This window comes from Micrasema longulum, unplaced genomic scaffold, assembly GCF_059751315.1.
Source record: "Micrasema longulum isolate JH-2025_06_02 unplaced genomic scaffold, ASM5975131v1 h1tg001822l, whole genome shotgun sequence".
NCBI lineage: Eukaryota > Metazoa > Arthropoda > Insecta > Trichoptera > Brachycentridae > Micrasema > Micrasema longulum.
The window spans coordinates 142,104-244,568 of record NW_028278996.1 but is presented as its reverse complement, the minus strand read 5'-3'; the positions used below and the strand labels follow the sequence as shown (position 1 = coordinate 244,568).

Here is a 102,465-nt window from a genome sequence, read left to right as displayed (position 1 = left end):
TGTAGTGGTTATCACATCCGCCTAACACGCGGAAGGCCCCCGGTTCGATCCCGGGCGGAAACATTTCTTTTTGGTGATTTTTAAAATTCTGTTTTTTTTTTGCATTTGCATTTTTCTTCCAATTATTGGTAATTCAGAAACTAAACATGCAATATTTACTGAATAATAAAATATCACAGAAACAAAACAGAGAAATGAAATAAATCTTTATACAAATTAGAAACATAAACGATTATAACAAAATGTGGAAATAAACCACAATGATAATATACCTTATGCATCAAGAAAATACGATAGTGGAAGCATATTGACAGAGGCATTTATACTAGAGATATAGATAATTTTTTGAGAACTTTTTCTATTTATTGTAGATTATATTTTACAATAAATGTTACAACCATAGAATTTAATAGTCTAGAAACCGCGTACGCGCATCAAACAGAAGGCGACTAAACTACTCATAAATGAGTTAATAAATGTCATAAATGTAAAACTACTCATAAATGAGCCGGGCTGAGATCATATTTTGGCCGTTTTAAGTACTCTGTAGACATCGTTTAGTACGCAACTGCCGATTTAAATTCCACTATGCCGTGATGTGTCGTTTGCAAGTGTCAAAATACTGCTGGGATTGAAAATGGGAATGGGGTGGAATCACATTTAATGAAATGCAGATTTGAGAATGCTCAAATCTGCAAATTCACACATAATATTATTTAAGAATTCGTTTATTTTATCGTCTGTCAGATTGTGATATGAAACAAGATGGACATTTTGTTTGTGTTGCCAGGGTAGTCGAAATTTTTAGCCGGCTTTCAATTAGAATTATCATTAATAGTATAATATTAAACGGTATTAATGTATTTAATTACTAAATTATTATTTAATATTTTTTTTTATGTTTGCCCAATAAAAGTACCTGTTTTTTTATAGTCCAGTCAGTAAAATAATGTTTGTGGTAACATAACATACTCGTAACACAAAATTATTTTTGTCTCTTAAAAACAAGAATGAGAAAGTTAATGAATATACCTACAAAACATACCCCGGAAAAAATATGTAATATGAGATGATTAAAATCAGTATTAAAAAGTAATGTGATAATAAAATATTATTACCGCCTAAATTAAACGTAAACATCACACGAATTATGGGCTAAAAGTAAAGAGTCGTATTATTTAGAGTAGTAAATAAGATTAAGGAATTTGATGACGACCGATACGAAAACTACATTTAGACTTTCGTTTTCTAAATAATATTTAATTGAATAAAGCATTTACGAGGCCGTCATTCCGAGGAAAAGCGACACGATCGAGCTTTATAAAATATTCCAATATTCCATCTTTCGGGAGATTCAACGCGGCTTTTGGCCGAGTTCACGCGGACGTTGGTTCGCTGTATTTGGCCGCAATCCAAATGTCCGAACTCGAAATAGGTCGCTGCTTAGGGACAAACCGGGCTCAATAACCCGCTAAAGACTTTTTATTTTATCTTTGTTTGGTCTTTAGCAATTACGCACGTGCAAGAACGTATAGTTTGTCCTTTGTTTTTGTGAAAATGGAGTCTAATTTCACGATTAATAAATAATAAAAAAAAGGAGCGAACCTGTAAGTGGCTCATCCGAATAAATTTGTCACCACGAGGAAGTTCAGTAGTTTAATTTATTTTTTATTACTCATCCATCAAACTAAGACAAATATATTTATTTATTTATACTTTTACAATTTTGTTTTATTTTTTTATACAGAATAATGAGGTGTCCCGTGCCGAGGGAAACATTTTACAATAAATATAATGAAACATGCCTTCAATTAGTGATTTAACATAGTTAACACAATAAGAAAATAAAACATAATTAATCTAATCAACCTAACTCTCATCATAAACATATAACCTAAATAAACTAAAATAATCATAAAAAAACACAATAAATTTATATAACTTGCAGACAAAATTTCATAATCAGGAGACAATTTTTTACCTATTTGGCTTGATCCACTCATCAACCCACCTCCACTATCCATTTTTAATAGCAATTTTACATTGAGAGTACTTACTAATTATCCTTATGGACAATGGAAGTATTTGTACACTTTAACCGAGTAGTGGGCAAATTCTCTATGACCTAAAGTTGTATTAATTTTAAATTGTTTTTGCAGCAAATACTGTACGTGTTCATTAAACCCTGTCACATCCGAAACCACGATGATCAGTATGAGCAAGAAGACATATTGTCACATTAAAATATTTTTTTAGAACGAATAAAATTGAAAAAAATAAAGTATCAAAAAAAGCAAATGGTTGCTTACTTCTGCAGGGGAGAATGGGGGGGAGGGAGGGGGGAGTCTGATACTGCGCCGCGCTCCCCCACTTGTCCTCTGCAGAAGTAAGGAACCATTTAAAAAAAAATATTTTATGTTTTAATTATTTTTTAAATATTCTAATATGTCTTCTTGCCCATACTGATCATCGTGGTTTTGGATGTGACAGGGTTTAAAGAAAACCCTATATATACATACGATATATTTAAAATATACGTTTATTTTAAAGTTTTTTAATTTTTAATTACTCCGCCTGTGACGTCTCAAGTTCCCTACGGCGAGTTGCCTCGACGGTGGCGGTGGGTTGGCTTCCCGGTAACCGGAAATGTATCACAAATCACGACATTCCGCAACCAATGAGTTGATTTCGAAAAACTAGTGACACCGCTCAGAGTAGTTCATTTTTATCAAAATATTTTTTATTAATTTTTCACACTACATTTTCGAGAAACTTTGCCATACAATAAAATGCTTTTAATAAAACCAAGCGTAAAAAACATTGGATGTCCAATTTCAAAAAATGCCTAAGTCTAATTTTACCGGTTTTGAGTTGGCAACACTGCCGTGTGGATCATTTTGTGAAGTATACATTTACCTAATCAATTTTTCAATAAAGAATACCCATATCGAATTTTGTACTTGAAAAATGATTTATGATTAAAGATAAAAATGATTTTGAAGTCCTGAAAATCTCTTAGTTTTTTCTCTGAGAAATCCCTTAGTCCTTTAAATACTTTTAAAAAATCCTTAAGTCCCGACCTTAGGCTTAAGTCCACTTTTTTACAAGCAATAATTTTGTTAGTTAACACTAAATAATTTTGTATTTTTTAATCTAAATTTAAATAAAGAAGAAGAAAAACTTTACAATACGTATTTTCAATTTTCCGAAATTCTGTCATTTAACATTTCAGGAACAAAATAAACATTAAAACTTAAAATATTTCAGAACTACAAGAATGTACTAAGGCTTTTTTTAAATTGGGCATCCATTTTGTATCCAATTTCCCGTTTCTCTAAACTTTCTCATTTATATTAGACACCTAAAATGGATAATTTTTTATAAGATGTCAAAACCTTACATAAATTATCTATTTAAATGGATGTAATAAATTCATTCTTTCAATGTTTTGAGTTTGTAGACACGCCACTTAAACCAGGCGAAGACAGGTCATAAGCCCTGTAAATGTCTAGACTTCCATATTCCCTTTTCTAAAATGTTCTCCATCCCTGTTGAAATTTGTCACTTCATTTTTTATTTATTTAATAGGATGTTTTCACACTAGATTATTCCTTAGTCCCTGGACTGGCACCTGAAGCGTGAGACTGATCATCTTACCTTTATGTAACAAAAATGATCGAGATACGCTGCGATTGATGTACCAATGCAGTGCCCTATGCACCATCAGGTGCGGAAAGGGAATGATGATGAATAAATTCATATTATCTACTTTTTTTTTTCGTCGAAAAACCACTAATTACGCGTCGGGCATGACTGAGCGTTTGGGCATGAGTTAAGTGTCATAATTCTTTAGAGCTCAGGGCATATCCATGTGTTTTCTATGTGATATGTGATGAACTCCACTCTACCCCAACTTGATTTCCATTTTCTAATAGTGAGTTATTTACAACTCGTTGAAAATGGCCACCAAAATTCTATCTATATCTACCACGGCGTTGTTTAATCCTAGAGGTCCAATTTCCATTAGTTCTCTCATAAGATGAGCAGAGTAGCGTAAATATTTTTACATCCGTGGCAACACTTACAAAATGTCCATTTTGTTTTCTTTGACAATCTGACAGATGGAAAAATAATTAAATTTTTAAGCAATGCATCTGCTACTTGCACATGCATTTGCTACTTACACGTATAATGTGATCCCGTCCTGTTTATTTTTTATCCCAGAAGTATTTCTACGCTTTAAAACGACACAACACGGCATAGTTGAATTCAAACCGAGAGCTGGGTACTGAGCGACGTCTACAAAGAAACTAACGGATTAAAACGTAAAACTACTCCTTTGAGAGTAGTTTAGTCACCTTCTGTTTGAATTCTTAATTCTATGTATGTATGCACTGTATGTAGTAGATAAAAAAAGATGGATTTTTTTGTTAATAAACCAAGATTATTATTATTAATAATATGTCAATGGCCTACCGTAAAAAAGATATTTAAAAGTGACATAATACTTATTAAATTCCAAGAAGAATCAAAGGAGATTTAAAACATCTTAAAATTAATACCTGGCTGCCAAACGTTCATCTGTCATTTTTGAAATCGCGCGAATCAAAAAATAGTGCGTCACAGAATTTTCCTTCCCGCTTCCCGCCTCTTTGTGCGCGTTCGGTATTCAGAAGAAAGGCGATCTATTTCGGGAATTCTTACCGAAGTAAGACGCAAATTTTCCACCTTGAAGTGCTGCCAACATGGCGGCGTGTGCGTGGAAAGCCAGTGGCTTGCAGGGTACACGCGATGGTCCGTTTCCGCGAACCGCCGGATTTCATGTATTTGGCCTCGATTAGACCTACTGTTGGTGTATTTTGGTCTGCAGACTCTAGACATGGTTTTCCGGAAAACCCAGAGATTTTTTTCTACTTTGAAACAACAGCGCATGCTGTTTTTCTTTATTGTAGCATGTTTTCAATAAACAATATCTACCCAATAACTTGCGCAAAAACAAGTTGTATTTATAATCTCCCGGTAACACGGGTGTGAACAGAAACAAATTTTACATTCGAATATAATATTTTTGTTGTTTTAATTTTAAATTTTGTCACATTAAAAATCCTAGAATCGACTTCAAATTAGTCTTACAACAACATCAACAAATGATTGAACGCCATATCACTCTGTCTTTGCATACAGACCTCGCTTTCTCTACATTCATACATCTTCTCATGCACGCACACCGATTATTCCTACTCTTGACATGTCCCTCTTCAAGTATTTGATTTTTTTTTTTAAATTTTTTTTTTTTTTTTTGCACCACAACAGGCCAGGAGGCCCAATTGCAGTGGTGAATTACATTACAGAACAACCAGGCTTGAGAAAATTCACATTTTTTAATTTTTTTGTGTTCTCACCGGGAATCGAACCCGGAACCTTCCGTGCGTGAGTCAAGCGTCTTGACCACTACACCACGGAGGCCGCCGTGCTTTGTCGCCGCTTTGTCGCCGCCATGGACTTGATCGTTCCATGTCTTTCTCGATCTTCCTCATTTTCTGCATCCATCAGCATTCGCATCGTAGATCCTTTTAGCCGTTCCGCTGTCCATTCGCTCTACATGTCTAAACCAACGCAGCACCCGTTTCTTGATTCTGTCGATAATGCAAGTCTCAGCCCTTACACAGTTCAACGATCTGGACATTTGTGCAACTATCATACATCGTTTTACCACACTATGGCATGCTGTTTTTCCCCTCTTGAAAGGGTCAATGGTAATGCCATATGCGGTGAATGGAAGCATTAAAAAATATTTTGATAATAGTGAAAATAAAACTCGTTCAAACAACAAATTTTTTTTTAGAAATTAAGTTTTTTTTGTCCACCACACATGTTTTTACTTACACCATCAGTCGTTTCTCTTCACCACAAATTCATAAAAAAATCTGACATCGCCTCACATCGTCTAGTTTAAATAAAACTTTATCATTTGTATTGTAGACGATAGACTAATAAACGTATTTCTGTAATTAATTGTTCAAATCTACCCTTTACAAATATTTATAATATTAACAAAATGGGTTTAATTATTTGAAAAAAAAAACAAAATGTTCTAAGATTTTTCACCAACGTAAAACAACCGATTTCTTTATGCACACAATGATAGTAAAAAAAACAGGAAATTGCTTTAGAAGTATTGGTAGTATCAAATTAATTTATTTCGCTTACGTTCGTAGTCTCCTTGAATATGCCTCCTCTGTGTGGTCTCCCCAGTATTCCATACACAAGATAAGGCTTGAAAATATTCAGAAAACATTTTTGAGACATCTCAATTGGAGATCCAGATTTACGGACCTTAACTATAAAACTTCTTGTCATAAACATAATATACTTAGTCTTGAGGATCGTCGTTTGTTATTAGATATGGGTATTTTACATGACATTCTTAATGGACGTCTTGATAGTCCTGTTCTGGTTTCTGAGTTGGCCCTTAACGTACCTGGCTACCGCACCCGTCACACGAATCTATCTCTTTTCCATGTACCCACCCACAGTTCGCACCAACTATGCACAGAACTCTCCTCTGATTCGCTTGACGCGTAATTATAATTTATTTTTCAATAACATAGACATATTTAATTGCAGTAAACTCACTTTTAAAACCAAAATTAAAAAACTATTATTTGAAAAAAATTATGTTTCGTTATAAAAAAAAAAATATATGTATATATTTTTACATTATAATTTTTAATTGTTTCTATTCACTCATATCAAATACACACTTACCCTGTCCTTAAACCTACCCTCACACCCATATACAATCACACACATATTTACATACTTACCAAAACCACACTCCACTTTTTTGCACACGCATCCTCACACACAAAAAAAAACTCGCACACATGCACTTCTATAAATTATATTTAACTGAACTGGATTTTTATAATTGTATTTATGTGGAAAACTGATTTGGCATTATTTTATGTTTTTTTTATAATGTTGTATATATTTTTTTGTATTGCTGTTGTTTTTCTTAATAAACAAAATAAAATAAAATTGTTTTGATATTGGTAATCCGCGAAAACATTATATGCTTTCATGTCATCATCAGTGGTGTTACAGCCCATTGTGGGCCCTGGCCTTCTCCAGAATTTGTCTCCATTCGTACCTGTACCCTGCGGCTCTTCTCCAGTTCGTCAGGCCAATCGCTCTAATGTCACTTTCCGCATTATCCAGCCATCTTAACTTCGGTCTGCCTCTGCTTTGTCTGCCTTCCGGAGTGTTATAAAGAATATTTTTTGGAGTACGGTTATCATTCATTCTGTGCACATGGCCCAACCATTGTAATCTTATTATTTTGACGAATTGTGCAATGTCATGTTCACCATACAGTGCCTCTAATTCATGATTAACCGTCTCCTCCACACTCCGTTTTGGTTGGCAGCACCAAATATCTTCCTTAATATTTTTCTTTCGTGCTTTCATGTACTGACAAGAAATTTCGCAATAACTTTACCGTGAGTTTCCAAAATTAAAATTAAGTCACCAAAAACTGTTTCTTATTACCCCTTAGTTGCGATTCACCCCAAATTACGGTACTAGCTTGTATTAGTTAGAAATTAGTTAATTAATTACTTTCACCTTTTAACAATAAAAAATCCTTTCTTTATATGTATAATTCCTCTGTACGTGTGATGTCACCGAGCTCCTCCAAAACGGCTTAACCGATTTACGTGCGGTTTTCAGAGAAATATAGATCTTTGCGCTGTGCGTGTTCGTAGATATTAAAATCTTCAATCTAATATGTAAAAAATAAGTAAGGAGCTCAAATGTTTTATTCATCGATCTAATGGAAAAAAATGAAAGGTGTTGTTTTTTTTGTGTATAGAAAAAGTTTGTTTTTTAAAGTTTTCAAACAGAATTTGTTTTTTGTGGATCTCAATCAGATTTTTTCAAAAAAAAATTTCTTATAATTTCCACCCATTTATATATTTTATTGAATGTTTAGTAAAATTAAAATAATATTGAATTCAAGACATTTAAAAAAATCGTATTCCTACATAAGTACATCCCTCTGTTGGTAAGAAGACCAGAGTTTGACGTTTGCAAAAAGAATGCCACATTTGAAAAAATATTTATTTTATGTTTTGGAATTCAACCATAAACAAGTACCTAGGTTACCTACTTACATTCAATGTTTAAATATTTACAATTTTTAAATTTAATCACACACAAGTACCTAGGTACCTACTTATCAATTAAAATAATTTTTCCAAGCTAATAGCAGGCAAGCCAACGTTCGGGCAGGACAACGTCTGTCGGGTCTGCTAGTAGAATTATATAATTAATTATTATAATTATAAATTTTGGTTTTCATAATTTTGCGGAGCACTAGTGTTCCGCGGACCATCGGTTAAGAACCACTGGTCTAAGGGACGAGAATATTGCAGGAGACTGCTGCGAGATATTGCATAGATTTATACAGAACTGTACTTTATATGACGCCAGAGATGAGATGCTGAATGGTCTGATGCTGAACAGACGGTTTCACCCAAAAAAGAAACATGTCAAAACAAACAATTTAATTAGGTGGTGGTTAATATTTTATTATTTATTTATTCATTCAAAATCACATTCGTTTATATATTAATGTACTTATTAAGGCTTTTTAGGCTGTGCCAGTGTCAAGCCATAATAATTAACATTAAAAAATACATAGTAAAATTAATTAGATTAAATTATAATGACATGTGATGCAATAGAATAACAATCCAGAAAAACAAGGTATAAGTAATAAATAATCAAATTCCGAAGAATACACTGTAAAAAAGATAATCAGATATAAATATTAAAATATGATTCATCCATAATCAAATACACAAAATAAAAGTTTCATTAAAATCAACAAAATGATAGTAAAATATAGTAGTATTGAAGAACAAAAAAAAATAGTATCATTGAAATCAATAGAAAAAGAACATATACTCGTTAAAACATAATTGAAATGATAATTAAGATATGGTTTCCAGAAACTCACTATATTTATTAGTAATAAATAATATGAAAAAACATAAAAATATCAAGATGCATGAAGAGCAAATAAGAGTAAAAGTATGGAAGGAAAGCAGGTTTGTCAATTTCTGCTAATCTCGAACTTTAAAAAAATTGTTAGGGATTTACTACAGCCAACTTTATCGTGAAGCTCCAGCAATTCGCTAAAAGTGACAGTATACAATATGTTTTTCCGCCGAAGTACAAGCAACATATTTTTTCATAGCGGTAAACATGTCGAATTCCGTGCCAAAAAGAGAGTTCGCGGGGAACTTTATTGCATTTTTTTTCAAAAAACATCTGCAGCTGAAGCAAATAGAACTTTAATGGAGATATCATCATCATCATCTCTGATCTGAATCCATGATCTGCATCATGATTAGCTGGGTGTAGTGTCTTATGACCATGCCTTTTTATTTATTTATTTTTTTATATTGGAGTTGCATTTAATATTTACCTCGCTATTATGTAAAAGGTTTATAAATCATATGAGTAGATTTTTCTGCTTTTAATAAGCTTCTATTTTATAAGTGTTGGGATCAGTAGCTCAATCAGAAATAACTATCGACGTGCTGATAAGCGACGCGATAACAATTTCTCACCATGGTTGTTTATCGTATTCGCGATCAAAATGGAACATCCGTGAACACCTAGGTAATATAAAATGTCAAAATATTGACGTTTCGCGACGAATAATCCTGCTGGGCAATCCCATGTTTGGATTTCACCGGTGTAAATATGGAAAATATTCAAAAACTGCTATTTTTATTGATGTATTTATTATATACGCTATTTATTGCATTTAGTCGGCGGTTGGCGAGCCAAATGTCAGGAAAGCTGTCGCCATAGTAATTATAATTTAATTTTCACTTTTTTGTATTAGATACTCCTTACTATTTTGCAAATGCAATATATTGCATTATTTTTTATAGTAAACGCCGATTTTTCGCCAGTGAACTGTATTTATTTACGAAGAAAACAAAAAACCAACCGACACGAACGATGACTTAGAGATTACTCACGCGTTGACTTATGACTGCGATAACTTAAACATGTTCATTATTGTTCATTGTGATCGCTTAAATGCTTAGCATGTTTTTAAGCACGTCGATAGTTCAACAATGTTTGAGTATGTCCAAATGCTTACAGACTGGCTGGATTTCAACCCTAGGGAGTTATACATGTTTAAATTTATTTCAACAGAGAGGGAAATTTTTTTTGAGAAGGGAATATGGAAGTCTAGGCATTTACAGGGCTTATGACCCGTCATTGGCTGGTTCAAGTGGCCACTTTACACACTGTTCTATTTCTTACTATATAGAGTGAAAGAGTTTTTAGAAACCACATCTTAATTATCGGTTTAATTATGTTTTTGTAAATATATTCTTTTTCTATTGATTTCAATGATATTATTATTTTGTTTTATTTTTCAATGCTACCATATTTTTCTATTATTTTGTTTGATTTCAATGATACCATTATTATTTTGTATATTTGATTATGTATGAATCTTTAATTTGTGTATATTTAATTATCTGATTATCCTTTTTACATTGAATTCTTTGAAATTTTATTATTTATTACTTCTTCTTTATTTTTTTGGATTATTATTATATTGCATCACATGTCATTATAATGGAATCGAATTAATTTTACTATGTATATTTTATTGTTAATTATTATGGCTTGACACGGGCACAGCCTAAAAAGTCTTAATAAGTTCATTAATATTCAAACGAGAGTAATTTTGAATAAATCAAATAAATAAATAAATTATATTATATAATTACATAGCGATAGCATAAAAATTTCGACAAAATTCATGAAACCTGAAAAAAGGTTCAGGTCAAAAAACTGAAGAAGTCTGAAAAATCCGGTCAAAAAAATGGCCGCCGGCGTACAGCTGTTTGCTGTTCTGTTACGTATCATATTTTCAGTGTGTTTCACAATTCCAAAGACAATATAGAAATCTACAAACACAATTATTAAACCCGCCCGCAATCCTTTGCTATTTTGGCAAATATAATTTGATATTTTCTATACAATCTTCAAGCGTAATTGAGTGCTTTTGCTAATTACTAGAAATAAGCGCTTTACCAAGTAGTGGACGTCATTCTCCGCCATCTTTGCCAATGAGGAAATGGGCGCTGACCAAGAAAATATAGATGAAGTCAATCATATGATAAAGAATTGGCTTAAATTTCTAAAGTGGGTAATTGTTTTACTTTGACAGAAATTTTAAATACTTACTCTAAAATTTTGCATTATATAAAATAAATACTTAATATTCCTGGGCCGCGATTACAGACGATACATATCGAGTCGGTATAAAGTAAAATCGATATTTATGAACAAAAATGTGAATATTTGTATGGACATTTAAAGTATCTTCGTCGGTAATCTGTCATTGAAAATGTTTAGAAAATAATGTATACACATATTCTATTTTTCATACAGAAAAGTTAATTTTACTTTGGAGTTATTTTTTATTGTAATTATAGATAGATATTGTTTTTGTAATCATAACGATGTGATCACAGCAGATAACGAGAGGATGAAAGGCGAGTTTCTGGCGCCTCAAAACTAGAACCAACCAGCTAAGGGAAAAAATCCACCAGAGAAGGCTACGGGAAACCACTCTGGCCATATTTTCCCAGAAATCAATATGACGAGTACACTCAATAAGCAGTTGGAATATAAAAGTAGCGCAGGACCTATAGTCCTTAAAATATAGCTTGATTAGAATGACAGCTGTCAAAATATTGTCATTAGTGATGGGAAATTACTAATCACTGATCAAATCGATTTTATCAGTTTTTTCATGCAATCATGAAACTCTGTTTCCGAAAATTGATATAAAAACACAAAAACAAGCCTATTATAGTGTGTTTAACACAATTATTCATGACCATGGGTCTTCCTAACGGTTTAGCTCATACTAAAAAACAATGTGTTTTTTTGAAATTTTCAGTTTTACAAACCGCGGTTTTAATTTGATTCAACTCTGCCGCTTTCATTGCCCATTTCACTGTGAGTTTGGCAATTATATGGAGGGCTTATGTGGGATATTCTCAATCTTCCTTACGACCATCTTGCGAACACAAATGGTAGCATAAACGGTGTTTACTTTTACTACTTTCCTTGGAGAAATTGGTCGCAGGGAGTCTGAGGGGTTAATGGTGGCTGTGAGATGGCCAACACATGTTTTAATTTAAATTGTTAATATATATTTTTAGTTTTTTACTGATTTAATTTTTAAGACCTCATGACTTTTTAACTTGTTTTAACTATGTATTTATTTTTTTATTTTTTATTACATCTTTTACTTTATTTTTTAATATGCTGTTTTTTTTTTCTTTCTTTAAATATGCTTTTTGCTATACAACATACATTATTTTTTTTATTATGACTTTAAATATGTTTCTTACTATGTATTCTGTTATTATTTCGCATTTTACTGAGTTTCAAAATATTTTTATAGACATACTAATGGTTTCATGGTTTTTTTTTACTATGTTTTCACTGCATTTATTACTTTTTTTTTATAATTTATTTTTTTGCTACGTTTTTTTTACTACATTTTTACTACATTTTTACTATGTTTTTACTACAATTTTACTATGTTTTTATTACATTTTACTATGTTTTTACTACATTTTTTACCATGTTTTAACTCCATTTTTTACTTTGTTTTTCACTTTGTTCTGTATCTTTATAACTGTTTCTATAAATTGATAACTGTTTTTTATATTTTTTGACTGTTTTAGAACGGGATAAATAACCCTAGTTAGACAGTCAAAGCAACTTTACATAAATTATAATTTTGTGTATGTAATATAATGATAATAAATAAATAAATAAATAAATAAATTAACACTTTTTACTGCATTCAATCTCACACTGACTGTGCAAAAATACAAAAAGATCGCGACTGAATTTTTTAGTATTGTAATCAAAATTTACTGGAATTAAATTAATATTTAATACTAATGTAAATGTCATTCATTTTGTATTTCGCGCAAACAAACGACGATTAGCTTTCATTACTCTTTCAATAATACCCCGATCTCTATAACAGATAGTCAAATTCGTGACTTAGATGTTATTATTGATACGAAACTATACTTTCATATTCATATTGAATCAGTCCTGAAAAAACATATAAAATGGTCTGACTTATTATGCGAGTATCGAAACCATTAAAATATTTTACATAAATATTTTACATATTTATAATGTAATTTTTATTTATTATGTAATATTTTACATAAACCTAAAAATGTAATATAAATTTATTGTAAAAAAATAAAGAATAATTTATACATTACAATATTTGAGTTTGTCCAAATGTTCGTAGACAAAAGACTGGATTTCACCCCCTCGGGAGTCATTAAGATTAACTTATTACAACAGGGATGGAGAATACCTTAAATAATTGAACCAACTGGTCCAAGAAGAAGTTTAAAAAATGAAAAATTGTTTTCAGGCGTTGCCTAGTATGTGAAATAATTCAGTCGGATGAATCTCTTCACAACATTAAAGGTTTCAGCTCTTTAACTCCACTAAAATCAACAAATGGAAGAATTGAAGAAATATGGATGATCTAACATAGGCAAAATGGTAAATGTTACACAGTGTGTAAAGTGGCCACTTAAACCAGCCAATGACAGGTCATAAGCCCTGTAAATGCCTAGACTTCCATATTCCCTTATTTAAGGTATTCTCCATCCCTATTGTAATTTGTTAATTTATACATAATTATTACAAATAAGTTTGTAAGTGAAAATTCTTGATGGAAGTTCATTGTAATTTATTATATAAATAAAAGATGAGTGATACTTTAATCCACAAATTTGGAATATCCAATGACCAGTTTCATCGCTTTCGCGACATCTTCGAGATTCCAAATTTGTGGATTAAAGTATCACTCGTGTTTTGTTTATTTAATAAATTAAAATATTACAAATCATAATAGGGAACGGTTTGAACATAAAAAAATATAAACATAATTGATCAATAAACAATTTGTACAAGAAAAAAATTGAGATAAATGAATTGGAAATGTTATAAAAACATAAGTAAAATATCAAATATTTTTTTTCTCCCAGTCATTAAAGAACATGTAAAAAAATGTGATTAAAACCTCCAATGCCTCCACATTCGCAGGCATTGGAGTCAATAATATTAGAGAGAAAATGCAGCTGCTCGTTCCATATTCTAAATTAATTGTCTTTATATTTCCGCGGCAATTATTTTTGGCGCCAACAATGATTTAACGTTAGGAAAGGAGTTTGAAATGAATTACGTTTTAATGTATATACATACGTACTAAAGACATCTCCTTTGTACGAATTTGCATCGCCGGATAGCACAATTCAAAATAGCCTTCAAGCGACCTTGCTTATACAAAGAGAAAATGTGATCCTCCATTTGACGTTATTTATAGGAAATTAACCGATTATATTTATGGCTTGAATGATTCAATCGATTTGATTATTTTGTGGTGTTCGTGATTTTATTTATTTATTTATCAACTAATGTAAGTAAAGATTAGTTTAAATGTTTGACCACAAAGTTAATGCTTTAAACATTTATAATATTTATTTATTCATACAAAGCTACATATTGTACTGTCAGATATTCCCGACACGATATTCCTATATACTTATTGAATAAATGTATAAATATTTCATCCGTTAAGCTAGGGTTTCCTAAGACAGCGGTGCCGTATCTTAACGGCCGTAAAGAACGGTGATTCGGTGGACAGCCGTCGTAACGTCGACTAGAGAAATGGTTTCCTAGGAAAACGGTGTTATCAACACCATTTAGCACCGTTTTCTTAGGAAACCACTCTCTAGTCGACGTTACGACGGCTGTCCACCGCATCACTGTTCACTCCGGCCGTTAAGATACGGGCACCGCTGTCCTAGGAAACCCTAGCTTTAGAGCTTTATTATGGTCCAAGCTGGTTTCTCAGCATGCGTCTCTATCCGAATATAGAAATAAATTGGAGCATGTATATAATACTCGGTTCACTAGTGTAGATGGACTAACTCTCCCTAAATTCAATAATAAATACGTGAAAAGAACACTAGAGAACAATATACCAAAAATTTATGCTCCCATCAAATATAAAAAAAAACAAAAAACCTATCAGGCTCAAGAGAAAGACGTGTGCCTAAAATCTGAATTTTAAAACGTGCTTTTTTATTAACGAATTACAACAGAGATGAAGAACATTTAAGAGAAGGTAATATAGAAGTCTAGGCATCTATAGGGCTTATGACCTGCCAATGGCTGGTTTAAGTGGCCACTTTACACACTTGTTGATAAATCCACCTGGTCCATAAAGAAGTATAAAAATTGAAAATTTACATTTTCAGGCGTTGCCTAGTATGTAGGTGAAAAAATTCAATTAGATGAATCTTACCCGCATAAATAAAGGTTTTAGCTATTTAACTTCACAAACATTAACAGATGAAAGAATTGACGGAATTATAGTTGTTCAAATATGGGCAAAATGGTGAATGTTACACAGTGTGTAAAGTGGCCACTTAAATCAGCCATTGACAGGTAATAAGCCCTGTAGATGCCTAGACTTCTATATTGCCTTCTCTTAAAAGTTCTTCATCTCTGTTGTAATATATCAATATAAACAGCTCCCCAGGGAGTTGAATACAGTCATTGTCTACAAAAATTTTGACAAATTCAAAATATTGTTGCTTTTTTATGTTGAATTTTTTTGTGTTTTACTTTTTTATTTGGACAATTTTTTTTTATTCTTGTAACATATTTCCGATGCACATGGAATACATATTTTTTAATTTTTTTTAAGAGTAAGAACTTTTTTTATGTTAAAGAATTTAAGAAAAAAGATTATGTATATATATATATTAGAACTTAACTATAAGCACCGGCTGACGAACTGCATTTTATGCATTTAAGTAGGACTTGATAATTTGTATTTTAATTTTTTGTATGTTTTTGATTAATAAAAAAAATATATAATAAAAAATAACAACATGCCCCTAAATCTACGAGGCCAAGAGCCCTGTGTTGAGTTGGGATACAACATAATGGAAAGTGGAATCATGCATATTATTAATTAATAGGTAGGTACTAAAAATAAAAAAATATTACAATACATAAACATAAATTTATGATTTGTGGTAGAATTTGAAGTTTTTAGAAAACAGTTCCGAGTGTAAAATATTGTGGTAAATATTGGAATGTAAATTAGGCCCTCAGTATCAAAGTTCATATAATAACCTACCCCACCATAAACAAAATTACCCCCTCCTTTATCCTAATCGACTCCCACGATTTACTGTTTCTTTTACGCAGTGTTGCCAATTTAGCGACTTTGTTGCTAGATAAAGCGACATTTTGACATTGAACACGACTTTTTTATTTTTTTAGCGACAAATAAATTCTAGCGACTTTTAAGTGAGCTGTCAAATGTTAAAGTAAAAATGGAATCACTTGTGACATGGAAATTATATTCCCAAAAATATAGAAAGGAATGAGAAGACAGACATCTAAAGTTTATTTTATTAAAATTAAATATTTTTGTCATTAATATGACATGTAATTACTTATAACGATATGATATTACTTACTTTTAATAAAAATTACAATTATTTTGTTTTATTTTAACAAATTTCTTAAAAATTGAATTATTTTTCAATCTGTCAAATGGTCAAAGAAAACAAAATTGACATTTGACAGTGTTGCCCTGGCAAAATTGACAAAATTGAGTCAATTTTTTTACTATACTTTGCTAATCTAATGAGAGAACTAACGAAAATTGGACCTCTCGGATCAAACAATGCTGTGGTGGACATTTGACCTACATTATCTTTTAAAATCAAATATTATTTCAAATGACATAAAATTGACCGTTTTATGTGAAATAAAAATTATTTTATTTTTTAAGTTCGAAGTTCATTACTTGAATTACTATTATTAAATTACCCTTTACTTATCTGTTCTGTTGTGCCAATCAATGTTTCCGCTCGTACAATAACATTTTAGAGAAATTAACAACTTGATTTTTTTGAATTAATATTTATCTTACATTTGTGTTATGATTATATTTTTCGCAATCTGGCAACACTACGAGGTGACTTCACGTATGCGCGCGGCGAAAGTGGGGCAAAGTGGGGGGTTATTCGGACACAGTCCGAAGTATTCAAATATGATTCTACGCTCCTTCTGGACTATTCTTAATTCTAGATAATTACATATTTTTTCTACAAAAACACACAGTTTACCTTAAACATAGCTCCTACAATGGTAGCCGAAACGTCGAAACAAATTCTCACACGGGATCATCAGAAAAAGATAAATATTGATGATTAAGTTTGTTGAAATATTTTGACTTTGCCAACTGTTTAAGTTTGTCCAAACATTGAATTTTGTAGGCCTCGTGGTGTAACGGTAAGCGCGTTTAATTAAACATCAAAGCTAGGACAAAAAAAATACTACTTCAAGACAAGATCCTGTCTATCTTAGTGATTTTTCAAATCTATAAAAGCTTACACTAAAAAAGTCCAGATCTTGTCTCGAGTGTACAATACGACACAATCGGGACATTGGTGCATGCAAGCCATAGTTTGTGCTGTGTTGATCAAGCAACAGCACGTTATTATTTCGCAACCGGCGGATTGGAACATTAAATGCCACTTGTTCCAGTAATGATGGTACATCAATGAAGCCATTCAGTTAGTAAAACATAATTATGGAGTCAATATTATTTCTACGTTTTTTTAGACTTGAGATTTTGAACATTGACTCCATTTCTCCGTAAATGTAGTCTCCCCTCTCGAGGCCAATCATCCATGCTACTTTTCTTAGCAAACGATGTTGCATTCGATAAATATATAATATAATATACATATATATATATATATATTAAAATAAATTTTTAGAAGGACTTAAATCTTAAAAAATAAAAGATAAATAAAAACAAATGGTTGCTTACTCCTGTAGGGGTGAAACGAGGAGGGGGAGGGGGGAGCCTGATACATTGTCAACCGCACGGCCGCGTCCCTCTCGCTTCTCCCCTGCAGAAGTAAGTAACCATTTGTTTTTTTTTTTTAATATTTTCTATTTTTAAATTTTCATCGTTCTAAATATTTTTTAAATATCCTAATATATATTCTTGCCCATACTGATCATCGCGGTTTCGGATGTGACAGGGTTTAAAGAACACCCTGTATATATATATATATATGTATGTGTATGTACATGTATGTGTATGTGTATATATATATATATATATATAAATGTATGTACATGAATGTGTATATATAACATTTAAGTTTTGTAAGTAAAAATTCTTGATGGAAGTTCATTGTAATTTATTATATAAATAAAAGACGAGTGTCCAGAGAATCCACAAATTTTGAATACCCAGTGACCGGTTTCATCGCTTTCGCGACATCTTCGAGACTGGAATCTTTTTTAAGGAGTTAAATGTATTAATACAAAACAGAGGTAAGGATAGATAATTCAAAGTTATATGAAATTAAATTAAATAAAGTTATTTTTATCTCAAGGATCATTTTCAAAAATTTTTCTTCGGGATAACTAATGAGTTGATATAATGCTTTTTTAATAAGTTTAAGTATTTTATTTTATTAAATACCATATACATACACCCATGCGCATGCACATACATACCTACATAAAACATAGACAATTTATTTAATAAAATGCGAAACTTCATGATTGCCATTTGTATAAATTTTTTTAAATTATTATTAATTTAAATATTTTATTTTCAACATCCAGTAAGAATCTCCAATCCGCGGCATGCATCAACCTTTCTGACTCCTTACGGCCATATTTCTCAAATAGTTTGGCAAGCCTTGCATTGACAGTTGAAAGGCAGACCCTCGACTGGAGCTGGTGCGGGTGACTCACGAGAGGAGGAGTCAGGAGACGTCGTCCTCCCACGCTGCCAGAGGTCACTGTAACACTGCACACTCAACTCATTCCTAGAACGTTGGCCGAAATAGCGCCATTGTCAGGGAAAAATTCAATCACACGCACACGGACATACCGAGTGTCCAATTTCAATAATCTCGCTGAGCACGCCCAGATTTCAAGACACGATGGTCATTTACAACGTGATTTAATCAAAAAATACCATCATCATCATCATCATTCCATGTCCGCTCCCTAGTTAGAGCATATGTTTTTATGTGAGACAGCGTGGGACGAGACAAAATACTTCTTTTGCTGTTGATTTGCATAGTTCAAACTATGCCAAATACTCACCTATTCCACGGTTCCACATGTTAGCTAACAAACATGGAAACATAGATTTATTTAATTTATCTTTATACCAATACTTTTTAATCACTTCTTTTCTAAATTATAAAAATGTACAAGTGTTATACTTGTTTTACTGTTTATGCTATTATTATTATTATTATGGATAACTTATATAGCGCCATTTTCGTAATAAAATACCTCAAGGGCGCTTTACATAGTGATTTTATTGTTAAATTAATTTAATTGAAGCTTTTAAATTTGTAATTTAATTAAAATAATTTATTTTGTTGTCACATGCTACGGATTTATTCAAATGATTTAGAGAACAAGTGGGTTTTTAGTTTTTTCCGAAACATCACTTCACTTTCACAGCCTCGCACCTCTGCTGGGAGAGCATTCCATGCCATAGGGCCTGCGACCGCAAATGCGCGTTCACTAAATTTAGTGCGCTGTTTGCGTAGAAGTATAAAAACTTTTCCTCTCGCCGTAGACGTAGCTGATCTAAGCGTGAGACGCCTGTCAGCTAGTTCATCTGGAATGCATAGTTCCCTTAGATATTTCGGAGCAGAGTTGTGCAGTGACTTATACATAAGCCAACAGAGTTTGTATTCGACCCTCTGTGGAAAACGTAGCCAGTGTAGTTCCCGAAGTAGTGGAGTGATATGACTGAACTTAGAGATTCCGAAAATAAGTCTCGCTGCGGCATTTAATGCAGATTGTAGGCGAGTCATTTTGTTCATTGGTAGACCTGCATAGATACCATTACAATAATCGACTCTAGACACTACAAACGCATTTATTAATTGACGGGCGGCATCAACCGGCAAATTTTTGCGTATGCATTTAATTTGTCTCAGCTGGTAGAGCTATGATACATCGCCTCTGTTATTTCAATACTTTTTATATTAAAACCCTTTATTTATTGTTAATTTGCTGCCTACCTATGTTATAATTTATTATTTAATTCTTCTTTATTATTTCCTTATTTTCTGCTGATTTTATTAGATGTATCTATATTTTCTATACTGTATTCAGGTGTTTTGTTTCATTATAATTGTTTTTTAATATTAACCTTAACCACACTTGCCTATTTTACAAGGCATCAGGTTCTCGACGTTCTGGACGTCCACTGCTGACTGTTCGTCGGCAGTTTATGTCAGAACTTCGGGACGAGAACATGACTTGGGAGGACGCAAAGGAGTTGGCAGGCCATAGAGATGCATGGAGGCTCTTTTTGTGGATACGATATTTATTTATTTATTTCGACGGCTTATACTCTGTCAAACGTGTATTTTTTTGGCGTAAAATTTAGTTTTCATTATTTGTTATTAAAACAGTTTATTAAAATTAATATGAGATTAATTTTAATAAAATTTAATTTTAAATAGATGCAATTCATCCAATCGAATAGAATTTCGCTAGAATATTAATAAAGTCTAGTAATAATAATAAGTTTTTTTTATGTATATCAATAAGTACCTATAGTAAAGTCACAATAAATAAAAAAATAAAAAATAAGAATATGAAATTAAATAAACTTTAAAATATTAACTATAAAAACTGAAATTAAATTATTGTAAAAATTAGTTCGACGATATAAAGTACATCGTATATACCTACACGTGTAAATATTAATAATATAAGCATTTAAATAAAATGAACAAATTTAAATATGAATATTTGAGTTAGCAGAAAGCCTAATATCCATCCATAGGTCTATCTTCGCCATTACTTTCCCAAGCTTAGAGTATACTCCCAAGAGTATTTCATAAACTAACTTTAATATTTTAATTTGCTGTCTTTGTAGTCTGTTTATATCGTTTTGATTTCCTGTTCCCCATAGTAGTTGCATATAACATAGTTTTTACATAGGCTTCAAACATTAGAATTTTTTCCGTTTTTGGAACAAAGTTTTTGATTTAAAAAAAAGATTCAAGTTTACAAATGTTTTTTTGGGTCATTACTCAATACCAATCACCATTGTCATTTTCCTAGCGCACCAAGTGGTATATGGCGCCCTGCATAGGTACTCCAATTTCAGCGTATCGTAATCACCCTTCAGGGGTGCTATTATGGATCTTATCACGGGGGCAAAGTAGAATTAAATTTAAGGATTTTTATTTTTTGCATGCGACTACACTTAGCTTCATATATGGCCACACTGATGATTAAACGTCAAATGACTGTTTAAAAAACGAACTAAAACGGTTTGGTCAATTCAACCTAATTAAGTGGTTTTTTTTACCGTCACCATTTCGGTAGTAAATTTTCACAACTTTTATGCGTTGTTCGACTAAAAAATGCTACAAGACTTAACCTTGAACTTTGCTAATGACTTTTCTTTCATTTAAATTATTTATTGACAATTCTTGATGGAATTCCACTGTAATGATGTAATAACTTATATTTACGTATAAGTTATTAATTTAAAAAATACTTGGTACACTTCCACTTATTTATTTGGGTGAAAGCGCTAATTGGTCAAAATAAATAAGTGGAAGTGTACCAAGTATTTTTTAAAATTAATAACTTATATGTAAATATAAGTTACTACATCATTTGCTAATGACGTTAAAATTATTCGACATTCAAAATTCAAGTAGGTTTTGAGACGGCCATTATTTTAAACGTGGAAATAATTGATTGCAATAATCCCTGTCAACTATAAGAAAAACAAATTCTCATATACCTAATTGGATTGTTAAATAAATAATTTTGGCTCTCATAAACGAAAAAAGTTCAAAATGCAGACGCACGACTTCAGACAAAATACAAAATATGACCACACAACATAGACAATTTTTGGATTACCGCCATGGATTTTGTTCTAAAAATGGTCGTGCACTCATTTTTAAATATTTGAAAAATAATCATTTGGAACACGAGGCGCTCTGCAGAGAGAAATTTATTACTTTTCTGAAATAAGATTGCCAGAAGATAAACTATTTTCTAAAATTAAAAGATGTGCAATGTAGGCGACAAAGTTGAAGTAAGTACCTACTTATTTTTAAGCAGATTACATTGCAATTTATTATCTCGTGACCTACTAAACTATCCCAATTTAAACTAGTGTAGAATTGTGTAAAAATATTTTTATTGCATGTAAAAGAAAGAGCTGCCCCTTTATTGACGTGAATGATATTCATCTGGCTGAATTATTTAACCTACATACTAGGCTGCGACAAAAAATACTTTTCCGTTTTTATAATTCTTTTTTTATACCAGTTAATATCTTACAACAGATATAAATAACATTTTAGAGACGGAAATATGGATGTCTAGGCATTTACACAACTTATGTATGACCTGTCATTGGCTGGTTAGTTGCACCGTCTACGTGGTATGCGATGTCAACGACCTTATCTCCCCAAGTCCTAGATTTACCACTTCCTCCGTTATTGGAAGCGTTTTTAAATATTTATTTTGTTAGTGTAAGAAAAGTTTTTTGACCTATATATTGTTGTGATGTATATATTTTTTTAAATATTTATTTTAAAGAAACAAACAGTCGACAATGAAATAATGACATTTTTAAAAAAAATACAGTTTAAAGACAGACCAGCAAAGTTTCTAAATAAAAATCATACATATTATTAAATATTGTTACAACAAAAGGATGTGTTTATGTGTATTTGTATGAGAGTAAGTGTAGATGTGTGTTTATGTGTATTAGTGTGGGAGTAAGTTTTCAGGAGTGTGCATCATTAAATAGTAAGTGGGATCGTATCGCAGCCAGAAATAATAAGTCTTAATTTATTTTAAAATAAATTAAGGGGTATGGAATATTTATCAATAGATGAAAAAAAAACATTATAGTTAGATCAAGAACGATAGAGGAAAGAGTGTTCTGCATAGTTAGTGCTACATAAATAGTTAGGAAAGTTAAGGGGAAGTGAGGTTACTGACTGCATAATAAATGTAAACAACGAATGTCTTGAGAATTTGTGTATCTGAAAAGCATGTTTTCAAGATATGGAAGAGTAGAAAAAGATGGTGAAAGGAGAGTGAATTCAGGCAACAAAATGAACAGCGCACTAAGCACAGAAATTGCTAATAAAAATATGTCAATCGAAGCTAAAGAAGCTGGCAGTGCACAACGGAGTTTTAGTCCTAACACTTATGTATGGTAGTGAAACATGGAACTGGCAAAGGAAGGATGAAAGCCGAGTGAACGCGGTTGAAATGCGATTTCTTAGACGAATGTTTTTTATAATTATTTTAGTTTATTTTGCTTTTTATGTTTACGATGATAATTATGTTAATTAGATTAACACTTATTGTAAAATGTTTCCCTCGGCACGGGACACCCCAGTTATTCTGTATTTAAAAAAAAAAACAAAATTGTAAAAGTATAAATAAATAAATGTGTGGGAAATCAAAGTATGACAGCGTTACGAATAATAAAATCAGGCGAGAGTGTAAATCTGAGTCGGGTATAATTGATAAGATTAAAAAAGGGTCTCTGAGATGGTTTGGCCACGTAGAACGAATGGACGACAAAAGAATGGTAAAACAAGTATATATGGCAAAAATGAACAGCAACGTGAGACAAGGACGACCACGTAAGACGCTGCATGATCAGATAAATCAAAATCTCAAGTCTGGTCTTGTCGAAAGCCGACAGAACCGAAGGGCATGTATGACAGTATGAATGAATGTGGAAGAAGCTAGAAATGTATGCCAGGATAGACGTGTGTGACGGTCCATTCTCTCCGCCTATCCCTACGGAGAAATGGCGTGATACTAGTATTAGTAGTAGTGTTAAACTTGATTAGCTTCTTTGTTGTTCTGAATATGTGCTTTTAAAAAAATTGTTACTATTATTAAAGTCCCGAATTGAGTTATATATATAAGTTCTGAAAATCTAATTCACGTATATTATTTATTAATTTATTATTAAACATACAAGCATAATTGAAATAAAATCGGGACATTGGTGCATGCAAGTCATAGTTTGTACTGTGCTGATCAAGGAACATCACATTATTATTTCGCAACCGGCGGATCGGAACATTAGATTATACTTTATTTATTTATTTATTCATTCAAAATTACACTCGTTTAAATATGAATGAACTTATTAAGGCTTTAAAAAGCCTAAAGGCTATGCCCGTGTCAAGCCATAATAATTAACAATAAAAATATTTAGAAAAATTAATTGAGTTAAATTTTAATGACATGTGATGCAATAGAATAACAATCTAGAAAAACAAGGTATAAGTAATAAATAATTCAATTCTAAAGAATACAATGCAAAAAGATAATCAGTTATAAATATTGAAATATAAATTTTTCAAATTTAGATATATACATATTCATCATCCTCATTCTCTTTCCGCACCTAATGGTGCATAGGGTACTGCATTGGTACACCAATCGCAGCGTACCTTGATCATTTTTTGTTACATGAAGATAATATGATCAGTCTTACGCTTCAGGTACCAGTCCCGCGACTACGAAATATTCGGGCGTGAAAACACCCTTTTAAATAAATATTTCATGTCAACCATGTCGGGAATTGAACCCGAGACCTCTTGGCAAACGCCCTGACCATTACGCCACGAGGCCGACTACATAATCAAATATACACAATAATGGTATCATTAAAATCAACAAAATAGTAATAAAATATAGTAGTATTAAAATAATAATAATAGTATCATTGAAAGCAATAGAAAATTAATATATAAATATAAACATAATTAAATTGATAATTTAAATATATTTTCTAGAAACTCACTCTATAGGTACTGTAGTAAGAAATAGGAGTAATACATAACATGCCAAATAAAAGAAGTACTAAATTAAAAAATACATAATGAAAAAACAAAAAAATTTCATGATATATTAAAAGCAATTAAAAGTAAAAGTACTTTGTTTTATATGATTTATAAATAAATATGTACCCAGATAAAATTATTGCGTGAAATTCGAAATTATTTCTCTTTTTATATGTACGCAATAATATATCGGTATCAACTTGAGTACATTATAATTGAGACATGTTTGCCCGCTATGTTTACGAGTTGAACAAAATACAGACGCACATTTCGCGCGCAAAAAGAAAAACAAAACAAAGCCACGTGCCGGTCTAAAAATACTCGCAAATTAATGTTGTTTTTACCTTGCCTTTCAGACGGAATCTTTGTCTTCCGCATCAAAATGTATGAAGCTGTTGTGCGCGCGCAGGATTCCATCTCCCTCTTCTAGCGAACGTATAAAGCCAGCCTGCTCGGCGTTTTCCCGCATTTGACGTTTGACAGCTGTTCGAAAAACGTACGCCAGTTCGCGGCCAACGGAGAAAGTGCGCATTGTGTACAAAACAAAACGGCAAAAACGCTTCCGTGAAAACAGTGCGTGACTGATTTGGCAGTAAACAATTATTGTGCGTTTGTGAAAAAAATATTCAAATTGTTTAACTTATTTGTGCGTGACACTGCGAGAAAGCGAAAACAAACGCATTCAATTTTCAAATAAGCTGCACTCGAAAAGTGAACTGCTCTGTGATTTTGGATTCAGACATTCGCGCTTTTCCGTATATTTTACGAAAAAACTGTCAGACGTCAGTGATTTTCTTTTGTTTTTGAAGAGTTTTCTTTTGAAAGAGGCGAAATGAAGCCCCCGACGCAATTTGGAAATGACATAACTAGCCAGGCTAACAATACGGAAGTGGACCCTCGCATGGGAGCCATGATGATCTGCACAAGACTAGCGGGCAGGGCCATCATCAGAGTAGTGGGAAGGTGTGAGGACGCGCAGGAAAATAACAATTTAGGTAAGTACCTACCCAAAAAATATTATTTAAATAACCTAAAAGCGTCAAATAAAAAATCATTTTAATTACTTATTGCAATATTTTTTATTATCAAATATACATTTCTAGCTAATTAAATGACACCATTTTTCTTTCTCTTTTGATTTTACACTTTTTTTTTTAAAGGACATATTTGCTTTCCCATTACTTACCCAAATATTTAGATTTTCGGGACTATTTTCAACGAGTTGTAAATAACTCACTATTAGAAAATGGGAATCAAGTTGAGGTAGAGTGGGGTTCGAACCTCGGACCTCTGATCCGTGAGTCCGCAACACTAGCCACGGGACCACAACCCGTTTATTTATTATTATTTTTTTGCATCGAGAGAGAAATCGCAATTTTAATTTTTGTGTCGGGAATCGATCTCGGAACCTTCCGTGCGTGAATCAAGCGTCTTCACCACTAAACTACGGAGTCCGGATTTTATTATAGAGTTTTCCTTATTAATATTTTTCATCATTTAATTCAAAATAATTTAAAAAATAAAATACTACCTTTTATTAAATTTGTTTATTACGCAAGATTTGATTTGTTTCTGCCTTTTTTGCTGTCACATATAAATAAACATATAAATTAAAACAAGTCAAAGTAATTAGTAGGTACTATAATTTGAATGAAAAAACAAATAACAGAAGAAACAGAAAAATAAACAAAATAATGAAAAATTCTCATCATTATATCCCTATCCGTACACGTAGTGGGTGCATAGGGCACTGCATTGATACTCTAATTGCAGCGCATCTCGATCATTTTTACTAGATGGAAGGTAGGGTATTCAGTCCTACGCTTCAGCTGTCAGTCTAAAAACAACTAAATATTTCACGTCCGTTCTGCCGGGAATCGAACCCAGGACCTCAAGTATGATAGGCAAACACGCCAACCACTACACTACAAGGCGGACTTATCTCCACTCGTATTCCTTTTCAAAATTTCAACCTGAGAGTATCGATCAGAGTCAGAAACACTCATCCATGGTTTTGGCCCCATGACTGTAAAAAATTGTCCAGAGCCCCGATTACAATGGGGTATTAGCAGACTTGTCTTCCCCCCATAAATAAAATCGAAATTTATTTACGAAAATATGTATATTTTTATGAAAATTTAAAGTATCTTCGTCGGTAACCTGAAAAGGAACATGTTTAGACAAAAAGCATTAATAATAATTGTAGTAATAATCATAGTTTATTAACAAAAATAACAATTACTTTATCTACTACATACAAACATAGGTAATAGATTTATCTGAATCATGTCTAGTCTGCCTAACTAGGTACAACCTGTTTTAAGGCAGACATTTTTATGCAAAAATAAACATTAACACTACTACCTATTAGTTAATTTACTCTACAGTTATACAATATTAATTTATTATTTAAAAATGTATTTTGAGTAAATTTACCGACTTTTCTCGACCTAAACCCAATAACAATTTTTTTACAAATTTATTAAATTGAATCCGGGTCATGGTTTTGCAATGTTTGGGTAACACATCGAATATGTTGGGGCCCAGAAACCTGAAATTTCTTTGCCCGAATTCAGAGTTTGTGATAGACCCCATGACCCATCCTCTAATTTAACTTCTGGTAGTGTGGGAGTGTTCCTTTTGGGATTTGGTAGAATAATTTGTTTTGACAAACATTATTATTTTAAAAATACATAATTGCCTTATATCTAAGTTCTCAAATTCCTCAAATAACTTGTTGATGGGGTACCTGAAGGGCTTCTTTAAAATTATTTATTTTTTTGATTTTTGAGCGGATTCGAGAGGTTTGAATATTTATTAGTGCCTCTCTATCCTTTTATGCCATAAGTTATAATTGAGTTACATAAAGTAAAATATAGTGTTTTGAGTTTAATTTAATTTAATTTAATTGTATACAGATTATATTTTTCATACAGAAAAATTAAATTTGCTATGTAGATACAATTGACGAAAACGGTTAACTTACCATTGTGATACGGGCCCGGGGCCTCGATTACAATGGGAAGTTAAAAGTTAAATTGTCTATAAAGAAAAACTGATATTTGCATACGAAAATGAATATACGTTCTTGAGCATTTAAAGTATCTTCATCGGTAACCTATAATTGAACACGTTTAGAAAAAAAACCTGTATGCAAATTCTGCTTTTCATACAGAAAACTAAATTTTATTTTGTAGATATAATTGAAGATTAATGTAAACTTCCCAGTGCAAGCGGGGCTCAGGTGTAGAATAACTACATGGTATATCTCTTATATGAGAATGCATTTGATATAACTAATAACAGTCTTTATTACACTGTACTAATTTTGTCATTTTTAAGTAGTTTCGACCATTTTGAAGAAGATAGATCAAAAAATTTACTCCTAGGCATCACTTTTGAGTAGACCTGTCACCCGTTTAGATGTGTAAAATTGCTACTCCTTTACAAAACTCAATATTATAATTATGATAGTAAGTTTTTTTATTTAAATTGATTTCAACAGAGAGCTGGTTTAAGTGGCCACTTTTCACACTGTGTAACATTCACCGTTCTGCCCATGTTTGAACATCCACATTTCCTCAACTCTTCCATCTGTTGACTTTTGTGAAGTAAAAGAGCTGAAACCTTTATCACGTGGCTCTCTAACTTCACTGAAATCAACAAATGGAACAATTGAAGAAATATGGATGTTCAAACATAGGCAAAAGGGTGAATTGGCCACTTAAACCAGCCAATGACTATAATCCCTTATTTAAGGTATTCTCCATCCCTGTTGTAACTTGTTAATCATTTTTAGGCTAATTCATAAGGTAATTCAAAAATTAGAGCAGAATGCAAGGCTGAGTTAAGCATTATCGACAAAATTAAGAAAGGTCTTTTACGATGGTTCGGTCATGTGGAGCGAATGAATGATGAAAGAACGGCTAAAAAGATTTATGATGCGAATGTGTCTGGTTGTAGAAGTCGAGGAAGGCCGAGAAAGATATGGCATGATCAAGTACAACAAATTCTTGAAAGTGGTCATGTGAAAAGTCGGAATAATCGACGTGCGTGCATGAGAAGATGTATGAATGTGAAGGAAGCAAAGGAAGTGTGCCAGGACAGAGTGGTGTGGCGTTCTATCCTCTCTGCCTACCCCTCCGGGGAAATGGCGTGATGGTTAGTTAGTTAGTTAGCTAATTCAAAAATTCTACTAAATCTACGTTATAGGAACAAAAAGTCGATGTGACCTATTTTTTCTTTCTAAAAATATGCTTATGTCTGCTATTAATTATCTTTTATATCAGATTACCGCCTAAACAATAAAGATAAGATTGTAAACAAAGAATTATTCATTTTTATGAATCAACAAATCGCGTGATTTACCGAGTTTTTGCTCGGATATTTTTGGAGGCTCTTAACGTTTTTAATCCCAGATTTATAAACACACGTCTCTCATACAGTAATAAAAGCGCGCGGCGTGCTATGTGCATGGGACATCGCGATAGTTAGTGCCTAGAATGCTCTGATTAATTTTTAAAATTGTTTTTTTACGTTTTAATTCCAAATAAAAGTTCTTTCTAATTAATCTACGTAGATTTTTTTCAATATCTCCCGTAATTATTAAATTAGGTGACCTTAAAGTAAGGTGTATTCAGAGACATATTATTATTATTATTATTATGGATAACTTATATAGCGCCATTTTCGTAATAAAATATCTCAAGGGCGCTTTACATGGCGATTCTATTGCTAAGTTAATTTAATTGAAGCTTTTAAATTTGTAATTTAATTAAAATAATTTATTTTGTTATCACGTGCTACGGATTTATTCAAATGATTTAGAGAACAAGTGGGTTTTAAGTTTTTTCCGAAACATCACTTCACTTTCACAGCCTCGCACCTCTGCTGGGAGAGCATTCCATGCCATAGGGCCTGCGACCGCAAATGCGCGTTCACCAAATTTAGTGCGCTGTTTGCGTAGAAGTATAATAACTTTTCCTCTCGCCGTAGACGTAGCTGATCTAAGCGTGAGACGCCTGTCAGCTAGTTCATCTGGAATGCATAGTTCCCTTAGATATTCCGGAGCCGATTTGTGCAGTGACTTATACATAAGCCAACAGAGTTTGTATTCGACCCTCTGTGGAAAACGTAGCCAGTGTAGTTCCCGAAGTAGTGGAGTGATATGACTGAACTTAGAGATTCCGAAAATAAGTCTCGCTGCGGCATTCAATACAGATTGTAGGCGAGTCATTTTGTTCATTGGTAGACCTGCATAGATATTATTACGATGATGATTATGTTAATGAACAATGCAACTCTAAATATAGTTTTTAAATGAGAGGAAGTTCAGTGGTTTTAAAAATGTAGACTATCAAACTTAGCTAATTAAAAAAAATGTATTTTTAAGTATCGTATTATCACCGTTATGTTATGTAATTTCGAAATTACTCCGCGTGTGACTTCACAAGTTCTCTCGGCAAGTTCTGCTGATTGGTGAATGGGCTTCCCGTAAACCGGAAATCTATTACAACACTATCATTGGTGGGTTCGGGAGAATTAATAACGTCGTTCAAAGTAGTCGGTTTTGATTAAAATCTTTTTTTTTTTTATACGTTTTCAAGAAACTGCGTCGTATAATTTTAATGCTCTAATTTCTACCACGCGTAAGAAAACGTTTTTTTAAGTAATTTCTCGTAGCGTCGAACATTTTCATGTAATGTTTTTCTGCGTTTTTGTGACGTGTATTTATTTTATTTTTTTATGACGTTTCAGACAGTTTTTTCCGTACTTAAACAGGCCGTTCTGTGTCCCACCTGAAGAATACAGTGACTCGATGGTTGCTTTCAGCTAAAAATCCTGAATAAGGAAATCGAGCGGAGATAAGTCCGCCTCATATACACTAACATTATGATCGCGTAAACGATAAACATCCACGGTGAGAAATGGTTATCACGTCGCTTATTAGCACGTCGATAGTTATTTGTCATTGAGCAGTACATTTTTTCCTTTGAACGGGTCACCCTAGTGCAGAGGTCGGCAAACTGCGGCTCGCGAGCCACATGCGGCTCTTAAATCACTTGACCGCGGCGCAATTTTCACCTTCATTCGATTTGTTTCGTCTACTGTCTCTAAAGAAAAAATTTAAGGATTATTGCCACTGAAAGTTCCAACACGCGGCGAGAATATTGCAAATGCTATCATTAAATGCATGGAAAAGCATCATATTAAACTCGATAAAATTGTTTCAATGATGCAGATGGGACAAAATGTTTTTTTAAGAATAAAAATTAATCACGAGATACTTCTTTACCATTGCATCATTCAACAACAACCGCTTTGTGCGCAGACGTTTCCAGAAGAAATGTTTCAATGATTAATATTTTCATCACAATTTTAGCTAAAGCTTTTTATCATCGCATTTAAATTGTTAAAGAATTTCTAATTTAAATGTATATTTTCAACTGCTTATACACGTACTCTATTATCTTAATAATAACCTTAGTACGTCGCCATTACAGAAGAAACAGTTTGATAGATTAATGAATTTGGCTCTCAAAGAAAATCTTAATTAATAAATAAAACAACTTTGATTTGTTTTCCACCGACCGGTTTCAAAGCAAACAAGCTTCTTCGTCAAAGTTTACGTAACTAATGAATTGATTCCTTTTTTTATCATGTTTACTAAATACTATACGTGGAGCCAATAAATCAAGTCTTTTTTTCCTTTAAAGGGTGGTAATTTGATATAAATATTTTCGAAACTAGACAGAAGTAGACTAAAAGAAATATTGTTTATTTGGTTAACAATTAATTGTTTAAAATTATGTATTGCTTTTTTCATTTCTAAGATTTCTAAGTTGTCTAATATATTTAAATTTATTTTTTAATAAATATTTGCGTTCTAATAATTTACCCAAATATTTAATTTTGAGGGCCATTTTCAACGAGTTGTAAATAACTTACTATTAGAACATGGGAATCAAGTTAGGGTAGAGTAGTATTCGAACCATGGACCTTCGGTCCGCGAGTCCGACACACTAGCCACAGGACCACAACCCGATTTTGAATATTTTATTTTCAACATGAAGTACTTTTAATCCAGTGTCTTTATTGAAGTTATGATTCTTTTCTATCAGATGGTTTGTGAGTTCAGAAAAAAATATTATTATTCAAGCACCTTAAGTGTTCTTTTACTCTAATATTAAAGTTTCTTATTGTTTTTCCAATGTAGATTGAATCGCAATCATTATAATTTAATTGGTATATGCCAGATTTATTATATTTAAAAAAAACTTTGGTTCTTTTGACTAATGAGTTTGCCGACCACTGCCCAGTGACTCAAATTTATTTAGTACACAATTTTATATTTAGTATTCTTTAAAATATATTGAAAAATATGTACAATGAATTCGATGTTCCTCATTATCGATTATGTAGGAACATTATACTTGTACAAGTATGTAATAAATTCATGTATTTTTTGCTCGAATAAAATACAGAATAAATTAAACAGGTTTGTGTTCGTTGAATATCTAGGGTACGTGTTATGATTTACTCAAATTACACAACAATTACTTCACGAAAAAATAAAAGTTATCATTATTTGTATCGAAATTGATACGTTTACAAGCCGGAGTTAAATAAAAATTTGAAAATAAAATAACTAAGGAATCTTCAGACATTGAAAGAACTTTTCTTCATAGAAACATATTTTCTCCCTAGATACGGCGCCAGAGTAGTGATTTTTTTACACATTATAGATATTTACAATTAGCGTGACTCTATTGTTTTGTTTATTTATTATTTAATTATTTTACAGAAACAAACAGTCGACAATGATATAATAACATAAAAAGATACGGTTTAAAGACAGACCAGCGAAGTTTCTAAATAAAAATCATACGAGTACATATTAAACTGTGGTACAACAAAAGGGTGTGTTTATGTGTATTTGTATGAGAGCAAGTATAGAGGTGTGTTTGTGTGTATTTGTGGAGAGAGTGTTTAGGTGTGTGTAAGTGTGAGCATCATTAAATAGCAAGTGGGATCGCATCGCAGCCAGAAAGAATGGGTCTTAATTTATTTTTTAATAAATTAAGGGGGCGTGTTGAATATAGAAATATATTTATTTATTTAAAAGGAACAAACAGTCGACAATGATATAATAATTTGTTTTTTTAAATACAGTTTAAAGACAGACCAGCAATGTTTCTAAATAAAAATCATACATATTATTAAATTGTGTTACAACAAAAGGATGTGTATATGTGTATTTGTAAGTGTAGATGTGTGTTTATGTGTATTAGTGTGGGAGTAAGTGTTCAGGAGGGTACATCATTAAATAGTAAGTGGGATCGTATCGCAGCCAGAAAGAATAAGTCTTAATTTATTTTTAAATAAATTAAGGGGTGTGTAAAATATATCAATAGATTAAAAAAAACATTATAGTTAAAGCAAGAACGATAGAGGAAAGAGTGTTGTGCATAGTTAGTTCTACAGACTGGCAGATGGAATAAATACTTATTTCTTGTCACACGAAAGGGGACATAAAGATTAATTTTGGAGAGTAGGTTAAAAGAGTCTACTTTATTATTTAATAATTTATGTAAATAGCATAATTCAGATACTGTGCGTCTATTTCAAGGGTAAAAAATCCATTTTGTTTGGCAGATTGGCTGTAAGTACAAAGCGTTTTATTGGTTTTATAATCTAGGCATTTTAAAAATTTTCGTTGAACATTTTCAATCCTTTCTATGTTTGTTATGTATATTGAACAAAAAGCATAATAGTTAGTTGTTTTTTTGATAAATCGTGTCCAGTTTTATCTGCCGTCTTCGGACGTACGGCATACAAATGTGATAAATAATTTTTAAAAACGGAAAAAGTACCGACATAGAAAAAAATATTCAGATTATCTTTTTTTTTTTAAAAAAGAATAATCGTTTTAACCCCGAATATAACGCGAATTTAAATTAATTCTTTGTTTTTTTACAATAAATTTATCTTACATTTTTAGGTTTATGTAAAATATTTTGTCATTATTACTTCCGACGTTTAATTTTTAATTTTAATTTTAATAGTTATAATTTATCATTAATATAAGATTAAGTTTGTTAATATTTTGATTACTTTGTTGTAATTTTTCTAGTTATTAAGTTCTATCTTCCTTCTAATTTTACTGTAAGTTTCTATTTTCTGTTAAAAAGGCACTATCAGGTTTCGGTGGGTTTTTCTGTTAGTGCCTATTTCAATTTATGTTGAAATTTTTATTGGTTTGGATATGTGTTTATTATTACAATCGATATTTTGATGTTATTCTTGTACTTATATTTTTCTTATTTATTTATTTATTTATTTGACACTTTATATACATATACAATAAATATACATATAAGGGCGGGCATATTGCCTTAAGGTAATTTCTTCCTACCTACCCAAACCGTTCAGTTTGAGAAAATTATAAATACATGGACATATTGAAACTTACAATTTTATACAAAAATTAAAAGCAAAGATTAACAAAAATAAATATGTATATTAAAATAACACTATACTATGAAGAGAGGAGAGGGGATGGGAAGGAAAGAAGAAGGATAAAGGAACAGTTTAAATATTTAGATAGTGACATTTCAATCTTGACTTAAATGTAAATAATAAATATTTTCTTGTCTTTTGTTTGTATCTATATTGTTATTCCTGTCTGTTTATGTTTATAAATGTAACTTGTTTTTGGCCGATGTTATCAAGTTTTGGTAGTAGGCCCTAATAAAGAAAAAAAAAAAAAAAAACGCGAATGTTTTTTTAAGAAAGCATTATGAGTAAAATGTCGGTCAGTTTAAATTTCGGTCCATGATACAAATTACGATCATTTTTTGACTATCAAATACCTTTAGCGAACAAGAAACGCCAACGTCATAGCGTTCGATTGCATAAAAGGTGTTTCATTCAAGGTAACACGTTTACAACGTAAATCCAAGTACCTGCGATTACCTGGCTGCTTCTTTTCCTGGTTACGATCAGCTGTTAGGTCTAGACAAGCTGTGAACGAAAGCAGCAACAAGCTACCAGGGGCGAACCGTGTATAGAAGCGATTATGCGCAGCTTACCTTTATATTTGACTAACCACAATAATGTTTTATTTTCTATTGTAACTTTATTTACCGAAAAACAAATAAATAATTACCATTTATTTTTAATCGTTTCCACCATTTGTATTTTTATCCTAATATAAATATAAATTTTAATAAAGCGCGCCCAGCGCCCGAGGTGAGCTAAGAAACTAGCCAATTATTCCAGCTTATTTTTTTATACAAATAAGTATACTATATTTTGAATGTCTTAACCCCAGTGTGGGTTTTTACTCCTAGATTAAACTTGCAGATTACACAAATTATTTAAAGATTCTTGATTTAGAAAACAGTATTTCAAACATGATTTCTTAAGGACTATTTTTATTTAAGATAGTACTTTTAACATAAGACCATAATTACTTTCATGCGTTATATTGCAGGACATATAGCGCTCCACGCGGCCGTTTTTAGCTCTATTAATTGCTAGAACAATACGGCCAGTTGACATTTCAATTGAATATCTAATATCGACTGAATTCATTGTGGTATTTTTCATTTATTTTTTAATGAGTTATGTATTAAAGTAATGGATAATATATCTATATACTATAATATATCACGAAGTTGTATCGTTTGAGTTGATTTCATGGACGAGAGTTGTTGTATCACAGAAAACCACAGAAAAATATCAATTTATGGGATATATTACTTTCATTTTATTATGTACCTCCTATGTAGGCACAAATATATATTTTTTTATAGCTTACCTGTAAATAAAATCACCATTCGCCACTGGTACCTACCTACGTAATAACGTCAAAGTGGCATTAAAATTCACTGCGCGTAGCCGTAAAGAAAAAAACGTCGTTCTATTCTTTCAGCCTACCCGTAATAAAATTTCAATTATAAAATAAATCTACGCATATTATTATTTTTTAACATTAAAAATAAAACTCTTCTCATTTTGTGTAATTATATTATGTACTTTTTTTTAACAAATTACAACAAGGATGAAGAATACCTTAGAGAACAGAATATAGAAGTCTAGGCATTCACAGGGCTTATGCCCTGACTTATGGGCTGACTTGTCATTGGCTGGTTTAAGTGGCCATATTGCAAACTGTGTAACATTCACCATTTTGCCTATGTTTGAACGTCCATATTTCTTAAATTCTTTCGTTTTTTGATTTTAGTGAAGTTAAAGAGCTGAAACCTTTATTGTTGTGAAGAGGTTCATCTGATTTTGAGATTTATTTTATTTATTGGGGATATCAACAGTAATACATGTAAAAAAATATAACAAATAAAATATACTGAGAATAAAACCAATGACAGATATCCACAGAAATACATTAAATACACGTACAATACATACTAGTGTGTTTGTGTGAGTGTAAGTGAGTGAGAGGGTGGGTGAGTGGGTGTTATATTGGAATGAGGATGGACACGTGTGTAAATATTATTGCACAAGTGTCGAAAATATTTCACATACTAGGCAAGCCTAAAAAAAACAAGCCAATTTTTAAACTTCTTCTTGGATCAGTTGGTTTTATTACAATATTTTAGTTAGTCCAAATTGTAATTTGTTAATATTAATGCCTCCCAAGGGGGTGAAATCCAGTCTTCTCTACATTTTTTTTTGTTTAATCATTATTATTCATTTTCATTATTCATTTATTAGTTTATACATACAATGTTACAAAAATGGCACAAAAAACACTCTGGCAAATTCTGCTTGTACTAGGAGTAGGCTCAGTATATGAAGGGTCGGCAAGCCAGAAATATTAGTACGTCTAATGTTGCAACCGGTTCCTATATGGGCAAATGCCTGTTCTAAGAAACCGATTTGTTGCGGCAAATATGGTTTTCGAATATGTTTCCTATAAATAAAAACAATATTGAAGAAATAAAAAAATCAGTTATAGCTTAAAAGATAAGATAAGAAAAAAAAATACAGTTTACATTAAATGTAAAAATACAATTAAATATATAAATATAAAGCATACATACTTCATACAATACTAGAGAAAAGAACAAAATTAGACTTCCATTTAGGAAAAAGGCAAAGTCACAAAATTCAATTTTATTTAAAGCAATTAAAAAGTATTACGAAATGGAAAAAAATATTTATGAAGAAAAAACATATCAAAATTTAAAATAATGGTCAAGACATATGTGATAAACAACTTATAAATTAAATATATTTGCAATGTTATTATTAGAACACACATAACAATATGTATGATATGTGTGCCCTACTTTAAGATTTAAATAAAATAAAAATACATACATATACACATACATACATATATACACACATATACATACATATATATACACACATACATACACAATATATATGCACATGCGAAAATACAATAAATTTATATATGATTCAATGGGATAGCACAATCTACATATATGTGTGTTTAAATTTATAAATACTCCTTCTTACTTGTTCTAACTTTGAATGTTTTATAAACACACTTATCGATTTAAAAAATGTTGTGCTAAAATAGACATTTTATACATATTACAAATTGTTCCCTCCTCCAAAATGTTTTCCCATAAATGTCAAAATATTATTGTTTGAATTTTGTTTAGAGAGCGGAATGTATTAATTTACTGGCAAGTACAGTCCATTCAAATCTTGAATAACTTCTGTTTGTGTGTGCGTAGCAATTTTTTTTTTTTTAAATATTTTATTTATAAATCATAAAACATAAAGTATTTTACAAGTATAATACGTTAAATTACATTCCCAGGAGTTACAACAACTCAATTTGGGACATAAGTAACAATTAAATGTAGAAAATAACACATATTGAGAACAACAAAGAAACAAAGCCAGTTTAGCACCTTTATAACTAAATATAGCACAACAATATATACGCTAAAAACCTTTTCTTACACAAGAAGAATAAATATATATAAAAAAAACGCTTTTAAGAATAAAAAAAAGTAGTGAATCTACTAAGGGAGATAAGGTCATTAACATTACATGCCATGCAGATGATGCTGCCATAGTGATGATGAGAACACATCCATCTCAGTTAGTAAACATGTGGATGCCTAAGAAATGTCGTATGGTACAATGAACACATGATTATTGGAAACGTAATTCGGATCTACAAAACGCGTGTCAGGCCAAATCATGGTGTATACAACAGAGGCGAGGAAATATAGAGAGAAAATAAAAAATACGAAATATTAAGTAGAAAAACTAAATAGAAAAACCAAATAGCTGCCCAGAACGTCAGAGATGAAAGTACTAAAGGCAATCGCAGGGAAACCCAAAAGAGGCAGAATCTAGAGTCAAGAAGTTAGACGGATTTGCGATACCCAGTGCATAGTAAATAGATTATGGAGAGATTACGTCAATAGTTCCATTAATGGACAGCTCCAAAATCCCCTATACCATTGCCCACGAAATCCCGGCCGTTTATCGTCTGCCCGGAAGAACACCAAGGAGAGGGAAGAACAGCTGAAACTCAAAGTCGCAGGAGTTTTAGAAGAATTAGTTTTTGAGAATTAGTTATTATATAAATTATTCTGGGGTGCCATACGAAATTTGAATTTTTATTTGGTTTACAGACAGACACTAATACATTATTAAATCGGAACGCGGTGTACTAGAGTAAAAAATTGACGCAAATCAATGAAACAACACAACGAAATATAAAACGTTTATAATGCCAGGTAAAATACGGAAATAAAGTTCTTAAATTAATTATGAAATGACAAAGAGTGACCATATTGGTACATTTGCAGACAGATACAGCGGTTACCGGCTGTGATGGAGGCATATTTTGCGCCATATTAGGATCTTCTGGTAAAGCCTTGTTCTCGACTAAGGTCGACTAGTTCTATAACTTAACATAAACAAGCATGTACAATAATAGCGGTCCTCGCGGTGCGATGGACAAGACTCTTGCATCACATACGGAGAATTGCGGGCTCGATTCCCGGTAAGATCGCAAAATAGTCATTTTTCTCAAGCCTGTAGCTTAATCACAAATAACTATCGACGTGCTAATAAGCGACTTGATAACAATTTCCTACCGTGGTTGTTTATCGTATTCGCGATCGAAATGGATCATCCGCGAACACCTAATATAAAATGTAATTTTATTTATTACACGGCCTAAGCCAATTACAACAGTTACATGAAGAAACACAATTACAAGAAACTGAATAAAAAGAACATAAAACTATGTAGCTAAGACAAACAAGGGCAAAACAATAATGGTATACAATAATTCATAAAAACGAAAGACTTCGAGCTAAACCATGCCAATCCAACTTCTTCCCACACTGTTTAGTCGCGAAGAGATCTACGAAATGCCGGAAGATCTATCCCAAAGAATTCCAAGTTGTGTGACGAATTGACCAATCTACACATTCTGGACATTGGGGCATAAAAACAAAAGTTGCTCTTAGAAGATTTTATAAATAGCAGATTTTTCTGCTGTCAAAATATTTACGTTTCGCGACGTATAATTCTGCTGTGCAATCACACATTTGAATTTCACCGGTGTCAATATGGAAAATATTCCAAAACTGCTATTTTTATTTATTTATTGATTACTAATCAAGCTATTTATTGCATTTAGCTGGCGGCTGGCGAGCCAAATGTCAAGGAAAGCGGTTGCCATAGTAATTCCAATTTAATTTTCACTTTTTCGTTTAAGATACTCCTTACTATTTTGCAAATGCAATATACTGTATTATTTTTTACTAAATATTTTGACATTTAATATTAGGTGTTCACGGATGTTCCATTGTGATCGCGAATACGATAAACAACCTTGGTGAAAAATTGTTATGTTCCACAGGATAAGTATTGAAAATATTTTGTATTCTATATGTACTATGTACATGTACCAAAGGATTGTATTTTTCTGTTTATTTTTGTTCATTCTGAAAACTGATATTGATTCGATAAAGTTTATTATAATTTTATGAGGTAATTTCATAAAGATACATACGAACCATAGAATTAAGAATAGTCCAGAAACTGCATACGCACATCAAACAGAAGGCGACTAAACTACTCATAAATGAGTAGGTTTACGTTTTGAGCCGTTAGTTTCTTTGTAGACGTCGCTTAGTACGCAACTCCTGATTTGAATTCAACTATGCCGTGTTGCGTCCTTTTAAAGTGTAAAAATACTGCTAGGATCTTAAAGAAACAGGATGCAATCACATTTCATGTGTAATTAGCAAATGAATGTGTAAATAACAAATGCATAACTTAAAAATTGAATTATTTTTCCATCTGTCAGATTGTCGAAGAAACAAATTGGAAATTTCGTTAGTGTTGCCAGGGTAGTAATTTTTTTTACCCTACTTTGCTCATCTAATGAGATAATTATTGAAAATTGGATCTCGGATTAAACAACTCTGTGGTGGACATTTGACCGACATTATCTTCAGAACATCAAATATTGTTTAACATGATATAAAAATATCCGTTTAATGTAAAATAAAATTTGTTTTCTATTTCAAGTTTAAAGTTCATTAATTCAATTACTCTTACTAAATGACCCTTTACTTATCTACTCAGTTTTAATCAATATTTCCGCATGCACAATAAAATTTTAGAGAAATGAACACATTGCTTTTTTTTACCTTACATTTGTGTAATAATTATATTTTTTCCCATCGTGCAACATTACGCGGCGACATCACGAATGCGCGCGGCGAAAGTGGGGCAGAGTGAAGGAATTATTGGACACAGTCCGACGTATTCAAATATGATTCTACGCTCCTTCTGGACTATTCTTAATTCTATGAAACCAACCATATTTTGAGTTTGTCAAATTGAACAATGTTTGAGTATGTCCAAATGCTTACAGACTGGCTGGATTTCCTCCCTAGGGAGTTATTCATATTTAAATTTATTGCCTAGACTTCCATATTCCCTTCTCAAAAATGTTTTCCCTCTGTTAAAATAAATTTTAATATGAATAACTCCCTAGGGAGAAAATCCAGCCAGTCTGCAAGCATTTGGACATACTCAAACATTATTGAATTACTACCTGGTAAAAGAAGAAGGGTAAAAATTGGAAAATTGTTTTCAGGCGTTGACTCGTTGGTGATTTGGTTCAGCCGGATGAATCTCACCCACGTGATAAAGGTTTCAGCTCTTTGACTTCACAAAAGTCAACAGATGGAAGAGTTGAGGAAATGTGGATGTTCAAACATGGACAGAATGGTGAATGTTACACAGTGTGTAAAGTGGCCACTTAAACCAGCCAATGACAGGTCATAAGCCCTGTAAATGCCTGGACTTCTATATTCCCTTCTCAAAAATGTTTTCCCTCTGTTGAAATAAATTTTAATTGTCCAATTTATTTCACTACTGATAATAGTATACGAGAACAAAGTTAGCTATGCTAACAATATAATATGAATTCAAATTTTCCGGAACCATCCATCTTAATTTCACCGACGCCATCTTGTTCTATTTTTAAGCATCGCCACGTGTTCTCTGCTTTTGGTTTATCTAGTCTAACCTTTTCTGTGGCGTTAGGTATTACTATAGCAATTGCTATGGAAATTTTAGGTGATTGAGTAAATTTAAGATCATACTTTGGAGGATCACAGGACAATACCATAAAAAATAATTCAGTTTATTGCATTTGCAAAATAGTAAGGAGTATCTTATACAAAAAAGTTAACATTTTATTTCAATTGCAATAGCGACTGCTTTTCTTGACATTTGGCTTGCCAACCACCGGCTAAAGGCAATTAAATAGCATGATAAATAATAAATAAACGAATAAAAATAGCAGTTTTTGAATATTTTCCATATTTACACCGGTGAAATTCAAATATGTGATTGCGCGGCGGGATTATACGTCGCGAAACGTAAATATTTTGACATTTAATATTGATCGCGAATACAATAAACAACCATGGTGAGACATTGTTATCACGTCGCTTATTAGCACGGCAATAGTTATTAGTGATTGAGCTACTGGTGTCCTAGTTTTTAACTAAGATTATAACAGATGTTTCCGAGTGTACGAAATCTTTTCGGAATACTTGACCTCGACGAGTAAAGCGCGCACAACGGCGTGCGTCTTTACGTGCTATTTTTGCATGGCCGGCCCTCCGAGCGCGGAAACTGAGAGCGCGTTAACACGCTTACGGCACTTAACCGGTTAATGCTCGTGTTTTGAATTAAATTTATGACATTCTGCGCGGACTGCAAAACACTGCGCTGTTGACAGTTTACCGTTTGCGAGAAAAACAGATTAATATTTTAAAAGGTATAGTGCCAAAGTCGCAGTTTCCAACAAAATATAAAGCGCGCATTTCGTTGACAGATACATCTTTGAATTTAAAAATACAATTTTTCCCCCTTCTCCAGATTGTAGAATTTAAGTCTTTGTGTTTATTTTCAAGAGCAGAAGTAGATGTTCAAAGGAGATAGAATGCGGGCAACATTAATAGCGCTCTATGCACGCCGCACGCGGCAGGCGCCGTGGCGCAGTTGGTAAGACGGCTAGCCGTGAAATTGGCATCGCGGATTCGATTCCCACCGGTTGTAAGAAAAAAATTTCAAGAAAGATTTTATTCTTAATGAGGAATTTCAGCCCTGCGGGAATTGGATACAAAAAATGTTTTCTTGCGCGCGGTAAAAATTAAAGCATTAAATCGTACTGCAAAGTTTCTTGAAAATATATTAATAAAATAATAAAAAACTAACTATTTTGATCGACGTCACGGTTATATGAATTAACCAATGATAAGAGAGCTGCGAAAGATATCCGGTTTACATACCGTCAACGGACCAATCGGCAGAACTGTTAGAGAATAAGCGGAAGAGAACCTTTGACGTCACATGCGGAGTAATTTCGTAGCGTGTAACAGTCGGCGATAGCCTGAAATGTAACCATGTAACAGAGGGACGGCATCCCTCAGCGTTTTCTACTTTCATCCATCTTTATTTTATTTATTTATTATACGGCACAAGTGCCTTTTACAATATTAACTAAACAAAATAATGAGTTAGTTAGATATACAAAAAATTAAAAACAATATTAAAACATGGGTATAAAAAGAAAAAGTAAAATAACAAGAAATATATATATATATACATGTATGTATGTCAGCTTACAAAATATATAAAATGAATAAACACCAGATCATTAGCATAAGTATCTTTGGCAAATAATTTGTTAATTGTTACTATGGAACATCATAAAATATTTATAAAGAGATGATTTGAATTCAGAGACTCGAGTTAAAAATGTCCATATGAGAGGTACATTCGTTTCCTAGTCTGTGTATACGCGGTATTGGTGAGTGACAAAGATAGTTGGTTTGAGAAGGGTGACAATAATATAGACTATTTTGTCTTGCAATATTTTGAGTTTGTCCAAATTTTTGTAGACAAGGACTGGATTCAACTCCCTGGGGAGCTGTTTATATTAACATATTACAACAGAGATGAAGAACATTTAAGAGAAGTAATATAGATTAACTTCACAAACATCAACAGATGAAATAATTGAAGGAATAAAGATGTTCAAATATAGGCAGAATGGTGAATGTTACACAGTGTGTAAAGTGGCCACTTAAACCAGCCATTGACAGGTCATAAGCCCTGTAGATGCCTGGACTTCTATATTACCTTCTCTTAAATGTTCTTCATCTCTGTTGTAATATGTTATTTTGTCTAGTTCTACGTGTTGGTATATTAATGTTTATTAAATCCAGGAGTTCGCAACAATCGAATTAATGATTTTATATAAAAATATTATGTCAGTTATTTTTCTGCGATCCTCCAGAGTAGGTAAATTCAAAAAGTTTAATAAAGACATGTATTTGATCTGTTCTGTAGATATGCAGTCTTTCAACATTATTTATATGAATTTTGTAAAAAGGGAGACCATATAGTAGAGTTGTACTCTAATTTATTCGCCACCATACTTGTCACTATACCCTTCGGTTGTGTCTGCTGTTGACTGACCAGACTTCAGATTTTGGTTTATCTGATCATGCCACGTCTTCCATGGTCGTCCTCGTCCTGCGTTACCATTCAGTCTCGCGATATATATTTGTTTCAACATTCTTTCGTAATCCATTCGTTCTACATCAACAAACCACCAAAAAAACCACGCGGTGAAGAGTTAACTCTGTACTTCAGATTGTAATCGGGCCTCGGTATATTAAAATATTTCCTATCGAGTAAATGACACGAGTGCGTTTGAGACAATAAAGTAGATTATTATGTGAAACAATAAGTAATTCGTAATAATTATTAGATCAGTTGAATGGCAACGGTGAATGGAAGAGGGAATGAACAACTTTCCCCGCTTTTTCACAACGCTGATGATGATACAATCGTCAGGTGGGTACCTACCTAGAGCCAGCTTTGCGGAACTATCTTTGCAATATGTGGGCCAGTTTATCAAATACGATTTGCAAATAAATTTGACTTGTTTCTAAATGTGTCTTAATCTAAATACTTTATTACAATTCACTTTTACTAATTTCGTACGTTATTTATTGTTCATTCTTTAACCTACAAGTCAGTGTAATAAGAAATTGGAAACAAAACATGTTTTACTAACGAAAAAACAAAGGGGCTTGCGGAAGGGAAGCTAGTTCGAGAAATTATAGATTAACTTCATTTTAAAATCTTTTTTTTTTTTTTTAATTACGTTTAAAAAAAAATTAGGATTTTTTAAAAGCTTACCATAAGGAATGTTTCTCTGAAGTTTCGCGGTCTGGCCATGAAAAACCATGTATATACGAGAACGTACTCAAATCAGCTCATAACTAATAAATTATGATGTTTTTACGTGTTACGATAGATTTCCGGTTTCCGGGTAGCCATTTTTTCCAACGTTCATTGTATTTCTACAGCTACGGGGTTCTATTTTTAAATGTCAGCACAACTCACCGCCGGCAACCCGCGACCTCACGGGCAGAGTCATTTAAAATTACAAAACTTAAAAAGATCATAGCAATGACAATACGATACATTGCAAAACCATGACCCGGGTTCAATTGAATAAAATTGTAAAAAATTGGTTACTAGGTTTGGATCGAGAAAAATCGGAAAATTTACTCAAAATACATTCTTAAATAATAAATGGTATAAATTAATATTCTATAACTGTATGGTAAATTAACTAGTAGGTGGTAATGTTATTGTTTATTTTGCATAAAAATGTCTGCCTTAAAACAGGTTGTATCTAGTTAGGCAGACTAGACATGATCCAGATAAATCTATTACCTAAGTGTGTATGTAGTAGATACAAGTAATTGTTATTTTTGTTAATAAACCATGATTATTATTATTATTATTACTAAAACATTTTATTTAGTTGGCTTACTTTATTTATAGTCTATTAACAAATATATTGAAAAAAACCACTGAACTTCCTCATTGAAAATCGGGGCCATGTGGAGTTATTTAACAGTCTGGCATTTCTTCTTGAAATTACGTGGCATCATTGCATTAATGATTACTATTATTACGTACTTACAATATGCCGCTTCGTAAGAGTAAATCTTATCATCCGAATATTGAATTGTCTATGCTTCTTCTCATGGTCTAGAATACCTACTAATAGACAAGACGCTGTTGAATTATTACTTTTATTTTGCCAATCAATTCTCAAAAACGGTGTAATTGAATGGGGCGCGGGCCATGCCAGTGACACAGTGTTAAAATACATATGTGTTCATCAATGTTTTGTGTATGTTCAAATGTTTGCAGACTGGCTGGATTTTCCTCCTAAGGAGTTGTTCATATTTAAATTTGTTGCAACAGAGAGGGAAAACATTTTTGAGAAGGGAATATGGGAGTCTAGTGATTTATAGGGTCATTGGCTGGTTTAAGTGGCCACGTTGCCGTTGTTTGATTGCCATTTCCTCAACTCTTCCATCTGTTGACTTTTGAGGTCATATCTGGATGATGATGATGATCTGGACCCAGATAGGGAAATTAGATCCAAAATAGAGATAGCACGATCAACATTGAAAAACATGAAGTCATTTTTCTGCAGCAGTGGCGTCTTTGATACCAATTTTCTAGTGAAGCTCAGATTTTAAGGATAAGTTTACTATGCGTAAATGTTAAGTAGATACCTGCAGTAAATAACACAGTACGGACCATGTTTGTAGGCATCTTTGAGCATTTTTTTATTGGTTGGTAGTTTTTTTATCTTCAAAATGTGTTGATATAATGCGAATTAACATACATATTAGGTATTTTTATTTATATCCCTACAGAGATGAGGTAGAATTTTTTTCTATATATACCTACTCCCCCTTGGGAGAAAATCCAGATTTGTGTGTGTACAAGTACACGTACCAAAAATAATGTTACATATTAGGTGCTGGTGAATAGCAATGATTTCCTAGTGAGGCTCAACCTCACTTGCTTCATACGCTCCTTCGTCCTGTTCTGCAGTGATATTCTTCATTTAAAACTGAGACCGAGGATGGTCAAGTGCTATGTGTGGTCAATACTGCTCTACGGGGTTGAAACATGGACTCTCGAGGTAAATTCCATGAACTGAATAGAGGCTTTTGAAATGTGGCTTCACCGGAGAATGCTGAGAATTTCGTGGACAGATTTAGTGACCAACGTGGAGGTGCTGAGACGAGCCAGTGCCGAAAAAGAACTACTGTCCTAAATAAAACAGAGAAAACTCGCATATCTGGGCCATACCATGCGCGGAAGAAAATATGCGCTTCTACAGCTGATCACGATGGGGAAGATCAAGGGAAAGCGTGGAGTTGGAAGACGACAGATGTCCTGGCTGAGAAACATCCGAGACTGGACGGGAGTCCGCGGAGTTGAGGCGCTGTTCCAGTTAGCACAGAACTAGAATCAGTAATGTAGTCCTTAATAAAAAAAGTACCGGAGCGCACCGCCACCACTATGGTGATGTTGGATGGAAGTGGGTGGGGGGAGGGGGGGGCACATGTTTAGACTTTTGCTAGTTATCGGCAATAAATACGTTTGTTATTGTTGTTTCGAATTGTTTGAAGAGTCTTAAGTAGATATTTTTTTGAAACGTAATATTTGTTCCTCACCAGAGCCAGAGCGCCGCTCCGCTCAGATAAAAAGTGCCGGAGCGCCGCTCCGGTGCGCCCCGGCCCGACTACACCACTGACTGGAATGCCTACTCTAGAGTGATCGCCAACGTCGGGGAGACCTGATACGGCACAGAAAGAAAAATAACGAAAATATTTTTAAAAAATCCGAGCATAAATAGTAATATAAGTTTTTCGGTCCGAAACCATTGAGTTAATAAACCCGAACCATCGCAAATAATCACTTTCGAACCATTCATAAATTTTAATTTAAAAATTCCAAACCATAGATAAAGCATAATAAGCCTCAAAGATAAAAAAAACACGTGTAAAATAGTGCTGCACCTGTCATTAGCTAGTGGGTTGGTACTTTTACTAGTAAGTTAGGGCAGTGCCCGACACATCCGCTATCGATATTTATAATTACCGCTCATTTGTCGATAATACGTTAATTTGATAAACGCCATTAAGTATGAATGACAAAAATGTTTTAAAAGAGGAATATTTCTTATCACAATTCATAGTTAAATGATAACACAGCGCACAGGTGTGATAATTATTACTAGAAGATAGAAAAACCATAAAATTGTTTTATATAATTTTTTATTTAGGGCCAGTTGCACAAAAAAGGTTAAATAACAGGGAAATAACGCCCTTTTCTGATACAATTTTAAATAAGTAAGGCTCTATTAAATATTGTCGAGTAAAAAAATTTTTACTGCTGCAGCATTCAAAATATTCAGATCATAAATCATAATTTTGAATTCCAGAGAAAACAGTCCATCGCATTGGCCGCGCTCTTAAAATATATCACGATTCGTGAAAATTTTAAACTTTGTGAACGTTTCAACTTAAATAAAACATCTCACGAATCTTGACGTCACAATTGTGTCGCGTTTTTGTAGGCACATATTTTTTTAATAATTTCTTTTTAAATGTTATGTATGAAAACATTTCTCCACAATATTCATATTGATTTTGAAAATACAATTAAATTTTTTAAATCTGTTAAATACATTTTTATCGGTATTCGTAGTATATGATATTTCCCTTTTGTAATTGTTTTATCTAACTTTTCCTGGTCAATTTTGACAAAAACGCAATATTAATTTATGTATTTTATCTTTGATATTTTTTTAGTACTTGCTTCAACTAACCTTCTCAATGATATCGTCAGGTACTAATGTTAACTTATATGGAAGGAAAAAAACTGTATTTTTATTATTAGAAATTTCAAGCACATGTATTTGAAATATGAATTCGCTTATGAATGTTGATAAATCGAAAGTGATGGTTTTTGAAAGGGTTGATAATATAACTAAATGTGAAATCAGTGTGAACGGAGATATTCTGAATCAGGTTAAAGAATTTGTGTATCTGGGAAGTGTGTTTACTAGGGATGCAAAGACCGAGAAAGATATTGAAAGGGGGGTGAGTGCCGGGAACAGCATGAATGGTGCACTGAAATCTATTTTGGCAAACAAATGTTTATCGCAGGAGGCTAAACTAGCAGTTCACAACGGAGTTCTAGTGCCAACTCTTATGTATGGGAGTGAAGTATGGAATTTGAAAAATGATGATGAAAGTAGGTTAAATGCTGTCAAAATGCGATCTCTCGAGCGAATGTGTGGTAAAACGATGTCGAGATCCATGATCTATATAAGGCTGAGCCATGCGTCATCGACGGAATCAAGAAAAGAATGCTGCGTTGGTTTGGACATGTAGAGCGAATGGACAGTTTGAGGTTAGCACTTTTTTTCTTACAAGCCTATTAAAAATATGAGAGAGAAAAAAGTAAATTTTGATGTCGAATTAAATTCTGACATAACCGTCAGTTTTGAAAACGAGTGACTAGATGCAATAAATAATGTCGCTAGATTCTGCCCTATTAACATACAAGAGTATCTAGGCGAAAGAAAATTGCCACTATGAAAATATATTTTCATATATTTTTTTCGTGTTTTTTACTATGGTATCGAGCGTTAAAGGAGCCGTATTTCTAATCGCTCGGTAGATAAAGACAGACGATTGTTAAGCATTACGTCTTGGTCAAAAAGTAATAAAAATAATGTTTAAGCGAGCATATTTTGCTTGAATTGAAACTCATTTGAGTTTATTATCGATTTGAAGTGAGCACTTTTTATCACAGAAGCCTATTCAAAATATAAATGAGAATTATTTTGATTGTTAATGACGTAAGGAACGGGACTAATTTTTGCGGTCATTCATTGGTTTGTTTCGATCATATGATGTCGATATGACAAGTAGGTAAAACTTACCGAGGTAAGATACAGATAGTACAGAAGTTAAGTATACCGTCTCGATATATACAGATGAAGATAGCGATCATAATCGAGGCATAAGGCCTGTCTTAGTTCTTGTGCATTCGCGTCAACGATTTACATCATTGCAAATTACTGTTTTTTGGATGCAGAAAGGGTAAATACTTTTCCTAAATGAGAACTGAACGCGATTTTTTTATATTTAATAAAAATAAATTATCAGATTGTTAAGTGTTTTATATAATAGAATGATGTCACGTTAGAATGAAAAATAGCCAATGAGTGTTCTTTTTGTGTTATATCCGCTTAAAAAATACAGATCTTACAAAGCTGCGATCGATTGAGTAAACGTGACGCACATTATGGGTTCTACATTTGAGTTTAATTGCATATATTAATTACAAAAAACTAAACCAAAGTCATTCGTTTAATTTACATCACCACTTGACTCGCTTTGTGAAAATTATAATTACGTCCGTACTCCGGTGAAAGGAAGTATTTTCTCAATAATTACATATAATATTTACGCAAGCCTCGGCGGATATTTCGATAGATAACTTAATCGCTAAATTAAAAAGATTCGCCGAATTCGAAAACGAATACGCCTTTCATTATTTTATAACATAACCAATTATTACTAAACAAACATTATGCTGTTGTTATTCAAATTTATTTTGGAGATTAATCGATAAGCGATTATTGTAATTACACTATGTATTCGACCCAAATACTATTCAAAAGAGATGTTTTACTATTTATCTCCTTCTATAAAATGCTCTGTATCTCGTCGATGGACGCGTGATACCTCTATGGTGACGATTTTTCCAAAATGCTTTTATTTTATATTCTTGTACTTTACTTTGGCCCGGATCGTTCTGTAGTATCTCCAATTTCCTATGTATCAGTGGCGAACGATGATTTTATTTACAGGTAAACTATATATTTTTTTAAATATATTTGTACCTACATGGTACAGGTACAGGTAACTAATATAATGTATAATATATACTATAAATTGCTATTTTTTCTGTGGTTCTGTGTGATACAACAACTCTCATCTGTGAAATCAACTCAAACGACGTAACTTTGTGATTATATTATGTAGCTATATTATCCATTTATTTAATACATAACTTATATAAAATGTATAAAAAAATAGCACAATTAATTTAGTTAGTATTAGGTATTCTCAATACGATTGAAATGTCAACTGGTCGATTTGTTCTAGAAATGAATAATGCCAAAAACGGCCGCGTCGAGCGCCACATGTGTTCCGAGTCATATGTCAAAAGTATCATCTCAAAGAAAAATTGTCCTTAAGAAATAATGTTAGAAACACTATTTTCCAAGTCGAGAATATTTAAAGAATTTGTGTAATCTGCAAGTTTACTCTAGGAGAAAAATCCTGCTACTGAGTTTAAATGTTCAAAATATAGTACACTTATTTGTATGAATAAATAATCTGGAGTAATCGGCTAGTTCCTTGACTCATTGCTGGCGCTGGGCGCGCTTTATTAATATTTTTACTTATATTTGGAGAAAAATACAAATGGCGGCAATGATTTATAAGAAATAGTAATTATTTGTTTGTTTTTTTGTGAATAATGTTACCGTAAAACATTATTATGGATACTAAAATATAATGATAAGCTGCGTATAATCGCTTCTGTACACGGTTTGCCCCAGCTATGTATCACTCAAATTAAAATATTTGAGAAAAATACACCTCCAATGTGTTGTGTTGTTTCCTAAAAGTAGGACCTTAATAACTCCAATGTGCACAATCGTCACCCTTCATTTTCCTTATCAAATAAACAAAACAAATAAACAAACAAACCATCACGCCGTTTTCCCGTAAGGGTAGGCAGAGAGGATAGAACGCCACAACACTCTATCTTTGCATACAGATCTCGCTTCCTCTACATTCATACATCTTCTCATGCACGCGCGCCGATTATTCCGACTTTTGACATGTCCATCTTTAAGTATTTGTTGGATTTGGTCATGCCATGTCTTTCTCGGTCTTCCTCTATTTCTGCATCCATCAACATTCGCATTGTAAATATTCTTAGCCGTTCTCTCGCTGTCCATTCGTTCTACATGTCCAAACCAGCGCAGAGCTCCTTTCTTGATTTTGTCGATAATGCTTGTCTCAGCCTTACATAATGTACGGATCTCAACATTTGTGCATCTATCGTACATAGTTTTACCACACATTCGCCTGAGAGATCGCATTTCGACAGCATTCAGCTTACTTTCATCCCTATTTTTCCAAGTCCATACTTCGCTCCCATACATCAGGGATGGGACCAGGACTCCGTTGTGAACTGCCAATTTTGCCTCTTGTGACAACCTTTTATTTGCCAAGGTCGATTTAAGTGCACCGTTCACTCTGTTCCCGGCACTCACCCTCCTTTCAATATCTTTCTCAGTCATTCCATCCCTAGTGAACATACTTCCCAGATACACAAATTCCTCTACTTGTTTTAGTATAACTCCATTCACAGTGATTTCACATTTAGTCATACTTTCATTTCTTTCAAAAACCATCACATTCGATTTATCGACAATCATCAGCCAAATAAACAGAGAAGAAGCTAAATTGATTTAATACGATCAGTTGTCAGTACAAAAACCTCCAATGTGTCATTTTTAAGAACGAACAATACCCCCAATGTAACATTTTAAAGTATATTTCTAAATGTGTCCATTCAAATAAAAAAATATTTAAGTACAGGTTTTAAAAATAGATTGGGAGTTTTCCTTCATTTCCTCGCTTAAAAATCGTTCTTTTCTCTCTCCTCTCCTGTGTAATTTCAATTTGGTCACATCGGAGATATTATGCGCCCAGCGATGATATTTTAACCTAGCCGGACCGAAGGGGGGATTCGAATCCCCCATAGACCGATTTTAATTCGATAACTCAAGTATTATTAAAGCTACTCGCCGTATATTTTTTGCAATCCTGAAATAAATAAAAAGAAGCATCTTCCTGTTTACGTTTTTAAATTTTGAAAAAGTTTTTTTTTTTTAATATTGAAAAAAAAAAGACGTAAGTACTACAAGAGTCAATTTCTCTTTATGTACACAAGCATTCGGCAAACTAACAAAAATGAATAAAATACACGAATGAGTAAAATATGTGCACGCGAAAAGATTAATTTATTGCGCGGTCATAAACATTTTCAACGTTTTATTCTCCTGACGCCATATACAAGTAGGCGCTGGGGTCGTTTGGTCCCCCCGTTCGGATCATGTGTAATTTTTGGATGCTTAGTGAGGGAAATGTAAATCTTAAGAGGATACGCGGTGGAAGAGCATTGGATTTTTGAAGCTTGCAATACTTACAAAATTCATTGCGTGGTATTTGTGAACAAGCCTTTGGTATGACATCGCACGGCATACGCATTATGAATATAATCCCTGTCTTTCTCGCGCTCGGACGCGCTTATGAGCGTGACATAGACAACTATTGTTTTATTTGTTGCTAATGATATGGTAACAAAATATACACAGGGTGCTTCTGCGTTCGTCCGAATTTCGCTGCGATTCTCGATAGTAAAAATATAATTTTATGTATTCGATGTATATGTATAAAGCTATGGATTAAAAACACTGGTTTATAAATATATATTTTAATTTAATCAAATCATGTATCGGTCGATTATATAGTGCTGGCAAAACTTACACAAAAGCATTTTTAATTTACAGAATATTGATTTTAAAAATCTTGATACCAAATTAAATGTTTTTTAAATCTCCTTTGGATTAGAGCGAAAAAAAAACAATATTTTAAGAAAATGCCATATATATATTTATGTTTAAACAATCATGTTTTTTATTTAATATTTTGTGTTCGTTATAATAACAATTAACGCAGTGTAATTAAAATGCACAGTGCAAAATGCAGAAGACTAGCCTTTTCATTATTTAGTTCGTCGAAAATGATCACAAAATATGAAATAAAAAATTTACCCGTGTAAAAATTAATTAATATACCTATTACATTTTCTCAATCTATTGTATTTTTTTTCAAATAAACAACCCTCTAATCCAACACAGATTTTTTTTTAAAGATGCCACATTTGTTTAAAATATGATATAACCTTTTTTAAAATCAATATCCTGTAAATTTTAAATGCGGTTTTATGCTTTAGTTAAACATCCAGTAGCTCAACCACAAATAACTATCGACGTGCTAATAAGCGACGTGATAGAAATTTCTCGCCATGGTTGTTTATCGTATTCACGATCACAATGGAACATCCGTGAACACCTAATATTAAATGTCAGAATATTTACGTTTCGCGACGTATAATCCTGCTGCGCAATCACATATTTGAATTTCACTCGTATAAATATTCCAAAACTGTTATTATTATTTATTTCTTTATATTTATCAGGCTATTGCATTTTTTCATTTTTTAAAAAAAATTTTTTTTGCACCACAACAGGCCAGGAGGCCCAGTTACAGTGGTGAATTACATTACAGAACAACCAGGCTTGAGAAAAATCACATTTTATTTTTTTTGTGTTCTCACCGGGAATCGAACCCGGAACCTTCCGTGCGTGAGTCAAGCGTCTTGACCACTACACCACGGAGGCCGCCATTTAGCCGGCGCACGGCGGTTGGCGAGCCAAATGTCAAGAAAAGGAGTCATGTAATTTAATTTTCCCTATTTTATATTAGATACTCCTTATTATTTTGTAAATGCAATAAATTGTATTATTTTTTATAGTAAATGCCGATTTTTCGCCAATGAACTGTATTTATTTACGAGGAAAACAAAAAACAAACCGACGCGAGCGTTGACTTATGACTGCGATAATGAACAGAATATACTTTTACTCATTTTTTTTTTTTTTTTTTTTTTTTTTTTTTATTTAAATTTTATTGATAAACCCTTACGGGTTACATACATTTAACAAAATGTTTTCACTTTTGAAATTTACATTCTACTGTTAATGATAATATTTTTAACATCTTTTGTAAAGGTTGTCTGAGTCTTTTGTTTAGTTTTGTCTGGTAGTTTATTGTATAATTTCAGTCCATGGTTTATAAGTCTCGATTGTCCTTTTCTCGTTTTAAAAGATTGTATATGATATTTCTCTGAAATTCTCGTATTGTGTTCATGTTTACTACAGTTTTTTTTTTTCAAGTTTTAATTCTTCGTCTACAATTACATCAGTGGCTAATTTATGAATAAATTTTAAAGATTCTAGTTTAAAAAGTTCAGTTACGTTTAATTGTTTAGTTTGTTCAAAAAGTTCTTTAGTTGCTGTTAGATAGGGAAGGTCATATACTAACTTTAATATTTTATTTTGCTGTCTTTGTAGTCTGTTTATGTCATTTTGATTCTCATTTTTAGTGACAAAAAATTGTGTTCTAATATCAGCATTCATCTTTTAACTATTTGATATCTATTGAATTCTTACAGTAGCCTTTATTTCGATTAAAAATAAAATGTATACTCACACACAGGCCATGCCTTTGTGGGAAATGTTAACTTCCTATTGTAATCGGGGCCCAGGCTTGTTGGTTTGTTTCCATTGACCACTGCCTATAGATAATAATCCAATGGCGTCAAATCACAGGATCGTGGAGGTCAATTAATAAGACCATTTTTGTAAATAATGTCGCCACCCTGTCACGCAGTAAATTCATGGTTTGAACAATGATTCTAAAGTAAAATTCTACAGTTTGCAGGCGCTTGAGTGTAATTAATATCTTCGCTATTAATTTGTTGTTAAGTTCGAATGTATCCTGTTGGCGCTTAGTTTTAATGTCTAGTACATAGAATTAAGAATAGTCCAGAAGGAGCGTAGAATCATATTTGAATACATCGGACTGTGTCCAATGATTCCCCCGCTATGCCTTACTTTCGCCGCGCGCGAGGTCGCAGCGTTGTTGCTTGATGGGGAAAAAAAATTATAACACAAATGTAAGGTTAAAAAAAAAAGCAACATGTTAATTTCTCTAGGGTCATTTAATAAGAGTAATTGAATTTATAAACTTTAAACTTAAAATATAAAGCAAATTTTATTTTACATTAAATGGATATTTTTATATCATGTTAAACAATACTTGATGTTTTGAAGATAATGTCGGTCAAATGTCCCTCACAGAGTTGTTTAATCCGAGATCCAATTTTCAATAATTATCTCATTAGATGAGCAAAGTAGGGTAAAAAAAATTACTACCCTGGCAACACTAACAAAATTTCCATTTTGTTTCTTCGACAATCTGACAGATGGAAAAATAATTCAATTTTTAAGTTATGCATTTGTTATATACACATTCATTTGCTAATTACACATGAAATGTGATTGCGTCCTGTTCCTTTTAGATCCTAGCAGTATTTCTACACTTTAAAAAGTCACAACACGGCATAGTTGAATTCAAATCAGGAATTGCGTACTGAGCAACGTCTACAAAGAAACTAATGGGTCAAAACGTAAACCTACTTATTTATGAGCAGTTTAGTCGCCTTCTGTTTGATGTGCGTATGCGGTTTCTGGACTATTCTTAATTCTATGGTAATAGTTTTTTTTGTATTTGTAACTAATGTATACCTTTTGTAAAATACAAAAAAGAAATTGAAATAAATAAAAACAAAAACAATATCATTTGAAAGAAACTAGATAAAAATATTTTTTGAGCCATTGCTTGATGTTAAATGATACTTGATTGCTCAATTTTATTGATAATAGATATATTAACAGTATTGTATATAAAAAAATCACTCTAAATCCAGTGTAAAATGTACATACTATGTGCATACATGGTACCTAAATAATTTACTAATAGGCAAACGTTTTACTGTTTGATAAAATATCAACTTTTACAAAGTTTTTTATTAAACATTAATTTAAAAAGCTCTCTTAAAACCAAACTACATGGAAAACTCGCTGCATGTCAAATATTACATAAAGTATGCGCGACAATAATATATCCGTACTTGTATATAATATATTATTACGTATAATGTATAAGTATTACTGTGATGATAGCATTACTCATACATTATTAAAAATAATACATTACTGATGCTTATCGTAGTACCTACATTATCGCTTTTATTGCCAATTAATCCATTAGCAATTTCTTTCTTAATTTATTACACAGAAGTGGATTAAATTAGTGTTAAAATTCGCAACTCTGAACGCACGCATACTTGATTTTCATATTTCGCTCCTTTCTTTTCCGGGTTTTCTTTTTCTGCGCATTTCCCGGCGCATTTTCTGTGGTTAATTTGACATTTGAAATTACAAATGGCGTCTGCCGTCACGAAAGTCATATTACGGTGTCAGGATGCGGAGGAAAATCAAAATTTAGGTACTGAACCATATGTTTTTATTATTTCTCAACTGCAAGTAAAGTGCTAAAAGAATACAAGCGTCATTGAAATGTATCTAGCCCGTGAATTATGCAATTTTGTTTCATGGTTTTATTAATAGGATTTTAGATTGTTTCAAAACTATTTTAGGCGGAGATATTTTAAAAGTTTTGTGCAAAAGTTTATGACAAAGGTTAAAATATTATTTGCACCTATTTTTAATATTAATAACCTAAATTGTGTTTTATTGTGTTGAAGTATAAGTTAATTTGTTTAAAAAATATATTCACGGACTAACTTCGAAATGCACTCACCTTAACCCAGGATACACAGGTATGGAAATGAATTAGAACAAATATTTGATATTTTCAATACAAATTATGTTCATGAATTAAAACGTATTCTCACTCGTTATTTTTTAGAAAAACAATGGATTTATTTTAAAATATATTATTAAATTTAACTTTGTTTCCTGGAATGCGTGATTTTTTATTTCTTTATTTTAACATGTTAGACATAATTTAAATTGTACATTGGTGGATTTATTGCTAAATGGCAACTTCTTCCAACCAACTGATGATGATGATTTCACCAATTAATGTATTATTTAGTTAATTTAAGTTTTTTATTTCTCAAAATACTTATTTATTTACTAAATATATAAGGCCTAAGCCAATTACAACAGTTACATGAAGAAACATAAATGCAAGAAACTGAACAAAGAGAACATAAAAGTATTTAGCAAAGACAAACAATAATTGTATACAATATATTAAAAAAAACGAAAGACCCAAAACTTTGAGCTAAACCATTATAATTTATAAAATACTAATATTGCATTAAAAAAATTATTATTACCTAGTTATTCTCAACTTTACTGTGCTATATTTAGAAAATAATATTTTCTCATGGTTATTGCTATCTTTTATTTAGAGATGTTATGTTTCTTTTTAACTTTTTTGTTTTTTGTATTTTATATTCACTAAATATTTTAGTTTTAATTATTCTATTATTTCATACTATGTACCACATGATTATTGTCCACTGCTGTGATTATTCATGTAAATTATTTTTTTTTGTAAAGGGTTCTTTGAACCGTTGATGTATAAATAAATAAAATATTTTTAATGTCATTGATGTATTAATACAGTGTTTCCCACGGTGGGGCGTACGCCCCACCGGTGGGGCATAACGCCTCAGAGGTGGGACACGTCGGCATTCCACATATAAAGGGGAATACTCATCGGCCATATAAAAAAATGCCTGAGATGTACAAAATTGAAATATACGCAAAATTGTACTAAAATAGAATGAAACCGGTTACAATTTCAATAATTATCTGAAAACAGAAACTGTGCAGGATGTAGGAATAATGGCATGGATTTGCGAAGAAACTAACACAAAATATCCTAATATTACTTTGCATGCCAGAAAATTATTATTACCCCTTCCCATATCTTATTTGGTGGAATGTGGTTTTAGCGCCATAAGCGGTTTACTCATTAAAAAACTAAATCGATTGGATATAACTAATAGAGGTATAGAGGGAACCTAAGACTGAAATTAACTAAGTTAGATTTGGACATCAAATTCCTTTGTAGCAAGCGTAACTGAATTTAATCATGAATTAGGCGTCAAGATATGTGTGTGTTTGTACTCAATTTCAATTGTCACTCGTGTTTTATTTTTGTTTTAATTTTTATTTTATTCTACTTAATTACATTTTCAATTTGTGTTTTGTAACCATTTCAGTTATAATATACGTAATAGAAAAGGTTTTATTTAATTTAATTAGGGGTTCATATGTTTACAAAAATATTACAATATGATTTGAAAAAAGGGTTCTCTCGTTACTAGAATGAAGAGATAGTCCGTGTTGTGATAGAGGTTGAAAGAGCCCTTAGATAAACAGGCGAAGTGGGATTATTTTAAACATTGTGAAGAAGTGATAGAATGTAAATGTTTCTTCTTCTTTGCCTGATACTGGCCAGTGTAGTTGCGTGCGATGTTCGGTTATGTTCGATATTCGGTTAAAAATACACAATTTGTAAGATAAAAGTGGAGTACGGAAGGAGAGAGGGATATGAAGTAGGTTATAGTCCAATGGTATTCAGTAATTTCACCGAGGAAGACAAATCGTTACCAAGGCATTTAAGATTGGGATTCGTGTTAGGAAGTCTGAGGATTCTTGATAAATGTATGAATATTAATGTTGTATTTATATTGTTGCAGATCTCTCAGAGTGCCAGTTGATGCAGGTACCGGACGCAGTGTACCACCTGCTCCGCCACACAGCCCTGCAGACCTGTGACCTCAGTGGAAACGTCATCACCAAAATTCCGCCCAAGTTCGCGGACAAATTCAGCCTCATCACAGGTACCCACACGATTAAAAATATCAAGCAATCAATTAATTTACTACATAAAGTTAAAAATCGATCATCTACTTCATTTTAGAATTGCGGCTTTTTAATTATGTGTATGTGAGTAAATCAATCTTAAATTTCGCGTATATTTAAATGTACACCCGGGCTGAAAGGTTTGAATAAAGGACATGCAGATTTCGGTTGCTGACCTCACTCTAATGCACAAAGTGATATGCACCATAATAGATTGCCCAAAATTACTGTCCCTGATAAACTTTCTGTACCCCCAAGGACCACCAGACTCCGACACGTGTTCCAGTGTGAGTACAATAGGACGAACTTCACCCACCATTCTCCCCTCCCCCAGTGAGCATCCACAGAACTTCTGATAATTATGCTGAGCTGTTGGACTCGCTCCACACCACTCCTGCTGCTATCAAATTAGCTATCCTATCCATCAAATGGTCATCCCCTTAATTCTCCCCTATTTAATGTGTTTCTCTATTCATCTTCTCTTCATTTCCTTTTTATTTCTTTTAGAATGAATTACATGTTAAGTGTAATAGTTGTGAGTTTATTTTTGTTATTTTATATGTACTTTTAACTGTATATTGTAAGAGCCCTCAGGGCGTTTATTAATAAAAAAATAAATATGACCTTTTCTTACAATATGCTTACTTTACTTTCTATATAATATGTAAAATTTGTTTTTGTATGTATAAACAGAGGGTGCTATGACTATTGCTCGAGACAGATCATTCCATGCATCCACAGGTCTGGTCTGCCATTGATGAAATATTTAGCTGGATTGAGGTTGATCTTCGGCTTCCCCAATTAAACAACGAACTCGGGATCTCGAGCACGATAGTTGAGCGCGTAAACCACTACACTATTGCCTTTTCCAGGATTTTTACTTTAGAGTACCCATCGAGTCACAAAACACGCATCCAGGGTTCCAGTTTTATTTTACATACAGCTTTCTTTATTCGCCTGGACACAAAATAAAAGTGCTAACCCTTTTCCTGAAACTGTTTATAAAGATTAGTGTCCTTCTCCAGTTTCTCATTAATCGAAAATGTAATATTTATTTACAATCAAACCGCGAAAATAAAACATAAAAAGCTTTCATTGTATCTGCCGTATTGTCAATTTGTGATCAATCAAAAACACACGATCATTGCATCTTTTTCTCGTTTTTCTATATGACGGTGAAGAAAAACAGTTTTATTTTTTGAATTGGGACCGCGGCCATACTTCCCAGATCCTGCTCTATTCGCCCGGAGATAGGAAAATAATCATATTACACGATGGTAATTTGTATTTTTTCCCGCAGATCTGAACCTGTCTCATAACCAGATGTCCCGCCTGCCCGATGAAATGGTCGGCCTTCGCGCCCTGCAGAGGCTCGACATCTCTCACAACTCCTTCATTGCCCTGCCGCGCTCCGTCACGCACGCGCCCAGCCTGATAACCCTCAATGCCAGCCACAACCACATCATAGGTAAAATTACTCACCACTCCGGAGAGTGACATTGCGCTTGATTAACTAAACATTCATCCTAATCTGATAAGAAGCTTAGATTAAGCATAGATTAATCATAATTTGTTGCTATTAACATATTACAACAGAGATTAAGAACAGTTTACTACCATCACGCCATTTCGCCATAGGTGTAGGCAGAGAGAATGGACCACCGCACACGTCTATCCTGGCATACACTCCTAGCTTCAATATTTCTTTTTTGGGTGATACCGTGTGTGTTGGATTTGTTCCCACGTTTCGGCTACCATTGCAGGAGCCATCTTCAGGGTAAACTGAGTGTTACACAGTGTGTAAAGTGGCCACTTAAACCAGCCAATGACAGGTCATAAGCCCTGTAGATGCCTAGACTTCTATATAACCTTCTCTAAAATGTTCTTCATCTCTCTTTTAATATTAGCAGCTCCCTAGGGAGTTGAATCCAGTCCTTGCCTACAAAAATTTAGACAAACTCAAGATATTGTTGATAGTTTGTTGCATCAAACTGTATTATTTTTCCGTCTACGAAACACTGCAGAATACAATGAACTTTTTTCCAGATGTGGATATTGAGATGCTGAGCAGCGCGCCGTCTCTCCGGAGGCTGGACCTGACTGACAACCCCCTCGGGCCCAACTGCCACTCCCGCCTCAAGGCCCTTCCCCGGCCGTCAGTGGCCGTCAGCGAAAGACAAGTTGAGGACTGGGAGGATTTGACGATCTAACCCTAACCGTAATATTATGTAGATCAATTAGTCGAGCGTCGACGCCAACCCTTTCACCCCGAACTTCAGATGTAAGAAATTATTCAACTTTAAATGTTCATCAAACAATTTCACTTGGGTGGTTTCGCTTGATGATTTCCTGTTTGAAACTTGCTCAGATGTATTTGCAACTATATTAAAACAATATTTTTGCAATCCTTAAAAACGTAGTATCAAAAATATTTTTGGCAAATATTCTAAGATGAGAATCCTTTTAAAATCACATACAGATAAAATATTTGACTCTACATATTTTCTAATTTCATTTTCGAGATTATTGAGAAGACGGGAGATGAGATATGGATGTCTAGGCAATTACAGGCTTTGTGACTTGTCATTGGCTGGTCGAAGGGATCACTTTACGTGCTGTGAAACATAAACTTTTTTGCCCACGTTTAAACATTAATATTTCTCCAGTTCTTCTATCTGCTGATTTTGAGTCTCCTTTAGAATATCTATCAACTGATAAAGGGGGTGGAATTCAGTTCTCGTCTACAGGGATTTGGACGTACTCAAAATATTGTTGAAATTTTGTCTGTATTTAAACAAAAACGCGCATGTTGATGTTTTGCCATCTAATTTTCATTTTATAAAGCCAATAATTGTACTACTTAAAATGATTTCTTACTTCTGAAAGTGAAAGGGTTGCAAACTGAGAATTTTACTAACTCATTGCAGTATTTAGGAGTCTAGATAATCAAAAAAGGCCTTTTCTCAAGTGTTTCTAAGGCTAGTCAACACTGATGTTCCCATTGGCAGTTACGTTAATGTCAAGTATGGTTGTATCGGATATTACATATTCGAAAATTGTTAAGTTAAGTATGTTAAGTTTTACTAACCAAAGTATTTTGTATATTACCGAGGAAGAAATTGTATTTCTGACTTGAAATCTTGTGATTTATCAATGTTATTAACGATTTAAGATTTTAGGTGACTGCAATATTGTAGCTATAAATATTCGCGAGTGCGTTCACTGAGAGCAAAATCCTCGCGAAAAATCTCGCTTTATCCTCTGGAGACCTTTGACAGACCTGGCCGCCAAAAAACTTATTTTATCGTTATAAATTAAAAGCGTGCTAAAAATAGATTGAATAGAACACCTAAATCTGGAGGGCCCCCAAAATTTGATGATGACATTAAAATCCCTAGTCGAGTTAGATCCTCGATTGACCATTGGGGAATCTGACTCAGGACAACGCATCAGAAAATAAAAAGAAATTTGGTTGAAATTGTGATATCGCTTTATGGTCTCTCTTTTTAAAAAAATATACTTTTCATCCCACTTTTGTGTATCAATATACATTTAAATTGGTAAACTAACAAGGTATAAGGTGCTTTATGCTGTGTAAGGTGTGAGCAGTCGCGTGCACAGAGTTTTTAACTAGGGTAGGCAGTAAGTAATAAATCTTACCAAATAGTTTCCTTCACTCGTCATATTAGTATTTTTTCCATGGAGGATAACCGAGAAAACGCGTTGTTTCTTAAAACGGTTCAACACATACTTCTGTCACTATCTCATGTTTCACAGAACTCCATTTTATTTTTTAACTAACAAAATAAACGTGGATCATATTCTCCATTGTGTGAAATAAATCGACTTGGGGCATTTGAGGTTATTTATTTGACATTTGATCTTTGACCGCCTTTCTTAGACGTCTTTCTAAAACAATGCACCAAAGTTCATGAAAAGCATTTTTAAAGTTACCCATACACGCGTAATTATAATTGAAAAAAAAACCCACACATACACGTTTTGTTCATGTAAACAACAGCTGCAATATGAACAAAATAAGCATTTTTAGGGTGTGCCTTAGCCGACCCTGGCTGATGCGGTGCGCCGATCGGTACGACACAGTACTTAACTGAATTATATCAGGTTTATTTTACAAATAGTTACTCGCATATTTTATTGTATTAATGAAATTGCAGTAGGGTAGGCACTGCTTATGTGCCTATATGGAACGCACGCCACTGGGCGCGGGTTAGGGTAAGAAAAATAAATATTAACTGGTGCGTATTCAACGCCATGGGCTAAAATACTCTCAAAAGATTTTCATGATTATATTTTCATAGAAATATTGCAGTCACTACAATGAATTATTTACCCATGTCGCTTTTTCCTTGAATTTGCATAATTATGTAATTTTAATAATGTATGTTTTATATGTAATTATTCTCCATAGAGAGAGATGGCAGACTGCTGATAATTTTACAACTATACAAAACAAATGTGTATTTATTGTATACATGTGTGGATGCATAGGTTCGGTTGTCTCAGAGTAAAAATTCTGATGTTAAGTTTTGGCCAAATTGAGTTTACCCCTTTCTTAGCAATGTAACCTATAGAATACATGATTATTTTTTTGTCAAAAAATTTAAAAAAAAAAGAATATTTACTCAGTTTATTCACAATACTCGACTTTGACCTGCGCCAAGTTGGATCATGGAAAATCAAAAAAATAACAATGCTTAATAAATCATATGATAATGATATGTTGTCTATGCAAAGACAATTAAGTTTTTTTTCCCTTTATTGAGGCCTACTACCAAAACATGATAATATAAACAATATGTACTCTATTATCTCGAAACCAAAATCTATGACTCGAGGACTTTTACTTTGGGACCACAGAATTGAATCAGCCGGCCAAATTTAATTTTTAAAAACAAAATAATGTCACTATGCATAACGCAATTTAATGGAATAATAATTATGTTGAACATTATAAACATTTTGTTTTAAAATGTGTACATATTATTTTGCAAAATGTCTGCTCTTTGGAGTCTCGTACTAATTATAAGATTTTTTTAAATGTGCAATATTACAGAAATCGCTTTTATAATTATTTAAGAATACTTTATCAGCCTTAAGAACAAAACATATTAACTATAAATGGTGCTATTTATTATTGAATGTAAAATAAATAAAAAAATGTACTTTACCTGAGAAAAGATATTTAAAGATGAATAATATTTGTATGTATTGAATTTAAATTTTATCGAATCATTCGTCTGCTTGCTATGCAAGGAGATGAATATATATTTTAATGTGTAATGACCTGTTTGATTGTGATTCAAATATTTTTTTAAATCCTTGATGAAAATTATTTTATGAACCAAAGATGATTTTGAATAAATTAATGTACATATTTCACGTTAAATTGGATTGTAGGTATGTATGTAATTTACATGCTATGTGAAAATAACTTCTTTGTTTATTGGCTTTTTCAGTGTGAAAATAACCAGCCAACAGCGTTGTTAATAAATGTTACCATATAGGTATCGTGATAAAATCTTTTTCTGTTAAAAATCTTTTTTGCTCTCCGATATTCGCTTCCATCGATACACTTTATATCTGTTTTTGGTGGCTCCTTTTTTATATTTGAAATTATTTGAGTTTGAATTCTATCTTTATGTTTGTACTACATATGTTAAAAGAAATACCACATTAATTTTTATGCAATGCATTTAATGCCAAAAAAATCTATTTTCACAAGTGTTTTTTATCATTGCTATGCTGTAAAAAAATTTATTATTGCTCGAAAAATATTTTAGCAGAAATATACATACTAATATATTTTTAAAACTTATTTATTGCAATTGAATTCTTTAGATTAATACAATATGAAAGGGTCCCAATTTTATCAGGACTCAATCTCACAGCTATTGTAATGACTTATTTAAAATGGCTACCAAATTATTATATACTGGGATAAATCACAAGGAAAATATAGTAAAACCTCGTCAATTAAAAACAATTGTGACTGGATCCATCTCAACCATCCAGATCGAACCACCTTGTACCGAAATTACGAATATTCGGATTAACAAGGCTCTACTGTATTACTTTATCCGTGATATATCATATTATAATATTCAAATGGATAATGTGCAGGTAAAAGTGGCGCTGCAGTAGATATTGGAATACCACAGTTGAATAAATAACAAAGCGATACTTAGTTCCTTCTACATCCACCAGCACAAATAGGCTTGTAAGACCATAATCGAGTAAATATATTTTTTCAGCCGCAATTTTATCTATGCAATTGCAACTGTCATTCAGGATACCTATTTAAATACATTTTGAAATTAATCTATTATCCAATGCACTCTAGATATTTGTAAATAAGATTTAATCACCGAAACTCCACTTCAAAGACATTCGCTGTGGTGATTGTAAAAGAAAAACTATATTTTTTGTTTGTGTCAATAGATGTATTATAAATCTTCACATTAAATGTACTTATGATGTTAAGATATTTTTATTAATAAACTTTTGATACATTTAATCCAAAGTCTATTTCTCTCCTCTGGAGATATTTGTTGCACCCCAAAATAAAAAACACATTATTATTATTATTATGGATAACTTATATAGCACCATTTTCGTAATATAATACCTCAAGGGCGCTTTACAAAGTGATTATATAATCAAATAAATTTAATTTGAACTATTTCTGTTTGTAATTAAAGAAAAACAATGTACTTTATCATCACATGCTAAGGATTTATTAAAATGATTTAGAGGTGGGTTTTAAGTTTTTTCCGAAACATCACTTCACTCTCACAGTTTCGCACCTCTGCTGGGAGAGCATTCCATGCCGTAGGGCCTGCGACCGCAAACTAAATTCAACCCAACAAGATCCGAAATTAAATTTATTTCTTTATATAAACACTTTGTAAAGCGCCCTTGATATTATAAAAATGGAGCTATATAATTTATCCATAATAATAATAATAACATGTCTATTTATTATACGTCAGTGCTTATAGTGTAATGTGCAATAAACAGACTATTTTTTTGATATCGTAGGAAACATCAAATCTAAAAAACTCAACAATATAAATATATATTTGGATGATTTATATAGCGGCATTTTTGTGAAAATCACCTCAAGGGCGCTGTACAATAAACAAATATCCCAGCACATCAATCAGCTACAGAGCGCATGGACGGTTGGGATTCTAGACCCCATTTACTAAATTTAGATATTTGATAAAATTTACTGAAATATTTGCGTTCTTTTGATTTACCCAAATATTTCATTTTGAGGGCCATTTTCAACGACTTGTAAATAACTCACTATTAGAAAATGGAATCAAGTTGGGGTAGAGTGGGATTCGAGCCACAAACCTTTGTCATGCAGCTACAAAGTGCATGGACGAATGAAATTCTAGCAACTTAAAACTATCAATGAATTTACAAAAATGGTCATAAGCCCTGCCCTGCACATGTCCAGACTTCCATATTCCCCTCTCGAGTGTTTTTTCTCTTTTGCAACAAATTAAGATTGTAAAAATTCACTATTAATTGTAGATTAATAAATAGCGTTATATAAAACAACAACAACTCAAGGTAAACTATAGTCTTCTCTCTCCGTACATCATTACGTATAAATCATTACTTGTTTTGAAGCGACTTTCGAGAAGGATGGATTTCTTTCCGTCGACGGTGAAAAGTGACGTCGACCACGGAAGTACTTCCCACCGGAACTCGACAGCCTTCACTGTTCCAGGTTTGAAAAACCGTTTGGTGTAAGTTCCGGGAACGGCTCCGGCGTAGATCGCGATGAAGTCTTCCGGGCCTCGATAAATTCTAAACACGTAGCGCCGGGTTGCCACGAAGAGACCGAAACAAATAATGCTGACAATCACAGCCAGGGATGTAATTTCGCCCATGTTAGATGCGTACAGATAGTCGGACACTTTTATTTCCTCATTACGGTCGAGGTCTTTATAATAATACGTGAAAACGCCGAAAGCCACCGCTACCAGTGAAAACAGACAAGACGCGCTCGAGTATACTATGTATCTGTGCATCACTGCATTGTAGATCAGTTTATAATTCCCTTGTATGTTATCCTTCGTAATCCAATGCAACTCTTTTCTTTCATAGTTGACGATATTCCTCGAAGAGTAATTCCTCACGTTTTTAATTGCGTTGAATTCACTCGTGGGTTGTTTTACGTTTTTCAATGCAAGTTGTATATTCGCCGGTACTCGCAGATTCAATAAATTTCGCCTACACCCGCACATAAAATGATTTAGTAACATTATTGCGGATGAAGTAAAACCGATCTTCGTAGATTCGTACTTTATATTTCAGTCAGAAAATATAAGATTACATATTATGCTGTCAAAGTCACATTTATAGGTTATAAAATTTAATTGAAATTTTCAAAGTGTTGCCAACTGCGAAAATTTACAAACGAACTTATAAAGAAATTATATCGTTTTCGCTAGTTCTGTTAGTGCGTTAGTAGCCATAAAAAGTTTTAAATAAAATAGCCAATTGTCAAATGTCAAATTTTAAGCACGCACACGTGAGTTTTGTTTTGATGTGTATTTTTTTAATAAATGGTATGATCAATGCGTGACTTAAAACCATTCATTGATTGCGTATTTTTCTCCTTTGCGAAACTCTGATATCGAAATACTATAGTTAGTGCTACGAAAACGAAGAATATTGTTTTGGTTTTAGGTTATGTCGTGTTCGTGATAAAAAGTTGAATAAAAACCATCAAGATGCCCGAGCCGACGCGTCTCTTCGTCGGGAACTTGCCTTCTGGCGTTAGTGAGAGTGATTTGTCGAAGGAATTCTCATTTTATGGAATCGTTAAAAATGTAGAACTGAAACAGAAAAAGGTCGCCGCTGGAGAAGATAACAGTATATTCGCATTTGTAACACTAGATTCGGATATTCAAAGCGTCAATAAATGTAAGTATGATAAGATAATACATTGACACTTTCTAATAACACTGAATGGGTAGTGAGGAAGTCCAGTGATGAAAAAAAAAAAAGTACATAATTTAAAAAAATATATTTAGGTGATTGTAAACGAAAATATGAAACTAATTATTTATAGATGGCGCTTTTATAATTTTTTTTTGAAAAATGCAATTTTCACATTTATTATCAATGGAAATGTTTCAAAACTTGGTTCGCGGAAACTACACTATTTTGATTCTAACAAATACTATAACAATATAATTTTGGTCATTTTCACAAAATGGTGTACAAAACAAAAAATGACATCTTATTTTTTTGTTTTGTACACCATTTTGTGAAAAGGGCCTAAATTATATTATTATAGTATTTGTTTACAATCAATATAGTGTAAAGTTTCCGCAAACCAAGTTTTATAAAATTTCCTTTGAAAATAAATGTTAAAATGTCATTTTCAGCTTGCAGCTACAGAGCGCATGGACGGTTGGGATTCCAGTTCCTCGTCTCCAATTATGATACAATTATGATATATAGGAGCTAGATTACATCACGTCTTGCAGCTACAGAGCGCATGGACTGTAAGAAATCTAGCCTCTATTTACATTTGTAATAAATTAATAAAATAAATTTATAAAAATAGAAGTTAGATTACAACAAGTCTTGCAGCTACTGAGCGCATAGACGGTTGGAATTCTAGACCCCATTTACTAAGTTGAGATATTTGATAGTTGATAACATTTATCTATTGAAGCTAGATTACTAATCGTCTTGCAGCTACAAAGTGCATGGACGAATGAAATTCTAGCAACTTATCAATAAATTTTCAAAAATATAGATTTCTATGATAATATTATTATTTATTTTGATTGCCCTAAATAGAAATTTAATTCTGTGACTGCCTTCTTACTTATTTACTCTTTAAAAAAATATTTTCCAGGTGTTAACGAGTTCAAGGAGCAAAAATGGAAAGGGTCTTTTCTGAACGTTTCCGTGGCGAGAGAAAGCTTTATGGAGAAGCTGAAAAGAGAAAGGGAAGAGGAAGAAAGGAGAAAGCAAAACCAGGTTAGCAAAGATCGAGGCCTATTACATTTCATGTTCATATTTCTTCCTGTTAATTTTTTCAGCCAAATAAACAAACAAACCACCATATCGTTTTCATATCGCTCGGTCTTTGCATACAAATCTCACTTCCTCTATATTTGTACATTCATACAATGCCTCATGCACGTGTGCCGATTTTTGCAACTTTTGACATCTTCGAGTATTTATTGGGTCTTTTTTTTAACCTTTCCCTTACTGTCCTAAAAACTTCCGCGCGTCACGGTGCTGTGTAGTCACTACACATGCAAAAAATGAGAGATTTTAAATTGTTACACTGTACTATTCATCGGCAATTGCTTCCATTATTTATAGTTAAAGTCAAAAGTGATTGTATTTTTAATCTTATTGCTAAAAACATGAAAAAAACATGAAAAAAACATTTATTCATTCTCTCAGTGACGACGAAAGCCGAGCAGCTACTTACGCAGCTTACGCAGCTAACGGGCGTCTGGGACAAGTACGAGAAACTTTGTTGTCCGTGCGTGTGACGCATAAAAATTATCTCTCTCGCTCCCTCATATACCCGTATTATCGAGAATGAGACGTAAAGAGTGTGCGAGACAATTATATATTAGGATTACTCTTTTGCTACGAAAGCAACATGCGACACATCGGTAAACTTTCTGTTGTACCGGTGGTATCTCCGATTTTTGATAAAACGCTTTTTATGTAGCATTAATAGCATTAATTAATTAATTAATAGCATTAATTATTTAGTAAAAAAAACATTTTCACTGATACGCAAATGTATAACAAAGGAATAGGGAAAATCTCAACCCATCATTTATTATATTTATGGAGATAATATTTGGCTGATTTATATAGCGTCATTTTTGTAAAAAATCACCTCAAGGGCGCTTTACAATTGTATACCTAAACTTACATTCTAACTAAACTAAAGCGGTATATTATATTTCCAGATTTAAAATTGAGGGTATGATAGTCTAAAGAAGTGGTATTTTAGTTGGGATCTGAACTGACTGGGACTGTTGATGATTCGTAAGTTTGAAGGCCGGCGACGGCAAAAGCACGATCTCCAAATCTAGTGCTTGGGGAGCGCCGGATTTTGACAAGTTTTCCTCTCCCCGAATCAAATGCTGACCTAAGAGTAGTGAGATTTTCTTTGACATGTATTTTCCCTTCGACAAAGGTCCGATAGGTATCTCGGAGCCATTTCACGAAGGGATTGAAATACTGTCCAGCAAAGCTTGTATTTTATTCTCTCTGGGCTTTTTAACCAGTGCAAATTTCGAAGATGTTGTGAGAATATTTTTTTACTCCCGTAATAAGCCTCGCTGCTGCATTGAAAACAGATTGAAGTTTATTAGTTTGATATTTTGGGAGATTTGCGTATATTCCAATGTGTACTAGCCACACATGACCGGGAAGAGAGAGTTAAAAAATAAAATTAATTTATTTTGCCAAAATAACAATTAAAATAACATTAATTATTTACTAAATGTTATTAAATATTTGTATTAACCACTTCCCGACTTAGGTGGATTAGCGAGAGGGCACTGTAGCTAATGAATGTTTAGTTGAAAAAATGTTTATTAATATTTCATATCCCTGTAGATTCCAAATCTGGAAAATAAATTCTAATCAAGAAACACCGCAATGGGTAAACTAATTGAGACAAAAATGACGATGCTTAGTAACTAATTTGCTTCTTTGTTTAAGGGTCAACCAAACTACACTCAGAATGACCAAAATAAGGAAATATCCTTGAATATTCCATTTAAACCTAGTGTTAAAATAGCTCCAAGACCGGTTACTATCAATGGAAATTGCACAAATGGGGATTCTTCTTACAGCGATTCTCCTAAAGCTAAGGATAGAAATTACAAGACACTAGAAATTGAGGAACCTGAATACGTGGAATCTTCATACAATGCCGAAGAATACAAAGAACCGGAGAATAAATCATTTGAAGTTGATGCATCCATTTCTACTAATGACATCCCAGTAAAAATAGTTAAATTGAAACGGAATAAAATAAAACAGGATCCTTGGCCTGTTAAAAGAGTAAGTTTATAAGCCATGCCTTTTTTTAGTATTGTTATAAGTTTATTTCATATTTTCTGTCATTGTTTAAGATAAAACAATAACATATTGTTATTTAGTTTATAGGACGAGTTAAATGAGAAAGATGGATTACAATTGAAGTTATTTATTAAGTAGTTACACACGAGTTACATCCTATTATCTTGTACAGAAGGAATTTACAATAGCGAGCACTGGCGGAGAGCTGTGGGCAGGCGACACAAAATACCAAGATGAAATGTAGTGAGTTCTTCCGATGCACGGCGTTTAATATCTCGTCCGGGCTGACATTGCAGCGGACTACGCGTCGCGGGCCAAAGCGGAGTTCGGACCTGACCGAACCTCACGGCTGTTGGTGTTGCTCGCCACAAGTTGAAGTACTCCATAATAATGTTTAACTCGACTTCAAGGCCACAGTCTCAGGCTGGAGAAAACCCGATTCAACTTAAACCAACAGGAGCATTTTCTGAGCAATACGGCTATTGATGGTCGGAATAAGCTGCCACAAGAGCTGGTCTTAGCGTGCAATCTTAATAACTTTAAAAATGAGCTAGATTTGTTTTGGAAAAGTTGGAATACGTCATCCGCTAACTTGAGTTAAAACAGATTTTAGCGTATCAGCTTTTATTTGCTTGTTTAAATTTAAAATAATAATAAATTATGTGTATTTTTCAGAAAATTAAAATAGAGTCGGTCGTTAAAGTTTCCGAACCTGTTAAACCACAGGAAGTGAAGACTTTAACAGCTGCTGATGAAAAGAGATTGAAGTCTATGCAGAACATGAGATCGGCTTACAATGAAAAGAAGTCGCTTATCAAAATTGCCCTCTCCAGTGTAGTAAGTACATTCTTCAATTCAATTTTTGTTGAAAGTCCGTTAAATCTGTTACAAGTCATATTACTCATTCCTGTGCCGTCTATTCATAGCTTCTTCCACATTCATACATCTTGTCATACATGCCCTTCGGTTCTGTCTGCTTTTGACATGACCAGACTTAAGATTTTCTTTTATCTGATCATGCCGCGTCTTCCTCGGTCATCCTAGTTTATTTTACCATTCTTTCTATGTGACCAAACCATCTCAGAGACCCTTTCTTAATCATATCAATTATACTTGACTCAGATTTACACTCTCGCCTGATTTCATAATTCCTAACCATGTCATACATTGGTTTCCCACACATTCGTCTAAGAGATCGCATTTCAACCGCGTTCACTCGGCTTTCATCCTTCCTTTGCCAGTTCCATGTTTTATTTCCATACATAAGTGTTGGGACTAAAACTCCGTTGTGCACTGCCAGTTTAGCTTCGATTGACATATTTTTATTAGCAATTACTGTGCTTAGTGCTCTGTTCATTTTGTTGCCCGCATTCACTCTCCTTTCAACATATTTTTCTACTCTTCCATATCTTGAAAACATGCTTCCCATTAACATTAATTCTTTTACTTGTTCAAGACGTTCCTTGTTTACATTTATTATGCGGTCAGTAACCTCACTTCCCCTTTCAAATACCATCACTTTTGACTTACTTACGTTTATCGCCAATCCGCTCTCCAGGCATACATCATACATTCTAAAGACTATTTGTTGCAAATCATCCTTGCTGCTTGCTAACAGAACTGCATCATCAGCCTATGTCTTTAAACTTGTTAATGAATGTATTGGGATGTTCGATATACAGCTCCCCTGAGGTGATCACCACAAACATAATGCTGTATTTGTAATGTTTAAAATTACGTTTTTGTTATTTATTTACAGGATAAAAAAATTAATAAAATAGTATTTAATGACGATGGAGATGCCATTCCAAATAACGAAGTTAGTAAAGAAACTTCTTCTAATGCAAGTAACAAACGGAAGCACCAGGACGAGAAATCAAATGTCGGTAAAGTGAATTTTGCCAAGAAAGGGAAAAAATCACTGTTTGATGAAAATGATTCCGACGATGAAGAAGACAATATTAATTTTGATGTCAAAGAGCAGTTTCAAGGAGAGTCTGGACAAAAGGTTATACAATATTTTATTTATAAATTTAAAGAAATACATACTTACAACAAAATATTTCAAATGTGTATTAATTTGCCAGTAATCCAGCGTAATCGTTTCAAGTCTTGAATATCTTTCAGCTCATGCAACTGCAATCACGTTTCCAATCAGACAAGAGGTTTGCGATGGACGAGCGATTCATGGAAGGTCCCCCCAACGACAGTGAAGACAAGCCCGAGGCCAGAGACGATAAAATTGACAGTATAGAGGATGATGAGAGGCTAAGGCAAATGGAGATCCTGCAGGGAATTCTCGGGACCACTGTCAGAACCTCCAGCCATTTCCCAGTGCAAAAAGATGGCGAACCCAGCAAAAAACAGTAAGTCTGAAATGATATCGACAATATTTTGAGTTTGTGGAAGTGAAATCGATACACGCAGTGCTAGCCCGATCCAGACGGCTACCCCTGACTTGAGTGCTGATAACATAAATGAAATTGTTCGGCAGTGCATCGCCCTGGAGGGCATTACCTTCCCTCCGTCGTAGTGGATGATCAGGGAACAAAGGAATCCAGCACATAAAAGGAAGGCCTGTTTCATAGACCACCACACATCTCTCCATTACTCTCTCACGGACGTTACTATGTCCGTCGTCATTTTTATCAAATCTTGTACTTGTAGCTAAATGTGAAATAAATAATAATATCTACGTCCAAAGCTATTTCTTCTGTCTACGCTCCGACTGGTGTAGAGGCCCCTCATCACACCACAACATTTACAAGTTTATCCAATTTAAAAAAAATTAATAATTTCTATTGCATGCCAGGCCAGAACCCAATCGTAGTGGTGAATTTCGAGCACAGATCACCCGGGCTTGAAAAAAATCACATTAAATTTTTGTGTTCTCATCGGGAATCGAACCCGGAAACTTCCGATTACAACAGAGGTGGACCCGAATGGATCTCACCCGCATCAATAAAGATTTCAGCTCTGGAGTACGATGGTAGTAGTAGAAGTTAAATGTTTTATTGAAATTAATTGCAACAGAGGGGGAAAACATTTTTGAGAGAGGAATATGGAAGTCTAGGCATTTACAGGGCTTTACGCACTGTGCAACATTCACCATTCTGCCTTTGTTTAAACATCTGGATTTCCTCAACTCTTCCATTTGTTGACTTTTGTGAAGAAGAAAAGCGGAAACTTTTTTTGAGGTGGGTGAGATTCATCTGGCTGAATTATTTCACCTAATAGACAATGCCTCAAAAATACTATTCAATTCTTATACTTCTTTTTACACGAATTAGTTTAATCAACAATAATTTCACTTCCTAGGGAATTTCAAGATAGAAATTTTTTACAGTTTGGACAAACTAAAAAATGTTGATATATTTTATTAGTTTTGACAAATGTCTCAAGGTTGCCGATCAAGACGATGTTACGTTACGACCCGTCTCGCCCCGAACACGACAAGTTCATGAGCAAACCGGCTACGAGCGCGGATGGTCCCGCGAAGAAGTCCAAAAAGGAGAGAAAGAAAGAAAGGCTGATGGCCCTGACCGCAGCGCAGGAGAAGACTGACGAGAAACCGGTCCCCGAAGTGTCTCAGGAGCGGTATTACAAGGTCAACGAATCCCTCAAACAGACTATGGAAGAGCAGCAACCATTCAGTTTACTGAGCCTATTTGGAAATCGAGAACCAGAAGGTATTTATGATTTTATTAATATTAAAATGTATATATCTATGTATATAAGTCCTCCTTACTTAACAGGAATGAACCTTAGAGTAATGTAGGGTCCATAGTCCATAGTCGGTGACACACGTGTTAAATTAGTTCACCTGAAGTAGACTCATGACCGACGATGCGATGTCATCATTTTCTATTGAATCCAATACATTTGTATAATGCAACTCTTACAGTATTGCACGTTAAACCGGGAGCATTGTTCTGCAGCACATTCACATCGTCCCTACCATGAAGAAATGAACTACAAAGGAACGTTGTCTATAAAGAGACCACAGGACGCAGCCAACGTTAGTCAGCCCGTTCAGTTAGTTAGCCCAACAAGTTTAATTCACTCAGTTCCAGCATGTAGTTCAAGTGCAGTCTCTTCAACCCATCATCGCCGGTACGCTCGCGCTACACAACCGAGTGCTGTATCTCGTGTAATAAATACGCATTAAACAGCAACCTCGTGTCTTCTCTGTCAATCTCTCTAACTTGGGTAGGAACTCCAACCAACTCTTGACTACCTAATCCTACAGTAATAAGGCATTACCGCCGTAAAGCCGCCCATATGCATAAAAATCATTCTAGGATTATCAATCACGAAGCAAGCTATAGTTTCTTCTTGTTGCGGTGCCTTGTCAGGTCCCCCGACGTTGGCGATCACTACAGCGAAAGTATCTCAGACCTGCGCTACTTTTGTATTCCGCAACTAGGACAACTGCTTATTGAATATACTCGCCGTAGTGATTCCTAGAAAAAGTTGACCAGAGTGGTTTCCCGTTGCCTGCTCTGGTGGATTTTTCTGTCGGGGTTACCTTCCCTTAGCTGGATAGTTCTGGTTTGGAGGCGCCAGAAACTCGCCTTTCATCCTCTCGTTATCTGCTGAGATCACACCGTTACGAGTGTGATCCCATTGCCCAGGGTTCGCGACGTGGACGCTAACGAGTAGGACTAGTCAGTAGTGTTGCCGGTGGAATGCAACTGGGCGTTCGTAGCATTTTATAGAACCACACCCTCCAGCAAGATGTGACTCACTGCGACCCTACTGACAGTTTGAACCCCAAGCTATAGTTTACAGAAAATCAATTGATCCTAGGTACTCAGGTCAAGAAACACGAATGCAGCAACGAAACCATCCGTTACACAACTGTTGTCAAACCAAAAATTTGCAACGCTTTCGTTCTACGCAATAGAGAAAAATGCCATCCCTACAACTTCGGGAACTACACTGGCTACGTTTTCCACAGAGGGTCGAATACAAACTCTGTTGGCTTATGTATAAGTCACTGCACAACTCAGCTCCGGAATATCTAAGGGAACTATGCATTCCAGATGAACTAGCTGACAGGCGTCTCACGCTTAGATCAGCTACGGCGAGAGGAAAAGTTATTATACCTCTACGCAAACAGCGCACTAAATTTGGTGAACGCGCATTTGCGGTCGCAGGCCCTATGGCATGGAATGCTCTCCCAGCAGAGGTGCGAGGCTGTGTCGGAAAAAACTTAAAACCCACTTGTTCTCTAAATCATTTGAATAAATCCGTAGCACGTGACAACAAAATAAATTATTTTAATTAAATTACAAATTTAAAAGCTTCAATTAAATTAACTTAACAATAGAATCACCATGTAAAGCGCCCTTGAGGTATTTTATTACGAAAATGGCGCTATATAAGTTATCCATAATAATAATAATAATAACTGTGGCACATTATTACTCTGAGGACTGAACGTATTCATTTTTAATGCATTTTTTTGTCACTCACTACACCACCATGCAAATACTAAAATACACTTTTACCTTTACTATTACCATAGTATAAATACATAAATTACATATGCACAGTGCATGTTCGGACATGGTGGTGTTTGCATCTCCTTTAAGTCCTTAATCAAAATGTTTGACCACAAAGTTAATGCTTTGAATGTAAATAATGTTTATTTTTAATTAGTGAATCATTAAAAAAGTAGGGTATTTTCACAGATCGAAAATTACATACAATGAAAATATAATAAATATGATATTCTACAAAACGGCTCGCAGTTGGCTTCCCATAACTTTGACAATTTCGCGCTTCAAACAATCATTGCATACAAATATGGCACGTTAATGAAATACGTATAGTTTGTCCCGTAGGATGTGAAACATCTTGTTTTCAGGCAATTCAAAATATGCGTATTTTAAACCATTGTTAAAAGTTTATCTGATGTCGCACCAAAAAATAATAGTACCGTTAGCATTGTAAATTTTTTCTCATATAAATATTTTTTTTAAGTGGAAAGACTATTTATTTAAATTATGTACATTCTGCCCCAATAATATTTGTATGGCCTCCACTGGTGGTCATCTCTCTTTACCTACCTGTGCAGGCCTGTTTTTAGATTTGAATTTTTAGAATAGACTACAGAGGATTTGCATTAAACCATAGAATTTTACAATGAAATCTGTGTATTTTACTCTATATTGTACTAAGCAGGGAAAGACTTTATGCATAGAGATAATTTCCAATTAAAGTACAAATATCCAACCTCAAAAATATTATAATTCATAAGTTTAAATGTATATATTGATTTTAGATAATGAAGCTTCTAAAGCCGATGCTGAGTACCATGCACAAGCCATAAACAAATCAAATGACAAGTTTGCTAATCCATTAAAAGCGTCGAATCCCTTTGTCTATGACAGCGAGTCTGACGATGATGATAATAAAAAGGCTGAAGAGCAGAAGGTCAAAGAAGAGGAGTCGCCGTATGGACCGGCGCAACCAAAGGCTCTTCTAGTTACTGAGAATTTCTTCTTTAGTAACACAGATCCTCGATTCAAAGGTAAAATTATACGCACTGTTACAACTTCAATTTTTAAAAAAGGATGTTTAGTAGGTACTGCTCAATACATGTGTATTGTATTTTTGAAATGTTTTCTTGGATATGTAAATATTGACAAAATGAAAAATGTTAAAAAAAAAAAAAAAACAAAATAAATAACCCATGTCGTCACCATTCTTTACATATATTATTTGTTTAACAATCATGAATGTTCATTTGACCATTGTGAAAAAATTTACTGATTTCGTAGAACAACTAGGGAAAAACTTGGGATTAAAAATCTAATCTTGGTGTATAAAAATAATATTTTTTATTTTATTTTGTCAGCTTTTTAAAAAGTACAAATAAATGTTATTTAAAATAACTAAACTACCCCAGTTTAAAGAATACATTAGATACCTTATGTAGATTTTTTTCTCAGTGTGAAGTATGTGCACATATGAATGTGCATTACTTCACACTGAGAAATTATGAAATTTCAATATTGACCCGATTATATCCATGGTAAAAAGGCTAATTCAAAAATATAAAAAAATAAGTAGGTAAAACTTTTTTATTTTGAATCAATTTCAAAACAATGCAACAACAACAGCAACTGTTAAGGCTTTGTGGAACTAATTTGAAAAACTGGTTTTCATGTAAATCTTAATTTCAATTTATAAAAAATAAGTACAATTGTTAAAAATATAAATCCATTGATTTTAAGAGCATGCTCATGGGTGTCAGGTAAATTAACAAGTAATATAAATAACAAGTTATATAAATAACTCTATTTTGACTCATATTAGGCGCATCAGTCACTTATGCACTATTATATATTAATATAAGGAAGTTCAGTGTTTTAAAAACGATATATTTGTTGATCGACTATCAAACTAAGCAAAAAAAAAAAAAAAAAATGTATCGTTTTATGATTTTTTAAACTTTTGCCATTTTGAAAATCTCCACCTGTGACATCACAAATTTTCGTCTGTGAGTTCTGCTAATTGGTGAGTTGGCTTCCCGGAAACAGAAAATCTATCACAACACTATCATTGGTTGATTTTAAAGAACTTGGGACGTAGCTCAAACTATGTAGTTTATTTTTATTAATATTTTCATCCATTTTTAAAAAACTTTGCCGTACAATTAAATGCTTTAATTTTTACCCCGTGTAAGAAAACATTTTTTGCATCCAATTTTCCGTGATACTGAACATTCTCATTATTGTGTGATAATATAATTGTCTGCTATTTTATTAGTAATATTTCACTTGCAGAAGGACTGGACTTCTTTTTGAATTCGACAGTTCGCTCGAAGAGTTCAAGAGAAGAGCTCAAGTTCTTGGTTAAACGCAGAATCCAAAACAATATAAGGAACGAAAGAACTCCCTTCAAGAAAGTTCAGCAAAGGCATCCAGCAAAAACAACCAAATTTAAAAAGAGATGATAATTATAATTTTATTGTTGTTTTATTATATGTATTTAATAAAATTATATGTGTTAAATAAATATAACCTCTTTTGTTTCTCTATCTTGAGGCCAATAATTATTTTTAATTATTGCGGTTTGTCCTTTCCACAGCATCTTTGGTTGTAAAAGTTTGCGCCAGAGGAAGTATTGAAAAGGTGAGTCAAATAATAAAAAAAGGGGTAAAAATATGGAGGGTATTTAAATGCACTGGGAAAAAAGTTGATAAAAATTTCAGAAATCGGTTTTAATGAGCAGGCAGCTTCCTAAAAAAAACTAAACTAAAAATTAAGAGAATTATCACTGTCGTTGTTGAAGACATGAAGAAATAAGTCGTATGGTAGAAGCAAAGATGTGTGACGTATTATTATCATCTCTGATGTCTTATTTTTCTAAAGCGAAATAAGTAGTTCATAATGGAGTCCTTGTGTCAACCTTTATGTATGAAAATGAAGTATAGAGTAGTAAAAACAAAAATAAAAGTAAGGTGAATGCTGTCGAAATGCAATCTCAAGAAAATGTGGCAAAACTATGCACTAATATAGATCTACCTTTAATAAGAAAAAAGCTGAAATAGGCATTATCAAAAATTGATATCTGCATTGGTTTGGACATGTAGAACGAATGGACAGTGAAATAACAGCCAAAAGAATTTGCGGTGCGATTGTTGATGGATGCAGAAAACGAGGAAGGCCGCGAAAAACATGGCGTGACCAAATTTAACATGTCAAAAGTATGAGGAGCTGAATGAATGCGAGGTCTATGTGAAAAAATAAAGGGACTCTCTATTCTCTCTGCATACCCCTAGTCAGAAACAGCGTGATATTTACTGACGCAGAATTGAAGAATTAACCCCATTTATTATTATGGTTTTCAGAAATGAATTTGTATATGGCAACACTTTTCACGTGAAAACACAGATAACCGTATTTACCAGCACAGACTACAGATATCTTTTACCAGTCTATATTGTCTTATCGTCTATGGAACGTGTTTAAAAATTTAAAACTTTTTGACGTTTGTTTTATACCCGTATTTTTCGTAACCTGGTTTCGGTTTCAGATTATCGGATTATCGTGATACCTTCGAACAGTAATAATCTACGCAAAATTGAGTTTTATTTTTAAATAACAATTAACAATGGGAGTAGACGAGGAAAGTTTTCTAGAGAAGTTACAAACTCTCAATATTGACACCGGAGATGTTTCGTTTGCTTGGTTATTAGAGGAGGATAACGAAATATTGAATTGGTTCTTCAAAAATGTGAATTCTAACAATTGCTTAACGCCCGAAGACAAAGCCAAGTAAGTTGTAAAAAAAACATAGGCTAGGGTTTTAAATAATATACGTAACTCAATTATCAATAGATTTGAATTTTTCGTCTGCTTTTTTATTTAAGATCGTGGTATATTTGGTTAAATTCTGCTTTCAACACATAACAAGATTATTATCATTCCCTTATTCGCACCAAATGATTCAAATGAATTTTTATTGCACCAAAATAACATTACTAATAAAACAAAATATTTAAGGTCTCAAATTGGTAAATGGATAAAATGGTTAAAAAAAAGCAAAAGTACAGAAACAAAAAAACGAATATTAGGCCAGGGACCTTTGTTCAATGGCTCGTATTCATCATCATCATCATTCCCTTTCCGCACCTCATGGTGCATAGGGCACTGCATCGGCACACCAATCGTAGCATATGTCATGTCTAACTGCTTAACAGTAAAAAACCACAGTATGCTTGTATTATTATAAGGCCACTGTGGCGAACAACACCATTGGAAGTTGACAGAACTGAACTCCGCTTTGGCCCGCAACGCGTAGTCCGCTGCAACGTCAGCTCGAACGAGATATTTAACGCCATGCATCGGAAGAACACACTACATTTTATCTTGGCATTTCGTGTCGTCTGCCCACAGCTTTCCGCCAGTGATGGCTATTGTAAATATCTTCAGTACAAGATCTATTTATTTATTGTGGATAACTTATATAGCGCCATTTTCGTAATAAAATACCTCAAGGGCGCTTTACATGGTGATTCTACTGTTAAGTTAATTTAATTGAAGCTTTAAATTTGTAATTTGATTAAAATAATTTATTTTGTTGTCACGTGCTACGGATTTATTCAAATGATTTAGAGAACAAGTGGGTTTTAAGTTTTTTCCGAAACATCACTTCACTTTCACAGCCTCGCACCTCTGCTGGGAGAGCATTCCATGCCATAGGGCCTGCGACCGCAAATGCGCGCTCACCAAATTTAGTGCGCTGTTTGCGTAGAGGTATAATAACTTTTCCTCTCGCCGTAGACGTAGCTGATCTAAGCGTGAGACGCCTGTCAGCTAGTTCATCTGGAATGCATAGTTCCCTTAGATATTCCGGAGCCGAGTTGTGCAGTGACTTATACATAAGCCAACAGAGTTTGTATTCGACCCTCTGTGGAAAACGTAGCCAGTGTAGTTCCCGAAGTAGTGGAGTGATATGACTGAACTTAGAGATTCCGAAAATAAGTCTCGCTGCGGCATTCAATACAGATTGTAGGCGAGTCATTTTGTTCATTGGTAGACCTGCATAGATACCATTACAATAATCGACTCTAGACACTACAAACGCATTTATTAATTGACGGGCGGCATCAACCGGCAAATTTTTGCGTATGCATTTAATTTGTCTCAGCTGGTAGAAGCATGAACTTATCGTTCTACTAATTTGAGCGTCAAGAGATAGGTCAGAATTGAGTAAAACTCCCAGTAGTTTAACGGTGGGTAGAACGGCACTCCCTACATTGGGTAGAGCCGTATCCTGGATCAAATTCTGTCGTCTGGCTGAAGCCACCCACAGTTGTTCAGTTTTTGATGGGTTTAATGTTAGTCTGTTTTCAGCCATCCAGTTTCCTATTTTCTTGATGCATCCATCAATTAAATTGACAAGCACACTTCTCTCGCCTGGTTTGCAATAAAAATAAATCTGCGTATCATCTGCATAGCAGTGCGACCACAATCCACATTCTTTGATAATGTTCTCTATATCTTTAGTGTAAAGGAGATAGAGAAGTGGTCCGAGTACTGACCCTTGAGGCACTCCTGTAGACACCCGAAAGTTGGTTGAGCTTTTACCCTGGAACACGACTGCATATTCTCTTTTATTAAGATATGAACTGAACCACATATGTGCCTGATCACGGATACCATAAGTTTTCTCCAGACGTTCAAGCAAAATATTATGGTCTACAGTATCAAATGCAGCACTCATGTCCAGAAGAGCCATCAACACCAGATTACCAGAGTCCACCGACGTTATAATGTCAGACAGTACTCTTATCACTCCCGTCTCCGTGGAATGAAAACGTCGGTATGCCGATTGCCTTACCGAAAATAAAGAATTCCGCTCGATATAGTTAACGAGCCTGTGAGAAACTATTTTTTCTAGTATTTTTGATACGATGGGAAGATTTGAAATAGGGCGAAAACTGGAAAGATCTTCCACATCTAGTTGGGAATTTTTTAAAAGTGGAGTTACATTTGCTTTTTTTATGGCTCTCGGAACAATGCTGCGCTCCATGGATGTATTAAATAAATCTGTTAAAAATGGAGCTAATACGTTAATGCATTTTTTCAAAAGCCATGTTGGCATCGGATCTAATATACATTGTTTGTTGGGTAATGCTGCAACAATTTGCAAGATCATAGGATGTAACTCGTCTGTAACTACTAGGGTTGCCAGACGTCCTTTAAACTTCTTTCAGACCCAAAAATGGACTTTGTCCGCTGTTTTGAAATTGAGAATAAATAACAATACTTCGTTCTTTTAGAATTTCATTATAAAAAAACGTAGAAGCTAAAAAAAAGCACCATAAAGTAATACCGAGTATACTGTAAAAAAAAAGTAATTTTGTATTTGTTTTTATGCGATGTTTTCTAATTTTGTTGATTATTGAATAATTAAGTTTTTTTTATTGGCCTAATTAAGAACTACGATACACGTGGCTAATGAAAATAGCTTTTTTATTAATAAATGTCACTACTGAGACCATAATAGAGCATTTTATTGACAAAATCAAGAAAAAAGCTCTGCATTGGTTTGGACATGTAGAGCGAATGGACAGCGAAATAATGGCTAAAAATATTTACAATGCGAATGTTGATGGATCTAGAAATAGAGGTAGACCGAGAAAGACATGGCATGAGACCAAATCCAACAGATACTTAAAGATGGCCATGTCAAAAGTCGGAATAATTGGCGCACGTTCATGAGAAGATGTATGAATGTAGAGGAAGTGAGATCTGTATGCAAAGGTAGAGCGATGTGGAATTCTAGGCGTTGGTCTCTCTGCCTCCGGGAAAACGGCTTTATTTTCTGCTGATTTTATTTTATGTATCTATATTTTCTATACCTGTGTACAGGTTTTTTGGTTCATTATTATTTTATACTTTGCGAAAGGCGTAAGCCGTCGAAATAAATCAAATGTATTTTAGATTGAAAAAGACTTGTTTTTTTAGATTTTCTAAGCTCGAAGAGTCGGGAGAGGTTTTGAACGAGGAAGAATTGAAATCTGAACTTGAGGACATATCGAGGAAGTATCCTGAGATTGCGCTGCCTGACGAGGCGTACGGCCTGTGCGACGCTAAAGGGAAGGCGGATGACTTGCAGGAGTGGATTCACCTGATGCAGTCGCAGGAACGGGCCAAAACCAAGATGATTGATAAGAATGAGTAAGAATACAGTGAAAGCACTCCCTCCGTATACCCGAAAACCGTTTTGAAGACCGTGGGCCGTCCTATCGGTTTGACATTTGCACGCATTCGTTATTTCTGATTATTTATGTGTTGAATAAGTGTGACACTAAAAATCAAACGTGGCTATCTCCAGCCGCTGTCATTTAGGAGATTTTTGGTTAATATGACGGCTTATGTTGTTTTACATAATAATATTCAGTTCAAACATAGCCATCTTCTTAATTTCTGCTAAGAAAGCAGTTTTAAAAGCAATAGAAACCCATACACGCTTTCTTCTTCAATCAGACATTAACTCTTTTAACCGATGGTGTAAAGTCAATAAATTAGAACTAAATATTAAAAAATGCAAAATAATGTCATTTCATAGAACAAAACAACCAATTTCCTTCGAGTACCTATTAGAAAACTCCAAAATTGATGTAGTCAAGTCCAACAGAGATTTAGGAGTTGTTTTGGACTATAAACTGACATACAACGAGCATATAGATAATACAGTCAATAAATCACTGAAATTACTTGGCTTCATTAAAAGAATATCCTCTGATTTTACTCATGTCCGTACAATCAAAACTCTTTATTGCTCATCTATTCGCCCTCTTCTAGAATATGCCTCCGTGGTCTGGTCTCCATTCTATGTCAATCGCATAAATCACATTGAATCAGTCCAACATCGCTTGCTTCGAAAAATAGCGTGGATGCTCGGACTAGAGAGAGATAATTATTCTTATGCTGAAATAGAGTCAATGTTAAATATTTCTAGTATTGACTCCATATATATGTTCGCCATACTAAATGGTGTAATCGATGTTCCATCTAATCCCAGTAATCTGGGACAAGTAAAATTCAATATTCCGACTCGTAGATTGAGAAACAATGAAGTACTGTTCATCGATCAGCATAGAACAAACTATGGCCTAAATTCTCCAATGACCCGCCTTTGTCGTATTGTTAACTCAAGACAGGATCTGGACTTTTTTGGTTTAAGTTTACAAGGATTTAAACGAGCACTAAATAAATAGTCCAGATCTTGTCTCGATGTCCCTTATGTTTGTCAATGCTTCTTTCTTTTTTTTTTAATGTTTTAAACTATTCTTTTATTGTAATATTTAAACCTTATAAATTGTATACATGGACAATCTCCGTTAATAAATAAATAAATAAATTTCTGTATGAATTATATGTACACATATGTATTTACTTGTTTACTTAGTGACAATGTGCAATAGCGATTGTATAAAAAAAACCTTTCTCTGGTATAACGAGTAACGCTTGTAGCGATCAAATTCAAGTGGTCCCATCTTCCTCGTAATAACCAAGTTCTCAAATAATGTGCAATAAACTTATGAATGTAAATAATAAATAATAATTTCTGTGAAATTATGAGAGGCTCTAAAATGGATGCCGCACAACCGCCCCAGCCAGCTATTCTATAGGTTGCAGTGGATTGAAACAGAGCAAAGTGCACACCTCTGAGAGTGCCAATATCCAGAATGTCCGTAAGAGAGCAGAATAGATGGCACAGCTTTCTCAACCTAGAGTTTAGTGACTGGACCTGAGCCTCACATTAAAGATCGGTTTTCTATGTTTTTGGGTTTGCCGTCTTTTTGTACTGGAAAATAGCTGGAAGTTCTGACAGTAGTCCCGAGAATTCTCGCAGGATCTCCATTCGCCTCGGCCTCTCATCATCCTCCACACTGACGATTTTTTCGTGTCCAGCTTCGGGCTTGCCTTCACTATCGTTGGGAGGATCTTCGATGAATCGCTCGTCCATCGGGAATCTCTCGTCTGATTGGAAACATTTTTCGTATCCAATTTTCTGTAGCACTGATCCTTATCACTGTACCAAATTAATATTTCAGAACACTTAATCGGGAGCTATCCAAGAAACAGTTTGAGCTGAATGAGAGGCTTTCTATAGAGAACAGTGTTCTAGCCAAAGTGACGGAGGAGCTAGAGGAACTGGTGCTGAAGGCGAGAGATGAGAAGTTGCAGTGCTATGGTCTTCTAGAAGATGTACTCAAAATGTGTGCAGATTCTAAAAATGTAAGCCCCTTTTTTTTTCATTGCACGCTGTCAATTGAGGGAATAAAGCAGCTTCGCAGTGTACGATGAAGAGCTATGAATGAAAAGACAGCTGGTTGATGGTTTTTGTGTTTCAAAGACGGTAGGACGATTTAGGCCAATCGTCGATATAAGCGATTATGAGCAGCTTACAATTATATTTGACTATCCATAACATTGTTTTATATTTTTATTTTCAGAAAAACAAACAAATAATTATCATATCTTATAAATCATTGCCACCGTTTGTATTTTTCTCCAAATATTAATAAAACACGCCCAGCGCCAGCAGTGAACCATCTAGCCGATTATTCCAGTGTATCTCTTAAACAGATGTATACACTATATTTTGAACATCTTAAACCAAGTGGCGGTTTTTTCTCCTCGAGTAAGCTTGCAAATTACACAAATTATTTGAAGATTCTCGATTTGGAAAGCAGTATTTCATACATTATTTCTTAAAGGCTATTTTTCTTTGACTAGCATTACTTCCGACATGTGGCGCTCGACGCGGCTGTTTTTGGCATTATTCTTTTCGAGAACAATTTAGCCGGTCGACATTTCAAATTTCAATCATAATGAGAATACCTAATACCTACTGAATTCAATGTGCTACTTTATATCAGAAGTTAATAATAATCATCGCTCGAGTTGATTTCATAGATGAGAGATGTTGTTGTATCAACAGAACCACTGAAAAAATAGCAATTTATAGTATATATTACTTTTATTATATTGTAGACTATGTAGGTACAAATGAATGATAATTTTTTATTACTTACCTGTAAATAAAATCACCGTTCGCTACTGGTATACAGTCATGTGAATACAATTCATCTGCTCAGCTAATTCTACGGTGGTTTGAAGGGGACCTTCATGAATAATATGGTTCAAATGGCCCTCATCGAAGTCCACTGGTCATCCAGAACGCTCCATGTCTTTCGGGTCAAAATTACCGTCTTTAAAACGCAAAAACTATCAACAAGCTATCCTTTCATTCGTAGCATCTTCACTGTACACTGCGCAAATATTGCGAGTAGTTTTGGTAGCTTTATTCCCTCGATTGAATGCAAACTAAAGGAGGTGTCGAAAATGCTCACTTTCATCTACACAGGTCAGGTATTGATCAAATTAGGCGGCCTTCGTGGTGTAGTGGTCAAGACACTTGACTCACACACGGAAGGTTCCGGGTTCGATTCCTGGTGAGAACACAAAAATTAAATGTGTTTTTTCTCAAGTCTGGGTGTTCCATGATATAATTCACCACTGTTATTGGGCCTCCTGGCCTGTTGTGGTGCAAAAATTAAAAATAAATTGTCAAAAGTCAAAATAGTGTTTGGACATACTCAAAATGTTATACATCTTCAGTCTTCGGAGAAGCTGTTCTTCTCCCAGTACCCCCTGGAGGAGTACTCCGCCAAGACGGAAATGCTGGTGACGTACCTGAGGTGCGGCCTGTCGCGCCAGCTGGAGTACTTCTGCAGCGCCGACCGGCCCTCGTGCGGAGACTCTCCGTCGGCCTTCGGCTCCGCGAGAAACCGAGACGCGCGGCTGGCCGAGGCCAAGTTGAAGGAGACTTGCGAGAGGTGAGTGCCATTTGCGTTAATTTTCTCTTCTGGTTCCAATCTTCAGGATTGGTTTGCAGCTACCACATTCGTCTTGGTTAAAAGCACTAGGACTTACATCATTGGAAGAACGACGGAAGAGAGGGGACTTGATAGAAATTTATAAGATATGTTCCGGATAATTACCTTCAACACCATCAACATAGACTGTTCCACATTCCAATATGTAGGACCCACCTATCAATGGTTGTGCCTGTTAGAAGGGCTATCTCTATGTTGAACAATATTACTTTGGACATTGACATTTTTCACGTCTCTGATGGAGTTTTTCGTTACAAGATTCTCTTACATTTTTAACATATTATTCCATATACATAATATCTTGTATTATGTATACCTACGTGTTATTTTTATACGAGTTATTTATTTATATTTGGATAATTTATATAGCGCCGTTTTTGTGAAAATCACCTCAAGGGCGCTGTACAATAAATAAATATCCCAGCACGTCTTGCAGCCACAGAGTGCATGGGCGGTTGGGATTCTAGTTACTCGTCTCCAATTATGATATATAGGAGCTAGATTACAGCATGTCTTGCAGCTACAGAGCACATGGACAATAATAAATCTAGCTCCTATTTACAATTTAATTTTTTTTATTTGAAAATAAAGTTTAGAGTTTTAGTGATATTTTAAAAATGAAATAAAAAACAAATTTATAAAAATAGAAGTAAGATGTTGTTGATAAATTACCTGGTCCATGAGGAAGTATAGAAATTGAAAAAATAATATTTTCAGGCGTTGCCTAGTCTAGTATGTAGGTGAAATAATTCAATTAGATGAATCTCACCGGCATAAATTAAGGTTTCAGCTCTTTAACTTCACAAACATCAACAGATGAAAGAATTGAAGGAATATAGATGTTCAAATATAAGCAGAATGGTGAATATTACACAGTGTGTAAAGTGGCCACTTAAACCAGCCATTGACAGGTCATAAGCCCTGTAGATGCCTATACTTCTATATTACCTTCTCTTAAATGTTCTTCATCTCTGTTGTAATATGTTAATATAAACAGCTCCCCAGGGAGTTGAATCCAGTCCTTGTCCACAAAAATTTGGACAAACTCAAAATATTGTTAATGTGAATACTTCGGAGATTTCGGGATATACGAGAGCTTACCAAAGGCGGCCCATGCTAAACCTCGCCTTCTTTCTATTTCTTCCTCTTGATTATCTTTCCCGTTTGATATTTATCAACTCATATATTCCTAATTTTATTGTATTTTTATTTCTATATGTATAAATTAAGGTACTTTATTATTTAATGATTGAAATAGCTGGCCTGGCCTGTCCACAACAAATCATAATAATCTATTCTTCTATTTGTTCCGGCTGGCCATTTAATGTGTAGTTCTTATTTTCTTTATTTCCGTCAAGGCGCTTTCGGCGATTGTTCTCTGCGGTGCCATTGGAATATGTACGGCATAATTTCTCCTATTCAGGATGGAATAATTAATTACGCAAATGAATTGAACAAAATACTTTGTAAATAATTACGCCAGTAAATCGTAAAATTGATTTATTTCCAGATTGAAAGAAGGCTTGTTTTTCTACGTCAAGTCAAAGTCAGAATTAGATGGACTACATCAGCAGTTGAAATTCTTGAGAGAATTCGATTTTGACTCCAGCCATGATTCGCAGTAAGAAAACCTTTATTTTTTTTATTTACAATTATCTACTTATGTAATACATTGGACTGTTAATAATCAAAGCGGTTTCTCATCACATGCGGTGGCATCATTCTTTATAGCGTCAAGTCTAATGTATGAAAATTTCCCTACCTTTTTTTCATTACAAAATTTTGCAATTGAATTATTTTTTAATCAAACCAAATGGTAGCCCCCTTGGGCTTATGATTAGATTTCCAGTGAGATCACAATAATTTGTGTTTTTTTTTTAACGTTTATCGCAATTTTAATCTTAATGATAAAATAAAACTACTAGGTAATCGCTAAAATAGGTTACTAAATTTGAGCAGAAAATAGTTACAGGTGACAAAAAAGTTTCATTATCAAGTGATCAGTTAACAGATGGCAGAAAAAGTAGCTTTTTAAGCAAACGGAAAAAGTGAGTGTTTGATTTATTAATTTATAAGTGGCTTGCCTATATTGGGGACGAATAAGTACAAAAATCATTGGAAAAATGGAACGGTTTAAAAATCGGTAGAATTTCTATCGAATTTGGTAGATTTCACCAAAAATCTGTAGATCTACCGAAAAGTCGATAGGGTTGGCAACCCTGACCGCGATGTAAATGACAGTTGAAATCCTGTGGTGCCATACTAAAAAATATAATAAACCATATAAACAAAATTTCCCAATATTTAGGGAAAAAAACATTGTATGCATTTTATGCAAATTCAAATTTGTATTTTCGTTTTTTTAAGATTAAGTACCTACATAAAATGATTTAATAAAGTTTATTTTTAAATTCAATTAAAAAAAAAACACATTGTGATTGAAAAAATACAAAATATTTTTAATGAAATCTTAGGTAAATATTAATAATCCCCAATTATGACCGTTTTTACTTTAGTGTTTTTGCCAGTTTAACACTTTTTTTCGCTGCTCCCTTGAAAAATGTGTTATACGGTACAATATTTAATTGACTCATTTTGTAAACATTAATGCCCTATATTCTGTGCTGGTGATGTTTCTATTTAATTATACGTCATTGCCTACATATGTATGTATTGTGTATTACAATTAAACTTCATGCTTTTTTTTTACAGTTTTGAGAAAGTCAAGATGGCCGGCATGGTGAAGCTTCTAGAAGCTGAAGTGGAGACTTTCCAAGCGGAGAAACTTCCGGAAAGCATTCAGCAGTTTGTGGACCGCCAGAGTGACCAGGTCATCATGAGCGAAATCCAGCTGCGATACGAGAAAGCCAAGTAAGATTGATACTCAGATATTCAGGTGTGGTTTAGTGTTAGTGAAATGTTAGTTACCAACATTTGCCAGAAACCTGACGACATGATGACTATTCAAACCAGGGCCTCGATTATGATGGGAAGATAAAGACGTCATTCCTTCGCCTTGACGGTATAGTTGAAGATAAATTCCCTCTAGCGATTATGAAGATATACCACCGGCCCCCCACCTTCAAGTTTTGGGTAGGTACATCGATATGAAACAAGGGGAAGCGTATGTCACGGTACACATATCTACGCTCTAAAATGACATAGCTTCAGTATGACGTCATAGTTGAAGGTAAAAGTCTTCTGACCGACTACAAAGTTATACTACCGATACCCCCACCATCAAGTTTTGATGTAAGTACATTGTTTTATACCGACGGGTCTAGACCCGGGGTTCTAGAACCCCTCGATACGTTTATCTACGCATTAAAAGTGTCAAAAATTTTGTTCCTCCGAGCAATTTTTTACTTTAATTATAATTTATTAAAAATTTTAATAGTTTTGAGGTAGGCACTTTTTTTCTTAAAAGCCTATTAAAAATATGAGAGAGAAATAAGTAAATTTTAAAGTCAAATTAAATTCCAACATAACTGTCACTTTAATAAAACGAACGCCTAGATGTTAAAATAATGTCACTAGATTCTGTCCTATTAACAAATAAAAGTATCTAGGCGTCAGACACAGATTATATGCGTCAGAAAGTTACCACTGTAAATTAATAAGTTATTATATTTTTTCCATCTGTTTTACTATCTTTCCGAGTGTATGTATCGAGACGTTAAAGGAGCCGGCTTTGTAGTCAATCTGTAGATACATACAGATGATCGTTAAGCGTACCGTCTAGGTGATTTCCAAAAGTCATACAAAATTCATGTTCAAGCGAGCATTTCTTGCTTAAATTGGGATTCATTGGAGTTTATAATCGCTTTGAAGTAAGCACTTTTTATTACAGAAGCCTATTGATCGATTGATTACAGGTACATTTATGAAAAGTTCTGTTCCCTGGTGTCAGTTTCCCAGGAGGCTTTGAATGAAACCAACGTGGCTCTCATGTGCCTCCGCCGAGATCAGCTCTCCGTAGAGAACCTCCTCCAGTTCTCCATCGACACCATCAACTGTCTGCAGTCGGAAAACACCGCCAAGAAGTCCAGACAGGTACGTGTACCGGTGTTATGTATGTAGGTTTTACTCCTTGTATTATATCAGGTTAGGGAAAAATTGATTTCGTATTTTGCGCTCTTTTTTTCAACTAAGTATATCTCGTTCATAATTGGTTACATCGAATCATACAATACGGCGTTGTAAAGGTGTGAGTGTATACTACAGACGCTTCTTTGACAGTATTGCGCTTGGTCCATTCAGTCGTGATCTATCGAGCGTCGAATATGCTCTTTCGGTTCATGCTGCACAACAGTGGTTCGAGCGATTTCGTTCTGGTGTAGTGGAGGTGAATGATGCACCAAGCTCTGGGAGGCCTGTTGTCAAAAATGACGATAAAACTATGGAAAATATCGAGATAGACTGTCATGTTAGCAGTCGCAGCATCGCTCAGGAGCTGAATATTGATCATAAAACCATTTTGTATTTCATTGTAAATTGCTGTAATATATGTAAAAAAAATATTTATGCTTCATTAGGTTAGTTTAGAACTAATTAACTAGTTCTTAAGAACTAATATAAACTTTTAATAATATTACAATTTTTTATCAAAATTTCTCAATAACATATTTTTTCAAATTAATTTTTAAATGTTTCTATTTTTCTATTTCCTTTATTTCTTCAGGTAACTCATTGTACAGCTTCAATCCCTTGTACAATGAGTTATGAGATTCTGTTTTTATCCTCATTGGTAATCTTATCTTTTTTTTTACCCCTTAAATTTTAAAATTCATTATTGTTTTTATTTTATTCATCCCCTTAATTATTTTATGCATAAAAATTGCTGCATTATATTTAATTTGCTGCTTTACCGGCGAGCCAATTTCTTTGTGTATTCTTTCTACATTAGAATAGATAGTTCTTTTGAGTATAATCCCCATCGCCTTATTTTGAAGAATTTGTATATTTTTAAGTTCTCCTTCATTACATAAAAAAAGAACGAAAGAACAGTAATTTATGTGTGGACATATTATTGTTTAAATATAAGAATATTACTTTTTATATTTAAAAAGGAATATTCTCTTTCAGATGATCCATCGGCCCGTAAACACGATGAGCTTCTTGCTGAAGAGTCTGTTAGGCTACTTTCAAATGAGTGAGCAGCTTCCCATCGCAGACCTGTGCAGAACTATAGAGAGGTTGCAGATTGAGATAGGGGATTTGGAAAATGGCGTTTTCTACGAAAAATTCTCCAACGCGCTAGTCAACATCGACCAGAGGTGATTTACACTCCTAATATGTACCAATGTAATTTACAATGCGGAAGTTCAGTGGTTTTTTTATTTGTTAATAGACTATTTAACCAAGCAATGTATCGTATTATCTATAGTATTTCTGAAATACAGTAAAACCCCTGTTTCACATTTTTCAAGGGAGCAACAAAAAAGTGTAAAACTGAGGAAAACTTTAAAGTGAAGAAATGAAAAATGTAGAGAAAAAAAATCTTTAAAATATAATTATTGTACTAGACTATACTAAATGTACTTCAGAAAATTTTTAAGAACTGTCATAATTGCTGATTATTTATATTTACCGATGATTTGGTTAAAAATATTTTGTATTTTTTCAAGCAACATTAAATAGTTTTATGTAGGTACTCAACCATAAAAACACAAAAATAAATATTTGAATTTGCATAAAATGCGTACAACTATTTTCTCCCTAAATATTGGAAAAAATTATTCATATGGTATCACTTTTTTTAGTATGGCACCACAGAATTTCAACTGTCATTTACATCGCGGCAAAACTGTTTCACACTTATAATAACTGTTTAAACTATCTTCTTTTCACATTATGTTTGTCAATGCTTTTTTCTTTTCTTTTTTCAAATGTTTTTAACTACTCTTGTATTGTAATGTTAAAACCCTATAAATGGAATAAATAATAAATTCTTCAAATAATATTTCTGTTGCCAAATTTTTCAACTTTCTGCATCGTAATTTATTGATGTAAAGACTTTATCCTTCCTAAACATGCATCAACTGCATGTCTCTATTTAGTAACATGTCAAAATGAGACACTTAAACAAAATGGTCAATTACACTGCACCTTGTCTTTTGACAGATCGAATGAGTTATGATTTTTTTTTAACGTAAAACCGGGGTTATAAAAAACGTTAATTGGGGGAATATTTTAATGAGAATATTTGGAAAAAATGTGACCTACATGTTTTGGTGTAAAATGTGGGAAAATGTAAAATCGCGGAGGGTAAAAACGAGGTTTTACTGTAATTCCAGCTAGGATCTTTCTGAACAACAAAATCAGTTGTAAAAAACACAACGAATGAATAAAATAGTTAGGATAGTTCTGACATTCAAGTGATGATTTTATTGGAACATTTCAAATTGTTTTGATATTTTTTCAGCAAAGCGGCGGCGATGCCGATGCGCAGACTAATATGGGACGGAGCGACAGACCAGCCCGGTATACGCAACCACACGCTGGACAGCGCGCTGTATGAAGTCCAGAAGGGACACGGCCAAGGGGAATGCAAGATCAAACAAGTCACTAAAACTTACATGGAGTTCAAGGTTCGTAGAAAGTAAATATTAGTATCTAACCACTTGCCCACTTTTTATGTCTACCGGTTTCGAGACGTGCCAGTCTCTTCGTCGGGACACTAAAATACACTTTCACCTTTACCATTACCGTAGTATTTATTTGTTTATTCATATTTTTCTATTACAAACTATAAACAATAATAAAAATAATGTGACCTCACTGGGGTTACCCGTGCCGAGGACACTTAATAATATACTTTTTGGAAATGTTTTTACATTTGAGAATACACAAAGAAGACTAACTAACAGAGATAATTAACAAAATATTCAGACTGTTTTAAAAACTAGGTATATATGTACATCTATATTATTTATATTACAAACGCACAATGAAAATAACAAAACCCTAACATAAGCTATACACTTGTGGAGCAGTTGATTCAATATTGGTTTGGGCGAATGAGACAATCCATTTTACTCCTACCCAGCTCCACTATCCATTTTTTTATAGCCTTTTTAAACATTTTCTCGTTACTAGTTGTTTTAATAGATAGTAGAAGTAGGTTATAGATTTTAATTGAATAATACTCAAAATCCCTTTGTCCAAAAGTGGTATTAGTTTGTATTTGTTTTAAGTTATCTTTGTGTTGAGGATTTAGTGATTATATTATTTGTATGTGATGTATTGTTGGGGTGATGTCTTTCATTTGAGTAAGAGTAGTTTTAGAATCTGTAATGAGTATTGTTTTAGCGTATAATTGTTTTGGTATCATAAGTTGTGATTTGTAGAATATTTCTTCAATAGATGTATGTATCATCATTCCCTTTCTACACCTAATGGTGCATAGGGCACTGGATTGGACCACCAATCGCTGCGTATCTTGATCACCTTTGTTACATGAAGTTAAGGTGATCAGTCTTACACTTCAGGTACCAGTCCAGGGACTATGAAATATTCTAGTGTGAAAACACCCTTTTAAATAACTCCTTGGATTTATTAACAGAAGCATAACTGACTTCAAAAATATCAATACCCTTAAAACTATCTTCTGTTCCCTAGTTCGCCCGCACCTAGAGTATTCCTCTGTCATCTGGTCTCCATATTATGATGTTCACATCAAAAATATTGAATCAGTTCAACATCGATTTTTAAGAAAGATAGGCTGGAGGTTGGGCTTATCCAGAGACCTATAAACGTATAATGAGTTAGAAACTTGCTTAAATATATCTTCTCTTCAAGACCGTCGAAATAAATCTGACCTTCTAGTCCCATTTAAAATTCTCAACTCGCTCTTTGATGCGCCTGAACTACTGAGCTCGATAAAATTAAATATCTCAACTAGAAACATTTTACATTTTACATTTTTTTTTTTTTTTTTTGCACCACAACAGGCCAGGAGGCCTAATTACAGTGGTGAATTACATCACAGAGCACCCAGGCTTGAGAAAAACCACATTTTAATTTTTGTGTTCTCACCGGGAATCGAACCCGGAACCTTCCGTGCGTGAGTCAAGCGTCTTGACCACTACACCACGGAGGCCGCCTCAGACAAAACTTATTCTTTCATACCGATAACCATAGAACTAACTATGGTTTTCATTCCCCTATGCCCAGAATTCTTAGGTCTGCCGACAAACATACCTGTCTTGATTTCTTTGATAACAAGTTGTCTTCTTTCAAACGATCACCGAATCAACTTCAATTATAAAAACCTCTCTCCCGCTTCCACTCCCACCAAGTCTACTATATACCACTGTGTCTTTCTACTTTACTTTATAGTAATTTTCTATGTATAAATATGTAACGGACTCAGTATTGATGTGGACATTTTTAACTGCACGTTGCATTTGTACAGAAAATTTCTTCATGGGGTCGATTATTTGGGATAGTTGCTGAATGTGCATCTTGAGTGGTTTATGCTATCTATATAGATATGTGCCGCATGTAATGTATATGTTTGTGTATGTTTTATATGTGCGTTCATGTGTGTGCGTGGATGGCTCGGAGTGTACAATCGGTATTTTTATTTATTTTTATTTATTACCTCCATGGAAAACGCAAATGTCAACAATTATTCTTTTCTCACTTAAAATTCTTATTTATTTTTAATTTTTTCGTCACATTTAATGTTCATATCTTTTTAATTTATGAAAACTTAATTGGTCTTTTTATGTTAAAAAAATGTTGTTTTTAATACTTATTTTGTACGACTGTATGTTTTCTGAATAAAATAAATAAATAAATGTCCTTAAAAATGCCCATAGGGCGTATATATGAATAAATATGAATTATAATCTCAAATGACTTTTGTCAGGAATTGTCGGAGAAAGACTGCGTCATATACGACCTGTGGAAGTGGTTCCTCGCCGACTCGACCAAGATCAGAATCATGAGGGAAGAATACAATAGCCGGGAGCATCGTCCCACTAAACCATTCAAATAAATTGGTACGTTTACTCCTCGCAATTATATTCTGTTTTTTAATCTAGATATTTTCATGTTTTAATAGCCTTTATTAAAAAAACAAACCTACGAAAGTATGTAAAGTAAAACTCCAGCTATCCAGATTAACGAGTGCTAGTCATTATCCGGATAATAAGGAAGTTCAATGCAACAGCAAATTGGATATAAAATGATTTCTTACGTGCAGTAAATATTAGGGAATTTAATTGTATGGTAAAGTTTCTCTAAAATGTATGAAAAAATAATGAAAAATAAAACAAAGTAGCATCCGTGGAGGAGGATAAAAAAATGTGTAAATTGTTGTCTCAAGCTAAATTCAAAGTAGGTGCTGTGTAATTGACCATTTTGTTTAGGTGTCGCACCTAAATTGTGACCTGCTGTTGACGCACGAAGAATAAAGTCTTTAAATCAATAAATTGCAATGCAGAAAGTTTAAATATTTGGCAATAGAAATATTATTTGAAGTTATAAACATAATTTGGAAAGAAGATTGTTTAAACAGTTATCATAAAAGGGTGAAACAGTTTTGCCGCGATGTAAATGACAGTTGAAATTATGAGTGCCATACTAAAAAAAGTGATACAATATAAATAAAATTTAACAATGTTCGATTATGTCCAAATGCTTGCAGACTGGCTAGATTTCCTCCCTAGGGAGTTGTTTATATTTAAATTTATTTCAACAGAGGGAAAACATTTTTGAGAAGGGAATATGGAAGTCTAGGCATTTACAGGGCTTATGATCTTACGACGTAGGGTCCAAAAGTGATAAAGGTTTCAGCTCTTTTACTTCACAAAAGTCAACAGATGGAAGAGTTGAGGAAATGTGGATGCTCAAACATGGGCAGAATGGTGAATGTTACACAGTGTGTAAAGTGGCCACTTAAACCAGCCAATGACAGGTCATAAGCCCTGTAAATGCCTAGACTTCCATATTCCCTTCTCAAAAATGTTTTCCCTCTCTGTTGAAATAAATTTAAATAAAATTTTCCCAATATTTAGGGTAAAAATCATTGTATGCATTTTATGCTAATTGAAATATTTATTTTCGTGTTTTCAAGGTTAAGAAACATAAAATTATTTAAACATGTTTTTTTTTAATTCAATAAAAAAACATATTGAGGTATTGATTGAAAAAATTATTTTTTTTTAAATAGAAACCATAGGTAAATATGAATAATCCCCAATTATGACAGTTTTTACAATTTTCTGCAATTATTCATTTCCGCATTTTTCTCAGTTTAAAACTTTTTTTTGCTGCTCCCTTGAAAACCATAAAACGGGAGTTTTACTGTTTTAAAAGTAATATGATGAAATTTGCTAACCGATGACCGGCGGCAGTCTGAAACACTCTAAAGGCTAATTTAATAATGGTAACACAATTTAAAACATTCGAAATGACTCATTCAACTTTATTTCTTGGAAGTAGTTATTTTTGTTACATTTTGACTGTCCCGAATTGTAATATCATTTTAAATCGGTTTATTTAATGTGTCTAAGTGCCGCCATTATGATGCAAAATCTTATCTGATACAATTGTTAATAAATAACAAAAAGTACAAGTGAGTGATATACTAAATTAATATGTGCGTATTTTATTTCAGTTACGGAGTATGGACATAAAAAAATACCGTTTCTTGCACTACAACTGGTCAAGAGGCCCAGAGAGAATAATACCGGATATTTGATTTCAATGCACCGTCCATGCGCTCTGTAGCTGCAAGACGTGCTGTAATCTAGCTCCTATTTATAATATTCAATTTTAAGCATGAACACAAAATTACTATTATGCTCAACATTTATTTTTGTAAATTTACTGATAATTTTAAGTTGCTAGAATTTCATTTGTCAAATAATTTATTTAAAAAAAATGTGAATAGGAGCTAGATTTATTATTGTCCATGTGCCCTGTAGCTGCAAGACGTGCTATAATCTAGCTCCTATATATCATAATTGGAGATAAACTAGAATCCCAATCATCCATGCGCTCTGTAGCTGCAAGACGTGCCGGGATATTTATTTATTGTTCAGCACCTTTGAGGTGATTTTTCACAAAAATGGCGCTATATAAATTATCCAAATATATACAATCCTTCGCCCTCGATGCTACTATAGCGGCGACATTGAAGTTTGCCATATTAGTTGAGTCATACTATTTTTTTTTTTAAATGGAAAGTTATAAGCTCCATGCAAATAAATTTGAGACGCACACCTCTAGAGAGCACAAGGATATAATTATCAGGGGAAAAAATCCCACTGTCTATGGTTATTTGACTCGTCAGAGGATTACAATATTCTTTTTGTAATACAAATCCCGAGGACACAAAAAGTCTATAAGAATTGTTAACATTAATAATACATTTAATATTTTAAAAAACTTCAACATGTTTCTGAAAAAAGTATGTAATACATACAATAATTGTCACACTAAAAATGGATGTGAATACATTTTACGATTTTGATTAAAAGCTGATAGATTATTTTGTCAAACGACCAGAAGATGCGAGACTTGTTAAATTATGATAATTATACAATATCATTTGTCATCCACGTCTGCTATTTGTTTTAATTTATGTTATTTATTTTACTGTATTTTGTGAAGCATATACGTATGGAAATGTATTTGTAAATAATAAAGTGAAACCCCTATTTTACGTCTTTTAAGGGACTGAAAAAAAAACTTTAATGGAGGGAAAATGTAAATAGGGGGTATTGAAAAAACGACATTTTGAATTTTATTTTTTATTGAAAAAATCATGTATTTAAATTTATTTCAACAGAGAGGGAAAAAGTTTTCGAGAAGGTAATATGGAAGTCTAGGCATTTACAGGGCTTATGACCCGTCATTGGCTGGTTTAAGTGGCCACTTTACACACTGTGTAACATTCACCATTCTGCCCATGTTCGAACATCCACATTTCCTCAACTCTTCCATCTGTTGACTTTTGTGAAGTAAAAGAGCTGAAACCTTTATCACGTGGGTGAGATTCATCCGGCTGAACCAAATCACCTACTAGGCAACGCCTGGAAACAATTTTCCAATTTTTATACTTCTTCTTTTACCAGGTAGTAATTCAACAATGTTTGATTATGTCCAAATCCAGCCAGTCTGCAAGCATTTGGACATAATCAAACATTGTTAAAATCATGTATGTTTGTTGATTTTTTTTTGTCTGTAGACCACATTATAACTCTTCTTAAACCGGTCTATCCATCCATTTGATGCAGTGAACCCTTGGATATTAAGTCGATTCATGATGCGCAGCGCCTTTTTACTCTTTTAAAATCCCTTCCAGTTTTATGTACTTCAACGTTGTTATAAACATAAGTTTTTTCGCCATGGGACTACATTGAATTGAACTTTTTTCAAATGATTCCCGATTTTTTATTATTGTAGCCAAAGCAATGATAGGTATCACCAAATTACGCGCCAGCGAAACGCGTGTACCAACGTGTTTATCCAGTTTTTTGAGAATGTTCCCTTTCTCTCGCACTGACAAAGCTTTTCTTTGTTAAGACATTACTTAAAAACAAAGATGTAAAAAGGAAGAAAAAGTAATAAACTTGACAAATAAAATAAACAAAAAACGTAAAAACTGTATGTAAATGATGATCGCGAATAATGGTAAAAAGAAAGAAGCACCGCAAACCGAATCGAAAACCGAATGAGAATGACGGATGTTATAGCATTTTAACAGCTAAAATTGAAAGACATCGGCCAATCATTGCGTTGCGCGCCGTATGCTGACCAATCACGTTGCTCGCCGTCGAATCACGGCCGAAATAATGTGTCTACTGCGCCGACTCATTGTCAGGCGCGCGTAAAGCTAGGGTTTCCTAGGACAGCGGTGCCCGTATCTTAACGGCCGTAGTGAACGGTGATGCGGTGGACAGCCGTCGTAGTGGTGACTAGAGAGTGATTTTATTTTTTAACGGTGTTATCAACACCATTTTTATAAGAAACCACTCTCTAGTCACCGTTACGACGGCTGTCAACCGCGTTAATGTTCACTACGGCCGTTAAAATACGGGCACCGCTGTCCTAGGAAACCCGAGCTTAACTCGCATATTTTTGACGTAAATTACGGGGAAAAAAACATAAAAGCGGGTAATAAATGTACTAAAATATATGGGGACTGAAGTAATTACACGCAATTGTCGGAAAAACGTTAAATCCGGGTTTCCCTATATTGAAAAAATAAAGTTATATGTGTCCATAGGAGTGGATTCTCTGAAAAAAGTGTCAAGTGTACAAGTCAAGTATTGTGAAAATAAATAAAACCACAACAATGTGTTTGTTTTTTATTTGTCGTACGTATTTATATTGCAATTACCTTAAAATAAAAACAATGTAAAATTACTGGATTTATAATTTTTGGAATGTACAAAGTTCATGGCCAGAGGCTCCCGCAACACGACTAAGGATGAGTCGAGTTGAAGTCCCACGGTAGTTTTTCAAACTCTGAATTATGTATCGTAATAAGGTTATTGTTTGTAGTTTCATATAAATAGGAGAACGCAAAAATATTATAATAATAGTGGCTCTGTAGAGTATTTAATAATAATGATGCATTTGGATGTAGGGTGTTCTCTTACACCGCCAAAACCCAAAGTGACAGTGAGATATCCCTGAAGAACACATTCTGAGATAATTGGACTTTGAGGCATGCAAAGGGTCTGACTGGATTAAATTATTTGAAGTATATATTGAATAATATATTTTTCCTTCATTAATGTTTTTTCCCGTGTCATAATATTTTCTACTGCCTTGTATAAAATAGAATTTTGTGACTTCGCCTGTTTTTTAAAATGGGAGTCAGATTTTTACCTTTCTCTGGTATTGTGATCATGTTCATGTTGGCTTTGATATTTTTTTTTCCAAAATTCTGTTTTTAAAAAAGAAAATATCTATACAGTTGAACTTGGTTATTACGAGGAAGATGGGACCACTTGAATTTGCTCGCTATAAGCGTTGCTCGTTATACCGGAGAGAGGTTTTTTTTTATACAATCGCTATTGCACATTGTCACCAAGTAAATAACATGTGTACATATAATTCATACATACATTTTTAGGTTTTAACTGATCTGGTCTAGAACTCATTTGATATTACCCACTTTTAATGTTTCTTGTGTATTGAAATAAGCCTAGAACATTAAAAGATCTAAAAAAAAACCCCCGAAACAAGTATGTCATTCATAAACTACAAAAGCAGCTGTAAATTGTAAAAATGTGCCGAACCGGCACTTACTAAGTTCACAAAGCTCGGATTTTTAAAAAACCGTGTGTTCATTTTTCAATATTGTCGGCAAAAAATCCAATTAGGTACTTAGACACTTACATAGCTATCATAAACATAATCCGATCCCAACGCCCAACGGATTTATCCTTTACATTAGCCGACCGTTTGGATTTTATTACTTAGGTTCTTATTTCGAGAATGATGTTTTTGACAATTGAAGATTTTTATGTAATTTTTGTTCTGTATGTCCGAGAAGTAGCTTGTTCTGATAGTGAATAATTGTATGGAGAAAACCATGAACTAAAATGTCAACTAATGTTTCCTCGTTACATCCGAGATCTCACTATTTCCGTGATCGTTATAACCGAGTTCGACTGTATCCACAAATATCATCGTACTGTAAAATATTCTCT

At 33.5% G+C, this 102,465-nt stretch overlaps 3 protein-coding genes and 1 long non-coding RNA gene across 6 annotated transcripts; all 4 read left to right on the top strand.

Annotated features, from left to right (window-relative positions):
* Positions 1-25,564: 25,564 nt before the first annotated feature.
* Sclp (leucine rich repeat containing protein 20 sclp) lies at positions 25,565-62,702 on the top strand. Of its 2 annotated transcripts, none has more exons than XM_088238050.1 (4): positions 25,565-26,092; positions 59,070-59,213; positions 60,536-60,703; positions 61,282-62,702. In XM_088238050.1, the coding sequence occupies exons 1-4, from the start codon at positions 25,930-25,932 to the stop codon at positions 61,443-61,445; spliced, it is 639 nt and encodes a 212-aa protein (XP_088094176.1). In that variant the 5' UTR covers positions 25,565-25,929; the 3' UTR covers positions 61,446-62,702. The 2 variants fall into 2 exon arrangements, with proteins under 2 accessions (XP_088094176.1, XP_088094177.1); XM_088238051.1 differs by lacking the exon at positions 25,565-26,092 and adding an exon at positions 56,709-56,836.
* A 2,233-nt stretch (positions 62,703-64,935) lies between these two features.
* Positions 64,936-67,641, top strand: LOC148273868 (uncharacterized). Its single transcript, XR_015824446.1, has 2 exons — positions 64,936-65,861; positions 66,356-67,641. It is a non-coding gene; the product is annotated as an uncharacterized LOC148273868 (long non-coding RNA).
* Positions 67,642-67,753: 112 nt separating this feature from the next.
* On the top strand, positions 67,754-79,420 carry LOC148273867 (putative RNA-binding protein CG14230). 2 transcript variants are annotated; one of them, XM_088238038.1, is made up of 10 exons: positions 67,754-67,807; positions 67,966-68,202; positions 69,149-69,273; positions 70,993-71,337; positions 72,031-72,192; positions 73,115-73,363; positions 73,483-73,721; positions 74,758-75,044; positions 77,645-77,893; positions 79,152-79,420. In XM_088238038.1, exons 2-10 carry the CDS (start codon positions 68,010-68,012, stop codon positions 79,319-79,321), a joined length of 2,019 nt encoding a protein of 672 aa, XP_088094164.1. In that variant the 5' UTR covers positions 67,754-67,807; positions 67,966-68,009; the 3' UTR covers positions 79,322-79,420. The 2 variants fall into 2 exon arrangements, with proteins under 2 accessions (XP_088094164.1, XP_088094165.1); XM_088238039.1 differs by having other exon boundaries at positions 67,775-67,844.
* Positions 79,421-80,353: 933 nt separating this feature from the next.
* Positions 80,354-99,536, top strand: LOC148273866 (uncharacterized). The gene is made up of 11 exons (XM_088238049.1): positions 80,354-80,645; positions 83,844-84,056; positions 85,940-86,123; positions 87,510-87,727; positions 89,298-89,408; positions 90,500-90,658; positions 91,663-91,840; positions 92,873-93,063; positions 94,212-94,377; positions 96,663-96,795; positions 98,415-99,536. Exons 1-10 carry the CDS (start codon positions 80,482-80,484, stop codon positions 96,789-96,791), a joined length of 1,713 nt encoding a protein of 570 aa, XP_088094175.1. The 5' UTR covers positions 80,354-80,481; the 3' UTR covers positions 96,792-96,795; positions 98,415-99,536.
* The last annotated feature ends 2,929 nt before the right edge of the window (positions 99,537-102,465 follow it).

Excerpts from the sequence above, each read along its gene's own strand:
- LOC148273866 (XM_088238049.1), top strand. The coding sequence starts at position 80,482 with ATGGGAGTAGACGAGGAAAGTTTTCTAGAGAAGTTACAAACTCTCAAT. Across the intron at positions 80,646-83,843 it reads ACGCCCGAAGACAAAGCCAA|ATTTTCTAAGCTCGAAGAGT; the intron begins GTAAGTTGTAAA and ends TTGTTTTTTTAG. Across the intron at positions 86,124-87,509 it reads TGTGTGCAGATTCTAAAAAT|TCTTCGGAGAAGCTGTTCTT; the intron begins GTAAGCCCCTTT and ends ATACATCTTCAG.
- LOC148273867 (XM_088238038.1), top strand. The coding sequence starts at position 68,010 with ATGCCCGAGCCGACGCGTCTCTTCGTCGGGAACTTGCCTTCTGGCGTT. Across the intron at positions 71,338-72,030 it reads ATCCTTGGCCTGTTAAAAGA|AAAATTAAAATAGAGTCGGT; the intron begins GTAAGTTTATAA and ends TGTATTTTTCAG. Across the intron at positions 75,045-77,644 it reads TGGAAATCGAGAACCAGAAG|ATAATGAAGCTTCTAAAGCC; the intron begins GTATTTATGATT and ends TATTGATTTTAG.
- Sclp (XM_088238050.1), top strand. The coding sequence starts at position 25,930 with ATGAAGCCCCCGACGCAATTTGGAAATGACATAACTAGCCAGGCTAAC. Across the intron at positions 26,093-59,069 it reads GCAGGAAAATAACAATTTAG|ATCTCTCAGAGTGCCAGTTG; the intron begins GTAAGTACCTAC and ends ATATTGTTGCAG. Across the intron at positions 60,704-61,281 it reads CAGCCACAACCACATCATAG|ATGTGGATATTGAGATGCTG; the intron begins GTAAAATTACTC and ends ACTTTTTTCCAG.